This window comes from Arvicanthis niloticus, chromosome 3, assembly GCF_011762505.2.
Source record: "Arvicanthis niloticus isolate mArvNil1 chromosome 3, mArvNil1.pat.X, whole genome shotgun sequence".
Taxonomy (NCBI): domain Eukaryota; kingdom Metazoa; phylum Chordata; class Mammalia; order Rodentia; family Muridae; genus Arvicanthis; species Arvicanthis niloticus.
Window position 1 is genome coordinate 137,948,532 of NC_047660.1, and position 136,663 is coordinate 138,085,194.

The 136,663-nt window shown below is 49.8% G+C and overlaps 12 protein-coding genes across 22 annotated transcripts; 5 read left to right on the forward strand and 7 right to left on the reverse strand.

Moving 5' to 3' along the window:
• The first annotated feature begins 6,259 nt into the window (after positions 1-6,259).
• Positions 6,260-11,855, forward strand: Clpp (caseinolytic mitochondrial matrix peptidase proteolytic subunit). The gene is made up of 6 exons (XM_034498186.2): positions 6,260-6,491; positions 6,588-6,659; positions 7,262-7,358; positions 8,701-8,888; positions 9,493-9,598; positions 11,514-11,855. Exons 1-6 carry the CDS (start codon positions 6,306-6,308, stop codon positions 11,681-11,683), a joined length of 819 nt encoding a protein of 272 aa, XP_034354077.1. The 5' UTR covers positions 6,260-6,305; the 3' UTR covers positions 11,684-11,855.
• A 1,177-nt stretch (positions 11,856-13,032) lies between these two features.
• Positions 13,033-15,105, forward strand: Alkbh7 (alkB homolog 7). The gene is made up of 4 exons (XM_034498187.2): positions 13,033-13,274; positions 14,069-14,242; positions 14,345-14,469; positions 14,632-15,105. Exons 1-4 carry the CDS (start codon positions 13,071-13,073, stop codon positions 14,792-14,794), a joined length of 666 nt encoding a protein of 221 aa, XP_034354078.1. The 5' UTR covers positions 13,033-13,070; the 3' UTR covers positions 14,795-15,105.
• On the reverse strand, positions 14,957-17,991 carry Pspn (persephin). Its single transcript, XM_034498190.2, has 2 exons — positions 15,555-17,991; positions 14,957-15,466 (listed from the first exon to the last, which is right to left on the reverse strand). Exons 1-2 carry the CDS (start codon positions 15,706-15,708, stop codon positions 15,150-15,152), a joined length of 471 nt encoding a protein of 156 aa, XP_034354081.1. The 5' UTR covers positions 15,709-17,991; the 3' UTR covers positions 14,957-15,149.
• An 87-nt stretch (positions 17,992-18,078) lies between these two features.
• On the reverse strand, positions 18,079-27,633 carry Gtf2f1 (general transcription factor IIF subunit 1). Of its 2 annotated transcripts, none has more exons than XM_034498178.2 (14): positions 27,332-27,633; positions 27,075-27,228; positions 26,943-26,989; positions 25,676-25,748; positions 23,608-23,801; positions 22,921-23,091; positions 21,397-21,581; positions 19,404-19,557; positions 19,232-19,293; positions 19,030-19,149; positions 18,824-18,897; positions 18,614-18,752; positions 18,402-18,492; positions 18,079-18,308 (listed from the first exon to the last, which is right to left on the reverse strand). In XM_034498178.2, exons 2-14 carry the CDS (start codon positions 27,084-27,086, stop codon positions 18,104-18,106), a joined length of 1,527 nt encoding a protein of 508 aa, XP_034354069.1. In that variant the 5' UTR covers positions 27,087-27,228; positions 27,332-27,633; the 3' UTR covers positions 18,079-18,103. The 2 variants fall into 2 exon arrangements, with proteins under 2 accessions (XP_034354069.1, XP_034354070.1); XM_034498179.2 differs by having other exon boundaries at positions 19,232-19,290; positions 27,332-27,471.
• A 144-nt stretch (positions 27,634-27,777) lies between these two features.
• On the forward strand, positions 27,778-37,871 carry LOC117705495 (adenylate kinase isoenzyme 1). 5 transcript variants are annotated; one of them, XR_013109590.1, is made up of 6 exons: positions 27,778-28,784; positions 30,611-30,724; positions 35,823-36,017; positions 36,611-36,684; positions 36,766-36,847; positions 37,442-37,871. XR_013109590.1 is itself a non-coding variant. In XM_034498188.2 (5 exons), exons 1-4 carry the CDS (start codon positions 28,659-28,661, stop codon positions 36,677-36,679), a joined length of 504 nt encoding a protein of 167 aa, XP_034354079.1. In that variant the 5' UTR covers positions 27,778-28,658; the 3' UTR covers positions 36,680-36,684; positions 37,442-37,871. The 5 variants fall into 5 exon arrangements, 2 of the variants coding, with proteins under 2 accessions (XP_034354079.1, XP_076788151.1); XR_013109589.1 differs by having other exon boundaries at positions 27,778-30,724; XM_034498188.2 differs by lacking the exon at positions 36,766-36,847.
• Positions 37,535-47,805, reverse strand: Khsrp (KH-type splicing regulatory protein). Its single transcript, XM_034498169.2, has 18 exons — positions 47,428-47,805; positions 45,269-45,365; positions 44,700-44,738; positions 44,560-44,599; positions 43,690-43,739; positions 43,456-43,527; positions 42,443-42,500; positions 42,059-42,233; positions 41,879-41,977; positions 41,590-41,688; positions 41,397-41,499; positions 40,853-41,098; positions 40,613-40,773; positions 40,428-40,537; positions 40,075-40,163; positions 39,788-39,988; positions 39,634-39,711; positions 37,535-39,544 (listed from the first exon to the last, which is right to left on the reverse strand). The coding sequence occupies exons 1-18, from the start codon at positions 47,677-47,679 to the stop codon at positions 39,267-39,269; spliced, it is 2,247 nt and encodes a 748-aa protein (XP_034354060.1). The 5' UTR covers positions 47,680-47,805; the 3' UTR covers positions 37,535-39,266.
• Positions 47,806-49,060: 1,255 nt separating this feature from the next.
• Positions 49,061-57,248, reverse strand: Slc25a41 (solute carrier family 25 member 41). The gene is made up of 7 exons (XM_034498184.2): positions 57,130-57,248; positions 55,245-55,400; positions 54,037-54,189; positions 53,818-53,925; positions 50,740-50,907; positions 50,005-50,152; positions 49,061-49,473 (listed from the first exon to the last, which is right to left on the reverse strand). The coding sequence occupies exons 1-7, from the start codon at positions 57,145-57,147 to the stop codon at positions 49,286-49,288; spliced, it is 939 nt and encodes a 312-aa protein (XP_034354075.1). The 5' UTR covers positions 57,148-57,248; the 3' UTR covers positions 49,061-49,285.
• Positions 57,249-59,028: 1,780 nt separating this feature from the next.
• On the reverse strand, positions 59,029-72,316 carry Slc25a23 (solute carrier family 25 member 23). Of its 3 annotated transcripts, none has more exons than XM_076932033.1 (10): positions 71,963-72,314; positions 70,523-70,649; positions 69,544-69,631; positions 68,180-68,291; positions 65,724-65,882; positions 65,488-65,640; positions 65,176-65,316; positions 64,568-64,735; positions 63,078-63,228; positions 59,029-60,964 (listed from the first exon to the last, which is right to left on the reverse strand). In XM_076932033.1, the coding sequence occupies exons 1-10, from the start codon at positions 72,113-72,115 to the stop codon at positions 60,780-60,782; spliced, it is 1,437 nt and encodes a 478-aa protein (XP_076788148.1). In that variant the 5' UTR covers positions 72,116-72,314; the 3' UTR covers positions 59,029-60,779. The 3 variants fall into 3 exon arrangements, with proteins under 3 accessions (XP_076788148.1, XP_034354071.1, XP_076788149.1); XM_034498180.2 differs by having other exon boundaries at positions 65,176-65,283; positions 71,963-72,312; XM_076932034.1 differs by lacking the exon at positions 59,029-60,964 and adding an exon at positions 62,008-62,154 and having other exon boundaries at positions 71,963-72,316.
• Positions 71,797-80,654, forward strand: Crb3 (crumbs cell polarity complex component 3). 2 transcript variants are annotated; one of them, XM_076932037.1, is made up of 6 exons: positions 71,797-71,812; positions 74,415-74,633; positions 74,995-75,165; positions 76,045-76,106; positions 77,518-77,661; positions 78,020-80,654. In XM_076932037.1, exons 3-6 carry the CDS (start codon positions 75,093-75,095, stop codon positions 78,092-78,094), a joined length of 354 nt encoding a protein of 117 aa, XP_076788152.1. In that variant the 5' UTR covers positions 71,797-71,812; positions 74,415-74,633; positions 74,995-75,092; the 3' UTR covers positions 78,095-80,654. The 2 variants fall into 2 exon arrangements, with proteins under 2 accessions (XP_076788152.1, XP_034354082.1); XM_034498191.2 differs by lacking the exons at positions 71,797-71,812; positions 74,415-74,633 and adding an exon at positions 74,643-74,778.
• On the reverse strand, positions 78,260-89,552 carry Dennd1c (DENN domain containing 1C). 3 transcript variants are annotated; one of them, XM_034498171.2, is made up of 23 exons: positions 89,426-89,552; positions 88,164-88,228; positions 88,042-88,085; positions 87,872-87,921; positions 87,229-87,348; positions 86,217-86,286; positions 86,002-86,082; positions 85,844-85,909; positions 85,708-85,761; positions 85,511-85,621; positions 84,156-84,256; positions 83,800-83,845; positions 83,574-83,675; positions 83,365-83,490; positions 82,834-82,938; positions 82,488-82,581; positions 82,366-82,406; positions 82,070-82,141; positions 80,346-80,390; positions 80,151-80,258; positions 79,532-79,599; positions 79,219-79,426; positions 78,260-79,130 (listed from the first exon to the last, which is right to left on the reverse strand). In XM_034498171.2, exons 1-23 carry the CDS (start codon positions 89,440-89,442, stop codon positions 78,567-78,569), a joined length of 2,358 nt encoding a protein of 785 aa, XP_034354062.2. In that variant the 5' UTR covers positions 89,443-89,552; the 3' UTR covers positions 78,260-78,566. The 3 variants fall into 3 exon arrangements, with proteins under 3 accessions (XP_034354062.2, XP_076788142.1, XP_076788143.1); XM_076932027.1 differs by having other exon boundaries at positions 83,800-83,863; XM_076932028.1 differs by having other exon boundaries at positions 83,800-83,863; positions 88,164-88,826; positions 89,426-89,546.
• A 1,608-nt stretch (positions 89,553-91,160) lies between these two features.
• Positions 91,161-104,900, reverse strand: Tubb4a (tubulin beta 4A class IVa). The gene is made up of 4 exons (XM_034498068.2): positions 104,658-104,900; positions 103,327-103,435; positions 103,087-103,197; positions 91,161-92,788 (listed from the first exon to the last, which is right to left on the reverse strand). The coding sequence occupies exons 1-4, from the start codon at positions 104,712-104,714 to the stop codon at positions 91,731-91,733; spliced, it is 1,335 nt and encodes a 444-aa protein (XP_034353959.1). The 5' UTR covers positions 104,715-104,900; the 3' UTR covers positions 91,161-91,730.
• Positions 104,901-121,764: 16,864 nt separating this feature from the next.
• Tnfsf9 (TNF superfamily member 9) lies at positions 121,765-124,147 on the forward strand. The gene is made up of 3 exons (XM_034498766.2): positions 121,765-122,268; positions 122,640-122,676; positions 123,422-124,147. The coding sequence occupies exons 1-3, from the start codon at positions 121,843-121,845 to the stop codon at positions 123,883-123,885; spliced, it is 927 nt and encodes a 308-aa protein (XP_034354657.1). The 5' UTR covers positions 121,765-121,842; the 3' UTR covers positions 123,886-124,147.
• Positions 124,148-136,663: the final 12,516 nt, after the last annotated feature.

The window sequence follows — 136,663 nt, forward strand, 5'->3', positions numbered from 1 at the left end:
GGCCAGCCTGGTCTACAGAGCGAGTTCCAGGACAACTAGGACTACACAGAGAAGCCCTAGCTCAAAAAATATATAAATTGATTAATTTAAATAAATAAATAAACTACAATAACAAAATAAAATCTTAGGCAGGCATGGTGGCATATACCTTTATTTATTTATTTATTTTATTTTATTTTATTTTTTTTGGTTTTTCAAGACAGGAGCATATACCTTTAATCTGTGAGTTTCAAGCCATCCTGAGCTATATAGAGAGTTCCAGGCTGGGCTACATAGTGAGACCTGCCTGAAAAAAAAAAAAAAACAAAAAAAACAAAAATAGAACTGGGGATGCAGCTCAGTGACAAGTTCATACCTGGAATCTGTAAGGGCTCTGTGCTCCATCTTAGTACTGAAAAATCATATATATGTATATATATGTGTGTGTGTATATATACATGTGTCTATATGTATATACATGCACATTTGTGTATATGTGTGATGTTTATTTATATATGCATATATTTTATGTGTGTATATATGTGTATACATATACCTATATGTTCATATATGTATATATGTTTGTGTGTATATATGTATATAAGTGCACATATAAACATGTATATGTCTATATATGAATTTGTGAATAATGTGTACGTGTATGGATATATGTGTGTATACATATTATATATGTATATATGTATACGTATGTGTGTGTGCATGTGTATATATGAATATACATGTGCATATGTGTACATATACATGTGTGTATGTGTATGCATATGTGCGTATATGTATATGTGTACAGGTGTATATGTATATATATATATGCATTGTATGCATATGTGTAAATAAATGTGTGGACATGTGTATGTATATATGTATGAGCGTATACATGTTTGTATATGTGTGTTATACATCTATGCATATGTATATGTGCATATACATATTTATATGCATGTAGTATATATGTATGCATATAAGTGCATGTGTATTGTGTATGTATATTTGTGTGTGCATATATGTATGAATAACTATAAGGGTATGTGTCAGTGTCTGATGCTCTTCTCCTCTTGTCCCTCTGAGCCTGTCTGCTCACAATGTCCCTTCTTATCTTCTTTGCTTTTCAAATTCAGAGACCTGCCTGCCTCTGCCTCCCAAGTGCTAGAATTAAAGGAGTGTTTCTCATCTTTTAACTGCGTGTGTGTCTGTGTGTGTGTGTGTGTGTGTGTGTGTGTGTGTGTGCCTGCAGGACACATCTGGAGGTCAGAGGGCAGCTGTGTGCAGTGAGTTCTCTTCTCCCACCTTTACACGGCTTCCAGGATTGTCTTGAGCAGGAAGCACTTTCATTTCATGAATCATATGCTAAAGGATGTTAATTTATTACATCCTATGTGCATGCTGGAGGCCAGAAGGGAGCATCCACCATCTCTTCCATCACTCTCTCCCCATCCCTTTAAAGCAGTGTGTCTTCCAGAACCTGAGGTTGATGTCTCACTCCTCAAGCAGTCCCCAGCAACCCTGTCTCTTCATACTCAGAGCTGGGGTGGCTGGTGTTTTGGGGTACACCTGGTTTGTTTTGTGAGTGTTGGGATCTGAACTCTGTTCTCAAGATGATGCGCAGGGGCTGTGAACCAAGAGCCCTCTCTTCAGCCTCTCCACCACGCTGCAGAGGCAGAGTCTACCACTGAATCTGATGGCATCCTCCTGTCTCTGCCTCCCTAGTGCCATGGGGAGGAGGGGTGCTGAAGCTTAAAAGACAACCCTCAGAGCAGGTACTTCCTGAGTCATGCCCTTGAGTTCCCTATCTCCTTGTCTCCACTTCCCAAGGGCTGGAATGACAGGCATGTGCCAGCAGACCAATAAGCCCTTCTCTTTTTTAAATTTATCTTTAAAAAAAAAATGAGTTCTTAAAACTATTACATGTGCACATGTGCCTTTGTATGTGCACATGAATGAGGCACCCTCAGAGGCCTGAAGGGGTGTTTGATCCGCTGGAGTTAGAATGACAGGAAGTTGTGAGATCAGTGTGGGTTCAGTTTCCAGGTCCTCTTCAAGAACAGCCATATGTTCCCTCATAATGCAGTCAGTTCCACCGAAATCAGTCCAACACACCTAGAACCTTTGAACTTGACAATCTGCCAGAAATCCCAGCTAATTCCAGGCGTGTCGGTACACACCTGTTCCAACACTCTGCAGGTGTGTAGGCAGGAGGATCAGGAACTCAAGGTCATCCTCAGAGACACAGAGTGAGGAGACCCTGCTGTGTCCATGTCCACAGTGCCTGGGCTCTCTTCCTTTCTTTTCTAGCCTTTACTTTTACTTATTTATTATGTGCATGTGAGAGGTAAAGGGACAGCTCAGGACAATTGGTTCTTTCTTCCACCTGTGGGTACTAGGGATTGAACTTGCATCCTTCGGTTTACCCTGAGGCCTCTCACCCGCTCTTGTCTTTTCCAAGTAACTCACAAACTTGATTCACCTTAGAAGGTGCTGGAATGGAACACATCCAATGCCCACCCAACCCAGCTTCCTGCTGCTGCTGCACGGCTGCTCCAGGGAGTGACTCCAGGACACCTTCGCAGACACAGACACGGGAGGCCAAGGGGGAGGGCTGCGAGATCCAGCTAGATGGTTTAAAAATAACACACATCTGACAACCCAGCACTGTGAGGTCATCCTTAGCTATGCAGCCAGTAGCAGGCCAGGTGAGTTACAAGAGACCCTGTCTCAAAAAGAAGCATAAAAACAACCAAAGAGAGACCTGCAAGGCTGGGTGTGTCTATGCACAACTTTAATCCCAGCACTCAGGAGATGGATCTCTGGCCAGCCTGGTCTACAGAGCGAGTTCCAGGACAGCCTGTGCTACAGAGAAACCTGACTCAAAAGAGAGCCCTTTAACAAAAGGGGATGGAGAGGGTCATAAGTCACCTGAGGTCACCACAGCCTCCCCGCTCCTGCACTGCTACAGCTGCATAACATTCTGACCATTGTTATTGGTCTGATACCATCGCTGAACGTGGTCTCTGAGTACAAGGAGCCTATTAGATCAAAAGTCAAAGTGCGTGGTGGGGGTGCTCCACCTACCAAGTTTTGGCAGGTGGTCATCTGTGCTGGGTGGTGCTTCTGCCATGCTCCTGTAACTAACACAATAAACTCACTTCTCACTAAAGCCAGACTGTGGTGGGAAGGTTTCCAGGTGTGCTGTCCAAAGTTAGTAACATCTATTCACATCTCTCAGGGAAAAGTTCAGGCAACTTTCTTTCTCCCTTTTTTTCTCTTCTGCTTCTCATTATCCTATTGTCCAGGCTAACCTCAAACTCACTAAGTAGCTAAGGCTCCTGATCCTCCTGCCTCCACCTCTTAAGTGCTGGGTTAACAAATCTGAGCCAGCATATTGGGCTCTCTGAGACTTTCCCAGTAGTGGTGGCTGTCTTGCCCAGAGAATCGATTCCCACAAGACAAGGATGAGCCATGTCCCACTAGTGTCATGTTACACAACTCCACTTTCAAAACCAGTGAGTTGGCGCTATTGACATCTGTAGATTTTAATCTGGTTTCACTAGCCTTGACCTTGTAGTTTCTTACCTGTCTCCCTGAGTGCTCTCTGTGTGAACCACACTGTGCGCTTAATTAGCTTACATACTAGATTCAAAGGAAAGGCTGTGGTGGCTCACGTCTGTCAGCCCAAGCCCTAGAAAAGAGGCTCTGGAACTGAAAGCCAGCCTTGGCAACATAGTAAGTTCCAAGCCAGCCTGTGCTAGAGACCCTGTCCCAGATAGACGAAAATCACCAAATGAGGAAATTGTATAACTCTTTAAAGAATAGAAAGCAAGCCAGGCAGTGGTGGCGCACGCCTTTAATCCCAGCACTTGGGAAGCAGAGGCAGGCGGATTTCTGAGTTCGAGGCCAGCCTGGTCTACAGAGTGAGTTCCAGGATAGCCAGGACTACACAGAGAAACCCTGTCTCGAAAAACAAAAAAAAAAAAAAAAAAAAAAAAAAAGAATAGAAAACAGACTCCAAGCACTCTCCAGACCTTCGGTTTGATTGAAATGGATTTCAAGGAAAAGATAGTTATTGCATTCTAGAAAGATCCAATTGCCAGACAAAGGCTTTTTGCCTTAATACTTATGTGAAAAGGAATAAGACCTATTAGCAGTGAGCCTGGCTTGGTGCTGCATGCCCATCATCTCAGTTGTCCTGAGGCTGAGGCAGGTATGAATTTGATGCTAACCTGAGCATACACAGTGAGAGGCACAGCAGCTTAGAGGGCTTGCTATTCTCATTTAGACCTGGGTTTAGCTCCCAGAAACCACATCAGGCAGCTCACAAGCTTTTGTACCTTCATCTCTGGGAGATCTGATGCCCTCTCTTGGCCCCTACAGCACTTGCACATCCACATGTCCATAATTAAAATAACAACAAACCTTCAAAATCAACAAAATACTTATTTTAAGTTTTTTTTTTTTTCTTTCTTCCATGAAACTCGGGCAGAGTCACACGGGGGTTCGAACCGGGAAAGAGAGAGGAGAGGGCACGGGCTCGCCCTCTGCAGGCAGCTACCTTAGCCGCTGCGCCACTGCTGGCTTAACAAAATACTTGTTATTGGGGTTTTTTTTGTTGTTGTTGTTGTTGTTTGTTTGTTTGCTTGCTTGTTTGTTTTGTTTTGTTTTGTTTTGTTTTGTTTTGTTTGATACATGGTCTCTCTATGTAGCCCTGGCTGCTCTGGGACTCCCAATATAGAGCAGGCTGATATCAAAGATCCTCCTGTCTCTGCTTCCTGAGTACTGGTCACCGCATAGTTCTTATGCCACTAGTGCACCAGCATTTCCATCTTGCCACCAGCTGCAGTACTCAAGATCCACACCTGGATAAGACCACTGACAGCATGTCACCTTCTGGTACTATAAAATTGAATCAGCTGGCAGGAAATCTCAAGGTCAATTCCAGTTTGGTTTCTGCGTGTCCCATAACCAAAGTGACTGGTGTCTTCAGTAACTGAGTCTCGTCATCTGATTATGGTGGGCAACCAAGAGTAATGGCAAACGCATGTGTGGTTTGGAGAGACATCTCTGGCTTTTGATGTTCATTTCTGGCTTTTATGCAATTTAAAGGTACAAGTCGCCGGGCCATGGTGGTGCACGCCTTTAATCCCAGCCTTGGGAGGCAGAGGCAGGCGGATTTCTGAGTTCGAGGCCAGCCTGGTCTACAGAGTGAGTTCCAGAGTTACAGGACAGCAAGGGCTACACAGAGAAACCCTGTCTCGAACAAAAAAAAAAAAAAAAAAAAAAAAAAAAAAAAAAAGTACAAGTCTCCACTTATGAAAGTGTATCTTCTTCAGGGAATTGCTTTAAGTAATACTTACATCAGATATCAGATTATAAGTAATACTTACATCAGATTATAATTGAGAATGTGCCTGGGTAGTAAGTAGCAAAGCATGATGTCTCAACCTGATATCGGTGTGTTGTAAAGGAGCCTAGCACAGGGCAAAAGGGAGGACATGTGGAAGAAACTGTGGCTGCTAAGAGTTGCAAGGAAGACAGAGAAGATGAGTGCAGAGGTGATTGACAGAAAGCCATGATGTCGCCGGTTCATGACTCAGCTTCACCTCTTCCAAGGGCCTCCAGCTGCTGAATAAGGAAGCAACGTGGGCACAGGCGAGGCGGGCATGGCGGTGGAGGGAGCTCCTGGGATCTTGGTCTTTTGGCGACAGATCAAGGTAGCGGGCACAGTATTTCTCAAGGTATAGGACCGTGCACATGGACAGTAGGAACTGTCCACCTACCGCCCAAGTTTCACTTGGAATGGGAATAATAAAGGAACGTTTCTATAAAGCGAGCACCCTCTTAAAACAAATACAGTTGTAGCGAACGTCCAGTACTTCTGTCAAGATCCAGGCCTCCTCTCCTATCTCAGTGTTCACAATGCCCTAAAGCTACATTGTTCAATGAATCCCCTAGCGAGTCCTGGTCTCTACTTCTGGTTAAGTCCAGTTCCCAAGACAGAACCCGCCCATTTCTCTAGCGAGCCTATACGCGGGAGTCACGAGCGCAAAGCAGCTGGGAATTGTAGTTCTGGAAGACCAATTGGCTAGAGGCCAGCACGTGGACCAGAGGATTGTTGCGGAAACGATGGTGGCGGGCAGGTGTCTCGCCTAGGCCTCTTCTCACCCCTCCATGAGCTTCTTCCCGCGTGGGCACTGGGAACAGCGCAGCCTTTTTCGGCTCCGCCTATTCCGTTCTCGGAAGTGGACGAGCCAGCGACTTCCGCAAAGCACGCCGGGTGTTGTAGTTCCGGAAGCCAAGCCGGGGTGCGCGGCGGCATGTGGCCCAGAGTGCTGTTGGGGGAGGCCCGGGTGGCTGCGGGCGGATGCCGCGCTCTCTCGTCTCGCCTTGCTGTGCGTTTCTCCCCGCCATGGACTGCTGGGAATGGCTCAACCCTGCGGAGGAGTCTGCATGGAACTGCGATGCGAGCTTTCCCGCTCATCCCCATAGTAGTGGAGCAGACGGTACGGGGACGTGATGGATGGGGACATGGCGCAGAGGCTTGTAGTCGGTCGGCGTGCAAGGAACACTGACCTTTCACCTCTTCTTTTCCCACGAAGGGTCGAGGCGAGCGCGCTTATGACATATACTCGAGACTGTTGAGGGAACGCATCGTGTGCGTCATGGGCCCGGTGAGCGACCCCGGTCCTTCCCGGGGACACCTTACTGTCTTTCCAACTTTTCTCCCTTGTCAAGCTCTGTGTCATATGCTCCCATCGTCGCTCCTCATCCTTGATGACCTCCTACACCCTATGCCCTAGTCCCTGAACTTAAACATTTTTTTTTAGTTTGAGCAAAATTCTCGCTTTGTAGTTCAGGCTATCCCCCAGCTGTCCATCGTCCTGCCTTAGCTTCCCAAACGTTGGGGTGTAAAATGTTCATTATTACCATAGTCTGCTGTTATCAGCTATTCTTTGTTTCGTTTTATTCTGTGGTCTTCTGAGACAGGGTCCCAGGTTGGCCTAAACTCCCTATGTAACTGACAGGACATTTGAGGCTGCGATGAGGATTCCAAAAACAAACCAGGTTTAGGCAGTGCTTAATCCCTGGGCCTTGTGCCTGCTAAGAGAGCACTCTATCCCAGCCCTATCCTCAGCTTAAGGTCTTCCACTATTTGGGGCATCCTGACCCAAGTTCCTGTGCTGGAAATTCCTGGTTCCCAGGGCCTCAGCTCCTTAAGCCTCTATCCATCCCACCTTCAACCTGAGGATACCTCTGCTTTCCCCACCTGCAGATTGATGACAGTGTGGCCAGTCTGGTCATCGCCCAGCTGTTGTTCTTACAGTCTGAAAGCAACAAGAAACCCATTCATATGTACATCAACAGCCCAGGTAAGCCAGGCTAGCCTGGTTGTAAGGATGTGGGGTCAGAGATAGGCCCTTTGGGGAAGCCCTCTTAATTTGAGGCCAGGCTGGTCTACATGGTGAGTTCTAAGATAACCAGAGCTATTCACGGAAACCCTATCGCAACAACAACAACCAAAAAAAAAAACAAACAAACAAACAAAAAAAACAGAAAGAAACTTAGGCTTTTTTCTTTGTGTGGTGGTGGTGAACGCCTTAATCTCAGGACTTGGGAGGCAGGTAGATCTCTAAGATTGAGGACAGCCTGGTCTACAGAGTGAGTTCCAAGACAGCCAGGGCTACACAGAGAAACCCTGTCTCAGCAAAACAAAACAAATTAATTAATTAAAATCAGTCCAAGAGGGTCTCTCTGGCCTGAAGCTTTCCAAGTACGCCTAGCTGGTGAGTGAGCCCGAGGGTCCTTCTGTCTCCACCTCCCCAGTGCCGGGACAGGCGTGTGCTGCCGTGCCGACTTTGTGGGTGCTGCGGATCTGAACTTGGGCCCATATACCTGTAGAGCAAACATTTTACCAACTGAGCAACTGAGCAGTCTCTCTAGCTTTCAGAGTAGCCAAATTTAAAAAAAAAAAAAAAAAAAAAGGAAGAAAGAAAGAAAAGAGAAAAGAAAGAAATCCTGTTTTGAAATAGTTTCACTCTGTAGCCCAGATTCTCTGCAGACCTTAGGGACTCAGTTTAGCTGGGATGGTAGGTGTGAACCACCACACTCTGCAGAAATAGCTCAGTTTTAAGAACAATATTAGGTTACCTTTATGTGTGTATGGATGGGTGAGTGCATGCCGCTGTGTGTGTGTGAATGGAGATTAGAGGACCACCTGTGGGTTGTCCCTGATACAGGTCCATGTGATATGGGCTCTTCCCCATTGTGTGGGTCCTGGGAATTGAATTCGGTTTGCTAGGCTTGGTGGTGAGCACCATCACTGGATAATGCTTCTCAGCTGCCTGAGGATGGGCAGTTTGGATGATTGGACACTTGGCAGGCTGTCAAGCAGGCACTGGTCGTCTGTCTTCTCATCAAAGCTCCCTGTGGACAATGAGAGTCCACCTCTGATTTATGCTGGCCCTGTGTGCTTCAGAGTGGTCATGGCTAGCCTTACATATTGATCAGCTGGGAGGTAGCTAACAGCCTTCTGATGCCCTTTATTTTGTGTGTTATCACATGTATGTGTCTGGTCATAGCCAACTCTGGAGCAAAGACCCTCTTTGTGACCCCCTTTGTTGTCACCCTCTCCCCCAACAACGTCTGCCCTTGTGGCTTGCTGGAAGGGCACTGGGATAAGATCCCCCTGGACCCTTGTTCCCTCGCCTGCAGGTGGTGTGGTGACTGCGGGCCTGGCTATCTACGACACAATGCAGTACATTCTGAACCCCATCTGCACATGGTGTGTTGGACAGGCTGCCAGCATGGGCTCCCTGCTCCTCGCTGCTGGCAGCCCGGGCATGCGCCATTCACTGCCCAATTCCAGAATCATGATCCACCAGCCCTCCGGAGGAGCCAGAGTGAGTGCACATTCTACAGGGACATCTAGTGGGAACCAGAACGGGAGTCCGGCTGCGTTTGTTTGTTTGTTTGTTGGAGACAGGGTCTCATCCTGTAGCTTCAGTTGTGCTGTAGTGCACTGTGTAGACCAGGCTGGTCTCTTAACCCACTGATATCCTGCTGCCTCTGCCCCTGCTGCCACTGCTTTGAGATAAGTGTTTTCATGGCTGGGGGTGGGGTTGGGGGGAGGATTCCTCAGGAGTAGAATGCTTGCCAAGCAGAGGAAAGGCCCTGGGTTCCATTTCCAACTCCAGAAAGGATAAAAACAAAAATAGAGCCAGGCATGGCGGCACGCACCTTTAATCCCACTGCTCAGGCAGCAGAGGCAGAGGCAGGCTGATCTCTTCCAAGCCAGCCTGGACTTCATAGTGAGCTTCCGGACAGCCAGAGTTATGTAAAGAGAGCCTGTCACAAAACTAAAGTAAACTAAAAATAGGTCAGTGGGAAGAAGATACACTCGGAAGCAGAAGGTCAGACACACAGGGATGGCTCCTTCACTAGTGTCCCATGAGAGGCTCTCCCAGCTGTGGGCTTCATCTTCTTTCTTAACTTACTGTTCCTCAGGGCCAAGCCACAGACATCGCCATCCAGGCAGAGGAGATCATGAAGCTGAAAAAGCAGCTATACAACATCTATGCCAAACACACCAAGCAGAGCCTGCAGGTGATCGGTGAGCACCCAGCCTCATCAGCACACACTGGGACATCAGCATTGTCCTGAAGCAGGGCTTTCCCCGTCTGAACAGTCAGAACCAGACTGCTATAGTGTGTGGTCGCTCGCGCTGGGCCACGGAGGGTGTCAGGAGAATCCCTGGCCCACACATGCTCTGTGCTTGGAGCCCTGTGGCTGTGGTAGAGCTCTTGCCTAGAGTGAACCCTTTCCCACTGAGGGGTTAGGGGTGTGGTCAGGGGTGGAGCCCCAGTCTGGAATTTCCCAATGAAGGAGTGTGCCTTAAGGATACATTTTCTTTTCCTTTTTTTTTCACTCTTCTAATTCGTTTATTATGTGTGTGGCGGGGGGGGGGGGGGGGAAGGGGGGGGTCCTAGCCTGTATGTCTGTAAGTGGCAGACGCCTTTGTGTGTGTGTGTGTAAAGTGCCTGTAGAGGGGAGAACAGGGTATAGAATCCCCTTAAAGCTATAGGTGGTTGTGAGGTGTAGTGGGTGCTGGAAATCATATCTGGGTCCTCTGCCAAAACAAGTACTCTTAACCACTTACCTCTCCAGCCCTGGGAGAACATCCTGGCCTGACATGGGTTCTGTGTCCTGCATCACAAAACAAAACTTCTAGCATATTGGGCAGAATTCCCTTCGGTTTAAATCCCCAGTTCTGAGCCCTTTAGATGAACTTTGCAAGCTGAGTTTGTTGGCACCTACCTGTCATCCCAGCTGGGAGGCAGAGGTAGAGAATCATGGGTTGTAGACTAGGCTAAAGAATGTTTTGGGTCTCAGTCTCAGTCACAGAAGCGGGCTCAGCTGGCCTGTGTTACACAGGGCTACTTCCCTGGTGCCTGTGATATTTCATTTTTTAAAATAATTGCTTTGGGGAGCATGTATCTGCCACAGTGATGTGTGGAAGTCAGAGGACAGTTTGTACACGTCGGTTTTCTGTTGACACCATGTGAGGAGTAGTGATCGAATTTGAGGTCATCAGGCTTGGTGGCAAGCCCCTCTTCCCACCAAGCCATCTGGCTATCTCACATGCCATTCTTTGATGTGTCTTGTTGGTGGTCACCTATGTTCAGTCTAAGATTCACTACATAGCACCACGTGACCTTTTCCTAGTTCCGTTTTATTGGTATATGAATGGGCATGTGCAAGCCATGACATGTAGAGTTCAGGGGCAACGTTCAGGAGGTGATTCTCTTCTATCATGTGTGTCCTGGGACCTGATTGTATTTGAGTAGTCGGTAAAAATTCAGTCACTGTGGCGTAGTGATGCAGACCTCTCTCTCATCCCAGCACTTCAAAAGTGCAAATGGGAGAATCAGGAGATCAAAGGTCATCCCTTTGAGACTAGCCACATTATGTGATCCTGTCTGAAAAAAACAAATTATTTTTCACTACTGGGGAGACTGAGGCACAGAAGTTCCAAAGCCCCATGGGGAAGGATTGTCAGAGTAAGCACATGTCTTATGTCATTCGGGGAGCTGGAACAAACTGTCATGGGCTGGAAGCTAAAATGCTAGGAATGTGCTTCTCAGTCCTGGAAGCAGGAAGGTCGGGAATAGCCAGGGCCTGAAAGGTGATGTTTCTGTGCTGCTATCAATACCTGATACTAATGGCTCCTACACCTTTGGTTTTCTGGAATTGCAGGTGGTCCTGGGTGTGAAACTTGGGCTCTGTGTGAGTTAGGAAAGTGCTCAACCAACAGAAGTCCTCTTTCTTTTCCTCTTAAGACATGATCTTGTTTGTATCCCTCTGGTTTTGCCTCCCAGATGGCTTCTTTCTCTCATAAGAGCATAGATCCCATGGTAGGGTCCCTCAGCACTCCATAAGTCATCTCATGACTACTAGGGGTTCAACCTAGGAATTTGGGGAAAGCATCCCAGGTCTCTGCTCTTACCCACATATACTGCTTTCCCCAGAGTCAGCCATGGAGAGGGACCGCTACATGAGCCCCATGGAAGCCCAAGAGTTTGGCATCTTGGACAAGGTCTTGGTCCACCCACCTCAGGACGGGGAGGATGAGCCAGAACTGGTGCAGAAGGAGACTGCCGCAGCCCCGACGGACCCTCCTGCCCCGGCAGGCACCTAGAGGCCTGACCTCCTCTCCAGCAGTGTGAAGACCACACTGAGGACTACTCTACACTTCTTTTGCTGGGGCCAAGAATGATCCCTGGAGGAGATGTGGATTGAGATTGCCCTCAAAGCAGGGCAGCCTGCCTGAGACACTGATTTTACATTAAATCTTTGTGGTCTTTGCCCCATGTCTGAAGCACTTCCCATTACTTCTCCAAGACAGCTGGCCTCTTTCACCTTGACAAACCACTTCTTCAGTCCACAAACCCTGGCTGCCCTGGAACTACCTCTGTAAACCAACCTAGCCTCAGACTCAGATACCCACCTGCCTCTGCCTCCTGAGTGCTAGGATTAAAGGTGTACACCGTCACACTAGGCTGTCAGCAGACTTAAGCCACATACTACCCCAAAGTCAGCATGTAGAAGGATGGTGTTACGCATTTATTTCTGATTATGTGTGGGTTTGTGTATGTGAGTGAGTGCAGCACCCATAACCAGAAGAGGGTGTTGGGTCCTCTGGAGCCTCCCTGCAGGTACTGGAAGTACATCCTTACCTTCTGAGCCGGGGCTTTGCACCTAGAGAGTTAAGAGGGTCTACCAGAAGCTACCACCAACTTTGTACTGATCCTCAGACCCATGAGACCTGGCACTGGTGACTCAACAAGTGACAAAAGTCTTAGTATTTTGTTGTGGGCTCCAAAAGCCAGCTGAAGCCAGAATGTCAGGAAATTTTTATGGAGTTTTAATAAAAATGGAAGCAAGAGGATCATATATGGAGATGTAGCTAAAAAGGGGGATTGGACCAGTTTATGGGATGGGGCAGAGAATCACAAGTGCACAAGTTGTTTTCAGCTTGTCCTGTGTTTGGGGTTCCTGAAGGCTCAGCACTTGCTTTCTGGCAAGTGCTGAGCCATTTTCCTGTCCAATTTATTAGGGTGGTGTGGAAGAAAGTGGACTTTTGTTTTTTTTTTTTTCTTTTTAAATTTAGTTTACAACATTTGAAGTGGGGATTGTATTTTGAATGTCTTAGTTTGTGGACATCTGAAACTCAGGCTAACTTCAAACTCAAGGGTTGACCTTGGTGTCTTTCTCCACCAGGGTGTGGTGTTTGACAGGCGATAGGCTTGCGTCAAGTTGGTTGACTTTCTAGCCTTGGCTTTGCCCCCACGTGACCCCGAGCCTCCGTTCGCCCTTGTTCTGCACCTCACAAATCTATGCTTGAGACCTTGCTCAGGGCCGAGAGGTGGGACAAGCAGTAGACCGACTTATTAGCACAGCTAATAAGCTAAGAGTGCGTGCTTGTGTCCAATAATGCTGGGAGAGCCAATAGCTGGTGGGCGTGGTGCAGCGCCAGCCAATGGCTGGCGTGGGCGTGGTCAGCCGTGTGCGGTCAATCCCTGAAGATGGCGGGCACCGGGAGGCTGGCGACGCGGTTGTTTTCCGGGTGCGGCTGGGTGCGCGGCTCGGACTCTGCCGTGCTGAGCCGCCTGCGTGATGAGGCCGTAGTGCATCCCGGCTTCCTTAGCCAGGAGGAGGAAGACACGCTGACACGCGAACTGGAGCCCCAGCTGCGGCGCCGGCGCTACGAGTACGACCACTGGGACGCGGTGAGTGGGCGGAGCGGCGAGCTACGGGGACGCCTCCTGGGACGTGATGAGGGGGCGCGGCCTTCGGAGGGGCAGAGTGAAGAGCTGAGACCTAGGCCAGGTTGGGGACGGTGTGTTTGGGGCAGTGCCCGGTGTAGGTTCGGGTGGGACCAAGTGACACGGGGCTCCGACTGCTGCGTGCGATCAGTTTCTCTGGTGTGAGACGTGACTAGTGCTGGGCAACTCCGGAGTGACAGTGGGTCAGGACGTCCTAGGGGAACAGGGCCGATCTTGATGCCAGGGGAGGTCTGCAGCTGCGGGGTTCTTAGAGCAGGGGAAGGAACCAGAGCCGGACAAGGTGAACCGGCAACAGCTCAGGGGGATAGAGCAGTGCAGTATTACAGTGGGGGCAGATCACTGGTGGGCTTTATCAAGAACAGGGGCTGTGGCGTGAGGCTGGGCCTGGAATCAGAAGGGAGGGTTTTGGTGGGCACCAAGGAATGGGTAGTGAGGACAAAGTTGTCACTTCAAACACGAGGTTCTGGAGCTGAGGGGCACTGATGACAAGATTAGGAATAGAAAGCAGACTTGGGAGAGGGAGTTCCAGCCATTGGGAGTTACACTAGGGACTTGAGTGGGATCAAGTTGAGACTGAGATGCTGAATACTAGGGTGTCCAGGGACCACTGGGAATCGAAACGTGAAACCTTGCTTAAAGGCTGGGTTGTGAGCTAAAGCCTGTCCTGTTCTGCACCTCTCTGTACCTCGTTTTCCTGTCCTGGGAGTTCCCAGTTATGAGTTGAGCTCTCTGTACAGGCCATCCACGGCTTCAGGGAGACAGAGAAGTCCTGCTGGTCTGATGCAAGCCAGGCCATCCTGCAGCGGGTCCGGGCGGCTGCCTTTGGTCCTGACCAGACCCTGCTATCCCCCGTCCATGTATTGGACCTGGAACATCGGGGCTACATCAAGCCTCACGTTGACAGTGTCAAGGTGGGCAGAAGGCATCCTGTCAGGACTCCTAGTCAGGTTGGTGGTGGGCAGGAGAGCAGAACTGAGCCTGACTCCCTCACACACACCATACCCCTTTTCCAGTTCTGTGGATCTACCATCGCTGGCCTTTCCCTGTTGTCTCCAAGTGTTATGAAGCTGGTGCATACACAGGAACCTGAGCAGTGGCTAGAACTGTTGCTGGAACCAGGTTCTCTCTATATCCTAAGGTACGACCTAGCCTAGAGCCCCCAGGTGAGGCCAAGTGTTTCTAACAGCTCTTGTTTCTGCTCTCATAGCAGAAGTCACCACCACCACCCAGAAAAAAGTATAGAAATGCCGAAGAGACAGACTTCCTTCCATCCACCCACTTAGCCTCTCTCTTCTTGCAGGGGTTCAGCCCGATATGACTTTTCCCATGAGATCCTTAGAGATGAAGAATCATTTTTTGGGGAGCACCGGGTCCCCCGGGGCCGACGCATCTCAGTGATTTGCCGCTCCCTCCCTGAAGGGATGGGGCCAGGAAGGCCAGAAGAGCCACCTCCAGCCTGTTGACCTGTCCACATAGCCTCTGGACTTGTGAATAAAGTAGGCAAAATGCTATCATGGGAATCTTCCAATTACCGTCTGCTGGGGCTGAGGCCCTTAAGAGAAGATCAAGGTCTCAGGAGCCACATGGCATGGTGGCTGCCAGGGTGCACCCCATCACACACACTCTTATGCCCACGAGAATATTATTTATTGCATTCACTGCTGATAAGAAAACAAACAAGCAAACAAACAAAACCAAACAACCCAGGTCCCTTCCCTTATCTTCTTCACTTATGTAAATTGCTAATAAAGTCACCTGAGCCTTTCAAAGCCCAGGCTGCCTCATGCTTGTGATTCTGAGACACCAGACTGGCCTTCTTCAGCCACCACAGCCACAAGCTGCAGCTGAGAGCTGAGGCAGCTGCCGCCAGTGGTGATGATCATCAAGAAAGGTCACATCAGCGTAGCTGGTGGGCTGGCAGCAGGGTCGGCCATGGGCTCGACCCTGCCCTCGAAGCCGGGCCAGTACCAGACTGTGCTGGGTACGGGCCTCTTGGGGACAGCTGCCAGCGCAATATCGGAAGATGACCTTCTCCTCTGAGGCATAGCCCAGGCCCAGCTCAGCCACTGGTAGGGTCAGGCTCCACAGCCGGCATGAACCAGCCAAGGCTCTTGGAAGGCGGACATGGTTGTTACCTAGTGCAAGGTAGAATAGTATGGTGAGACAAAGTGAAGGTTTTGAGAGAAGAAACTGGGGAGTCGGGAGGCCTGCAGGAATTCTTACCCTGATGGGCCTTCCAAGTCCCTCCAGTCTCTGCCATCTTCCCAGATGAGAGCTCATCTGCCACAGGAGCCTCTTGAAGATCAAGGATCCAGCCAAGGCCCAGGTGCAAGGACAGGAGCAGCAGAAACATGGTCAGAAGTCTTCCTGCAGCCATTCTGACTGCAGGAGGCCCCAGGATGCTGAGAGACCTTGGTGCCCTGAATTTATCCCCTGCCTGTCCTGGGGATTAAAATCACTGCCAACACCATGTCCCAGGGAAGCCATGGGGGTCCCACCCACCTTGTCCACACATCCTCATCCCTAAGAATTGATGGCTTACCCACCCAGACATTCCATAGACCCATTTCTGACAACCTGATGTCCCTGATTTATGAGTGTCACACCATCAGCCAGAAACAAGTCCAGAGCTGGCCACCAACCTGTGTCCCCACCCCACCTGCTATCAGTGGAGGAAGTACAGGGAGGCTGGGAGGAGGCCTGTTCTCGGTCCCCTACTGGAGTGTGGCCATGTGGGGCCAACAGAGACTGGGAAGGGCACATGGCAGGTAGGAGAGTCAGTGGGCACCAGTCCATCTCAGCTTCAGCCAGGATTAAACCATCATGCCCCTGTCTCCGGGCTTGGCTGAGACAGCATCAAAACAGGAAAAGGGAGAGGCTAGGGGATAGCCAAGGGCTGAACTCCCATTCTTGGAAGGCCAACTGTGAAGCCACAACTACAGCCAGTCTGGGGTTTGGAGTATCAGACAAATCATTCCCAGAAAGGCACAGGTTCTGCAGACTTCTGAATCCATGAGACCCACCCAGCAAGTGAGCATGGGCAGCAACAGACCAAGGACTTTGGAGATGAAGGAACAGAACTAATGCTGGGTATGGCAGTGCACGGGGTAGCCCCTGTGCTCAGGACGCCAGCGCTGCTGGGTATGGCAGTGCACGGGGTAGCCCCTGTGCTCAGGACGCCAGCGCAGGATTGCTGCAAGGTGAGGACCCCACAGGCTCATAGTACATACACAGCGGTATGAGCTCGGCAGGGAAAAGCCAGGTGTGAACTGCAGAACCCACATGGTAGAAGACAACTGACTCTCAATCCTCTGACCACCAGACGCATATGGTGGCATGCGCTTGCTGCACAAAACACATGAAAGTATCGTTTTTAAGAAGACAAGGTTTGGAGCTGAGTTTGTAGAACGCTTGCTGAGCATCAACAAAGCAGCTGTGGGTTCCATCTAAGGCACGGCATAAACTGACATGAAGGCACATGCCCATCATCTCAGCACTGGGAAGGCTGAGGAAGGAAGCTCACCAGTTCAAGGCCAGCCTGAGCTACTTGAGACCCTTTCTCAAAAAGGAAACAGCTTTCAAAAGTCACTTGAACTAGGCTCCCTTGAAGGGAAGGCTCTGTCCTTAAGCACAGGTGCACACCATGCCTGTCCTAGGGTGGATGGCACCTTAGACCCAGGCCCAAAGGGCCAGCGGAAAGCTAGGCAGGGATGTCCAGTGAGCATGGATGTTCCTAAGGACTAGCCCCCTTTCTCGGGCATTCCCAATCAACCAGGGGTGGTGGGACTGAGTTTGCACCGGAGTCCAGCTGCCAGTGAGAGAAAGCTCTCACTTTACCCAGGCTGCTCAGGACCCAGCTTTCAAGGTAGCAGCTGAGGCCAAACACCAATCAGCCCTGTCACCACCCAAGAATGTAAAGCACTTTCTCCCCAAGCAGCGCCTGGCTGGCCTGGATAAGATATATCACTGGGCCTGTCAGGAGATAAGGGGGAACCCCAGGAATGTCACTTGGAAATGGAAAACAGCATCTACGTGCCAATACCAGGAATAGGTTGGATCACAGAAATCAATGAGGGAAGCACCCAGACTGAGAACTGCACACTAAAAGTGGCCTGGGTTGTACTAGGGAATGTGACACTCATCCTAGCATTTGGGAGACTGAGCTACAATGCAGGCTAGACTGGGCTACAATGCAAGACTTTCTCAAAAGACAAAGTAAAAGAGCCATGCATGTCAGTGGTAACATGCCTATCATCCTGAATTCCAGAGGCAGAGATGGGAGGTTCGGCAGTTCAAGGCCAGCCTCAGCTACAAAAGAAGGAAGAGGACTAGGGATGGAGTAGCATGTGCAGCAACAATCCCAAAGCTACACTCCTGGAGGACTGTTGGAAGGTGAGCATTTCTAAATGCGTGCCACCATCAACCCACACAACACACTGATCCTAGGTAGGGACTAGGGCATGGTGGCTCAGGAGTGGAGCCCCTGCCTAGAATCCTCAACAAGGGGCTTTGGTCAACAAGTGGTGTGGTCAAGGGTAGAAGCCCCTGCCTGCCTAGAATCCCCCAATGAGGGGCTGAGTGTGGCCAGGACAGAGGCCAAGTGAAATCAAAGGGCGAATGAAGACTGCACAGGGGACAAGTTCTGGCTGTGGCTTGAGCTCAGTGAGCAGGAAGGCTGTGTCCTGTAAGAATGGAGGCTCCCACGGCTCCAGGCTCCAGGCTCCAGGAGGGCAGTAATGACTCGCACTCTGGGCCTGCTCTCTTTATTGGCATCACTCTCTGAGGGAGAAGTGCATCTTATCACCAATCATCTTGCGCTCGGGATTGAGGCGCTTGAGGATCTGCGCCAGCACGTTCACGGTCTGCTCGCTGCTCAGCCCTGTCTTCTTGGTCTGGAACTTCTTCAGCAGGTCCTTTGTGGTCATGGGCTTGCGGGTCAGGTAGCGCCGCACAGCGTCCTCTGTCACCTGGACGTCACTGTGGGAGGGAAGGGAGGAAGGGAGGCTGGAGTCATACCGGGAGTCCCGTTAGTCCACTCCCATCTATGGCCCTGCTCCTGTCTGAACGCACCCGCTGCTCGGTGTGGACTTCCCAGACAGGCTCTGGGAACCCGTGTCCATCCGAAGACGCTTGGCTGCTGGAGTCTCACTTGTCCGCTTCCCTGGTGGAGAGAGAGAGATGTCAGGTCCGGATGGGGCCCAGCTCGGGGACACCAGGTGTACAGAAGGATGCAGCTGCTGGCAGCTCTGTTTCTCCAGAGACAGGCTTTTCTGGGCACTCACCCTGCTCCAGCTTGCTAGCTGCGGCCCGCAGGGTAGAAGAAGTGCTTGCTGCTTCTGTACTGGGAGTTCCTGGCCGACTGGTGCCCTTGGAACTTCCCCCTGATGGCTTCCGCTCCCTCTTGGGGGGTGTCTTCTTCTTCTGCAAAGATTGGGGTATGAGTCTGAAGGCTCAGACTGTCATTCCTACTCAAGCCCCCAGCTCTGACTTACCGCCATGAAGAGTGCAGAGGAGGTCTCACTGTCAATGTCGCTCTCTTCTGAGCTGTCTGAGTCATCACTGCTGTCTGCATAGGACAGACAGCGATCATAAGCAGAGACCCTCGTCAGAGCCTCCCCACCCCACCCGTGAGCAGGTAGGTCCAAAGGAACAGGAGCACACTGGCCATCATCACCCCAGCCTTGCACGCCTCACCCACCTTTCCTGCGTTTCTTCTCTTGTGGGGTCGGGGCCTTCTTGTCTTCCTCCTCTTCCTTGTCCTCCTCTGGGGGCTTCTCCTCCTCGCTCTCCTCGCTGCTCTCACTCTGCTCGTCCACACCTGGGACACAGGACACAAGTCACAGGTGTGAGCAGCAGCAACTGTTGCGCACACCCCCGGCTGGTCCCCAGGAGGCACCTACCCTTGGGGCCATCCTCCTGCTGGGGCACTTTGGGCTTGCCCTCTGTCTCATCTGGAGAGCTGCTGTAGGGCAGAGAAGGGCAGGCCATGAAGTTGGGTGACCACAGGCCTGCTTTGCCCCTGCCTCATCTGGGCTTTGCCCCTGCCTCACCTGGGCCTTGCCCCTGCCTCACCTGGAGCCATCAGACATGTAGTCTACCTCCTGGCCCTCAAAGTCCCCATCATCGCTGTCCTCAAAAGCCTCATCATCTGAGCCCTTCTTCTTTTTCTTCTTCCTGCCTGCCTTGGTCACTGGGGCCTTTTTCTTAGCCTTGGAGGCTCTGCTGCCTGTGAAGGGAAGATACAGGAGGGGCTCAGACTGGATGAGCCCAGATCTTTGCTCACAGCTGGGCAGGGGCTCCACCCAAGCCACTCCCCAACCCCTCTTGCAGGGGAGTTCTATGCAGGGGACATGAGCAGCAATCCCATCTAGCCAGGAGAGCCTGACACCTGATGCCACATGCATCATTATACTCAAGGAGTGACAGGAAAGACAGCAGGTCACATAGCATCTAAAGCCTTTATAAAAAGTATCTGAGCAGGCAGCTCTATAGGAACATGTAGCTGATTCATAGTCATCAGGAGAAAATGGGAAAGAAATCAAGGATTTTGTCCTGGCTATGTCAACCTGACACAAGTCAGAGTCATCTGGGAGGAGAGAGCCTCAGTTGAGCAAACCCCACCATAAGATCAGGCTGTAGGCAAGCCTGAAGGTTATTTTCTTAATTCGTGATTGATGTGGGAGGGCCCAGCCCACTGTGGGTGGGGCCATCCCTGGGCTGGTGGTCCTGGGTTCTAGAAGAAAACAGACTGAGCAAGCCATGAGGAGTAAGTCAGCAAGCCACACCCTCCATGGCCTCTGCATCAGCTCCGCCTCCAGATTCCTGCCCTGTTTGAATTCCTGTCCTGGCTTCTTCCTTCAGTGATGGACTAAGATGCAGAAGTAGAAGCCAAATAAAGCCTTTCCTCCTCCCGATGTTGCTTTGGGCATGGTGTCCCATCACAGCGATAGTGACCCTGACTAAGACAGATCTGTCATCACTCCAAATGTCACCAGGGTGACGGATGCTTAACTCTACAGAGAAAGCACACATGGAATTACTTCTGATAGGAAGCCTTGGTTTGTAGGCCAGGCTTGCCCTGAATTAACTGTCCTCCTGCATCAGCTTCTTGAGTGCTGGGGTCACAGGCCTGTGCCACCGTTAGCCTCACCATTTCTGACGATTCTTACAAGTTGCTGAATTGCAGTATAAATAGTACATAAATATAAGTTGCACCTCAGGCAAGGGAGGGACAGAAGTAGAGGAGAGAGAGAGCAACCTAGGCCAGCAGTTCTCAACCTTCCCAACACTGCGACCCTTTAACACAGTCCTTCATGTTGTGGTGACCCCCAACCATAAAATTATTTTTGGTGTTATTCATAACTGTATTTTTGCTACTGTTATGAATTGTAATGTAAATATCTAATATGCAAGTTATCTGATAAGCAACCCATTACCCAAAAGGGATTCTAGGCGTGAGCTCCACCCCTGACCACATTCCCAACCTCTACGAATACTGTTGTGTTGCGGAGGGTTTGGGGATTTTTTTGTTTTTGTTTCTTATAGACAGGGTTCTCTGTCTGTATGTGGCTGTCCTGGAACTTGCTCTGTAGACTACCTCGAATTCACAGAGATCCACCACTTTCTGCCTCCCGAGTGCTGGGGTTAGAGATGTGTGCTACCAACATCTGCTTAGCCCTTCATTTTTTAAACATAGGATCGAAACTCAGACCCTTGAGTTCTGAGGTCACAGCAAGCACACCATGTCTTTTTATATGTTATAGCTTGACAGGGAGACTGCACCCCAGGTTGAGCCAATTCTTAGAGAAAGTAGAAGGCTTATCCCTCCTGTGCAAGTACCTCAGCCCACTCCCCCAGTACTGCCAGTCACCAAAAAAACCTATACCTATAATCAGTCAGGCCCATGTGACCTGCAGCACAGCATCCTTGGAACATCTAAACGAATTGCTCCCATGGAAATTCTGTAAAGGTGCCGTTCATTTCCTGAGTAGCCTTGTGTTATGAGCTTCCCAGGTAGTGTTAAGTCACCTTGTCTCTGAACTAAGACCTCTGGGTCCCCACTCACCCTCATCGCCACTGGCATCGCTGGCATCAGAGGACATTTCCAGGTCATCTTCTAGGTCATGAATGCGCAGCTCACTAGGCTTCTTGCGACTGCGCTTCTCCTTCTCCTCCTCATCTTCATCCTGGTCCTGGTCCTTGAGTCGCCGCTGCTGCATGATGCTGAAGTGGTTCAGGACCTTGTTCCTCCTGCATACGGGGACAAGTGACTAAGTACTTTGTGCGGTAGGTAGTAGGGACTGCAAAGATGCTTGGGCAAGGATAGTGGAAGATAATGACTGTGACACGCAAATGGGCATCCCTCCTTTACAGGGACAAATGGGCATGACAGGATAACCTCATTAAGGTATGCACTCTGTAAGGAGGCTAAGGCAAAAAGACCCTACAGGGTTGTTAACTTGTGCTAACCTGCGCCACACCACATGCAACAGAAAGACAAAGGGACAGATCATGCAGCCTGGGCCATTTCAGACCCATACATTGGATCCAGCCATCATATTGGTTAGCTAAATAATTTTATATGGGTTTGGGGGGGGGGAAGGCTAGGAGGGGTTGATTGGTTGTTTTTTGTTTTGTTTTGTTTTTTGAGAGCTAAGATCTCTATTGTCCTAGCTGTCTTGGAAGTCACTATGAAGAGCAGGCTGGCCTTGAACTCACAGAAATTCTCACGCCACTATATCCTAGATTGCTGGGGTTAAAGGTGTACACCACCAGGCTTGGCCAAATTAAAATCCTTTTAAAACAGGATTTCACTGTGTGATCTTAGCTGCCCTGGAACTTGGAATATACACCAGCCCTCAAACTTAGAAACTCTGTTGCCTGAGCACCAAAGTGCTGAGATTAAAGGCCTGTACCACTATGTCTGGCAAAGTTTTGGGGTGTTTTGAAACCAAATCTCATATAACCACAGCTGGCCTCAAACTTAATACAGAAGATGGACTTGAACTCTTGCTTCTGCCATCTGTGTGCTAAGGTGATAGGTGTGCACATACACTGCCCCCACCTGCACCCCCACAGTTAATTTACCTCAAGGATTACTTAGAGAAGGTATTGGGAGGGTCTCACTGGCATGGCTGGAATAAGACTCACATAATGGAGGAGCTACTTTTGATATTTCAGTCCCAGCCCCTTGAGAACCTGTGCTGGTCCAGACTTGTAGGCAAGCACAGAGCAACCCCACAGACCATATAAATTCCTGCAGCCCTCTCTGGACACACAGGTCCCATCCTCAGCGGTGTACAAGACATCTGACACTGTATAACCCAAGTTTCTCTATCCTAGCTTCCCTGCACCCGTCTTTGTCTCTACCTCCCAGGCTAGAACTGAGGCAGCTGCCATTAGAAGGCACCTCCCTGGACCCCGAGGCTATGCCTATATCTGTCTGTGGTACCAGCCTTCACTCAGCTCCCAGGCCAAAGACTCAAACAAGTGAGACAGGTCTGCCCAAGCAAGTACTGGGCAGACAGCTGCCAGCTGCAGGAGGCTTGCTCTGAGGGTATACACACTGTAACAACCACTTTTAGCTCACCTCTCCCATTCCTCCTCGGCTTCCTCAGCAGTGAGTGTGCGGTGCCGGGCCAGCGGTGTGAAATTGTACCAGTTCTGCACAGGGAAGGCCTCGAAGGCACCATCCGCACACTGTGTGAAGATGTAGTAAGCCGTGTTTTCTGTTACCCCGCCTTTCTTTATGCCCTTGAACCTGTGGAGAGCCTAGGTTAAGTCAGGTTCCCACCCACAGGGCCTGCCTACTCTCCATCCACCCATCCACAGTACCATCTGGGCTCTTCTAGCAATGAATAGGAGAGGACGGCAAGGGCCACCATCTCCTTAGCCCAAACATCACCCTGCCACTGTGAGTCCTGCTCCCAGCCTAACCTTCTATGGCTACTGAGGACCCTACACCATGCAGGCTCCAGCTATCAGTTCGCCGAATAACTACGCACAGAGCACTCGTCACTGGCTCCATCAGACTCCACCTTCTTTGCAATGGAGTATCCTCTCCCATGGGGTCTTCCCAAGTGTCAAGGCCCGACCATAGGCATGCTGCTGAGCCAGGCCAACAGTATCTAGTTGATTTACCTCCAAGATTAAAGTTTGATAAGGAGGAGGTCCTGTGACTAGCACCCTGTTGGGTACAGACTCGAGGAAGATGCCTCCAAAGTGTGCATGTGTGAGGAACACAGGCTGGACCCTCCCCACCATCAGCAACGCTTACTTCCTTCCGGATTTGCCATTGACACGGAGTAGCCAAGGCTGGTCCTCAGGCCGGAACTCCTTCAGCACGATGCCATACTTCTTCCGGCGCGCCTCCTCCCTGAGCTTGCGGTTGAACTCACTGCCTGCACCAGACTCTGGCATCTCTTCTTCCTGGTAGATCTTCTTGTTGCTCAGATCCCGCTCCAGCCGTGCCTGGAGGAGAAGCAGGAATACTCTTCTGTCTGCCTGTGCCAGGCTCCACGTGCTCCCAGCAGACTCCCCATGTGGCATGAGGGCAGGGATGTGGGCACTGCTCGGTCTGCCCAGGGACAGGGCTGTAGAAAAGGCTCACTAGGTAAGGTAGCTGCCTTGCAAGCATGAGGATCAGGGATTCAGATACCCAGTACCCACAGACGAAGCAGGGCATGGCAGTGTGCACCTGAGGCCCAGTAGAGAGGTAGGAAGGTCCCTGGAACTCAAAGGTCAGCAAGCCCCAGGTTCAGTTAGATATCCTAACTCAAAACACAATGTCAAAAGGCTATGAGACAGCACTTGCTGCCACGCCTGAGGACTGAGCTCAAGCCCTAGGACACACAGGGCAGGACTGAGAACTGACTCCTGCAAACTCTTCTCTGATCTCCAGATTCTGTATCCTCACATTCCAAGAGATGTCATCGAAATAAAGTGTAGAGTGACTGTGGAAGACACCTGACGTCAACTCTGGCCTCGACATGCACAGCACGCCCACACGCACATGTGAAGTCCCACAGACATCACACACACAAGACTCTGGCCACAGGGAATGTGGGACTTACAACAACAGTACAACAGACTGGTCCATGAGCTCATGGAGACAGGTATAGAGATGAAAAATGTATAGTGACCACATGAGGAAGATTCAGGAGCCCCCACACATTATGGAGAGGGCAACATTTTAATATGGACACTTGAAAACTCTGGCCTTTAACATTGTTTTATTCTTAGTATTATTATCTAGAGAATCCTGGCCGGGAGGTGGTGGCACACGCCTTTAATCCCAGCACTTGGGAGGCAGAGGCTGGCGGATTTCTGAGTTCCAGGACAGCCAGGGCTACACAGAGAAACCCTGTCTCAAAAAGAAAAAGAAAAAAAAAATAAAAATAAAAAAAAAGAGAATCCTGTTATGTAGCTCAGGCTGGCTTCAAACTAATGATCTTCCTGCCTCTACGTCCCTGGTGCTGGGATGCTAGTACCCCTGGCTGTACCCATCTTGTGTATGGTTTTATCCTTTTGAGACAGGGTCTCACTGTATAGCCAGTCTACTCTGGAATTCACTATGCAGACCAGGCTGGCCTTGAAATCAGAGATCCACTGACTCTGCTCCCATGAACTGGCAGTAAAGGTATGTGCCACTATGGCCAGCTGTCTTCATCTTAAAACCCCCAAACTTTTTTTTTTGTTTGTTTTTTTTCGAGACAGGGTTTCTCTGTGTAGTCCTGGCTGTCCTGGAACTCACTCTGTAGACCAGGCTGGCCTCGAACTCGGAAATCTGCCTGCCTCTGCCTCCCAAGTACTGGGATTAAAGGCGTGCGCCACCACCGCCCGGCACCCCCAAACTTTTAAAATGTATTTGTTTTTGTGGAGGTTGTACATGACATGGCCTGCTTGTGAGGTCTGAGTCACCTTTTTGCTCACTGAGTCATCTTACTACTCACTACTTTACTTTTTAAAGACATGGTCTATGTATCTTGGGCTTCACTATGTAGTCAATGACGGTTTACAATTTGAGATCCTACCCGCTCTCCAGTGCTGGGATTACAGGTGTGTGCCGCCATGCTCAGTATACACGGTGCAGGAGGCACCGTGGCCTCTTATGTGCTACATGAGTGCTCTGTCAGCTGGACCACATCCTCAGGCACGCTTTTTCTTTTCTTTGGAGATAGGATTTATGTAGCACAGGCTGGTCTGAAATACTCAGTCTTTCTGCCTCAGCCTCCAAATGGCTGGAATCACAAGTCTGCTGGGGCTAAGGGGGGGGGGGCACCATCGTTTCAGTGACGTCATTACTACACAGTCACCAGTCCAGACACCCGGAATTTCACACTTACCTGATTCCAGGTAGCAAAGTTGACTTTATCGGCTGCATTAAAAGCCATTATATTGTATCTTTTGGTTGTGTTCCTGGAATGAACAAGAAACTATTCAATCTATTGATTATTCATTCAACAAATCTGTAACTTACACCGTTGGTTGTAGGTAATTCTGGGAACTCATATAAGACTCCAGAGCACTGGTTCTCAACCTTCCTCAAGCAATGACCCTCTAATAAAGTTCCTCATGCTGTGGTGACCCAACCAGAACATTAACCGTCAGCTGCTGCTGTTGTGACTCATGATGTGAGTATCTGTGTCTTCTGACGGTCTCCGGCGGCCCACGAGGCCTGAGAGCCACTGCTCCCATTTCTCAGGTGTTTTTTTTTTTTTTTTTGAATCAAGATCCATCTCATCCAATCCCATCAGATAAAGATCCATGGGCACCAGGCACTCTCACAGAACATATATACACACAAGAAACATTCATACACACAGATAACAATAAATAAATCTTTAAGAAAAAAGGAACCAGCCGGGCACTGGTGGCACACGCCTTTGATCCCAGCACTTGGGAGGCAGAGGCCAGCCTGGTCCACAGAGTGAGTTCCAGGACACAGCCAGGACTACACAGAGAAACCCTGTCTAAAAAAAAAAAAAAAAAAAAAAAAGAAAGAAAGAAAAGAAAAAGAAAAAGAAAACAAAGAAAACAAAAAACAAAAACAAAAAAGGAACCAAAGGTGTAAAGGACCCCTATGTAAAAAGAAGGGCAGGCAGGCATGGGTCTTAATGAGTCTTAGTGGGTTCAAAGCCAGCCTGGTCAAACCAGCTAGACTACACAGTAAGAATCTTGTCTTCAAAATAAACAACAAAAAAAAGGGGGCGCTGGGTGTGGCTCAGTGGTGGAGTGATAGCCCTAGCACATACCCACCTAAGATAAAGTTAGCAGTTGAGGGGCATGGCACTTGGCACAGAAAACAGGGTGTATACCACCTGAGACCAATTTGGGATTTTGTTTTATTTTGGGACAAGACTTCACTATGTAGCCTTGGCTGGTCTGGAACTCACTATAAGGACCAGGCTGACTGCGAACTCACAGAAATTCTCTTGCTTCTGCTTCCCAAGTGCTGAGATCAGAGGCAGCCACCATGTCTGGTCAGAGTCACCGACCTTGACATTAACTACCAAGGTGTAACTGTTACTATGTCTTGGACAGAGCAGGAGGGCCAGCGTGGCAGGGGCACACAGGGCTGAGGTTCTGGAATGTGGGTGGACGGAGACTTACTTGGGGACTCGGACGACGTACTCGGTGACATTCTGGCTGCTGGAGCCCTACAAGAGAGCAGGGTCTGTAAGGCGAGGAGAGGGCGCGGGGTCTGTTCTGTGACACCTCCATCCCCACCTCATTCATACTCACTAGAGCCGCCATGGCCGCAGCTCAAGCTGCTCCCGGTCGGCCTGACCGGATGCTCTTCGTTGTGTCCCTCGGCCCAGGGAAGGCACCTTTCTTGGTTGTCACGTTAGTGTGATGCTGTGCTTTGGATTTCCAAACCCTTAAATCTCCGAGAATGCTGGGAGAAGAGAAAAAAAGAAACCTAACTCTCTGCGCATGCGTCACAGCCTGACCCGGAAGTAGAACTGCCACACCGAGACGAGCGCTACCGCCCTACCTACCTAGTCTATGGCTCCTCTAGCTTCTGAAAGAAATAAAGCCGCCTTCTGCTAGCGTTCTCTGGTAGAGCACGCTACCAGAGTGCGTAACGTCCGTCGTGACATCAAGACGCAAGCATCGTGGAGCATCCTGGGTAGAGTGGGAATGGAGTCTTCTGGTGCGCGGGGATTCCGTACTCTTGCGCAAGCGTAAACGTGTCCAGGAAGCCGGAGCGGAGGCCGCGTTGCCATGGCATCCTAGGCTCGCTCTGTGGGGTGGCTTCCGCGGCTCTTCTGGGGCGGGTCTGAGGTTCCGTTTTCTCTGTATCCTGGAATTCGGGGATCCCGAGGATCTTGCCAAATGAGTCCCTTGTGACGTAGAGCCGAGCCGGGGGTCGGTGCAGGGTGGAGACCGGGCCCCAGCGTACCCCGGCATTGCGGGCGGGATGGGTCTGTGCGAGTCCACGCTGCCCCAGGTGGGCAGAGCTTTGAGGCCCCAGGAGAAGGGTAACGACGTGGGGTCGATGGTTTACATGGGCAACGGAAAGGGGAGGAGGGCAGGTATCCCCACCACCTGGGTGTGCACACCAACCCTTGCACATCAGGAACGCAGCTGCGCATGCTCCCGCCCCACCATTGGTTGATCCCTTTGGACTATAACTTGAGTAGAGGAGCCAGTGTCGGAAAGGAAATGGAAAGTACAATTCTTGGGAGAGGAATCAGAGCGAGGGGGCCTGAGGGATGCGAAGGAGTTGGTTAAGCAGAGCAAGGGAGGCACAGACATTGAACCTGAGAGGGATGAGATAGGCTGATTCCATGACAGGCTTTACAGAACCATAAACTACTGACTGCACAGATACGTCTAGTAGCTGAGACATTCATTTCTTCACTTTCGGGGAGTGCATCTTGAGTTACAGGCTGGCTAGGAAGACCAAATCGAGTTGAAAGGAACAAAGAACCAAGGCTGACTGTGGAGGAGAGGAAAGGGCAGAGAAGCTTTATCCCAACTCAGGGGTTGTATGACTAGAGGCACAAGCAGGTAGGATAGAAAGGACCACATGGTGGGTGGAGCAGGGTGCTACTGGGTGAGTTTGAGGGCCTTCCTCTTTCATTTTCTGTAAAATGGGATGATGGAGTCACTAAGGCATTTCATGGAGGTCTGTGCAAATGACCTATGGCCTGCTCAGGAAAATCCCAACAGAGGGATCCTTCAGTTTGAGGCCAGGATCTCTTGTAGACTCGCACTAGTCACTTGCTCTCTTCCCTGAACACCATAGATATTCTGAGGTATCCCCTGATCATCTTTGTGGTGGGGGGGCCTGGCTGCGGGAAAGGGACCCAGTGCAGAAACATGGCTATGAAATACGGCTTAAACCACGTGGAGCTGGGCCAGCTGCTGCGGGAGGAAGCTCAGAGAAACACCCAGAGGGGCCGGCAGATCCGGGACATCATGCAGCAGGGACTCCTGGTCCCCACGGTGAGAGTTCACAGGAAATGGGAGGCAGACGCCAGGGTCTCCTGGCCTCGCCCACTGCCTTGCTCTGCTAACACTGTTCTTATCTGATAATGCTATGATGATGTGATGTAAGAGTTAAGGACACTGGCTGCTCCTGCCCAGAACCTGGGTGTGTTTCCCAGCACACAAATGACCACTCACAGCTGTCTGTTAACTCGATTTCCAGGGTTCCTGCCATTCTATTCTGGCCTCAGGGCTCTGCACACACTCACACATGTATACAGACATACATGTAAGCAAACACTCGTACAGATAAGGCTAAAAGAAATGCCACTGGCCTAGCATGCTCAAAGTCCTGGGTCCCATCCCCAGCACTGCAGGAACTGGGTGCGCCCGACACATCCTTGACTATATAGACAGTGCAGTCCATGCCAGGCGCCAGAGATGGCACAGTTGCTGAAGACACTCTGCAGCCAAGCCTCACGGCCTGAATCAGTCCCTGAGCTGACTCCTGTGAATGGCACAACTAGATAAATAATAAAGAGATCTTATAACTTTTTTTTTTTTTTTTAGATCTAATAAAATTTTAAGAGTCTAGCCTGGCCAGGCAGTGGTGACACGAATCTTTGATCTTAGCACTTGGGAAAGCAGAGGCAGGAGGATTTCTGTGAGTTTGAGGCCTGCCTGATCTACAGAGAGAATTAAAGATAGCCAGGGCCACACAGAAACCCTGTTTTAAACTACCTCTTCCTCACAAGAAAATTTTTAGCCTGGGATATGTCAGGGTCTATATCAGGTATGGCAGAGGGGGATGACAAGGAAGGGAGGAAAGGAGGGAGGGGAAAAGAAAGCCAGATGAACACCTGTCATCCTCAGACCTGAAAGGCTGAGGCAGGAGGATGGGAAATTTGAGGTCACCCTGGGTTACATAGACCCTAAGTAAATAAATTACTTTAATCACTACTGTACGCACAATCTGCACACCCACATATTCAATGACCCTACTGAGAATGTCCAGGAAGCAAAATGCTGAGCAGGGACACACTTCTTACCCTACACAGCAAAGTATAGCTGTTTATCTAGAATTAGATGGATGGTGTGTCAGGTAGTATAAGCTGTCTGATAGAGTCTTAGACTATCTGATGGGCAGAGTGGGGCAAGCCTGTCACTCAGGAAGATGGAGACAAGAAGATGGGAGGTTCAGCTCAAGGTCACTGGACTTGGTGGCACACCTTTCATCCCAGCACCCAGGAGGCAGAAGCAAGAGGATATCTGAGTTTAAGGACAGTATGTTTTCAACGAGCCTAGCTATGTGGGACTTTGGCTCTAAAACAAAGTATGGGGAGTCTGAGCACCTAGTTCAGAGAGCAAGGGTTTGCTTAACATTTTGTGAGGCCTTGGGCTCAGTATGTGGGTGTATAGGGGTTGGGGGCAAAGGAAAGAAAAGGCCAAGCACTCAGGAGGCAGACACAGAGAAGTCTCTGAATTCAGGGCCAGCTTGAGCTACATGCCTAGTTGCTGGGGAGGTGGCTCAGCTGTTACAGAGACTTAACTGCTCTGTAGACCTGGGTTCAGCTCTCAGGCAGCTCACACCGGCCTGTAAATCTAGCTCCCGGGACTTGCATCTTTGGCCTCTAGGGCACCTGCATGCACCTGAATGTATCTACACACAGACGTACACACAATCAGAAACTTCAAATTATTTTTAAAAGATGCAAGCAGAGAGGAAGCCAGTGATTAGGATGCTGGGTCCTGTTTCCTGTCTTACAGGAGGAAACTGGATGATCTTCATAGCCCCTGACCTTTTGGGAGGGGCGGACCCTGAGTCCATGCCCTTTCCTTCCCAGGGTTTCATTCTGGACATGGTCAGTGACAACTTGTTGTCTTATCCAAAGAGCCGCGGCTTCCTCATCGATGGCTTCCCCAGAGAGCTGGAGCAGGCCAAAGAGTTTGAGCGGATTGTGAGTGACCTGATCCCCCAGAGCCAGAGAGCCCTTGGGTGTGTGTGCTACGTGAGCAGAGGATTCAGACTACCCTCTCCCTACTCTGCATAAAACCCTAGTGGATGGATATGGGGGGACCTGAGGCTGGGAGATAGGACCTTCCTTCCTCTCCTGATCCCCACTCCCATCTCCCGATTCCTTCAGATTTCATATAGCCTAGGCTGGTCTCAAACTCCTTAACGTAAGAGAGGCTGACCTTGAACTACTACTCTTCTTGCCTTCACCTCTGGGGTGCTGAGATGGCAGGGCTGTGCTGCCACACTTAGTATATATGCTGAGGATGGAAGCCCGGGCTTCAGGCATGCTGGGCGAGCCCTCTAACTACTGTGCTCTGCCCAGCCTGCACATGCAATTTCTTTTCTGCATTAATAATGGCCAGAAGCTGAGCATGAAGGTACATGCTTGTGACCCCAGCACTGGAATCCTGTGAGGCCGGAGGATTGTGATTGCTGGGCCAGCCTGAGCCACATTTGGAATTCAGCTGGGAATTCCATAAAAAGACCCTGTTTCAAACAATACACATTGAACAAGGCCCACATGCTGGCTGACCTCTGGCCGCCACACTCACAGACACATGCATGAAGAAATCGGGATGCTGATGGTGCAAACCTATAAAAGATTACAGAGGGTGAATTTATCCATGCAGAGTGTTGCCAATGGGCTTAGGAAGCATTCACACTGCTGTTGCCATGGGGATGTGCAGGACCCACGTTTCCAAGCCAGTAGGGTTTATGGGAAGCTGAGAGCTGTGTTGCAGAAGCTGCCTCCCAACCCCCACCTTGCTTAAATATTGGTCACAATTTCTTTTTTTCTTTCTTTTTTGGTTTTTTTGAGACAGGGTTTCTCTGTGTAGCCCTGGCTGTCCTGGAACTCACTCTGTAGACCAGGCTGGCCTCGAACTCAGAAACCCGCCTGCCTCTGCCTCCCAAGTGCTGGGATTAAAGGCGTGCACCACCACCGCCCGGCGGTCACAATTTCTTAAAATGTAAAACTGTGTAACCCAAAGGGAACTGTGAGCTGGGAGTCAAAGTGGAGCAGTAGCCTCGGTTACATGTTACACTCAGCCAGAGTGTTTCATGTAGCCCAGGGTAGCCTCCATCTCTTAAGTATCCAAGAATGACCTTGAGCTGAGAATGCTCCTGCCTCCACCTCCCTGGTGCTGGGATAATAGAAGGGAGACAGCACTGTCCAGCTGTCTTCCTTCTGTTTCGTGCCGTTTCTGGAGACGGTATCTCTTTATGTAGCCAGGCTGGCCTGGAAGTCCCTGCAGCCCTCCTGAATTCTAAGAAAACAGGCACACCATAGCAGGCCGGACAGGTGACAGTTAATTTCTTGCTTTTTGTTTGTTATTTTTTAAAGATTTTATTTATTTATTTATTTATTTATTTATTTAATATATGTGAGTACACTGTTGCTCTCTATAGACATCCCAGAGGGCACTGGATCCCATTACAGATGGTTGTGAACCACCATGTAGTTGCTGAGAATTGAACTCAGAACCTAGTTAACCACTGAGACATCTCCCCAGCTCCAGTTCAGTTCCTTGCTTTTTGATATTTCTTTTCTTTTCTTTTTTTTTTTTTTTTTTTTTTTTTTTTGGTTTTTCAAGACAAGGTTTCTCTGTGTAGCCCTGGCTGTCCTGGAACTCACTCTGTAGACCAGGTTGGCCTCGAACTCAGAAATCCGCCTGCCTCTGCCTCCCAAGTACTGGGATTAAAGGCGTGCGCCACCACCGCCCGGCTTGATATTTCAATTTATACATGTGTTTTGCTTGTATACATGTATATCTACCACAGATATGCCTGGTGTGAACATGGCATCAGATCCTCTGGAACTGGACTTGGGATACTTGTGAGCAATCATGTGTATGCTGGGAGTGAAATCTAGGTCCTCTCCAAGAACAAGTACTCTATCCCCAAGTCACGTAGCTGCCCTAACTGTGCATGCAGCTGTACGTGCAGCTGTATGTGCAGCTGTACGTGGGTACATGGTGCACCCTATGATATACACACAGAAACTTTTTCTTTTTGAGATGGGGTTTCTTTGTATAGCCCTGGCTCTAGAACTGACTCTGTAGACCAGGCTGGGCTCGAACTCAGAGATCCACCTGCCTCTGCCTTCTAAAACTGGCATTAAAGGTGTGTGCCACCTCTGCCTAGCTGGTTTTTTGGGTTTGTTTGTTTGTTTGTTTGTTTTGTTTTGTTTTTCGAGGCAGGGTTTCTCTGTATAGCCTTGGCTGTCCTGGAACTCACTCTGTAGACAGGCTGGTCTCGAACTCAGAAATCCACCTGCCTCTGCTTCACAAGTGCTGAGATTAAAGGCGTGCACCACCACCGCCTGGCTAGTTTTTTGGTTTTTAAGTGAGAGTCTGGGTGTGTGTGTTCAGGGATGCAGTCTGTAGACACTTTGCTTTCTTAGGTTGTGAGATGCATATGGATATGCTGGCTTTGGCTCATAAAGCAGTCCTACATCCAAACATGTCATGAAGCTCAGACTTAAAGCAGTAGGTGGGGCCTGCTAGAGTTCGCAGCAGGTAATGGGTGCTTGTATCCAAGCCTGAGGACATGAGTCTGAGTCCTGAACCCACATGCTGGAAGGAGAGAACTGACACCTGCAGGGTGTTCTCTACCTCCACACATGCACTAACATGTCATAACGTGTGTGACATGGACAGAGTAGATACATGTAAGTAAAATATTTAGGGAAGAAATTTGCACCTGTACTGAACACATACGAACTTGCTTTGACAATAAGCACTGTGGCTGTTTTGTCAGGTGCTCTGAGTCATCTCCAGCGAAAGTGGAGAACGTGGGCAGCTGTAGGCAATTACAGACCCAGCATCCAGTGGGTCCTCTTATCGAGGGTGTCTGAACAATGTGGACAAGTAATTAGTGGTTGTAAGGAAATACCCATCTGCCAGCTTAGAGCCTATGGTCTCCATTCTGTGAGCAAGTGTCCAGGGCAAGCATCTTTATATAAAACAGGGCTGGACATCTGCCTTTAATCCCAGCATTCAGGAGGCAGAGGCAGGTTGATCTCTTTGACTTTAAGATCAGCCTGGTCCACAAAGTTCTAGGACAGCTAGGGCTCCAGAGAAGACTCCTGGTCTCAAAAATAAGATTTAAAAAAAAAAAGAAAAAGAAAAAGAAAAGAAAAGAGGGAGAAAGAGGAAGGGAGAAAGGAAGTAAGTAGCTGGAAAAATGGCTTAGTAGTTAAGAACACTCAATGACCTTCCAGAGGACGTGAGTTCAGTTTCCAGCACCCACTTACGTAGCCTCACGGGCACCCCCTGCTTTTGGTCTCTGTGGACACCAGCACTCTTGTGTAGCACACACCTATACATACAGGTTTAAAAAAAAAAAAAAAATCTTGAAAAAGGATGAAGGGAGACCAGCCAGTAAAAGTGTTTGCTACTAAGCCTGACACCTCCACCCCAAGTTCTAGCCCTGGAATCCACCTAAAGATGGAAGAGAGCAGACTTCCACAAAGCTGTCCTGACTTTCACACCTGCCTCCCCTCCTTCCAATAATAATAAAAGGATGAAATACTGGAATCATACATGCAGGTGCCACGACTGTTGGAGGGCCAGGCAGCAGGTGACTTTGCTGCCTATAGGGAGAGGCCATTGGATGGGGAGTGGGAGAGAGAACCTTCAGGCTCTATACCACTGAAAATCATTGGATGGGTGAGACTAGGCTCAGAGGACAGAGATTCACCTCCCATGTTTGAAGTCCTTGGCTCTATCCATCCCCAGGGCTTAGAAGTGTAGAAGTGAAACCTCATTTCTGACTCATTTGAGTCAGCTCAAGGCTGTGGGGTAAGGGACTTTGGTGGTGTCTCTGACCCCATTGGAAGCAAGAAACCAAGCATGGTGGTGCATACCCTTTATCACAGCACTGAAACTGGGGAGGTGAATCCCTGATCAGGGATTCAGGGTCATCCTGGGCTTCATGAGACCTTGTCCAAAAAAAGAGCTGGGTAAAGGCAGCATATACATGGTTAATCCCAGCACCTGGGGAACAGAGGCAGGTGGATCTCTGAGTTCCAGGCCAATCTGGACAGTTTCAGGGCTGTATAATAAGACCCTATTTTAAAAAGGGGAAAAAAGGGTGTGTGTGTGTGTGTGAAATAAAAGGATTTATGCTGTCAGCACACAGGATGCTGAGGCAGGAAGAATGTTTGAGGCTAGATTTGGGTATATAAAATGATCTGGTCTCTAAATGAATAATAGTAAATAAGTAAAACAGAAAAGAACCTATCCAGTGTAGCTGTGCACACCTGTAACTCTAGCATCTGCCATTAGAGTTAGGAGGATCAGGAGTTCCGTGACAGCTGGGGTGATATGAGACCCTGTCTCAAAAAGTTAACCAAGGGGTAGAGGATATGGCTAGGTCAGCAAAGTGTTAACCCTGCAAATGTGTGAGCCTGAATTCCATCCCCAGAGCCATATAGAAAGCTGGGTGTGGTGCTTGATCTGAGCTCTTGGATGGGGGAGACAGGAGGATTCCTGGAGCTTACTAGCCAGCCAGCCTAGTCTATCTGTAGTTTCAGGCCAGTGAGACCCTGCCTGCCTCAAAACTAGGTTGCAGGCTGGGGAGATGGCTCAGCAGTCAAAAGCATCTATTGTGCCAGGCATGGTGGCATTCACCTTTAGTCCAAGCACTGAGGAGGCAGGTCTCTGCAAGTTCAAGTCACTGTCTCAAAAAAAAACCTAAAACAACAGAAATAGCTCCATAGACCAGGCTGGGCTTCGAACTCAGATCTTCCTGCCTCACCTCCGGAATGCTGGGATTAAAGGCATGAACCAAATATTCTTGGCTCAAGTGTTTAAGAGTGTACATTGCTGTTTGCAGAGGACTTGGAGTTCAGTTCTTAGCATCCATGTAGGCAGCTCACTACCTCTACTCCAGCTCCCAGGGACCTGATGGCCTCTTCTGGCCTCCATACAGACACTTTACAAAATAGACCAGAGAGGCCTGATGTCTACCCAGCCTCACGACCTCTTGGGAATAGATGCAAGACTCTCTCCTCAGGGTTCCTGTTGGTTGCTGCCTAGGTGGGCAGGGCCCCCAACATAGTCATAGTGTTTGACTGCTCCATGGAGACCATGGTGCGCAGAGTGCTACAACGAGGACAGGTGGAGCACCGAGCAGATGACTCAGAGCCGGCCATCCGCAAGCGCCTAGAGATGCACTACACCCTATGTGAGCCCGTCCTGACCTTTTACCAGCAAAAGAACCTTCTGCGATATGTGGGTACCCAGAAGTGAGCCCCAAGCCCCATTTAGCAAGCTTGGGATTTGCAATTGTGTCCAGTAAGAGATGGGGGGATGGCGGAATTCCATCTCCTTTGGGTGGCACAGGCTGAGGCCTCCAGTAGCCCAGGCTGGCCTTGAACTCATGTAATCCTCTTATCTCAGTCTCCTGAGCTCTAGAATGATAGGTGTGAGCCAGTGAATGTGCTTCGTTTCTGAAAGCTACAATAGGGTCCCCAACTGCCACCTGTGTAGCTGTGAAGCCCTGGGACTGCTCACACACATCTGGCTTAGCATATGCTGGGGTGGTTAGTGTCAATGGAAGATAAGGGACTTTGGCAGTGTCCTCATCCCTGTGGGAAGCAAGCATGGGAGACTGCATTCTGATCCTTGGACCCATGGGGTTTCACTCTTGCCCCATCCCCAAACCCACTGTCATAGGACATGGGATGGCACTAAATACAACAAACCTGCTTGTATCAGGGCTCAGCTCGAAGGGGCTGATCGAGCATACACAGCTCTTGCCATGGGCTGCATCTCTGATTTTTTTTTTTTTTTTTTCATCTCTGATCTTATATCTTCTCCCCTAGATATTGGCTGAAGAAGCTCCTGAAAGCATCTTTGCCAAGTGCTGTTCAGTCATTGAGAGTCTGCAGTGAGCTAGGTAGGACTGGGCCAACATCTGCCCTACCCTTCTCCACAGAACACAGGACCCAGACATGAGGTGGGTCCTTGGTGTTAACAGGGCAGACAAGGTACCTAGCACAGCTGGAGGGAAACCAACTTCACCTAGAAGTGGCAGCTGCTACTGCATCATGTGGACTTTGGTAATTATTCTAGCAAGGCACGGATTTGCAGTTTGAGGGCAGCTTTGGAGAATGGGGTCTCATTTCTGCTGGCCCACAAGGCCCCCACCTGGCTGGGGTTACTAAGCCACTGCACCTGGCTTCGGGGCTAGCACTTTTCACCTGTTATGCCATCTCCCTGGCTGATTCTGATCACAGAAGGAAACTTTTCAGGCTGCCACACTGCCTCAGACCCTCTGGCACCGTCCACTTTGTCCTGGGCATCACTCACCCAGGCCTGGCCTCTACTTTCCACTCAATGTTAGCCACATACACTCAAGTCAGGCCTGTGCCCCCAATGGGATGCTTACATGAGGCAATCCTTAGTGACCGGGGTGGCCATATCCATGGGAACATGAGCCCCAGGGATCCTCCTCAGTGCCTGGTTCCTCAGGTCCCAAAGGGAAAGTGCAGACAGCTAGGTAGGGCTCCCTGAAAGATAGGTGGTTTCAGGGACTGCACCCTAATCCATCCTCTCTACCCCGTGTACTGAAAAGAGAGGTGAGGAAAGCACGTGCCTGCAGACTGTCCTCTATCTAAAACTAAGACAAAATCCCCACAACTTCTCATCACCAGGGTTATGCTTCTAACACCTAAAGAGCAGCAGCCAGCATCTGCTTCGGAAGCCTACTTGAAGGGCAGAGGAGACAGACCAACAGGACACAGGGAGGTTTTGTTACCATTTATTTGTGAAGTTAAAAACGAGCGATAAAAAGTAAAAACTGCCATACAATTTTTTTGTTTTGTTCTCATTTTTTTCTCAGTTTATCTCATCTTCAACAGATGACAACGTACCAGGCCAGTCCTGGGGTTGGGGTGGGTACAGGGAGGAGCCAGGGAAGAGCGGGGGCAGGGAGAAAGAGAGACAGAGAGAGATGGGCAGGGCAGGAGGGGCCTGTGATACCCACACCTGGTCCAAGGAATGTTCCAACGCTAACTAAAAAAACAAAACAAAACAAAAAAACAATAAAACAAAACAAAAAAAAAACCCACACAAAAACAAAAAGCACTAGAAAAAAAAGAGGAAAAAGAAAAAGAAAAAAAAAAGAGAGATAGCAAGAGTGACTGTTTCTTTCCTTTTAAAAAGTTTATTTAAAAACAAGAATAGGGCCCCGGACAGTAGGGAGATAGTGAACCGCTTCCCTCAGAGGGTGGGCTCGGAGGCTGGGGGATAGAGATTTATATATTCTATATATATATCATTTTATAGGTTTTGTTCTGCTCTTTGTGATTTAATTTTTAAATTTTCTTTTTGGCAGAGGTTAAATTCTCGCTATTTTCTAAGGCTGGCTCAACATGAAGGATCCCGATTTTGGAAAGGAAAAAAGATGAGACACACAGAATGAGAGAGGAAACGCCTCAGCATGAAGGGGATCCCCTGCACCCTAGGCAGCCGTTGCTCTCTCGCCAAACCAATCAAATATAGAAACCAATAAAAGAAGCCCCCAAATGGAACAAAAATGGAGGAAAAAAATATTTTCACAGATGAAGTTCATATCCATTTGCTTCATTTGCCTGCAGAGAGGGAGAGACAGGAATGGTCATGGCAGGAGGGCGGCCTGGCTACAAGAGGCTGCGACTCCAGGCAGTGGGCCAAGAGGCCGGGCCCAAGTCCCCACAGGCTAAGCAGGGGACTGTGACTGTCTGTCTTGGGGACTCCACTGGCCAGACTGCTCCTTGGTGGAGGAGAAGCAGGAAGAGGAAGAGGAGGAGGAGAAGGAAGAGGAATCTGCAGCAGAAGCCAGAGGTGTGGAAGAGGGCACACAAGGGAGAAGTGCCAGGGGGAGGGGGACAGAAGAGGGAGGCGGCGGCTCGGCTCGGCGTCACAACATTCAGATCATGGTGTCCCCACAACACCCCTGTGAGGTAGGTTGGAAGGTGGCAACGATCATTATGCCCACTTCACAGACAAGACCGGGACACAGAGGCAAGCACACAGGAGATGGCCTCGCTAGGCAGGGAGGCCCAGTCCCCTCCGTGGGCTACCCTCCATCCCAGCAGAGCCAGGGCCGCCTGCAACACGCAGTTACTTGGACATGGGGGATAAAGATGGTGGCTTTTAAAAAAAATAAAAGAATAAAAAAAGAACAAAACCGAAAATAGTGATGCTGAGAAGGGGGAAAAAAATAGACATTTTCTTCCCAAGTGGCCAGATTTTGAGCGAGCGGGTTCAGCAACCAGTGTGGCACCCAGCACAGTCCCCACTTCCTGCCCCCACCCCGGGACACCCCAGCAGTTCAGAGTTCCACCTTTGCGGCCGGTGCCCCCAGCACCCGACAACGTCGCACCAACAGTGGCTACCGGAGGAGCCTCTTCCGTGAGCCTCTGCACCCATCGAGTGCTTCCCAGCGGCGGGGCTGCGGGGCTCTGGGAGACTCTGGCCACGCGCCCGAGGCTGGCATCAAGGGCACACCCCGCAGGGGAAAGGGTTTCCGGCGCTACCCACTAAGGCAGGATGGACGGTGGCCGGGGGTTGGAAGGAGAAAGGAGGAGGAGGAGGGTGGCAGTTCCCACTTGCCTGCTGCTGTCCCTGCTGGGTGGGAGGTGGCTGTGGGCCACCAGGGCCTGGGGTCTGTCCGTAGTAAGCAGCCTGCTGTCTGTAATACTCAGCCCAGGCGGCACTGTAGTCAGGCTGGGAGCCAGGGGGTGCTCCAGGACCCCCACCAGTGGCCACTTGTGCTGTTGGCAGAGAGGATAATGAGTGGCTGGCAGAAGAACCTACCCCCTGCCCCAGCAACCCCACCCCCCATCCCCACCCAGCAGCTTACCTTGCTTCTTGTAGTACTCCTCCCAGGCCTTGGTGTAGTCCTGCTGTGGGGGTGCCCCAGGCTGCTGGGGCTGCTGGCCTGAGGAACAGGGTAGGGTGTCAGGGCAACTGGACCCTGTGCAGGATTTCCCACTGCTTGCCAGAACTGAACTTACCAATTTTTTTGTAATACTCTTCCCAAGCCTTGGTGTAGTCTGATTGGCCAGTGGGTGGAGGCTGGGGGGGCTCCCCCTGTGCAGGTGGGGCTGCAGGGGCTGGGGCAGGGCCTGGCACAGGACCTGGGGGTTGCTGGTAGTAGTGGGAGTAGTAGGCAGCCCAGGCAGCATTAGGGTCTGTAGCCGCTGCTGCAGCTTTGTCTACAGGAAGAGATGTTGGTTGAGGAAGGGCACAGTAGTTAGCCTTGTGTCACTCCCCAAATTTCCTATGTGGTGTTGACACTTACTTGGGTCGTGAGGGGCAGGTGGTTGCCACTGGGGGTAGGTATTGCCCCAGCCCTGAGGTGGGTATTGGTGAGGAGGGGGACCACCAGCACTGCTGAGAGAGAGAGAGAGAGAGAGAGAGAGAGAGAGAGAGAGAGAGAGAAAGGGCCGTGAGAACTGGTTCCAGGATGTAAAACAGAAGACCTTACCGACAAAGCTAACAGGGCTGACAACCAAGACCAAGGTCAAAGGCAGCGGAGTCTCATGGCACCTATCACACAGGGCTGCCTGCACACAGCCCAATAAAAAAGGGAATGTCCCTCTTTTTCCAGGCCCCACAACACTAAACGCAACCCAGGAGCTAAGGAGTACTCACTGTGGGGGTGCCCCTGGAGGCCCCTGGTTGAAGGGTCCAGGGTTGAAAGGCCCCATGGGTCCAGCAGGGCCTGGTCCCCCAGGGCCTGGTCCAACTGGGCAGAGGGGACCCTGAGGGAGAAAGTGGCAGCTGCAGTGAGCTATCCAAAGGGGAGAGGGCACCTTCACCAGCACCAGTGAACCTACCTCTATCTTCTCCTCAATGAGCTGCTTTGCATGGTCAATCTGCTGAGGTGAGCCTCGGATGACAAACAACTTGAAATTGGGGTCCCCATTGGGTGGCAGCTGCCGAGATATTTCCACAAAGGCGCCTGTCTGCTGGTTAATGGCCTTCACATTCTCCCCGCCTGTGGGACCATGGTTAGTGAAGGGCTGGCAAGTGCAGACAGAGCCAGGCAGGGAAAGGGCAGAGCCTTAGGGACTCACCTCGGCCAATGACCAGCCCACATTTATGGGTAGGAATGGAGAAAGTCATCTCCCCTCCAGGAGGGCCCCAGTTGCCTTGGCCTCGGCCCCGGCCCCTGCCCCCAGGGGGCATGCCAGGGGCCCCTGGAGGACCTGGGGGCCCACTCCGAAGACTCTGGAGGAGGTCATTGATGATCCGGGCGGCGTGTTCACACCGATCTGGAGGCCCCATGATGTGAGCAATCTTCTCAGGGCCGGTCCCGTCATCTGACATCCACACCAAGAAATAGATACTACTCAAAGCCAAGCCAAGCTCCCTCAAAGGCAGCTCCTCTGATTTGCTGTCTCCATGTGGACAAGCAGGAAGCTTGTCCACACTCAAGAGTAACAGCTTGATCATCTTCCCACCTCCGAGGTCTACAGAACTAACTAAGCAATCTTAGAGAAACTGGTTCCAGAAAAGCAACTGACAGGAACCGGGTACCAAACCTCTGCAGGCACTGAGGGCCTATAAGAGCTGGGGGATAGCACCAGTGCCTGAGCCAAAGCGGTGCCCAGCCCTCACCTTGCTTGAACTGGATGCGCACACCAGCATCATTCTGGATCTTCTTGATCATCTCTCCACTCCGGCCAATGACTACACCAACTGAATGCCTGGGTACAGGCACCTGGGAGGTAGGGAGGCATAGGGTCACCTGGTGTGCCCCTAGCTCTGCCCTGCTCCCAGCTGCCCACCTCCCTAGAGTGTTTGCACTCACATCAATGCCTCCGCCAACTCGAGATCCGTATTCATTGCGGTCCCCAAAGCCACCTTGGTCACGTTCTCGCAGGATGTCCATCACCATCTCACAGGCTTGCTGTGAACATACCATGCTGAGCAGTGGGAACAGGCAAGTGTGCTGCCACTGCACCCACCTCCTGGCACCTGCAAGGGTCTCCTACATCCCTGTAGAGCTGCAAAATGCCTTAGAGGAGGCTGCTGCTGGCAATAGCCAGGCAAGGCTGGACAGTAAAACTGTTCAGAGTCTATGCTTTCTGGGAGCTCACCTGTACTTTGTATGGGTCTCCGATAATCCGCAGTGGCTTGTCCACATTTGTGTTCTGAGAGCCATCCTGAATTAAAATCATCTTCACCCCGGCCCGCTCCTGCAATGTAAGAGCCTGTCAGAGGCAGTCTCGGGGATGCTGGAGAATGTGGGAGACTAGTGCTTTGGCCTGTGTACACACCTGTAGCTGCTTGATGGTCTCTCCACCCTTGCCAATGACCAGGCCAGCCTTGCCAGCAGGGATCATGATCTCCTGCACTGTGCCATTCTGACCCCCATTGGCATTGTCATGGAACTGTCCTGGGGGGCCCCCACGGCCTCGAGACACGATGTCATCCAGCATCATCTTTGCCTTTCTGGGAAGATAACAGGGGTGGCACTGAGTGTGTGCATTTGGAGCACACCCAGCTCAGTAAGTTATCTGGCAGGTGCAAAGGACCTGGGGCTGTTTGAGATTGGTGAGATGTGGGTGTCAAATTGCCCACAAAGATCTAGGGAGAGGTCTGGTGGGAAGGACACAAATAGATGTCACTAATGTCTGCAGGAAACCCAGCTGGGGACTTACTGGACAGACTCAGGTGCTCCAGTCAGAGACACGCTGCGCTCAGGGAGGCCACCACTATCTGCAAAGAAGAGGGGCTCAGTGCAGAGAGGGCTGCTGCAGTAGGGACAGGAGACTTCCAGAACAACCTGCAGCCCTCTCCTACAAATCATTTCACCGCAAGCCATGAGAAACTAGGAAGGCTGCTTCTTTAAAACCCAGCGGGGGAAGACAGAACTTAGGAGGTACACACACATGCAGAGCGTCCCTCCTAGCACCCAGAGGCCAAGGCAAGATAGATGGTGAGGAAAAAGGGGAGACTCTAGAAATTAGCTCAAGATTACTCTTAACAACACCCAGGACCCCAGCTCAAATGTAAAGGAAGTCCCCATGTACATGCTCCACAGGAACAGAACCAAGCAGCCTGAGAGCCTGCCATTTTGCTTTCTGCAGCACTTTAAGGTGACACCATAGAGCCCGCCACCTGGAAAGTGGTGCCTCCATGCCCATGCCCATGCCCATGCCCATATATTCCCTCAGACCACCCCAAATGCAAAGAGGAAGAACAAGGGTAGGCACATGGCTCAGGGAGCAAAGGTGCTTATCACCAAACCTGATAACCTACGCTCAGCATCTGGATTCCATATGATGGGGAAAGAGCTAACCTCTGAACTTCACATGTGCCATGACAGGTGCATGCCCCCACACACACATAAAAAAATAAGTACAGTAGAAATATTGAGCCGGGCATTGGTGGTGCACGCCTTTAATCCCAGCACTTGGGAGGCAGAGGCAGGAGGATTTCTGAGTTCAAGGCCAGCCTGGTCTACAGAGTGAGTTCCAGGACAGCCAGGGCTACACAGAGAAACCCTGTCTCAAAAAACCAAAACCAAAACCAAAACCAAACCAAAACAAAACAAAAAAAGAGCTATTGCCCCCGCAGACCTGCACCTGTACTTCTGCAGGAAGTATCCACCCAGCAGAGCCAGCTTTGCCCTGGGGTCCCAGGCAACTTCACAGATGGAGGAAGGCCATACCTGGTGAGATCTGCACTTTGCAGCCTGAGTCCTGCTGGATCTTGTTTATCTGCTCACCACCTCTGCCAATGACTGGATGGAAAGAAAAGAAAGGCAAAGGCTGAGTAAGGGCACCCAAACCAAGGCTCCCCACCAGTAGTCCCTTGGACACCATCACACAGAAATCCCCTTGGCCAGAGGCAGCCAGCCAGGGGCTCTCAGGCCCCCACCCGCATCAAGGGGGCCCACACTCACTCAAGCCCACCATGCCGTCCGGAACCCTATATTCTTCTGTCATTGAGGTCCTGTGGGGAGAGACACTCAACATCAACCTCCAGCTAGAGGAGACCCACATAGCTTTAGAAATAAGGGCCTGGTAGCCCTTTGAAGCTCCAGGCCTTTTGCTGCACACCCTGCTATTACATGAAGGGCAATGGCTTCAGGGCCAGAGAGTCTACAAGTGTCCCATGGCAATCCCATTTCCTTAAGTGAGAAACACTTGAATTTGGTTTTGGAAACAGAATTCCATAAAGCTCAGGATGGCTTTGAATTCCTGATGCCTCTGCCTTAACTTTCCACAAGGTAAGATGATAGATATCTATCACCTTGCCTGTTTTTTTGTTTGTTTTGAGGCAGGGCATTTGGAAAGGAATCTAGGGTGAGTGCTCTATTGACTAAGTTACAGCTTTCCCACCTTATACATTTTCATACCACACTGACAGTCCACAGATCAGTAAAAAGGGGGCTGTCACATAGTTCATCTCATTCTCCAGTTAGTAATTATTGTACTTCATGAAACTACAGACTCATTCAAAGAAAACCAGTGGCCTATCTCAACAACCTAGTCATATTCACCCCAGGCCATCTGAGGCAGCCAAATAGCAGCATACTCCACAGGTTCTAATCACCTGGGGAGCATTTGACCACTCACAGTCAGTGCTGAACCATGTTGTTACAATGTGGCCATTGTAACAACATGGCCACATTGTAACAACCTCCCCCCCACAGAGCACACTCAGGGAAACAAGGGCACCCCTTTCCTTGCCCACCAGCATCCCCTGGCCCCAGAGATGCCTCCATGCCAGTCCCTAAAACACAGACAACAGGCGCCAATAAACAGCTTACCTGGGGGGAGGATGGATGGGTCCCAGTTGAGAACCAATCGCTGGGAAGAGAAATTCAAAGCAGAGTCTAGCTTAGCATCTGTCTGGGCTCCTCAACCCCAACCCATGATGCCCCTGCTTGCACACACCCAGTGGACTTACAGTCTCCCTGGGAAGCCAGTTTCTTGCTGTCTGGCTGGTCTGTGGATGAGAGAGTCTGTCAGATGTGACAACACCCACCCACACTGCCTCAACCCCAAAGCTGGTGCAGCATGTTCTAGGCATGGTCACCACCAGTACTGCATGACAGCCCAGACAGAAGGTTAGAAGGCGCTGGCCAAGAAAGGGGCAACATGCCCAAGTGATTCACCAGCTCAGAGTTGACAAAGTTCACTATTAACACATGAACATTATTAACATCACAGGGTCCTTCCAGATTAGAGTCAGACTTGCCCAGGAAACAAATGTCCTGCTTAAGAGCTACCTTGTGCCCTGTGTCAGTCTCTAACAAGGAAGGAACAATCTTGAGAAGCCACCACTCTACCCAGTCACAAACCTGACTTCTTTCAGCTATCTTGATACTTAAGAGTAGAAGACGGAACAAAAGCTGGGCTGGCTCCCCTGTCTTGAAGCCCCAATGGGACAAAATGCTACTCAGCCCCAGGCCTCACTCTCAGGTGAGAGCCAGCTCTCAGAGCCTCCAACCCGCCCCCTTCACCATCAGGAGTTACCTCCATCTTCCAGCTGTCTCTTTTGGCCCCCAAAACCAAAATCAGGAGTGTTGTTATTCACGGTGGTAGCAGCATCACCTCCGATTTTGGCTGCAATCTAGAGTGAGGTAGAAGCAGAGATGAGTTACCATCCCAAGCAACTCTCAAGTTCATCTCTAGCCTTGGTTTGGAGTGGATCTTCCTGATTTTGAGGAGTGTGGGCATACACACTCTGGAAGCTTTTATGAATGTCTCCCCAGTTTTCTAAGAACTGCAGGCTCCTTGTCCCCATTATTGTCAGGACCTATGCCCATAACATATGTCTATGTTCCTTTTGTAGTGCAAAAGGAACAGCTGAGGAGGAAAGGGATTCCTGGACCACCTAAGTGACCTGGACAGCAAACAGGACTTCAGTGTGGTCCTTTCAACTTTCCTGTCTCTTACCCTAGACATCTTTACAAAAACATCCTGAGACATCTCAACCAAGCTTCTACCTTCAAGGCACCTGACATCCCAGTATGACCATAACAAAAGCCCCTTTGGGGCACAAGCTGAGTTTCAAGTGCACAGAGAACATATTCACATCACCCCTAAACCAGCAAACACATCCCAAATCCTGAACTCAGGACCTGGCCTACTCCATTACAAAGACCAAGAACAAAACAAACAGAACACCAACCAACCACCACAACAAAGAACAACCCCAAAAAACCCGTGCTTACCCCTGACAGACAGTGTCACCCCAACTGACAGCACTCACTTCCCCATGGGAAGCTGCCTCTTAAGACATTTTGGGGGATGACCAGAAAAAGGGCATGCTAATGCCCAGCCCACCTTGGAGGAAGGCAGAGATGATGATGAAGACAGCAGTAACCCAATGGGTCTCCCACCTACGGAGGGGCCAGTCCTTACCCCAAAGGCCTTGAGACAACCCCAGGATACCAGCATTTGCAGTAAGCCTGGCCTGTCCAACTTTCAGAACTGACCTGAGTGGGGTTGTGAGCAAAGGTAAGTCACACTAGCACATAACACTTCTATATGCTATCATCAAAACAAGTCATGTTCCCAAAGGGAAACAATTCTTTTGAATTCAAACAGTAAAAAGTAGGCTCCCATCCACCTTTCCCACCTCACTCCAAAGCCCAGGCTCTCTAACAAAGGGTTCTCTCTTCACCATCCAGATCCAACAAAAAGGACTTCTCCCAGCCCCTTACCAAATCCCTTCAGGAGAAGGTACAAAAATGGGATGCATTGGGAGACCTGTTTAGATATGAAACTAAGAATAACGGTGTGTAAAGCAAGATCCTCTAAAAGGTAGTTATTGAACTTCTGAGTGGGTGCAAACGTGCTAAAATGCCCCCCCCCCCCCAATATGGTCAGGCTCAGTTCCTGTGCAAACACTCAGTCTTGGGAACTAATATGTTCTGAGCCCTCATATCTCTGAATAATGACCTTCTAGCACAATGCAATGCAACTTTTACAACCCTGAGAAGCATGTGGACACCCTAAGATTCCAAGGGCTCAAAGAGGGTTCTCACAGCATCTCTGACCCCATCCTTCACGAACTCAGGAATAGCTCTTACTGACCTGCCTCATGAGTTCTAAGGGGGTGCCTAAGTGCAAACCCGGGAGCGATTCTTGGGGACATCCTCTTAACATTCAAGCTCGGGCCTTTGGAAAACCAGGAGACCTCTCAAAATCACAAACACTCCTCGAACTTTAGTGGTCCTCAGAATATAAGCTCTCATGTCCTGAATGCAAATAAACGGTGCAAGCTCGGGGGTGGCTCTTGGGGACACTGTCCCAGACTGCAACCTTTGTGGGTTCTAGAGGAATCCTCTAGTACACCCAGGGAAAAAAAAAATCCTAGGAGCTCCAGGGCTGCAACCCTACTGTTGCAATAGAGAAGACCTGGTGCAAGTACAGGGGTGGGTCTCAGGGACCCCAAAGGCTGCAAGCCCTGGTATCCTAAGAGGACTCGTCCAGCGCAAAGTCTAGTTTTCCGAGATCCTCCTTCAGGTACCGGTACCCTTAACTCCACGCATGTAAAGGGTCACCCTCGTACCGTGACGGCCCCAGACTCCCCGCCCCGAGCCCGCCGCCCACGTGACCCTCCCGCGACCCCGCGCGCGCCGCCGCCCCCTCCCCCGCGCGCGCACGCGCCCTCGCGGCCCCCTCACCTGGCGGGCCCGCTGCACGGCGTCGGCGAAAGCGTCCTTGCGGATCCCAGGGCCGCCGCCACCGGGAGGCTGTGAGGGGCCCCCGGACGCGCCTCCTCCACCCGGGCCGCCGCCGCCAGGGCCTCCGCCGCCCCGGTCTCCCGCGCCCGGCGGGCCCGGCGGAGGGCCTCCTCCCGCACCCGCGGCTCCTCCTCCTCCGCCAGCGGGAGGCGGTGGGCCGGGCGGGGGACCTCCGGTGCTGTAGTCCGACATGGCGCGGCGGGGACGGGCCTGGTGCGGAGGCTTCAAGCTGAGGAGGCGGCGGCGGCTCAACGCGGGAACAAGGCCTCGCTCCACACGGCCGCGGAGCACGATGGGAAGCCAGCGGCTGGGAAGGCGACGAGTGGGGGGGGGGGGGAAGAGGAGCACCTCCTCCCGCCGCCGGCTTGACGGACGGCGTGGATCAGCCAATAGGATACGGTTATCACTATACGCCCGCCAATCGTGGGCCGTAAATCCGGGCGACCAGTCAGAGTACCGGAAGACGCAGGGGGCGGGAGGCGCGGTGTGACTGACGACTATAGGACTCAATAAACCCAGGGCTGCTGGCACTGGGCGGGCAATTGGAAGTCACGCGAGAGGTAAGGAGGCCCAATGAAGCGTGAGTTCCACATTCTTGGGGCGGCTCTAGGATGAGAATGATGGTTCAGATCAGTCACGTGGAGTTGGGGGCGGAGCTTATGAAAGTTCTCTAAGATGAGCTGGGCGGGCGCTCGGCGAGATAGTCGTAAACACCAGCTAATGAATACACTTAGGAGGCGTTGCTTGTTAAGATTGGCAGTCATTTAACCCAGTCCCTGAAGCGTTCTGGATGCGCTTGGATTTGGACGTGACGACTTTTCTCAGAATCCATGGCCGTCTGACTTCTGAGCCAATGGCTGAGCGACAAGGACAAGCGTTCAATGATTGACCCCTCCATGGACAAATAGCAGCAACCGAAGTTATAGTGCTCTCTTTTGATGAGAGCCAGTGAAAGTGCATCTGCATTGGGGTGGAACCGGCTACCAGACGGCAAGAGCGGATTAGTGGGTGCAGAAGTGAATGGCAGGGGACGTGGGAGGTGGTGATCTGCTGCCGGAACTATGAACTGACCTTAAGTCAGCGCCCCAGCGGCCTGGCTTGGGGAGGCCTTGCACGTGCCCTGCTCGAATACTTGGGGATCGGTATTTCTATAGGTTAGTGGGTGGCCCGAAATTGGGTGAAGCACCCAGGGATATCCTGAATTTTCCCTCATACAAAGGACCTAGAGCCTTCACTTCCAAGACACATATCACCAACTCCTCAGACTTCAAGCCTATTCCCATCCTCGACCCAGGCCCCCCACAGGGGTCCAAGCCTCCTGCTCTCAACTCTGGACTCAGAAAAGATCTCAGGTTCCCTCAGGGGTCCAAACTTCCAGTTGCCACACTGGACCCAGAAGTCCCAGGTACATTTATAGGGGTTCAGGACCTCTAGCTCCTAGCCCGGACCTCAAAATCTCAGGTCCCCTTGATCCCCAAGTCGTCAGGGTGGAGACTGAACCTAGGATCTCATAAAGGCTAAGCAAGCACCCTGAGCAATACACCGCCACCTGGAACCAGGTAATCCGAGACATAGACATCCAAAACTATCTTTATTCATTGCATCTTCTCTTGGACAAGCCTGCAAAAACCAGGCTGGAATCCCAACTCAGAATCCCAACTGGAGGACTCCCAGCACTTTTCTAACCCCAGTCCTGGATGGTTTTTGCAAACCAAAATGGCCTTAAAGCCTGAGCCTTGGAGTGCTTTTCGAGACTCAGGGACACTGGGTCTTCCATTCTCTTCTTGTTCAGGGCAGGTCATCTGCTCAGGACTTGTACACCCAAGGTTTTCTTCATGGCTTCATACACCAGGTAGCTGATGCCGCCTGCTGGCAACACCTTCAGTAATGTGGGTGTCATACCTCTGTAGAGCCCGGGCCAGCCCTGCTGGCTCAGTATCCTCTTGAAGACTCCCAGCATGGTGGGGTTGGAGCCCTCCACAGTGTCTGGGGATAGACAGAGAGAAGGTCAGCACTGGGTGTGATGTGAGACTCACTGTGAAGGATCCAGGTCACACTTTGAGGGAATTTTGTAGAGGTCATTTGGTTATCGTTATCTATGTATTTTGAGATGGTATCATGTGGTGCAGGTTGACCTAGAACTCCATATGTAGCTGAGGCTAGCTTTGAACTCTTGCTTCCCTTGCATCTACCTCCTATTGGAATAATAGCACTACCACACCCAGTTTACGTGGTACTGGGGATTAAGCCCACGTATATTAGGCATACTCTATACCTTGAGCCCCAGCCTCAAGGTAGCTGAGGCTGGCCTTCTAAGTGATGTGTGATAGGCATGTTAATTTGAGGGCTAGGATTTGATTGAGGGTGAGCATAAGCTTTGGTGGGTTCAGTACTTAGTAAAGGTGTTCCAAATGGGTTATAGAGAGGTTGGAAGTTGGTGGGAAGGGTGAGAAAATTCAGAGAACTGGAATGAGGCAAGGAACAGCTATGTGTAATGGCTCCTGGAGCCAGGCTGACCTTGTGCCTGCATCCTTGTGCGCACCAAAGTCAGTGGGTAACTAGCCATCTGGCCACAGGTCGTGGACAGAGTTACAGACGACAGGCTGACGAGGCCACTGGGGTCCTTCATGTCCCTGCCCGACTTCTGCCACAGGCACAGGAGTAGCTGCAAAAGGAGGCAAGAGTGCTCTTGAAAAGGACTCAGAGTCAATACAGGCATGGTGGTGCACACCTTTAGTCTCTCCACTGTTGAATCAGTGGCTAGTGGGTCTCTAAGTTCAGGGACAGCCAAGGCTACATACATCCAGTCTCAAAATCAAAACCAGCTGGGCACAATGGCACACACCTTTAATCTCATCACTAGGAGGCAGAGGCTGGAGGATCTCTAAGTTTAAGGCTAGCCTACGTACATACTGAGTTCTAGTTCATAGGCTACATAGTGAGACCCTGTCTTAAAAAAACAACAGGCTTTGGATCTCTGAGTTCGAGGGCAGCCTAGTCTATAGAATGAGTTTCAGGACAGTCAGGGCTACACAGAGAAACCCTGTCTAGGGGTCAGGGCACCAAACAAAAATAGTAGGTTGGAGAGATGGCTCCCAGGTAAAAAGCATTTATCACTCTTGCAGAAGACCCAAGTTCAGTTCCCAGCACCCAGATGCTGGCTTAATCTAAAAAGCAAGAGTTTAGAGAAGGAACAGGAAGAAAGCTACAGCCTGACCTGAAGCCAATGTTCTCTCCTCAGGGGACACACACCTCATAAACAGCCAGGTCGGTGCAAGCATAGGGTATGATGCCCAGCATGTTGGGCAGGTAGCCACGGTATAGGGCTCGGGTGCCATCCCGTTCCAAGATCTGCCTGGCACAGTCCAGAAGCCCTTTATACTGGCCAGTGAAGCGAAGGGTCAGCCGAGTCTTGAGCACCTGTATCAGGAGGAGGTCCATTTGGTTAAATACTCTCTGCCAGGCCTGCCACCCTAACCTGGCACTTGTAGGTGGAGATTGTGAGATGCAGCACAAGATAGGCTACCTATATGGAAAAGAAGGAGCCACTAGCTAGGTTCTTCTCAATATAACATAATACCTGTGGCTGTTGAGTTTTTTTTTTTTTTTAAGATGCATTTATTTATTTATTTATTTATTTATTTCATGTATATATGTAGCTGTCACTGTAGCTGTCTTCAGACACACCAGAAGAGGGCATCAGACCCCATTACAGATGGTTGTGAGCCACCATGTGGTTGCTGAGAATTGAACTCAGGACCTTTGGAAGAGCAAGCACTGCTCTTAACCACTGAGCCATCTCTCCAGCCTGCTGTTGAGCATTCAGGCTTTCTGCTAACACACCCATCATCTCAATACTGGGGAGGCTGGAGCAAGAGGATCACAAACTTCAGGGCAACCTGGGCTACATAGCAAGACCCTTTCACAAAAAATAATAGGTTGAGGCTGTGGCTCTTTGATAGAGGGCATGCCTAGGATGGGCCTAGTACAAAGCCTTGAGTCTCATCCTGGCACTCCCATAAACTGGGTGTGTTGGCACACACCTGTGATCTCAGCACTCAAAAGTAGAAATGGGACAGGAAGTTTAAAGTCATCCTGTAATATTAGGAGAGTTCCAGTCCAGCCTGAGCTACAATGAAACCCTGCCCTGTTCCTTCTTTTGAGATAGAGTGTGTTGCTGTGTGGCCCTTGCTGGCCTGGAACCCACTGTGAAGAAAGGCCAGGCTGACTTTAACTCTCACAGATTGTCTTACCTCTACTTCCAGAGTGCTAGGATTAAAGGCATGTCCTCCCATCTTACCTGAACAGCTGTCTAACAAAGGAAAACAAAACAACGAAAACTGGGCTGGCAGTGGTGACACACACCTTTGATTCCCAGCACTAGGGAGGCAGAGGCAAGAGCTCTGAGTTCGAGGCCAGCCTGGTCTACAGAGTGAGTTCCAGGACAGCCAGGACTACACAGAGAAACCCTGTCTCGAAAAACCAAAAAAAAAAAAAAAAGTCTCCAAAAACTTTTTTTGAGGCAGGGCCTCATTCTATGGGTCTGCTTGTTCTGGAACACCTTTGTAGACTAGGCTGGCCTTCAACTCACAGACATGCTCCTGCTTCTGCCTCCAGAGTGCTGCTGGAGTTAGGGGTGTGGCCACCCTACCCGACTAAAAGTCTATAAGTTAAACAGAAAACTGGGAAGGCAGTCTGAATGTCTTGGAGGCAAGGGACTGGAGAGGTGGGTGGTTTTGGGGGGGGGTGTCTATAAACCTTGGGACACATACATCTTCACACATCTGTCACAACCTAAGAGAAAGGACACAAAACACACTAAGCTGTGCACTGTACTGGTAGAAAAGGCAGCCTTGGGAGGGTCACACTGCAGAGAGGCTGGCAAACTGTAGGGAGGTTGAGGCTGCCTGCAAACTTCTAGTTGATTTTGGACTAATCCTCAACTTCTGTAAAAGTAGATTGTGCTGGGTGCAGTGTGCACACCTGGGGGCAGGAGGCTCAGAAGTTTAGGGTCATTTTGGCTACACAGTGTGACGAAGGCTAGACTGTGCTACACTTCAAAACAATAAGCAAGCCGGGCGGTGGTGGCGCACACCTTTAATCCCAGCACTTGGGAGGCAGAGGCAGGCGGATTTCTGAGTTCGAGGCCAGCCTGGTCTACAGAGTGAGTTCCAGGACAGCCAGGGCTACACAGAGAAACCCTGTCTCGAAAAACCAAAAGAAAAAAAAAAAAAAAACAATAAGCAAAATGATGCAGCACATTGGTGGCTCTCGTGTGTGTATGTGTGTGAACTTGAGTGCTATAAGAAGGTTCATAAGTAGCTCAGGAAAGTGCATAGCAGGTCTGTAGGGTTGTTGGAGACTAGGGATGGGCCATCTGGAGTGACAGATCAGTGAGGACACACGGCGAGGAAACGCAGGTGCAGAGCTAGTGTGGTGTGATGAGGACTTCCTAGCCTGAAGGAGGCCTGGGTTCTAGCATCAGAGAGGAAAGGAATGATGGAAAAGGGGGCTTTAGTGTCTATAATTTTAGTGCTTGGGAGGTTCAGGCCAGACAACAGGCCTGCTGTTCTAAGCCGTTCCATGTTACAGTTTGAAAATTGTGTCAATTAAACAAAATGAAAGAGGAGGAGGGAGAAAAGGTGGGAGGACCAAGAAGGAGGAAGAAGGGAATGAGAAGAAAGGGGTGGGGTGAGTTGAGGAACAAAGGAGGGAGAAGGGAAAGGAATGGGGGCTGAAAGGTGGCTGCTTTCCCTGACGACTCAGAAGAGTTCCAGCACCCATAAGGTGGCTCTTCTGGCTTCCATGACACCAGACATGCACACGGCGCACAGACACACATGCAGGCAAAGCATCCGTACATAAAACAGTACGCTTGTAAAAGAAAACGCAAGGCTGGGCAGTGCTGCACGCTTTTAATCCCAGCACTCTGGAGGCTGAGGCAGGCGGATCTCTGTGAGTCCCAGGCCAGCCTAGTTGGTCTACACAGTGAGTTCCAGGACAGTCAGAGTTAAACAGAGAAACCCTGTCTCAAGGGAAAACACAAAACAAAACAACAACACCTCCCCCCCACCCCCGCAAAAAAAAAAAAAAAAAAAAAAAAAAAAAAGACGGGCAGGAAAGTGGAGGAAGGTGAGGAGAGCAAGGAGCAAGGAAGGGGAGAGAGAAGTGAGAAGAGGGGGAAGGAGAAGCTTGAAACGGAGGAGAAAGAAGAGGGAGGAGGGATGTAAAAGGTGGGAGAGGAAGGAGGGGAGCAGTACAAGGAGGAGGTGAGGGGGTGTCCCAGAACCAGCCCTGCCCCCCCCCCCCAGCCCCGTGCTTCTGCCTTACCTCCATCGGGTTGATAAGTGTCTGGGAGATAGCCACAGCCAGGGAGCCTGCGACTACCCGTTCCTGGAAGAGCGGGGATGTGTGCACACCGCAGAAGAAATTCTTACACTGCAGGGGAAGTGGGTGTGAGAGAATTGCCTGCCACTGTGCGTCTGGGGCGGGTGGAGGGGTGTCTTGCACTTTTTCTGGGGATTGATCTGTGGTGAGACGCAGGCTCACCTGCTCAAAGACAGAGAACTTGATGGCATACTCCGGGGCTATCTTGAGCACGTTGATGCCATTGCCCCGCCAGAGTGAGCGGATGCCTCCCTCCTGGACTAGGCTCCGCAGTCCACTCAGCAGGTTCCTGAAGTTACTCTTGGAGGAGTACACCTGGAGGGAAAGAGGGGTAAGCAGCCTTGAGAGCCCGCCAGGTATCCCTTCCTCAAGCCCCTTACCTAAGGGGGTTTCTAGGCGGGGGCTCCACCCTGACCACGCCCCCAGACCCTCACTGGGGGATTGTAGGCGGGGGCTCCACCCCTGAGCCATCCCTAGCCCTGTTTTAATTTTGTATTTTGACACAAGGTCTTCTCACTAAAATTGTCTGAGCTGGCCTTGAAGTGTAGATCCTCCCGCTTCAGCCTCGGGAGTAGCTGGCATCCCAGGCTTGTGCCAGTAGGTAGATCCATTCATTTAGTCTTCACATGTCTCTAAAAACCTCCACTGTAGCCAGGTCTGGCAAGGCTGGTCTGTGATCTCAACTATTTGGGAGACTGAGTCAGGAACATTGTAGTTCGAGTTCTTTCTGAGCTATCAAGGCTACTTACTGAGATGCCTGGAAATAAAATGTGACAAGAGAGTGGCTGGTGAGACAGTTAGAGCACTAGGCTGGTGGCTGGGAAGATGGCTCAGGGGGCAAGAGCACCTCCTGCAGAGGAACCCGGTCTGTTCCCAGCTTCCGCGTAGTGGCTCACAACCACCCGGAACTCCGGTTCTAGGCGGATCCACTGCTCTCTTCTGACCTCCAACAGCACTGCACGTACACAGTGCACAGACACAGTCAAACTCAAACATATCAAATAAAAATACACTTTTCAAAAGAAAGGAGGTCTGGGAACACTGCTGAGCAGAGTGCTTCTCTGGTATGTGTGAAGCCTTCGGGTCTATCTTCAATTTCTTCCATCCCCCAGCAAACATCTCAAAGACACCACCCACAATCCACAGATCTCCAAAGCTTTCTACCTAGTCTCATGTTAGCCTCTGTGCCTGGAGTTCTCTAATCCTAGCCCCAACATGACTACTTCCTGTCCCCATCTTCCACAGCTTCAGCCTCATCAACAGCTTTTTGAGAGCTCTATTTGTAGCTCCAGTCCATCCTGAGTTCCATCAGCTCCATCCCTCTCCATTTATAACTGTCCCCACAGAAGGTCCCAGCCCCGTGGACAAACCTGCATGTATACCCTGGCTCTGTCCAGAGGTGCTGTCCCTGTGCGAGACACTGCTCCAGCCATGGCTCCGGACAGCAGAAACTTCCACAGGGCTCCCTTGTTTTCCTCTTCCAAGACATCCACAGGGACCATCAGCTGCTCTCCTGTGTCCAGAACCTGCAAGAACAGTCACCACTTGGCCACACTCAGCCATGAAGGAGCTCGCTCTCCCAGAGCCCCCGCTCTGTCTCCGTTTGCCTCGATGTGGACATCGAGTGGGTGATTAGGTGTTTTTTTTTTTTTTTTTTTTTTTTTTTTTTTTTTTTTTTTTTTTTTTTTTTTTTTTTTTTTTTTTTTTTTTTGTGGCAAGGTCTCACTGGGCTCTGGCTGTCCTGGGACACACTGTGTAGACCAGGCTGGCTTCCTATCACAGAGACCTGCCTGTTTCTGCCTAAATGTTGGGATTAAAGGCATACTCCACCACCACCCAGCTGATTTTTGTCTTAAGAAAGATTTAAATGATTTACTTTTTGTTTGTGTGTGAAGGTACCCAAGGGGATCAGAAAAAGACATTGGATTCAATGCATCTGGAGTTACAGATGGTTGTGGGCCAGCATGTGGGTGCTGGAGATGGGGTTCTGATCCTCTGGAACAGCTCTTAACTGCTCCAGTCTGTTTTCCTATCTTCGTGCGTGTGAGAGTGTGAGAGTGCATGCATGTGTGTGTTGCTGTGTGTGTGTGTGTGTGAATACAGTCATGAGAGTGTATGTGTGTGAGTGCATGCATGTGAGTGTGTGTGGTGGTATGTGGGACTGTGTATGTGTGTGAGAGTACACACAAGTGTGTGTAGGGATATTTGTGACTGTGTGTGTGTCAGAGAGAGTGCATGCATATGTGTGTGTAGTGGTATGTGGACTGTGTATGAGAGAATACATGTATGTTTTTAGTGGTTTCTCTTGTGTGTGAGTGTGTATAGGCTAGAAGTTGATGTCCAGTGTTTTCCTGGACCATTCTCTACCTTATATGTTGAGGGAGAGTTTATAATTTGAGCCCAGAGGCCCACCAGTTCATCTGGTCAGCCAGCTTGCTCCCCCATCTCTGTCTCACCTCTGGGCTGTTGGGGTTGCTGGTGGCTGCCAGGCCTACTCAGCATTCACACAGATTCTAGGGTCCTGAAGTCCGGCCTTAGGCTTTGTGGAGTGTTAGGCACTTTCTGCTTGGCCTTCTCCTCAACCCCAGCCTCCGTCTCTTTTCCCCCTTCCCCTTTTAAGACAGGGTCTCAAGTAACCCAGACTGGTCTCTAACTCACTAAACAGTCAAAAGGATGACCTCAAACTTTTTTTTTGGTTTGTTTTTGTTTTTTGAGACAGGGTTTCTCTGTGTAGCCCTGGCTGTCCTGGAACTCACTCTGTAGACCAGGCTGGCCTCGAACTCAGAAATCCGCCTGCCTCTGCCTCTCAAGTGCCGGGATTAAAGGCGTGCGCCACCACTGCCTGGCTAACTTCGAACTTTTGATGTCCTGCTGTAGCCTCCTGATTGCTGGGATAACAGGTGCGTGCCACCACATGGTCTCACACATGGTCTCACTGTATATAATTCTACTCTGAGGGAGTAGTACCTGAGGGAGAAGGTACTCCATACCATACAGGCCTTGAAGCTGTTTCCCTTTGGTCTAGCCTGTGCCACCTCACTCCCCAGACTTACCTGCTATGAGGGAGGCTGCTCAAGGTTTTTCTCACCCATATGTTCATACATACTCACACATGTGTGCACCCTGGGTTCCAGGCTTCAGATAGTGGTAGGGTAGGGTGGAGAGGGGTGGGGTGGGGCAAGGTAGAGCTTTCCTAAATAAGGCCTTGACCCTTTTAAACAAGGTCTGGACCCTCGAATGAGGATCCTGAGTTACCTCAAGATGGACTCCCATAGCTGCTGAAGGATTAGGGTCCCAGTCTCAGCGTTCCCTGGGGCATCTATCTGCCTCCCAGCTGAGAGTGGCTGGTTATCTGGCCTTGTAATTTTAGGGGCAAGGGGAGGATGAGGTCACAAGAGTGCTTGTGAGCTCACAAGCATGATGGTAGGCAGCGTGGCTGATCCCTGTTTTCCCATGGTGTCCATATCCTAGCTCCCATGGCTCAGGAAGAGCCAGCGTGTTCCTCTGAATGGCGCCTGACCAGTATTTATTTATTCATTTACTTTGTTTTGAAACAGGGTGGCATGTAGCTCAGGCTGGTCTCAAACTCACCAAGTAGCTAAGGATGAATTTGAATTCCTGGTCCTCCTACCTCTGGCTGCCAGGGCAGGAAGCAGAATGGAGTTAGCGCTGAACAGAGACAGAGTTTGGTGTAGAGAGATGGAGAGTTAGTTCTGGAAGTGAGCGGTGGGGATGGCTGCAGAGCCCGGCACATGAGCTTCATACTGCCACGTCTGCAGTCAATAAAAATGTTTTTAAAAATTCTTTTTTTTTTTTTTTTTAAAGTAGGGATCAGTGAGACTGGGTCTCATGTAGCCCAGGATGACCTTGAGAAAGACTCTGAAGTCCTGTCCTCCTTCCTTTACCAGTTCACCTGCTGTACCACCTCACCCAGATTAAAAGCCCCGCCCCCCAACCCCATGAGTGTGCATGTGTGTGTGCACGCGTGTGAATATTTTAGTTGGGGCTGGAGAGATGGTTCAGTTGTTGAGTGCATACTGCTTGCAAAGGACCTGAACCCAGGACCCATGTTGGGTGGCTCACAACCACCATAACTCCAGGAGATCAGAGGCATCCAGCAGTCTCATGAACATACCACACAGAGACATGAAACATAAATGTGTATGTGTGGTGTGTGTACATGTGTGTGTGGTGGTGGTGTGTGTGTACATATGTACTGTGGTGCATGTGTAGAGGTCTGATGACAGTTTTGTGGAGTCAGCTCCATCCTTCCACTTGCATGTAGATCCCAGGGGTCTGAGGTGGTCAGGCTTGTGTGGCAAGCACTTTACCTAGTGTGTGTCCGTGTGTGCATGTGTGTGCATACACAGGTACCATGTGAGTGCAGGATCCTCAGAAGCCTGAAGGGAACACTGGAGCAGGCCCTACAGATGGCTGTGAGCAGCCATGCGGGTGTTGAGACTGCAACTCAGGGCTTCTGCAGAAGCAGTATGGGCTCTTAACCAGTGAGCCAGCTCTCTAGCCCCCTTGCTCTTTATAAATGGAGTGGAAACTGAGGCTCCAATCTCTTAGAGAAGAGGAAGGAGGAGGAGAGAGGGTAGAGGAGCAATGGAGGGTCAGAAGAAGGGAGGAAGTAAAGGAGGAGGAAGGGACAGAAGCAAAGCAAGAAAGCAGGAGAGGAGGGAGGGTGGGAGGATGGGGAGGGATGGAGATAGAGAAAGGCAGGTAGGAAGGAGGGAGGGGAAGGAAGATACAAGGTAAGAGAGGGTGGAGGTGTGGAGGAGAGATAAAGGAAGCGCGCGCGCGAGCGCGCGCGCGCGCGTGTGTGTGTGTGTGTGTGTGTGTGTGTGTGACAGAAAGGAGAAAGACAGAGACCCATGTCTCATCTCCTCACCTTGGGAATACCTCAGTGTGGTTACCCATACACATATACACGACACACACACACCTGTTCATACTTTTTAAAAAGTAACAAAACTACAATGAGGTCAGTGAAATGGCTCAGTAGGTAAAGGCACTCCACACCAAACCTGAGCCTGATCCACAGGACCCACACTGGGAAGGAGAGGACAGATTCCCACAAGTTTTTCTCTGCCTTCCATATACGCCTCCCTCAAACAACTAAATGTAAATTAAATAATTAAAAAGCAACAATAAGAGCTTAGAAAATTTATTTTCCTTGAAATAACACACATGGGCAGGGAGGTAGGACCTGGTGTAGGTTGGAGGGAGAGGTGGAAACCATCCCCCTCCCCAACCTCCCAGTTTTCCTCTCAGTCTTTTGATGAGTTTCCCTAAAGACTGAGAGGTGGAGCAGGGTACCCCAGTTCTAAGCTCAGAATCCAATCTTGAAGTGTGGAGGGTATGGGAATGTGGTGGGAGCCAGGGGACTTTGTTCTTTGTCTGGTAGAAAAATAGACTCCAAGTCAGCTTGAGGATACTTAATTTGCATATTGGATGCTGGGTTTCAGGAAGGATGCTGTGTGTTGGTCCTTGACTGTGATTTTCTGAGGCCCGAGCAGGGCTGGCAGTGTAAGAGGCAGATGGTCCCCTTGGTTGTGTCCCTGACTTCACCTAGCAGCTCCCAACCCATGAACAAGCAGACTGGACACTCCCAGAGGGGCCTGGGCTCTGGGAGTTACTAGCTTGGAAGGAGGGCAGGAGAATGTGGAAGACATTGGAGAGAGTGGAGGACAGGGAGAGAAGCGATTTTGGGGAGTGATGGGAGGGGAGGTGCGTTCTAGCTGAGATTTGATCCAGCACTCATATGTCCCAGCCCTTACTGCCTGGTAGGGAGCCACTGGGGTCTGAGCTTCCAGAAGGCTCCTTGGATGGCATGCTTTCATGCATCGGGAATCAGATCCAGGGTGTGTCTGGGATATGAAATGCTGTCACTGGACTACTGGGATCTAGACTTGGGTATTGACATTTGGGGTGTAGGAGTGAAGACCTTAGGATCTGGAGGTGTTTGGGAGTTTGGCCTTCTATAGATGTTGTCCAGAGAAGAGGTTGAAGGAATCTGGGATCTGGATTTAGCAGCTGGGGAATATGGGGTCCACATGTGGGACCCTGGAGCTCTCACACCCACGCTTCCAGGAGCCAGAATCCAGTGGACTGGGACTTGGGTTCCAGTGGTGAGAGACTGGGGGTGGTGCTTGGAATGTAGACCCAGCTGTAAAAATGGGAGGATATGGAACCCCAAACTGAGGAAAATGTATTGGTTGGGGTGAGGGGCCTGTGATTCAGGGATCAAGGGACCCATTGGCAGAGGCCAGGATCTTGGCATTAACTGTCAGGACCCTGTGGCTGAGAGCTCTTGGCTCCTAGAATCTAGTGGCTGGGCTGTGAGGCAGGTGACTGAGACCTCAGCAGTAAGTTTGGGGATCTCTGGTCCAGTGTGGCATTAGGGCACTGGGTCTGGCGCCTGAGGGTTTGGGCTATGGGGTACATGGATGAGTGCCCCATGCTTGGGGCATTGGGACCGCCTGCATAGGGAGACCCAGCACTCAGTTGGACAGGGAAAGCAGGCCAGCTTTGAGGCGGAGATGATCAGGATAAAGGGACTTGGGGGTGAGGGTTTGGGGCCAAGGTATGGATAGTTTTACATTTCAAGTGTCAGACTGCTGATATGCAGGGTCCAGTGGTTAGGGCTTGGGGGTCTGGTTGTGAAGTTGAGGATCAAGTCCTGGGAGCCTGTGGCTGAAGTGTGGGGTGCAGTGGTACCATGGTCAGGGCACAGGGCTAGGATCTGGGATTTGGGTACTGGGGTCCAGTGCCTTGGGATGTAGGGTTAGGATCCATTGGTCAGGCAGGCCATCAGTCTCTGGTGGTTGAAGACATCATCGTGGGGGATGCCATGATGAAGATGAGGGAATCTTGGAGGGGGGGGACAGGTTTCCTGTCCCTCACCTGGATGTGACCCCCAGAGCCTGCTTCATGTTCTCGTAGACCACGTAGGAGATGCTCACAGCTGGAATGACCTTCATAAAGTTGGGGGCAATGCCCCGGTAGAGGCCCCATACACCCTCCTGGGATAGGATGTGTCGAAGCAGACCCACCATGGAGACCTGCGGGCCACCCTCAATGGAGGCTGTAGGTGGTTGGAAGCCAGGTAAGACCAAAGCTTCCCTATCTCATTTCTCCCTCCTGCCTCACCCTAGGACTGAGTTAGGTGGCCACTTAAACAGGAGGCTAGAGGGTGAGACAGAGGAACAGTGGAACCTACCACAAGACTCACGATGTCTGTGGGCCTAGGAACTGTCAATCTTAGGGACTACATTTGGGGATGAATGGCAATACCAGGTATGGACATGCATCAGAATATGTACATGAGTCTGTGTTCATTTGTCTGTGTGTGTGCATATGCACTGTGAAAGTTTGCGTGTACATGTGTGGGAATGTATGTGTGTCTGTGTGTGCATGTGTATGTATGCATATGCATGTATGAAAGTTTGTATGTGGGGGTACATGTGTGCCTCTGTGTGTGCATTGTGAGAGTACATATATATGTGTCTGTGTGTGCATATCTGTGACTTGTGTGGACATGTGTGAGTGTGTCTGTTTGTATGTGTGAAACTGCATATGTATATTTGTGTATAAGAGTGTATATGTATAACTATATGAGAGTGCCTATGTGTGTCTGTGTGTGAGGGTGCATAAACATATGTGTGCATGTATGAGTGTGCACTGTGTCTTTGTGTGTGCATATGCATGTGTGAAAGTTCATATGTACATGTGTGAGAGTACATAAATATGTCTGTGTAAGTGCATATGTGTTTCTGTGTATAAGAGTACATACATGTGTCTATGTAAGAGTACATATGTGTAAATACATATGTGTGTCTGTGTGTGACAAGAGGTGAGAAATACCTCCTTCCTTAAAGTTAATTCTCGTCCTCTCTTCAGGGTTAGCATCTACTCATCCTCCCATTCTCCATCCCAAAGCTGGCTGTTTGGAAGAGCCCTCTGTGGTACCTAATCTAGGCTGGGTTCCTCCCTCTCCTCCTAAATTGCATCTGATCATGGTGATTTATGTTGCCTTTGTCCTCATCCCCAGGGGATGAACATGAAGGTAGAGAGTGCATTTAGTCACTCACTGATAGTTTCTCCAGCCAAAATCCAGGACACAAACACTAAGGTTCACAAAAACAGATTCAGGGATAATAAAACAGGAAAATCACTCATGGGAGAAAAATACAAAGGAAAAACAACAATGGGAAAACTGAGGCAGATGGATTGTCCTGAGGTTCCAGTCCAGCCTGGTACACAGCAATCCTCTGTCTTTAAAAAAAAAAAAAGAAAAAGAAAAGAAAAGAAAAGAGAAGAAAAAAAAAGGGGGGGAGGCTGGGGGGATGGCTCAGCTGGAGGAGCACTTCCTGCTCTTCCCGGAGAACTAGAGTCCCACACAAGGGACTTTCTCTAGCTCCAGGGGGTCTGATGGGCCTCCTTGGGTCTCTCTCTCTCTCTCTCTCTCTCTCTCTCTCTGTCTCTCTCGCTCTCTCTCTCTCTCACACACACACACACAAACACACAGGCATGTGTGCAGAAATAAAAATAAATCTTAAAAAAAATCTAAAATACCTTAAAATCAAAACGAAACATAGTAACTGTGCTGTCCTCAAGGCTGAGTGTAGGGTGCACACCTTTAGGAGGCAGAGCTGTGTGAATTCCAGGTCAGACAGGGCCACAAAGTGAGACCTTGTCTAAAAGCAACAATGATATAGCCAGGCCTGTTGGCCATGCCTCTAACCCAAGCACTTGGGGGACCTTTCTGAGTTCAAGGCAAGCCTAGGCTACATAGTGAGACCCTGTCTCATTAAATAAATAAAAGGAAGGAAGGAAGGAAGGAAGGAACCAGTAAACTGTCCTTCCTTGACCTTGCCTAACGCTGTTCCAAGCAATCCCCACTCCCTTATTATCTCTCAGTTTTGAATAACAGCTCAAGTTACTGGCAGGCCCAGAAGTGCCACAATGTTGTCTGTAGTACTTTCTTGTACTTTTGATGCCACTGAACTCTCAGGTAAAAGCCTCCTTCTTCAGGGTCACCAATGGGTAAACTGAAGCCCAGACAAGAGGAAGGGTTTATGAAGGCCACCCAAACCCACAAGGATCCTGGCTCAGGACGCTCCCTACACAGTTAGGTGAGAGCAGGTGAACCCAAGTGGCTGGCTTTCCTACCCCAGCCTCCTGCCCAGACATCTCACCTTGGGCCTGCATTCGGGTACGAACCAGTGCCAGAGGGTAACTGGCAATCTGGCCACAGGTGCTGGAGATGGTGCCACAGGCCAGGAGCACGGGAATGCCTGGGTTAGCTGACTCATGGCTGTATTGCTGGAGCCAGCGATTCTTCAGGGTCTAGGAGAGAAAGGAGCAGGTGGGTTCAGAGTTGCAGCTGGGAAGATCCTGTTGTCAAAGACCCTGCTGCCAGCTCTGTGTACCACAGCTGCTGGCTCTAGAGTTGATGATGTTGTTTGTCTTCCCCACTGAGCCAGTGCCACATTCCCCAGGACCTCACTGGGGGATTCTAGGTGGGAGTAGAGTGGGTGCTCTACCTCTGAGCCAGGCTCTCAGCAACACCACTTGAGCTACACCCCTTGCTCTTAAATCTTTTATTTTGGGACATTGGCTTAGTCTGTCCCATACTGGCCTTGAAGTTGTCATCTTCTCAACCACCCAGTGCTGGTATGTCAGGCTTGTGCTACCTACCCAGCCTGGTTTCTATGAACAGTTTCCCTGTATTTTTTCCCCTTTGTTTCCTGTACTGTGCACACCCCATGACCCTCTATGCAGTGACTGTCCACAGCAGGAAGGGCTGTGCATCCAGATTAAGGATCCTTCAGGTTTTTTGTTTGGTTGGTTTGTTTGGATTTATTTTTGTTTTTGGAGACACTTTTTCTCTGTGTAGCCCTGGCTGTTCTGGACTCTGTAGACCAGGCTGGCCTTGATTTAGAGATATGTCTACCTCTGCTTCCCAAGTGCTGAAACAAAGGTATGTGCAACCACCCTTTTGGACTTTTAAGATGTACTTTGGGGCTAGGGCGGTGGTGGCATGGGCGTCTTTAATCTCAGCACTCCGGAGGCAGAGACAGATCTATATGAGTTCGAGGCCAGCCTGCTCTACAGACTAAGTTTTAGGACAGCTAAAGAGAACATCTAGAGAGACTGTGTCTCAAAACAAAACAAAGGTACAGTCTCGCTTGGCACAGATGGATTTTGAACCTATTATGCAGCTGAGAATGACCGATGCACATAAAATGAAAATAAATTTAAAAAAACAGGAGTGATAAATTTACAGTGAAAGAATGCTGCAGGAAATGACAGTGACAATCTGTCAATCAGGCTGCCTGGGAGGCTGAGGCAGGAGGACTGATTATGCCAAGGAGCTTGTAATTTGCCTGGTCAATAAAGTGAAACACTGTCTATAATAAAAGTAAATAGGTAAAATACAAAATAAAAAGAGAAGGGGCCAAGCAAATGGCTCTATAGGTAGAGACTGTGTATGAGTTAGGTGGCCCAAATTCAAGTGCCAGCCTGCACACAGGTGCCAGCCTGCACACAGGTGCCAGCCTGCACACAGGTGCCAGCCTGCACACAGGTGCTGGGTGAGGTGCGAGCACCTGTAAGCCTCGCTCTGGGGAGGTAGGAAGAGGAGGAGCCCAGAAGGAGGAGGGAGGGAAGGTAGTTGTTCACAGACCTCATAGACAGCTAGGTCGATTCCTGCATAGGGGATGATGCCCAGCACATTAGGCAGGTAGCCACGGTAGAAGGCACGGGGCCCTTCACGTTCTAAGATCCGCCTTGCACAGTCTAGGAGCCCCTTGTACTGGCCAGTTCTGCGTAGAGTCAGCCGAGTCTTTAGTACCTGGGTGAGAACTCTGTTAACCACTTGAAAATTGCTTTCAGAATCACCATGCCCAGAAGTGACATCACCTGGAAGTGGCTACTCCTGACCGCAGATGTGCTGAGAGCCCAGCTGGGGCTGAGTGGGGAGAGTGCCCACCTAGGGTGCACAAAACACTGGGTTCTATCCCCAGCACCACATAAACCAGGTGTGGCAGGTCATCTTTGATCTTGGCAGGCATAAAATAACCAGTCACTATGACGACTGTGCAAACAGTTCTAACCAAGTCCCTAGGAGTTACAGCTCAAATTGAGATACCCAGATAAGCTAGACCAGAAATGGCTTTCAGTCCCAAGTCAGGGGTTACAGTTAGCTCTACAAGCAGTGCAAAGTGGCCAGTGGAACAGTATAGGAGGCCCATCCCCCCATGCTGGATCTTCCTCCAGCCCCGCCCTTCTCACCTCCATGGGGTATATGATGGTTTGAGCTGTGGCCCCGGCCAGGGAGCCAGCCACGAAGCGTTCCTGAACGTGCAGTGTCTCTTGTTGCCCCCGGATGGCCCGCTTGATCTGAGGGTGGAACATGTCTGTGGGACTGGATACCTAGGAACCTTGGGGGTTACTGAGTGGTCCTTGCATTCCAGCATTCTCTGCTTGCCACAGTGCTGGCCAGCAAGAGGCGTGGTGCTGGGGACGGCAAGTTAAACCCACAAGCCCTTGTGTTTACTGTCTGCTTCCCAAAGCTGAATACACTGTCTCCTAGACCTGTCCTACCTGTTCATAAGCCATGAACTTGATGGCAGACTCAGGGGCAATCTTGAGCACGTTAATGCCATTGCCCCGCCAGAGGGACAAGATACCCCCTTCTTGAATCATGTTTCTCAGGCCCCCTAGGATGTTGAGCCGGTTAGACTTTGAGGCATGGACCTGAGTGGGGAGAGAAGGTAGCTTTGCAGTGCCCTCCTAGGTCTGGGCCTAGATGATGGGGCGGTCCCTTCAGGTCCTCTCACCTGCATGAATACCTTGAGTCGGTCCAGAGGAGCTGTGCCTGTCCGTGACACAGCGCCAGCCACTGCACCGGCCACCAGCTGCTTCCACCACATGCCTGTAAGTTTCTCTTGCTCGGAGAACTCATCAGGCACCGTCAGGCATTCACCAATGTCCAGGACCTGAGGATGGGGGCTGCAGATGTCATGTTCCAGAGGTGGGGGATGTGCCTGGGTCCTAAGCAGAGAAGTCTCCTCTATGAATTCTAGGACATCCCAGAGTCCACCAAAGGATGTTGCTTAGAGAGCCAGCAGATCCCTTCTGGGTCCTACCATGTGCCACTAAAACTGTCAGTAATACCCCAAGGATTCCTCCGGAAGATCTACTTGGAGTTCCACTAAAGCAGTGGTCCTCAACCTTCCTAATGCTTGACCCTTTAATACAGTTCCTCATGTTGTGCTGACTCCGTCATAAAATTCTTTTCGTTGCTAATTCATAACTGCAATTCTGCTTCTGTTATGAATTGTTATATAAACATCTGATATGCAATCCCTATGAATGGGTCCTTTGATCTCCAAAGAGGTCATAACTCACAGGTTGAGAACTGTTACCCTACAGGATCCATTGAGTCCTCCGAATAATAATTCAGCCCACTGAATTCCACCAAAGGAACCACAGACTCCCTTAAGACCCTGAGGGGCCTGGAAGGCTCCTTAGATGTGTATGACTAAGCCTGAAGACATGAGTTCAACATCCGTGATGCAGATCATGGAAGGAGACACTTCCCCGAGTTGTCCTCTGACCTCCACACATGTGCCTCTCCACACAAAGTAAGAATCCACTGAGCCTGGTGGTGGTGAAGCATGCTTTTAGTCCCAGCACTCAGGAGGCAGAGGCAGGCAGATCTCTGTGAGTTTGAGGCCAGCCTGGTCTACAGAATGAGTTCCAGGACACACAAGGTTACACGGAGACCCTGTCTCAACATCCCCCTCCCGAAAGAATCCACTGAAACTTAAGAAATGGGCTATTGGCCTGGCGGTGGTGGCAGCGCACACCTTTAATCCCAGCACTTGGGAGGCAGAGGCAGGCGGATTTCTGAGTTCGAGGCCAGCCTGGTCTACAGAGTGAGTTCCAGGACAGCCAGAAGTACACAGAGAAACCCTGTCTCGAAAAACCAAAAAAAAAAAAAAAAAAAAAAAAGAAAGAAATGGCCTATTGGATTTCAGAGAATCCCCTGATCTCCCCAAAGAGCCACCAATTCTTACCAAAAGATCCACTGATTCCACCAAAAAAGCCAACTGAATCTTTCCAAAGGATCTGCTTCCACAGTCATCTCCTCCACGGAGAACCCCCCTTAGAAACCCTCCCCAGAGTCTCCCCCCAGGTGTCTCCTCCCAGGAGTCCTCCCCAAGGACTATACTGCCTCCTAGAGTCCAGCAATAGATCTCCCAACGGTGGATTTTTGGGGTGGACATCTCTGGATCTCTCGAGAGGATTGCAGTATGGCTTTTTCCTCTGAGCATGACATCATCACCCCAGTGCCATTTTGAGGCAGCGATTACCTTGGCCTGGTAGCCATGGCAACAAACTGAGCAGCACAATCTGGTGATAACTGGGTCTATGGTAATGGCGCTCTTGATACCCACTAGGGTGTGAGGGATTCTGGCACAAGATGTATCCTGAAAGTCCACTCACTGTTCCACCCCAGCTGCAAGGAATCCTGGGAAATACTAACAAAGAAGCAGAAGGCTAATTGAAAGATTCCATGCTGCAGATTCCACCAGGTCACCATCCATGATGGGGTGGGACTCAGCAGTGCTGCAGCTGTTGGGGGTATCCCAGGTCCTGTAAGTGACTCCTCACTGTGCTCTGCAATTAAGCTGAAGAAACTTATGGGCTCACCAAGTGGGACCTTGGTAAGATCCTCACTTTGGTCTGTTGTTACCTTACCTGGAGTAAATGGATGCTTACTGACATCTCCCCAGAAAAAGCAGACATAAAGGGGATCATGTCAGACCCCACAGACTGATCTTCCAGACACCACAAGATCCTTAGTGAGTCCCACCTTTGTGCAAGAGCTGACCTCCCTCCTCATTCCCGTGGACTCCTTTGAACCTTCAAGATACAGTGTCTGCCTGCATCTTTCATCAGGCCCAGGAGCCTTGGAGTAGGTGACGAGTGCCTGGCATCTGGCAGCTATGTGGGTCAAGTGTGGGAACACCATTTGTTGTAACCCCTAACCATGATTCCTACTCGCTGTCCCTGGAGTCTAAGCAGGACCAAAGGGTTCTGAGCAGTGAGCAGAAGTGTCCATTGGTGGTTACCAGGCTCCTGAGCCCCAGATGGAACAATAAAGGCACAGAGCTTCATTGACAGAGCCCCAGATACTGACAACACCTCTAGAGTCTTGGCCCAGAACTTCTGAGTCCTGGGGAGAAGCCGGAGCTAGCCCCGACCCTGTAGGTGGCTCCCAACTTACTGTAGAATGCTTCCAGAAATACAGGACATCTTCCACATTCTCCAGAGAGTGCAGCAGAAAGTGGTCGCGCCATTCCTGCCAGTCAATGGTCATGGTGCCATCGCGGTCCATGCTGGAGGTAGGGTTGGCACAGGTTCAGTCTCTGGGCTGCAGGAGGTGGGTGCCACTAGCCTTCATGGATTTGGGGAGCACAGAATTCATTGATATTCTACAGCACTGGCTTATCTGAGATAGGATCTCACTCTAAAGTCCAGGCTGGCTTGGAATTCATGGTAATCCTCCTGCCTTGTCCTGCAGTGTCCTGCTAGGACACCTCCATGACTGTTTTGGGGGAGACAGGGTCTTACTCTGGAGACCAGGTTGGCCTCAAAGTCATGGCAATTCTCCTACATTAGCTTTCTGTGTGCTACCTGGCTAAAGCACTTTATAACTTTAAAATATATATATTTATTTTAAATCATGTATGTGTGTGTATGGTGTGTGTGTGTGTGGCTTGTGAGGCTTCAGGTGTTTAATTCTCTGAAGCTGTACTTACAGGTGGTTGTGAGCCACCTGACTTGGGTGCTGGGAATCAGACTCTGCTAGAAGAATCATACATACTCTTCACTGCTGAGCCATTTCTCTCCAGCCCTGTTTCACCGAGTCAGGTTATTCCTCTCAGTCCTTCCACCTCAGCTTCCTGAGTGCTGGATTATAGAGCTGCACTATCATGTCTAAAAACACCTGTGGTGTGTGTGAGTGCCCACATGTGTCATGGCTTGCATGTAGTGGTCAGAGGACAACCTGCTGGGTTGATTCTCGCCTTCTAACCTCATGGGTTTGGGGATCAAACTGTCTTCATCAGGACTGAGGGGCAGGTGCCCTCACCTACAGGGCTGAGGGGCGGGTGCCCTCACCTACAGGGCTGAGAGGCAGGTGCCCTCACCTATTGCTACATCTCACCAGCCTTACTGGTTTGGCTTTTAGGGATTTTTTTTTTTTTTTTTTTTTTTTTTTTTTTTTGTCAAGTGTCGTTCTGTAGCCCAAGCTGTCCTCAAACTCATGGCAATCCTCATGCCTTGCCCTCTCAAGTGCTAGAATGACAGGTTCAGGCTTCAGGTATAGTCACATTGTCTGGCTGGCTCCCATGTATAAATCCTTCAGACCAACCCTATGGGAGTAGCTGCAGTACCAGTCTTTTTCAGGGCCAGACAGGGTCGTCGGTCCACTAGCCTAAGATCTGTTTGACTCCAAAGTTCAACTTTTCATCCCCGCTGTCCCCATCAACCCAGTCTGGGGCTCAGAGGACAGTGCTGTCTGGCAGGGTACTGGGTAGGGTGGGGGTGGGGGTGAGATTCCAAGGCCCCAAATCTTCAATAACTCACCTGTGAAGAATTTTCTCCGCTTGCTCCAGCGAGATGGAGATACCCAGTGCACGGAAGCTCTGTTGAATCTCAGAGACATCGATGTGACCTGGAAAAGGGGAGCCCCAGGAGATACCCAAACCACAGGCTGGACTGGGAGATCCAGAAGCCCTTGTGTGTATGTGCTTCTGTGTGCGTGTGGATGAGGAGGCCAGAGGTCAACGGCTGGCTTCAGTCTTTTTCCCTTTCTTTCTTTTGTTTTTGTTTTGTTCTGTTTTGTTTTGTTTTTGAGACAGGGTTTCTCTGTGTAGCCCTGGCTGTCCTGGAACTCACTCTGTAGACCAGGCTGGCCTCGAACTCAGAGATCTGCCTGTCTACCCCTCTGCCTCCTGAGTGCTGGGATCAAAGTTGTTTGCCACCATGGTAAGGGGAGAGATTTTTACACAGGTTGTAGGGGCTGCTGAGGGCTGAAACTGGGTAATATCGGAGAGTTTTCTATTCCAGGAGTGAGTTCAGGGCTGACCATGGAGGTACCTACATTACAAGGGACTAAAGCAATATCTGATTATTACTCATTCTTTCATCCCTCTTCCTCTCCGGGGATGGCCTCACAGGCCTGTACCTCCGCATCCAGCTTTCATGGGAACTAGGGATCGAGCACAGGAACTTGTGGCTTTGCGGCAAGCACTTTAACCCCTGATCTCTCTCTCCAACTTTAAGGTAATACTTAAGGAACCTAGAACATGCTTGCTCAAGGGGCTATCCTCGTATCTGAGGGTCTCTGAACCTATTATACTGTCTGAAAAGAAACATGTAAGGGTAGAGAGAGGGGTCCTACAGCAAAAGGAACAGGAGGTGGGATGGGCTGGTCAGGCTCAAATTATCTAGTTGCGGCTGAGAACTCCCAAAATAGTCCATGAGTCAGAAGCAGCCCTCCCCATTCCCCTAGCGCTTCAAGTTCTAACCCACTTGTCCATTCCTCAGCTAGAGCTCAGCTCACCATCCTGGTTCCGGTCAAGGCTGTGAAACATGAGCAGGAGGCGCTGCTCCCGTTCCTGCAGGTAGCGAGTAAACTCCTCCAGGCTGAGGCCACTGTCTGGATCAGCGTCCCAATCAGAGGAGATGCCCTAGCAGAGAAAAAAGGGGACACAGGAGACTCCAGCAGACTGTACCCCCACAGGGTGTGTGTGAGAAAGTCAGCTAGAATATGCCTCGTGCCTCAGGAACTCAGAGCCTCAGTTCCTCATGGAAGGGAGCAGGAGGCTTCACCTCTGTAGTCTGTCAGCCCACTTTGCAGTAAGATGCCCCAGGTCACAGTAAGGATCTGCTTGTTGTCTCAGTAGGCTGGTAGGCTGACAGAGGACTCTACAGAGTCACAGAGACAGTTCAAGGTCATCGGACTGGGAAGTGGCAGCCTGGGGGCACTTTTTGTCATTTTGAGACATCTGTCTCATGTAGCCCAGGCTAGCCTCAAATTCTCTGTACTGGAAGAGACCTTGAACTCTGATTCTCTTTCATTACTTTGTCTCCCAAACCTGCCCAGCAGCTTTTTCTTATAAAACCCCGTCTCCTTGGCAGTCTTGTTGGGGAGTGTGTGTGTGTGGGGGGGGATTGTCCTGTTAGAAACAGTCCTGAATCATATAAGGCCCAACAGCCATGGGGCCTCTATATTCCTATCCAAAAGTTGGACCTTAGACTCAAGGTCAACAAAAATGCAATAGATCTGTTTTAGGGAAGGCTAGGGGCTCCATGTGAGAGACACCTGTCACATGGAGGAAGGGCCAGTTTTTGCTGCTCCCCACTGCCACCTCCCATGCTGGGGCTGGAACATGCTAAGAAGAAAACGTTTTACAGCTAAACTGCACCCCCCCCCCCCACCTCAAATTCCTTCCCAGACAAGTCAGACCCCAGTAGAGGCAGAGTGGATTCAGATGGACTGAATCCCTAGCTGGAGCAGCCCAAGGCAACTGGCCAGGTCCAGGAAAGCGCCCGCAGCAAGTATAAATAAAAGACTAGGAAAGCTGACTAGGGCCTCGCTGTGTGCTCCAGCAGGGTGGTGAAGTTGCATTAACTGCAGGTGGGAGCGGATCACCCAGATCACACAGTGCACAGAGCATTGGAGGGGTTGGCTCTGGGCAGTGCAGGGGAAAGCTCTACAGTCCATCCCCCAATAGGCATCCCACAGCCCGGGGTGGGGGTGGGGGGTGGAGGGGGAAGGGCCGCTGGGTCCTGGCAGCCGCCGCCGCTGCAGGCCCGGAGCCTTGGCAGCCTTGTCTTGCGACGACGTCAGGTCAGACGCGGGTGGACAGGGGAAAGGGAGCCTAGACAGAGGTGGTGGGGTCCAGCCAACAGGTAGCATGTGGCTGCTGCAGCCGCGGCATTAAGGGGCACCGGTTACGGTGCGGGCGGACAATGCCGCGGTGGTAGCTGCCCATAGTACCTGCTGTGCATGGTCCGGATCTCCCCTTCCCAGCCTGGCCAGACCCTGGCGCAACTCGTGCACGTCCACGCGGCCGTCCTTGTTGCTGTCTAGTTCCTCGAACAGACGACCCCAGCGCTGCTGCCGCTCCGCGTCGCCTGAGCCCCCCCGCATGGCGCCTGACCGGGGGGGAGGGGAGGCCCCGCAGCGACGGCCTCGGCGGGGGCTTTCCGGCTCCCCCTCCCCCCCGGGGTCCCCACAGGGCCAGCTCCCGCGCCCACCCGCACCGCAGCCTCTTCGCTGCGGGGCCGAGCTCCGGCACTTGCTGGAAGTGATAAATGCTAGTCGTCCCCGCCCGCGCCAGAACTTGCGTCTCCTCCTCCAACCCGCAATACTTGGGGGAGGGGGCTGGGGGCGGAGCAGGGGGCGTGGGGAAGCATTCAAGGAGGGTCTGATTTTGCACATCTGACAGAGCATTCCTGGGACGGTAGGAGAGGCATCCGTCTTAGTACTCTGCTTGCCTCAGTTTACCCTTTTCCCTTAAAAGATTTTGGTAGGGAATTGTCAGGAATTGGATTTCGTAATCTCGTTCATTTACACCTCCCTCTCCTACGGAACCCTCATCAGAAATTCAAGTTTTTGCTTCTCCCAGGACTAGGCAAGAATTCTGAACCAGTTTAAAAGCTTTTGTCCGCCTGCTCTTGTCAGATTCCCCAGTCGATGACAGAAACAGGAGATCAACAAAGAGGGGTGGGCTCCCTCCCCAACACTTCATTCCGCCCGCGCGGCTCCTTTTCTTGGTGACACTCAGAGAGAGAAACGCAAGGTCAACGAGCCGCGCGGCTGCAAAGTTAAATCCTTATTGGTCAGATGCTCCAGAGCTGCGCCAGGCCGCTCCACATAGGCGGGGCTTCCTAGGTGACCCGCGGTGGCCTCCAGTCCAGCAGCCCGCAGCCCGCTAGGCGTTCTTAAAGGGGCCGCACCCCCCACTCAGACTCTCAGAAGGCTGCTCTTTGCAGACCTGCCTGTCTGGGACCAGTATCTCCGGCGCCACTAAGGATAAAGATCAGAAGGAGGCGGGGCCTCAGCCGGGGACTGTGGTTGCACCTGCTGAAGTCCCTCCCACAAGTTTCGGGTGCAGTTTCTCGTCTCACCGTCAGGGGGAGGGGCGTCCCTTTGACCGCGAATAATAATAGCTAACCTGAGTGAGTTGCTAGAGCCCTTCACTCGCTACTCAGCACCGAATCTGCTCAAACCCTGTGAGGTAGGTAGGTGGCACTAGCTTTTCCCACGCTACAGTGGAGAAAGCAAAAGCTTAAAATCCATTCCCATTTAGGGCCAGAGCAGAGATTTAAACAGATTTTAAACCACTCCTAGGAAGAGACGATGCCTCTTTTATTTATTCTTAGTTTTTTTTTTTTTTTTTTTTTTTTTTTTTTTTCTCTTTAAAGACAGTCTCTCTATGTAGCCATGGAAGTCACTATGTAGACCGGGCTGCTCCGGAACTCACAGAGTCCACCTGTTTCTGCTGGGATCGAAGGCATATGCCACTACAATGGGTGTTGTAGGGCTTTGTATGTGCTAGACAGTCAATCTAGGCACTGAACCCCAGCCTCAGCTCTATGACTATTTGTTGTTGTTATTGTTCTTTTGAGTTCTCTGTAACCTTGCTGGCCTTGAATGTGCAGCTTCACCTGCTTCAGATTCCCAATTACTGGGACGGTAATCGCGTGCCATCATATCCGGTTCATGACCACCTTTTACCCAGCTACATCCACAGGTCAAAGATACATCCACCCAGGCTGTGCCCATGCATGTGTGGTGAACAGGTGAAAGTCTCACCCCACCTTTCTACCAGCTACCAGTTGTTTCCACGCATAAGTGTTTCTTTGTGGATGCCATAGGACATAGCTGCTTCTGCGCAAAGACGTCCCAAATCCATGCTTTCTCCCAGATACTTCCCTGACAGGTGGACCTCATACGGATACTCTTTAGTGTGGACATAAGGCCTTTCATTAAGCGCGGCGAGATTCTGCACAGGTGCTTAGTCCAGGTATTTTTTTTTTTTTTTCCGCACGGGTTTAATTCTAAGCAGGCGTTCTGATTACACTCTGACTCCAAGCCCACATCTGTATCTTTCTACAAAACTAGTCCTGTACAGGTTGGTTGATTGACTGATTATGGGATGAAGATGGAACCCAGGGTCTCAGGCATGCTAAGGAGAAATTCATGGCTGAGTTAGGGGCGATCTCGTCACTAAGACATTCTCAGCAGAATGAACTTCACTAGGTGATTCTAGGCAGGGGGTTCTGGCCCTGAGTCACGCTCCCAGTCGCTTTACTTTTGATACAGGGTTTGCTCAGGCTGGCCTTGAACTTGGGATCCTCCCATCTCCAGAATACACCTAGGATACAGGTTAGCGTTACCAGGTCTGACTTCTTCAGTGCTACCCATTGGAGCCCTTCCCTTACAGGTGTGTATCTTTCTGGAATGTCGTCACGCCCCCCGCGTCTGCACAGCTGGGGAACCCAGCTGTGCCGTCCTTACACCTGCTAGCTTCCGCCTTCCGCGCAGCTCCCTGTCGCAATGGGGTTCCCGTTACAGGTGCTCCGGCGGCGCGGCCCCGCCCTCCTCGCCCCGCCCCTCTCAGCCAGGCTCAGGTGCACAAGCCGGAAGTGCGCTCTTTGCCTAGGTGGGTGACTAAACTTTCCGGGTCACGTGAGCGGGCGGGGCGGGTGGGATCTGGAGCGACTAGGTGAAGGACAGGGACTCGGGGTTCCAGCTGGGATCTCGGGATTGGGAGCCTGAGCGAAATCCCTCTCAGACGCCTGGGTCAGGTAGGGAGGCAGGGGCGCGCAGCCTGTCTTGTCCCCACCTCCTCCTTCCCTTTCCCTGGCCCAAGAACGCGGTCCGGGAGTTAATCTTTAATCTCTGACCCTTGTCGCCGAGGGCGGGGAGCGCACTCCAAGATTGGGTTGCCTGTCGCTGGGGCCGGAGCCTGAGTCCAGCCCCTCACTCTATGCTGCGCCCTCTCCCCTTGGTCTGGTCCCCAGGTCCTGGGTCGCAGTGCCCTCCTCGATCCAAGATGCGGTAGGAATTGGCGCCCGGGGGAAGTCCTGTCCTTGGCGCCACCAACTCGTCGCCCAAGCTCATGGCGACCCCAGGCCTGGGGCTGCTCTTGGCGTTTGGCTTGCCGATGCTGCCCTCCGGCTGGAGCCTAACAAGTAGGTACCGTCGGGGCGGCGCTCGGGTGGGAGGAGGGTTCCCAGGTTGAACTCAGAAGTGCCGGGTATTTGGGACCCTGAGAGGGCGAAAGGTCTGAGGAATGAGCTTGGAATGTGTTTGGAGACGGAGTTTGAAAGCATCAGGGCTGAACTTCAAATTAGCTTAGCAGACTTTTTTCTTTCTCTTTTTTCTTCATTTTTTTTTTTTTTTAATCGTTGCTGGGCTCGAACCTACGTTTTCCTGCACACTAGGCAGGTGCTCTACCGTAAAGTAAACCCGTACCCGCATCCCAGAATTCCTGAGTCCTTAAGTCTTGTGGAATTTAGGAGCTGGAGGTTGTTGGGCAGAGCCCGGAGGTGGAGGAGGGGAGGGCCTGGGCACCTGAGTCTGCATAGTTGAGAGTCTTAAGCAGCCGGGGGGACCTGGAGGAGGCCTAAAGGCTCAGCTGACCAGGCTGGCCCTTCGTAGGTGTGGACTCAGCCAGACCTTCCCTCAGTCTCTCGGGTTCCAGTTTCGGGAGCCTGGGGGTGGGGGGGCCTTGTGAGTCACACACTTCAGGGAAAGAAAGGTTGAGCCCCGCCCAGGTCCTTAAGGGTTCTGGGCCAGAGTGATGGTGGAGGGGACACTCTTCTGAAAGCCATCTATTCTAATGGGCTAACAATGGTGACTCTGGGTGGCCAGATTGTTCCCTGCTGGGCTGAGAGTGGCCAAAGCAATCAACATCACACCCGAGGGTGGAGTGGGTGGCCTGGCTGTATTTGCCGCCCTCTCTATAATAGCTGAAGACTTGGAGTTTTGCAAGGTCTGGCTGAGTGGTGTGTAAGTGATGCCCAGTGAAGACCCCAGCGTGGATTTTTTTTCCTCTTTCTGTTCCACAGCACCGGACGATTTCACAAATAGCACGACTCAACCCCCAGGCGATGGGTCCAATGGGGGCCTGGTGAGTTGGGAAGGTGTGAGCAGGAGGAGTCGGGTGTGAGAGACCAGAGTACCGGGACGAGTGGAGAGACATTACGATTAAAAGGTGCTAGGCATATGCTCTGCAATCAGGTTACAGCCCAGCCCTAGCCCTGACTTTATTTATTTATTTTTTCTTTTGTTAAATGGGGTCTAGTGTAGCTCAGGCTGGCCTCAAACTTCCTCTGTAGTCAGATGACCTTGGATTCGGGGTCCTTCTGCCTTTCTCATTGCTGAGTTGGCATGTATTCATCATCATGCTGGGTCTATGGGGTGCTAGGAGTCAAACCCAGGGTTTTATGCATGCCAGGCAAGCACTGTACCCACAAAGCCACAGCAAAGGGACTTCTCTGTCCCCTACAGAAGGTAGCAAGACCTCTCTACATAACATTGGATGAGAATATTGTGTCTTGCTGGGTGTGGTAACTCATACATTCCTGGGAGAGAAGCAGGTGGAGCTCTGTGTTCAAGGCCAGACTTATCTATGTAGTGAATTCCAGTCTAGCCAGGGCTACTATGAGATCCTGTCTCAAAACCAAACACAAACAAACAGCACCTTGCCTGGTGAGCATGGTGATACACACCTGTCACTCTAGCACCCAGGAGGCTGAAGCAGGAGGATTACCTCAATTTAAGACCTGCCTGGACGGATTTCTGAGTTCGAGGCCAGCCTGGTCTACAGAGTAAGTTCCAGGATAGCCAGGACTACACAGAGAAACCCTGTCTCAAAAAACAAAAACAAAAACAAAAAACAAACAAACAAAAAAAACAAAACAAAACAAAAAAAAAACAAAACAACAACAACAAAAAAAAACAAAAGCCGGGCGGTGGTGGCACATGCCTTTAGTTCCAGCACTTGGGAGGCAGAGGCAGGCTGATTTCTGAGTTCGAGGCCAGCCTGGTCTACAGAGTGAGTTCCACGACAGCCAGGGCTACACAGAGAAACCCTGTCTCCAAAAACATAAAACAAAGCAAAAACAAACAGATCATCCTGGAGTATAGATGAGACCATGTGACAATAAAAACCCTGGGTATGGTGGCACACACCTGTATTCACAGTACCAGTTGTGGAGGAGGAAGGAAGGAAGCCCAAGGTTATTCTTAGCTATATAGTAAGTTCAAGATTATAGGAGACTCTGAACAAACAACACAAAAGACAGACAGGAAAAAAGGAAAACCCAGAGAGTTGTATCTGGTCAGAGGGATCCTCAGACGTTCACAGTGTGGAGGGGACAGGACAGAGGTACGGGGTACCAGTCTGGGAGGTACTGAAGGAAGTTGTTTCTCAGTTTGAAAACAGCCCAGAAAGCAGCCAAGGTGACAGGAGCCCTGGTGGGTGACAGGTGGGGTGACTGTGCAGTTGGTCACACGTGTCCACTCCCCTCTCTTTACAGTCTTCAGAGGGTATTGTAGCCATCACTGTGGTCTTTTCCATTCTGGGAGCCCTCCTCATAGCAGGGGTGCTGTTCCTGCTAGTTCGAAAACTTCGAGAAAAGCGGCAGACAGAGGGCACCTACCGGCCCAGCAGTGAGGAGCAGGTGGGTGCCCGTGCTCCACCACCCCCCAACCTCAAGCTGCCCCCAGAGGAGCGGCTCATCTGAACACAGGGGTGTTCATCACTACCAACGCCCAGGACTGCCTTGGCACACTGACACACAGCAGCTGTCTCGGAGACACGCCAGCCTCTGATGGCTCAGGAGGACTGGGGTTAGGGAACCCTGGGGCGTCCAGCTGATGGGCTATGCAGCATGCTGCCTCTGCTTGGCTCTGCATGAAACTGGGGGTGCTGGGGCCGGGGGGCCTTACCACCACACCATTTACCTCATATGATCTTGCCTCTGCTGTGTCTCCATACTGTGACTGAAGGCCCAACAAACCTCCTGTCCTTTCTTTCAGTTTTCCCACGCAGCAGCTGAGGCCCGAACCCCCCAGGACTCCAAGGAGCCAGTGAGGGGCTGCCTGCCCATCTAGCTCCTTCCCTCCTTCCCTGTCATCCATCTTCCCTTCCTTGCTGTGTGACCTTGTGGGAAGGCGACACTCTCTGGGCAATCAGACTCACCCAATGCTTAAGAATAGAAGGGAAGAAAGTTCTTCAAAGACCTTGACTTTGAGGGCAAGGAGGATGGAACTGCTCACTTTTTATATATTTATATGAAATTGACAGGTACAATAAAGGTTTTTTTTTTGTTTTTGTTTTTTTTTAGCTTGTGGGAACATTAGCTTAGATAAGGGAGAATAAGATTTGGATTGTAAGGTTTTCGAAGTCCTAATGGGCTGGAAGCTGGAGTAAGATAAGAGCCTTCAGGTGAACCTTAAAGATGCTTGGAGGTCGCTTGGAGTGGTGGATGAGGTAGGTTTCTGGGTTGACAGAAAGCCCCAGATGAATTTGTCAAGGAAAAAAAAATCAGCTTTATTGAGAATTGGGAACCTCACACTCCTCATCTTAGTTTTCAAAACATTTTTTCAGATCAGCAACTCGAGGTTGCCTGTCCTGGGATCCTTCCTGCTTGCTTACATGAGAGATATAAGAAGTGGGGGTTCCCAGCTCTTTAAGGGGTTGTATACGATCCTGGCCCAGCAGGATCTGGGGAGGCTGGTTTCTGGGGTTCTCTGCAGAAGGGGAGCATGAGGGAGATGGAATAGGTTGTAATTTCTGGATAGCATCAGGGTTGGGCTCTGTGGAGGCAAGAAGTTGAGGGCTTTTTGGAGAACTAGGCTGAGTGGGGACTCTAAGGAGCCTGGAGCAAGGGCTTTGTGAGGGACTAGGGTCTGGCTTGTGGAGAGAGGGCCCGGGGTTCTCTTGGCTGGGGGGCTCTGCTGAATTGGCTGAAGACAGAGAGGAGATATCTGAGGGTGGCTGAGAACAGGAGTTCTTTGAGTAGCTTATAACCTCTGAAAATGAGGTGTCTTGCAGAAGTGACAGGTCACCAGGCAGGGACCAAGGCTGAGGATCCTGGGATCTCTTGTCTTCTTCCAGTTGCCATGGTGACCCCATTGAGATGTCAGGCTGGGCACAGCAGGATGGAGGGTATGGTAGATGTCAGATGGGGAAGAAGTTGACAGGTCGGGAGGGGAAGAGGGGAGGAGGTTCTCACCAGGCTGGAGCAGCTCTCTGTCGCCTCTTGCTGACAGCTGTCCAAACTCTGGCTGGCCCTCAGCCGGCCGCCACTCTTGGTTTCCACACTCAAACTGTCTAGAATCTCACTCAGCAGATCCAGCTCTTCTCCGGACCCCAGAAAGCTGCCATCTAGAGCGTCCTCTGCCCAGGGATCCTGAGCGTCCTCAGGGCTCAAGGTGGGGCTCCTGGTTTGAGGATTGACATCCTGGGCTTTGTTCCCAGAGTCTAGAAGACACCCCTCGTTAGTTGTAACCCGTGTACCTCCAACTTTGATCTGCTTCAATTCTTACCTCTCTTGCAGGGGTTCAGAAGGTCCCCCTTCCTTTTTGAGTCTCCTGCTAGGGCGGAGGGGCCTGTTCTGAAAAAGATAAGGGAGGAAGAAATGGGAGGAGCCTGGGGAGCTGTTGAATCCAGGGTTGGGGCTTTCCAGCTTGAACTGGAAAGAGCATTGGACATGCCACTGCATGTCTGTCATCTCTGCATTCGAGCCTGAGGCAGGAGAATCATTGCAAGTTCAAGTCCTAGCTGGCTATATAGTGAGATTCCTCTAAAAACAAAACAAGGGCTGGGGTGGATATCTGAGTTCTAGACCAGTTTGGTTTAAAAAAAAATTTTAAAAAGCTCCCAACCAAGGGGTTGGGAGAATGTAACTTGGTTAGCACAGGTCTTTCCTAGCATGCACAGTGCCCTGGGTTTGATCCCTAGCACCATTTAAACTGGGTGTGGTGGATCAGGAGTTCAAACCCATCCTTGGTTGTATAGTGAGTGAACTACATTTGAACTTCAACAAAGGGAGATAGTTTGGTGAACACTGGGGACATGGAGGATTTGGGAAGAATCTGGTGTGTGTGGTGGATGATGGGCATCCTCGCTGTGTGTGTGTGTGTGTTGGACAATGGGCATCCTCACTTGTCCGAAGTGATGGCTAATAGGCAGGCGCTGTTGCAGACGGTCTGAGCGACTGGTGAGGCTTGGGGTTCTCAGGGAGCCCCCCCTCTGCAGGCCAGAGTCTCCATCCTGTGAAGGGATTCACATGTGGGCTGGGGTACCACCTCTACTCCCCTGCATTATCTGTGGCTGGGGAGTCACCCTGGGTGGTCTTACCTTAATCATGAGCAGGTTCTGCATACCCTTCAAGCCACTCCTTGCCTAAGGATGACCCAACACAGTATCAGACACGGCTGTTTTCTACTGCCCACTCCACGTTTCTATCTTCTATGCTATGTTTATACCTTCGATATTCCTGGAGGGAGTCACCCTGCCATAAGCCAAAGATTTGACAACTGTGTGTAGGATTAAAATCAAATGGACAGATCTGAAATGTAAAGCCTGGTCTGAAAGAACCCTCACCCCCTCCCCAATCAAGAATGGAAGCTAAGTAACAAAGGTAGTCAATGGATATTGGCTGTCAGACTTTGTGTGTGTGTTTAATTTTATTTATGTATTTTATTTGGGGGAAAGGGAACATTAGTGGTGGCTCAGGTGTGGAGGGCAGAGCAAATATAAGTGTTTTCATTTTAACCCCAGGTGTGGGATATGGGACTGTTCTCAGGAGCTGACTATGATTTGTCTCGTGCTCTAGCAGAGGTGTGGTTTTGCCAGTTGCAGATAGTTTCTGTGAGTATATGATAGCTGTAATTCTGGGAGCTTTTCAGAGGTTATATATAAATGCTAGGGGTCTGAGAGGCAGGGGTTGGTGGTCATTCAGTGGGGGTGGAGGGTTGGTTACAGTTTGTAAGTAGTCATTCTCAAAGAACAAAAGGAAAGACATTAGATTCAAGACTGTCTTCCCTTTACCCTTTCTCTCCCATCTAGGGGTAGAGTGTAAAACCTGTGGTAGAATAAAGGCTGAGAAAGAGAACCCACACACTAGCAAAGACCAGCTACACATATCAGGTTGGTCATAACTGCCACAATCTACAGTTCCAGGGGATCCAATACCCTCTTCTGGCCTCTACACACATGGTGCTACAAGCAGGCCAGTAGGCACACCCACTCACACAACACACACACTAAACAGAAAATAACAAATGAAAACAGCATAGGGAAAGTTGTTAATATTTAAGTGGCTATTTAATGTCTGCTGTGAATACTCAAGACATAATCTCTGTTAGGCTGGAGAGAAGGACCAGTCAAATTCCTTCCTTCCACAGAAAAAGTTGGGTGGTATGTGCCTATAACATTAGAGTTGGGAGAGGAAGATCCCGGGAGCAATGGCCAACCGGGCCAGCCTAGTTAGTGAGGCCAAAAGACTCTGGGTGAAGGTGATTTCACTAAGCCTGACAATTTGAGTTTGCTTGATTCCCATGTTTGGGACACGTGGTAAAAGGACACAACCAAATTTTTTGTTGTTTTTTGAATATGGAGTTTTGGTGTGTGGCCCTGGCTGTCCTGGAACTCGATATGTAGGAGGCTGGAAATCTCCCTGCCAGTGCCTCAGAATGCTGGGATTAAAAACACCAACAATCAACTTCTATAAGTTGTCCTCTGACCTCCACACATGCATTGTGGCACAAACACATAACTAAAACAAATAAATGTATTCCCCCTCCCCCAAAACCCTCCAAAGTTGACGGATATGGTGTGGAACAATTTCAACATTCAGGAGGCAGAGGCAGGTGCATTTCTGAGTTCAAAACCAACCAACCAACCAGGGCCACATATGGAGTCTCTCTCAAAAACAAAAAACCCAACATGGATAGTACATAGCAACGCCAACTCCTGGCTTCTACATGTACAGGCTCGTATAACACATATAACACAGACTCTCTCTATGCCCCTTTCCTATGGTCACCCCAGCCACTGTGAGCCACAGGTCCCAGTCTCACCGATCGGTACATGTTCCTGACGGCTGGTCGGGTTTTAGCCTTCACTGAATGCAGGAGTGCATCGCTACCTTTCTGTAAGGGTTTGGGAAAAAAAAAAAAAAAAAAAAAAAAAAAACCACCAAATGGGAGAACCTTGGGCCAGGTCCGGACCCCATGCTCCACTTTCCACCTCAGGTTGCTGGGTAGCCTTCTCCCTCTCTGTGCCTCCAGTTTTAACCAAGCCCCTTCTTGGGGGGTGGGGTGGGGTGTGGGAATCGGTAAGGTGATAAATAGGAACAGGGGATTGCTTTTATTACCTTAAGACTGTCTACCCAGAGCTGGTAGGACCGAAGGGTGCCTGGGAGGAAGGGAGAGAGTTGTGGTTACTCAGGAAGGCCTAGGCTTGGGAAACTGATGGGGTGAGAGAGCTGGGGCTCACCTGAGGAAGCGCCACAGCAGGCAATGATCTCTTGCTCAAATTGGTCTGAGAAACCTTCTCCAGCATTGAGTTTTTCCAGTCGGGATTCGATGAACTTGGGGTAGAGAGGGTCAGACTCAAGTACATGCTGTTCCCTAACGATGTAGAAGCCAGCCTGCCAGGGCCCTCCCAAGCCCCGCCAAGTCAGGAAACCATTCTAGAAACTAGGCATCCAACTTGGCCCTACCTCCAGGGGCCCGCAGCTTACCCTTATTTCTCACCTTAAGCCCCGCCTCCAGGGACTAGCAGCCCATCCCTTATTTTTCACTTTAGGCCCCACCCCCAGGACTGCCCCCAATGTGCTCACCTGCTTGAACAGCTGCAAGTGTACCGCCTTTTTGTGGAATGCCTGCAGGGGCGCTCCGGGCTTCTGAGCCAAGAAAGCTTCCTCACTGAATGTCACTGGCTGACCCTGGAAAAAGGATTCCTTCCGGAGTTCCCTGGGGCTCTCCTTTCTCCTATCTTCTTTCTTCCAACTTTATAGCTACCTAGCAAGCACTAATTGGGTGCCTACTGTGTGATCCTGTTCAGGACCTCATAGAACGCCTCATCTATAATGTGGCTGTCAGCATTAAATAATGTTGATAGTGTTAGGGGCTGCTGTAGGGAGATTGCTGCTGGTTACATAATAAGCTCCAGGGCACCCTGGGCTACAAAGACCCAGTCTCAAGGAAAAAAAAAAAAAATCGGGAGGTTCAGGAGTTCAAAGTCAAAACATTGAGTTTGAGGCTAGCCTAGGCTACCTGAGACCCTAAACCACTAGGTGTTCTTAATGTTGTGATTTATCCCTTTGAGAGGCCTGTCCCTGGGCATCCCTCCTCCTCCTCCATCTGCTCACCGGGATGCAGACAAGGGCGTCACGGTACCCTCCAAAGAGCAGGGCCTGGGCTTTGAGGAAGAGACGGGACACCCCTTCCCCGGGGCTCAGTGCAACCTTCCTTAGCTGAAGCCTCAGCAGGGATACCTGAGGACACGGGAGAGACCCGGAGTTGAGCAGAGATGGAGGCACCATCTTGAGGAGCAAGGGTAGGAGGCGGTGGCACTGACCACATCTGGCGGCAGAGCTTGCACATCGTCAAAGGGTGTCTCCAGGGTGTTAGAGTCTGCATTCAACACCACAACATCTTCCAGTGCTTTCTCTCGAACTCTCTGCAGGAAACAAACATGAGCTGTCATTCGGACCCCCATATAGAGGTGGGAGGCGGGACTCTGAGTAACTGGAGGGAGAGGGAATTCCCCCCCACCCCCAGCCTTGGGGTGTTTCAGCGTTTACCTCAGCGAGACTGCCATGGACTCCTATGAGGTAGGGCATGGGTGCGCTGTGGAGAAGACACAGACTGGAGAGGCAGATGCATACCTCAAACCCCCAGTCTTTCATCTATGCCTGCCGCATGTAGCCCAGGCTAGCCCGGGACTCTTTTCTCTCTCTCTCTCTCTCTCTCTCTCTCTCTCTCTCTCTCTCTCTCTCTCTCTCTCTCTCTCAACTTTTTCTGATAGGGACTCACTGTAGACCTGGGACATAAAGAGATCCTCCTGCCTTTGTCTCACATGTGCTAAGATTAAAGGCTAACAACACTCCAGCTTTCCCATTGCCTACCCTTCCTCATCCCCCACCTCCTCTTTTCTCACCAGCAGTAATCCAGCAGGTGCGGGGGCAGCGTGGGGATCAAAACATGCTCCCAGCGCATCGGGTAGAGCAGAGCGCAGGATGCGTGAACACAGGCTGTCAGCTGGAGAGTGAGAAGGACAGAGGTGCTGGGTTCAGACTCCTCCCCTCAGGGTTCCTGGATCGCTGAGAAGGGCAGTGAGTGGGTGCTTAGACCTCCCTGATCTGTCTCCTCCATCCATTGCTGGGGAACTGGGTGGAATTCAGACCTCCTTAGGAAGGAAGTGGAGACCAGGATTTTGGCCAGTTATAGCTCCATGTGCTCAGATAAAAAATAACTCTGAACTTTATGTGGTGGTTCTGAGATTACAGTCTCAGCATTCAGGAGGCAGAGGCAGATCTCGGAGTTCAAGGCCAGCCAGGCCTGCCTGTCCAGGACAGGCAGGGCGACACAGAGAAACCCTGTCTTGGAACCACACCAAACCAAAACCAAAAAAGCCAACCACGCAGAAACACACGTGAGGAGCAGGAGGGACGGCTCAGTGGTCACAGCATTGGCTGCTCTTGTACAGGTCCTGGGTTCAGCTCTGAGCAACAACATGGTGGCTCACAAGTGCTTTGACTCCAGCTCCAGAGGATCTTCTCTTTGGGCACCCACATACACATATACACATTAAAAAAAAAAACCTTTATACTGTGTAACACAAAAGTAGAACTAGAAATAAAAAATAAAATAATATTTATTTGTAAGTTTGCATGTGTGTGCTCACTTGTGCAGGTTTGAAGAACTACATGTAGGAGTTGAGTCTGTTTTTCCACCATGTATGTCCTGGGTATTGAACTCAGGTCCTCAAAATTTGGCTGTAGGCACCTTTGTTCACTAAGCCATCTCATTGGCCTTAGAATCTTTTAAAATGTATTCTATCTATCATCTATCTATCTATCTATCTATCTATCACCTATCATTCATTCATTGAGACCTGGTGGGTCACATGTATCAGACTTCAAACTAGGTAACTCAGGGTGACCTCCCTGAACTTCTGATCCTGCCCTAGGTAGGCTGTCAGTGCTGGGATTCCAGGTATGTATCACCAATATGCTTGCAAGGGCCTGGTTTATGCCAGGTTGGGAATGAAACCAAGGCCTCATGCTTGCTGGGTGAGCGCTCTACCACTGAGCTAAGGCTCCAGCTGGAAAGTTTAACAACCTCTTCCAGAGGGGCAGAGCTAGGCCACGCCTGGTCCTCAGCGGATGGCCCTGTACTAGATTGTTCAAGTTGGAGCCATTGTGCAACCTCCTCAGATTGTTCCCATAGGGGTGGGACTGAGTGAAATGGGTTACTAGCGTCCCTCCCCCAGGGGAGGAGGTCCCATCTCACAGTGCTGAGCTTGCTGGCAGTAAGCAAGACCCTCCTTTCAGCTAGCAGTGCTGCGAAGAGCCCCACGATGTTCTCATCTGTCACTGCGACCACCAGCTCAGTGAGGTTCCTCTGAGAGATGAAGAGGCATAATGGCTGGGTGTGGGGCAAATAGCCAAGATTTGCCGCCCCACCCACCTTTTGTAGTTCCTCCTTACGTTTTCAGGAATAGATGGCAGGCTGGCAGCATCGGGAGCCACAAAACAAGAAAGCTAGTGGGGATAAGAGGATCGATTCAGTCTGCGTGGGTGGCAGTGACCTCCAGCACAGCCTGAGGGCCTCAGCTCCACTCACCAGCTTGCTGTTTCCCAGGACAGGAGGCAAGATCCCAGATTCGCTCCAGACAGTGGTGTTGCTGTCCTGGGGGACAGAAGTAACTGTGGTTCCCCAGGCTGGCTCTCAGCCTTCATCGCCAACAAGAAGCCAGCATCAAAGACCTGGGAGCTACTCACCATCTCTGGTCCCCCTGAAAACCGGGATCCAAAAACTGGGTGTTGCTGCAGGTTTTGTAGGAGCTCTTCAGCCTCGCTGACCTGAGGAACGCAGGGTCAGTGCTGGAGGGACAATTTGGGATTTTGAGGGTCTCTCTCTGAATGAGGTGAGACCTGGCACATCAGAGAGGTGATGGAGAGGCTGGGGTGGGGACTGAAGGTGGGGCTGGTCTCACTTGGTTCTGGGCTAGGAGGTCCCCCACAGTATTGAGAATCTTGTAGAACACTTCAAACCAGGGAAAGTGGCTGGAGAGAGAGAGAGAGAGAAGGGGAAGGGTCAGAGTCTAGAAAGTGCCCCTGAGGGATCTGATACTTTTATAAATTGTTTGAGAATTTTGTGCATGCAGACTATGTGTTTTCATGTATGCATACTATGTGTTTTGATCAAATCTATTCCCATAGCCACCACTTCAACCCCCCCCCCCCCAACTTTCCTCTTTCAATTTCTTGTGCTGTTTTCTAAACCCACTGAACCAGCCAGGTGTAGTGGTGCATGCCTTTAATTCCTAGCTGTCAGGATCTGTTGGAGTTTGAGGCCAGCCTGTTTTATATAATAGTTTCAGGCCAGCCAGGGCTACTTAGTGAGAGAGACCTTGTCTCACCCCCTGCCCCAGGACCCCCCAAAAGCCCCACTGAGTCCACTTAGTGCTGTCTGTAAGTACATGGGTATAGAACCATTCACAGGAGCATAGCAAACCACTGAAGAGACCCAGTGTGCCCCACCCAGGCGGCCATCAGTTCCACAGTCAGCCATGCAGGGTTTTGTTTGGCTTGATGTTGTGCAGATCTTGAGCCTCTGTGCCTTCATGGGCACAGGCCCTGTCATGTCCAGGGGACACTGTTTCATTCTGGTGCTTCTGACCTGTAACTCTAAGAGTCTTTCCTTTTTTTTTTTTTTTTTTTTTTTTTTTTTTTTTTTTTTTTTTTTTTTTTTTTTTTTTGGTTTTTCAAGACAGGGTTTCTCTGTGTAGCTCTGGCTGTCCTGGACCTCACTCTGTAGACCAGGCTGGCCTCGAACTCAGAAATCCTGCCTCTGCCTCCCGAGTGCTGGGATTAAAGGGGTGCGCCACCACTGCCCGGCTCTAAGAGTCTTTCCGCCTCACCACTTCCAAGACGATCCCTCAGCCTCATGTGGAGGGGTGTGTCCCATTGCAGGCTGAGTGCTTCTCGGGCCTCCATGTCACCCACCTGAGGATACAGAGGCAACTCCATGCACCAGCTCGCAGGCGGCAGAAGCCATATCTGCGGTTGCCCACCAGATCCGTGAGGGCGAAGGTGAAATGCTGCACAGCAGGGCTGGGCGGCTCCCTGGGGGGGGGGGGGGAAGGGCTCTGCTGGAGACTGGACGTCTGTTTTCTGACTTCCTTGATCCCCGATCCTCCTATCACGCTTGGGTCCACAGGGGACCCAAGTTTGGTTCCCAGCACTAACACTGTGCCTCACAACGCACGTAACTCCAAGTTTGGGGGGATCTGATACTTTCTTTTGACCTCCCTAGGCACCAGGTATGCAGGTGGTGTGCACAGACATATGTGCAGGCAAAACACCCATACGCAGGAAAGAAATGCTCACATAACAAAAGAAAAAGGTGTATAGTTTCTGGAAAACGACACTTGAGGTCTGCCTCTGGCCTACACATTCAGCTGCCCACCCATGAACACACATACTCAACACTCATGAACTCTGAGTCCCCTCTGAGGGACCACCTAGCTTTCTTTGTCCTTCAGTTCTTGGGTCTTTGGGTCCCTGTGCCTATAATTCTTTAGTCATTAAAGTCCTGCTTCAGGTCCCAAAGAGTGTGTGTGTCCCCACCTCTCCGTCCCCTCCATACCTTTCTATGTCAAAGGGGAAACAAAACCTGGGTACCATCTGCATGGCTTCCTAGAGAGGGAAGAAGCGTTAGCACACCAGTCCTCGTGGATTTGCCCCTCAATTCAGGGTTCAAGGCCCACGGCCCTTCTCTCTGCTGGACCAGCCCTGGGATGCCTTCTTCATATCTACCTGTTCCTGGAAGTCTGGAGGGAACTGCCGCAGGATGGGGGGGTCTGCAGGGAGGAGCAACTGCTGAGCTTGTGACCTCACACCTCCTCCCCATCTCTCCAGCCCCAGATTCCCCAACTTACCCTCCTCCAGGGTGTTGGGGCGGCCAGCTTCGAAGAACCAGTCAAACACGGCAGGGGGATGCCTTCTGTGGACCATAAGGCTTGTGTGTGTGTGTTCTGAGTCTGCATCTGTGTGCTTCTGTTTGTGTGTTCCCTATGTGTGTAACTAGGTGCGTTGGTGTGGACACCCTGAGGGGTGGAGTCAGGTGTAAATACTGCTGAAGTATGAAGAGAAGAAAAAAGAGAGAAAACCAGCGTGGTGGCCATACCCTTAACCCCCCAGGCAAAGGCGGGTAGATCTCTGTGAGTTCAAGGCTTGCCTGGTCTACATATGAGTTCCAGGTTAGTCAGGACTACATACTGAGATCCTGTTTCCAAAGAGAGGGCTAGAGACAGACAGAGGAGAGAGAAGGCAGGGGGAGACAGAAAGAGACAGAGAGACAGGGAGATAGGGAAGGAGGGAGAGAGAGAAAGGGTAGCAAGAGGAGTCAGAGATAGAGGCATGCCTGTGACAATGTGTCTGCCTATAACAAGCACTTGTATAAAAAGAACATACTTATGATTCTTTCTGGTGCCTGCCCCTTGAATCTGTGGGGTAGAACTGCAGAATCTCGTGTGTATTGTGTGAGTACTGTCTCTTCTCTCCCTGTGCCTTGAGCATATTTAAGGCTTGTCCTTGTGTCTCTGTGGAAGATTTTGTGGGGCCCACACTTAGCAGAGAAAGAAGAGCAAGGTGTCCTGGCATTGAACTGCAAGCCCCACAGCCTGCCCTTCCCCGCTGTCTGCTGCATCTAGCAGAAGATGCTGAGGTCTTAGCTTTCAGAAATCAAGGGAGGTGACTGACTTGCCGCCGATACCTTATCCTACCCGGTTACACACACCACTCTTACACGGGCTCCTCCAGCATCTCGTTGTATGGACGCAAGGCACCCATGAGTCCCTCACTAAGGTTGACAGTTTCCCAGCCCACCCTCTCACACCTCACCTCACCGCTGACTGACTATCCCCTCCTGGAAACCACCTTCCTAAAACCTCCACCCTTACTGGGGTGTCACGCTCCTAAAATTCGTGGTTTCATTACAAGATCCAGAGCCAGGAAAATTGAAGAGGGACTATGCATGGCCTGAACAGGTCCCTGAGTGGCCACCGTGGTCAGCGGGTGGCCCCTCCCCTGCTATAGCCCCAGATACCATGCTTTTTGTTTTCTGCCCCTCCCCAACGCCCCCTCCCCGGCTCAGGTCTGGCTATCTTGCTGCATAGGATGGAGGGAAGACAGTTCTTACGTCTCTGCGGATCCCATGGTCTTGGCAGGGCTGGACCAGCTGGGCCCTTTCCCCTAGGGCTCCTGGGGCTGGGGGAGCCTGTGTTTGCTTGGGGCTGGGCCCCTGATCTGCTCAGTTTCCTGTGTGGCTGAGAGAGGAAGTTTAACAGGGTGACGTCCTTGATGAAGGAGGCCCTGCCCCCACCCCGTGTGAGGAACTCAGGCGTCCGGGCTTCATAGCCTAGATGGGGACAAGGTCTGTGGGAAGCAGGGCCAGGTTGGGAGGTCCAGCTTCACCCTTATGGTCCCCATGGCCACACCCAGACCCTTTCTTTCTGAGTCCTCTGAGTATTGAAAGTCTGTGAAGACCACCGCCATCATTTCCCTGTGTTGTTTCTCTGTTTCATTTACAAGGGGCAGCTGCACTGAAGGGCAAAAGAGGCTGACAGAAGTTGACAGCTGGGGTCACACAGGAATCCTGATGGAAATGCAACAGAGGCTCCGAACCCAGGTAAGGTGTGCATGCACATGGGCACACACAGGTGTGCACAGACACACACACCTCTCACTGATAGATCACAGAATTGACTGAAGACAGGCAGACAGGCCCAGGTATTACCAAATTTAGAGTGCCATCTGTACCCCAAGAAGTTAACTTCAGGGCACTGGAGACATGGTTCAGTAGTTGAGTGCATGTACTGGTATTGCAGTGTGGTGGCTTGAATATGCTTGGCCCAGGGAAGGTCACTGTTAGGAAGTGATGTGGCCCTGTTGGACTCCTCCAGCTGTGTCGCTGAAGGGGTGGGCTTTGAGACCCTTCTCCTAGCTGCCTGAAAGAAGACAGTCTTCTCTTGACTGTCTTTGGATCAAGATGGAGAACTCCTGGCTCCCTCTCCTGCATCATGCCTGCCTGCTATGCTTCCACCTTGATGATAATGGACTGAACCCTCTGAAGCTGTAAGCCAGCACCAATTAAATGTTTTCCTAAGAGTTGCCTTGGTCATGGTGTCTCTTCACAGCAATGGAAACCCTAAGTAACACACAGGATGGAAATGATGAACCACATGGGTGGTTCACAGCCTCAGCTCCAGTGGATCTGATGCCTCTGGCTTCCAGATACCCATTCACACAATTACAAATAAAATCAATATAATGTTGAAAAACAATTAAAAAAAAAAGTCTTCAGTGTGGCTTCCCATCCTTGAGAAGCCAATTAGCTACACCTTTAATCCTAGCTCTCAGGAGGCAGAGGCAGGCAGAGCTTTGTGAGTTCAGGGCCAGCCTGGGCTACACAGTGAGTTCCAGGACAACCTGGAACTTTCTATATAGGGAGATCTGTTCCAAAAACACCAAAACCAAAACCAAACAAAATGCAGAAGAAGATGCATTCAGTGTGGCCACACTGGAAAGAGGGACCAAAATAAATAAATAAATAAATAAATAAATAAATAAATAAAAAATAAAAAAAAATCCAGCAACCTTCAGGTCTGTCTTATCAAGGTGGGCTATGTTGAATAAGTCTTACTTGATTTGTTAGAGTAAGACTGGTCACAGTATGCATGTTCCTGGTGTGCAAGTGGCTTATCTGGCTTATCTTACACCACAGAGTTGCTCTGGTCTAACCTGGTCTCTTTGGTTCTGCAATCCCTGTACCCCACCACTCCAGGAGTTGATCTTCAGAGGCCCTCTTCCACCCTGTGGGCCTCTCCACTCCCTAGCTGCACTCAGAGAAGAAACTGAATCAACAGAAAGCCACATCAAAGCAGTGACTCATTTATTGATGGAGGGTCAGCAGGAGAGAGGGTGGGGTGCATAGTAGGGAGGGGCTCCCTCACCCCAGGCAACAGGCCTCTCTTTCTTCTTCCTTCATTATTTCTCTGGTAAGAATTGAACTAAGGCACAAGAGTCAGGAGTGGGGAGCTGTGAGGTCAGAGGTAAGGGAAGGTGAGAGGCTGGGGAAGAAGGCAAGTCAGGATCTAGAGAACTACCTGGGCATGTCAGACGTGAAGAATGGTTCAGGAGTGCTGGAGAAAGGGCCAGGCTTAAAAGAAAGGATCTTCAAGATCTAAGGAGGTGGAGTGTGTGTGTGTGTGTGTGTGTGGTGAGGGGCGCTCATGGGAACTAGAAGAGCCCTGGCAGGTTGGAGAGACAGTGGGGTTTAGGAGTTAAAGGTGAAGCAGGTAGAAGCAACCTGGGCTTTGGGCTTGGCCTTCATGGTGAAGAATGCTCATGGGATCGGAGGGAATGAGGCAGCTGGATGCAGAGGTCGGGTGCTCAGGGTCAAAGCTTTGCTGTTGTGCCCTAGGGGCAGAGTGATGGCAGGAGACTTAAGCCACCTCCTCTTCGGCCTCCTCTTCGAACTCGCCTTCTTCAGCCGTGGCATCCTGGTACTGCTGGTACTCGGACACCAGGTCATTCATATTGCTCTCTGCTTCCGTAAACTCCATCTCGTCCATGCCTTCGCCTGTGTACCAGTGCAGGAAGGCCTTGCGCCTGAACATGGCGGTGAACTGCTCCGAGATGCGCTTAAACAGCTCCTGGATGGCGGTGCTGTTGCCGATGAAGGTGGCTGCCATCTTCAGGCCCCGGGGTGGGATGTCACACACTGCTGTCTTGACATTGTTGGGGATCCACTCAACGAAGTAGCTGCTGTTCTTGCTCTGCACACTTAGCATCTGCTCGTCCACCTCCTTCATGGACATCCGTCCCCGGAAGACAGCAGCCACGGTCAGGTAGCGACCGTGTCTCGGGTCACACGCGGCCATCATGTTTTTAGCATCGAACATCTGTTGGGTCAGCTCAGGAACGGTGAGGGCCCGGTACTGCTGGCTGCCCCTGCTGGTCAAGGGTGCGAATCCTGGCATGAAGAAGTGGAGACGGGGGAACGGCACCATGTTCACAGCTAGCTTGCGTAGATCTGCGTTGAGCTGGCCCGGGAAACGCAGGCAGGTGGTCACTCCACTCATGGTGGCCGACACCAGGTGGTTGAGGTCCCCGTAGGTGGGCGTGGTCAGCTTGAGCGTGCGGAAGCAGATGTCGTACAAGGCCTCGTTGTCGATGCAGTAGGTCTCATCGGTGTTCTCCACCAGCTGATGCACAGACAGCGTGGCATTGTAGGGCTCCACCACCGTGTCAGACACCTTGGGTGATGGCACCACGCTGAATGTATTCATGATCCTGTCTGGGAACTCCTCTCGGATCTTGCTGATGAGCAAGGTCCCCATGCCTGAGCCGGTGCCACCTCCGAGCGAGTGGGTGAGCTGGAAGCCCTGGAGACAGTCGCAGCTTTCTGCCTCTTTGCGCACCACGTCCAGGACTGCATCCACTAACTCCGCACCCTCGGTATAGTGACCTTTGGCCCAGTTGTTGCCTGCTCCGGATTGACCTGGGGAACAGACAGGGTTGAATTCGCAGGCATGGGGAGGGGTGGACTCTACAACCCGTCTGTCCTGCACCCTAGTATCTGAATCATTAGACTAGAAGAATAAGCGTACCTGGCTAGGCTTCATGGATATAGCCCTGCCTGGCATGCATGAGGTCTAGAGTTCCACCCTTGCCACAATAGAAGTCAGTGTGTTGGCCTCACTCTCATCGCAGTACTCAGGAGGTAGCAGCTGGAGGACCAGGTATTTAAGACTAGCTACAGTTACATAATGAGTTGGAGGCTAACCTGTGCTACATGAGAGTTAGTAAATAGTAGTTAACAATGAAAAGACTGGAAGAGTAATGTTAGCAATATTGTTACTTTACTGATTTAATTTACTTTTGGGGACTGTGGTGGTTAGTCTTATTTTATTTTATTCATTCATTTATTATTTTAATAGTTTTGTTATTTTTAATAGCTGGATGTGGTACCGTGTACCTTTAACCTCAGCACTGGAGAGGCAGAGCACAAGGCTAGCTTGTTTACATAGTGAGACTTTTGAAAACCAACCAACCTACCAACCAACCAACCTACCTACCAACCAACCTACCAACCTACCAACCAACCAACCAACCAACCTACCAACCAACCAACCTACCTACCTACCAACCAACCTACCAACCTACCAACCAACCAACCAACCAACCTACCTACCAACCAACCAACCAACCAACCAACCTACCTACCAACCAACCAACCTACCTACCAACCAACCTACCAACCTACCAACCAACCAACCAACCAACCTACCAACCAACCAACCAACCTACCAACCAACCAACCTACCTACCTACCAACCAACCTACCAACCTACCAACCAACCAACCAACCAACCTACCTACCAACCAACCAACCAACCAACCAACCTACCTACCAACCAACCTACCTACCAACCAACCAACCAACCTACCAACCAACCTACCAACCAACCAACCTACCTACCTATCAACCAACCTACCAACCTACCAACCAACCAACCAACCTACCTACCAACCAACCAACCAACCAACCAACCAACCTACCTACCAAGCAACCAACCAACCTACCAACCAACCTACCAACCAACCAACCTACCTACCTACCAACCAACCTACCAACCTACCAACCAACCAACCTACCAACCAACCAACCTACCTACCAACCAACCAACCAACCTACCAACCAACCTACCAACCAACCAACCTACCTACCAACCAACCAACCAACCAACCAACCTACCTACCAACCAACCAACCTACCAACCAACCAACCTACCTACCTACCAACCAACCTACCAACCTACCAACCAACCAACCAACCAACCAACCAACCTACCTACCAACCAACTAACCTACCAACCTACCAACCAACTAACCTACAAACCAACCAACCTACCAACCTACCAACCAACCAACCAACCTACCTACCAACCAACCAACCAACCAACCAACCAACCAACCTACCTACCAACCAACCTACCAACCTACCAACCACCAACCAACCAACCTACCAACCTACCAACCAACCTATCTACCTACCAACCAACCTACCAACCTACCAACCAACCTACCAACCTACCAACCAACCTACCTACCAACCAACCAACCAACCAACCAACCTACCAACCAGCCAACCAACCTACCAACCAACCAACCAACCAACCAACCTACCAACCAACCAACTTACCTACCAACCAACCTACCAACCTACCAACCAACCTACCAACCAACCTACCAACCAACCAACCAACCAACCAACCGATCAACCAACCTACCAACCAACCTACCAACCTACCAACCAACCAACCTACCTACCAACCAACATACCAACCTACCAACCAACCTACCAACCAACCAACCAACCTACCAACCTACCTACCAACCAACCTACCAACCTACCAACCAACCAACCAACCTACCTACCTACCAACCAACCAACTGATCAACCAACCTACCAACCTACCAACCTACCAACCAACCAACCTACCAACCAACCAACCAACCAACCTACCAACCGACCTACCAACCAACCAACCAACCAACCAACCTACCTACCAACCTACCAACCTACCAACCAACCAACCAACCAACCAACCAACCTACCTACCAACCAACCTACCAACCAACCAACCAACCAACCAACCTACCTACCTACCAACCAACCAACCTACCTACCTACCAACCAACCAACCTACCTACCAACCAACCTACAAACCTACCAACCTACCAACCAACCTACCTACCTACCAACCAACCAAACTACCTACCAACCAACCTACAAACCTACCAACCTACCAACCAACCTACCTACCTACCAACCAACCAACCTACCAACCAACCAACCTACCTACCAACCTACCAACCAACCTACCTACCAACCAACCTACCTACCTACCAACCAACCAAACTACCTACCAACCTACCAACCAACCTACCAACCTACCAACCAACCAACCTACCTACCAACCAACCAACCTACCTACCAACCAACCTACAAACCTACCAACCTACCAACCAACCTACCTACCTACCAACCAACCAAACTACCTACCAACCTACCAACCAACCTACCTACCAACCAACCTACCAACCTACCTACCAACCAACCTACCAACCTACCAACCACCAACCAACCAAACTACCAACCTACTAACCTACCAACCCACCTACCAACCAACCAACCAACCAACCAATCTACCAATGAACCAACCAACCAACCTATCAACCAACCAACCTACCAACCAATGAACCAACCAACCAACGAACCAACCTACCAACCAATGAACCAACCAACCAATGAACCAACCAACCTACCAACCAACCAACCAACCAACCAACCAACCAACCTATCAACCGACCAACCTACCAACCAATGAACCAACTAACCAACGAACCAACCAACCTACCAACCTACCAACCTACCAACCAACCAACCTACCTACCAACCTACCAACCTACCAACCACCAACCAACCAACCAACCTACCAACCAACCAACCTACCAACCAATGAACCAACCAACCAACGAACCAACCTACCAACCAACCTACCAACCAATGAACCAACCAACCAATGAACCAACCAACCTACCAACCAACCAACCAACCAACCAACCAACCTATCAACCGACCAACCTACCAACCAATGAACCAACTAACCAACGAACCAACCAACCTACCAACCTACCAACCAACCAACCTACCTACCAACCAACCTACCAACCTACCAACCACCAACCAACCAACCTACCAACCAACCAACCTACCAACCAATGAACCAACCAACCAACGAACCAACCTACCAACCAACCAACCAACCAACCTACCAACCAACCAACCAACCAACCAACCTATCAACCGACCAACCTACCAACCAATGGACCAACCAACCAACGAACCAACCAACCTACCAACCTACCAACCAACCAACCTACCTACCAACCAACCTACCAACCTACCAACCACCAACCAACCAACCTACCAACCAACCAACCTACCTACCAACCAACCAACCAATGAACCAACCAACCAACGAACCAACCAACCAACCTACCAACCTACCAACCAACCAATGAACCAACCAACCAACCAACCTACCAACCAACCTACCAGACAACCAACCTACAAACCAACGAACCAACCAACCAACCAACCTACCAACCAACCTACCAGCCAACCAATGAACCAACCAACCAACGAACCAACCAACCAACCTACCAACCTACCTACCAACCAACCTACAAACCAACCAACCAACCAACGAACCAACCAACCTACCAACCTACCAATCAACCTACCAACCAATGAACCAACCAACCAACCAACCTATCAACCGACTAACCTACCAACCAATGAACCAACCAACCAACGAACCAACCAACCAACGAACCAACTTACCAACCGACCTACCAACCAACCAACCAACCAACCAACCTACCTACCAACCTACCAACCTACCAACCAACCAACCAACCAACCAACCAACCTACCTACCAACCAACCTACCAACCAACCAACCAACCAACCAACCAACCTACCTACCTACCAACCAACCAACCTACCTACCTACCAACCAACCAACCTACCTACCAACCAACCTACAAACCTACCAACCTACCAACCAACCTACCTACCTACCAACCAACCAACCTACCTACCAACCAACCTACAAACCTACCAACCTACCAACCAACCTACCTACCTACCAACCAACCAACCTACCAACCAACCAACCTACCTACCAACCTACCAACCAACCTACCAACCAACCTACCTACCAACCAACCTACCTACCTACCAACCAACCAAACTACCTACCAACCTACCAACCAACCTACCAACCTACCAACCAACCAACCTACCTACCAACCAACCAACCTACCTACCAACCAACCTATAAACCTACCAACCTACCAACCAACCTACCTACCTACCAACCAACCAAACTACCTACCAACCTACCAACCAACCTACCTACCAACCAACCTACCAACCTACCTACCAACCAACCTACCAACCTACCAACCACCAACCAACCAACCTACCAACCAACCAACCTACCAACCTACTAACCTACCAACCAACCTACCAACCAACCAACCAACCAACCAATCTACCAATGAACCAACCAACCAACCTATCAACCAACCAACCTACCAACCAATGAACCAACCAACCAACGAACCAACCTACCAACCAATGAACCAACCAACCAATGAACCAACCAACCTACCAACCAACCAACCAACCAACCAACCAACCTATCAACCGACCAACCTACCAACCAATGAACCAACTAACCAACGAACCAACCAACCTACCAACCTACCAACCTACCAACCAACCAACCTACCTACCAACCAACCTACCAACCTACCAACCACCAACCAACCAACCAACCTACCAACCAACCAACCTACCAACCAACCAACCTACCAACCAATGAACCAACCAACCAACGAACCAACCTACCAACCAACCTACCAACCAATGAACCAACCAACCAATGAACCAACCAACCTACCAACCAACCAACCAACCAACCAACCAACCTATCAACCGACCAACCTACCAACCAATGAACCAACTAACCAACGAACCAACCAACCTACCAACCTACCAACCAACCAACCTACCTACCAACCAACCTACCAACCTACCAACCACCAACCAACCAACCTACCAACCAACCAACCTACCAACCAATGAACCAACCAACCAACGAACCAACCTACCAACCAACCAACCAACCTACCAACCAACCAACCAACCAACCTATCAACCGACCAACCTACCAACCAATGGACCAACCAACCAACGAACCAACCAACCTACCAACCTACCAACCAACCAACCTACCTACCAACCAACCTACCAACCTACCAACCACCAACCAACCAACCTACCAACCAACCAACCTACCTACCAACCAACCAACCAATGAACCAACCAACCAACGAACCAACCAACCAACCTACCAACCTACCAACCAACCAATGAACCAACCAACCAACCAACCTACCAACCAACCTACCAGCCAACCAACCTACAAACCAACGAACCAACCAACCAACCAACCTACCAACCAACCTACCAGCCAACCAATGAACCAACCAACCAACGAACCAACCAACCAACCTACCAACCTACCTACCAACCAACCTACAAACCAACCAACCAACCAACGAACCAACCAACCTACCAACCTACCAACCAACCTACCAACCAATGAACCAACCAACCAACCAACCTATCAACCGACCAACCTACCAACCAATGAACCAACCAACCAACGAACCAACCTACCAACCAACCAACCTACAAACCAACCAACCAACCAACGAACCAACCTACCAACCAACCAACCAACCAACCAACCAACCAACCAACGAACCAACCAACCAACCAACCTACCAACCAATAAACCAACCAACCAACCAACCAACCTACCTACCAACCAACCTACCAACCTACCAACCACCAACCAACCAACCTACCAACCAACCAACCTACCAACCAATGAACCAACCAACCAACGAACCAACCTACCAACCAACCAACCAACCTACCAACCAACCAACCAACCAACCAACCTATCAACCGACCAACCTACCAACCAATGGACCAACCAACCAACGAACCAACCAACCTACCAACCTACCAACCAACCAACCTACCTACCAACCAACCTACCAACCTACCAACCACCAACCAACCAACCTACCAACCAACCAACCTACCTACCAACCAACCAACCAATGAACCAACCAACCAACGAACCAACCAACCAACCTACCAACCTACCAACCAACCAATGAACCAACCAACCAACCAACCTACCAACCAACCTACCAGCCAACCAACCTACAAACCAACGAACCAACCAACCAACCAACCTACCAACCAACCTACCAGCCAACCAATGAACCAACCAACCAACGAACCAACCAACCAACCTACCAACCTACCTACCAACCAACCTACAAACCAACCAACCAACCAACGAACCAACCAACCTACCAACCTACCAACCAACCTACCAACCAATGAACCAACCAACCAACCAACCTATCAACCGACCAACCTACCAACCAATGAACCAACCAACCAACGAACCAACCTACCAACCAACCTACCAACCAACCAACCTACAAACCAACCAACCAACCAACGAACCAACCTACCAACCAACCAACCAACCAACGAACCAACCAACCAACCAACCTACCAACCAACCTACCAGCCAACCAATGAACCAACCAACCAACGAACCAACCAACCAACCTACCAACCTACCTACCAACCAACCTACAAACCAACCAACCAACCAACGAACCAACCAACCTACCAACCTACCAACCAACCTACCAACCAATGAACCAACCAACCAACCAACCTATCAACCGACCAACCTACCAACCAATGAACCAACCAACCAACGAACCAACCTACCAACCAACCAACCTACAAACCAACCAACCAACCAACGAACCAACCTACCAACCAACCAACCAACCAACCAACCAACCAACCAACCAACCAACGAACCAACCAACCAACCAACCTACCAACCAATAAACCAACCAACCAACCAACCAACCTACCAACCAACCAATAAACCAACCAACCAACCAACCAACCAACCAACAAAGCTGTATTTTTGTGTGTGCGTGCAGTTAAGTATATGTGCTCCTACACACCAGTCTCCATGGATACAGGAGGTGGCTGTGAGCCACCTGACATGGGTACTGGGACTCGAACTCAGGTCCTTTGGAAGAGCAGGAAGTGCTCTTGACCACTGAGCTGTCTGCAGTCCTCCGGTGATCTGTCTTAGGTGGATTTTGTTTATTTCTTTATGTGGGTTCTTGCTGTGCAGCCCTGGCTGCTCATGAACTGGCTTCGTGCCTGCAGAGTGCTAGGCTGACAGGAGTGGACTCCCATGCTGGGCTCCACGTTATTTATTTACTGCGCACAGGCTCTCACAACCCCTAGGCTGGTCTCTAACCCCACGTGTAGTTCAGGATAACCTTGAACTCCTGCTCCTCTTGCTCCATGGAACACTGAGATGATGATAGACATCAGGAAACCCAGTGTCTGTGGCGCTGGACACGGGACCCAGGCAAGTGCCCACGTTGCCCTGTCCCCTCCTGCCTCTGCTTCCATCTCTTCCTCTCACACCCTCTGCCCCAGCCACACAAGCCTCCTGGCTGCTCCTTCATCACCAGCATCCAGATTAATTTTTTTAGCCAAGACATAAAAATCATACACATTTGTGGGGGACCACATTGTATTTTGATACGGGTCCATACTGTACAATATTTGAGTTAGGATAAAGATTCCAACTCCCTACATACAACAATCCATAGCACTGCATACATCAATGTCTTATTTATCCTAAAGACATTTAAGAGATTCCGCTCAGCTGCATGAGATTCTGTATATTGTTTCAGCAGTAACCCTACTGTGCAACAACACAACTATTACTGTTATTACTGACAATAATCATTTAATATGGTAATAGGGCACAAACAATAATCAGTACCTTATTATCAAACAACCAACTATTAAAATCTGAGTGATTTAATTCTATCATTCTATCTTTCAATTTTTATTTTATTTATATAAATTCTATCTTTCAATTTTTATTTTATTTATATAAATTCTATCTTTCAATTTTTATTTTATTTATATAAATTCTATCTTTCAATTTTTATTTTATTTATATTTTGGGGGGAGGGGCATGAGCATTTTTTGGTCTGTGTGTCTGTGCCCTTGGAGGTGTCAGGTGCTCTGGAGTGGATGGTTGAAACACACCAGGATTTTGGGAACCCGACAGGGTCCCCTGCTAGAATGCAGTGCTGTTAACTGCTGTGCCATCTCTCCAGCCCCGATTATTGTGTGATATAATAACTAAAGTTAATAGTGTTTCAATTTGGCCACACCTTCATCCAGAAGCTAGAAGGTTACTCCGAAAAGCTAAGCAAAATTGTACCTCATCTAAGCTTTGAAAATCTCCTCTGCCTCTCCTAGTCCCCTGCCTAGGCTCTGTCTCTTGTCTGTTCTCCCTGCAGCAGCCAGAGGGCACTGGTGACCTCAGTCAGGTCCCAAAGGCTCCTCTTTAATATCCTACACCAGTTCCTGCTGGCCCTACAGCCCACAAGGAGGACTCCCGCTGCCCTGTTCCCTCCTGCCTGGTCGTCCGCGTTTCTTCATTCCCTTTTCTATAATCAGTCATATGGGCCTCCTGGCATCTTCTCCATCACACAGGGCTGTGTCCTGCTCTGGGACCTTTGCACAGGCCAATTTCTCTGCCTGAAATTCCTTCTCCACTGGTATTCAAGGCCCCTCCCTCACCTCCAGCAGACCTCTGCTTCATTTCACGTGTGTGTGTGTGTGTGTGTGTGTGTGTGTGTGTGTGTGTGTACCCGTGTGTGCATGCCTGTGTCTACACATGTGTATGGAGACCAGAGGTCAATGTCTGGAGTCTTCCTCTATCTCTTACCACCTTGTTTGTTTGTTTACTTTGAGACATGGTCTCTCGCTCAACCAGAACTCAATACTTGGCATGACAGTGAACTCCAGGGATTTTCTTGTTGCCACTCTCCCCAGGACTATGGCTACAGATATGGCTAGCCTTGTGCCTGTATGTTTAAATGGATGCTTGGGATCTGAACTCACATCTTTATGCTTGCATATTGAACACTTTACAGTCATCTCCCAAGCCTCTTTTTAGTTTTTTCCCTTTATTTTCTCTCTGCCTTCCTTTCTTAACTCCTCCTCCTCTCAGTCTGTGTTTCAGACACACACTCTGTGTGCATGCTCTTTGGCCCACCTAACTTCTCTGTATCTTTCTCTCTACAGTCATTTCTGGAGGACCTTGTATTCACCATACCCACTCAGGAACACATTATCTTCCCTAAATTTTGTATCCACCAGTAAGTGAAACTCACTTGCCCAAGGCCACTAGCTGGGGCTGTAGCAGAGAACAAAATAGTCGCCTGCTTGCTCCCTCTCTGACTCCCTGCCATCCCCATGGAGCTGAGGTCTAAAGGAGGGAGGCTGGACACAGATTGACAAACACCAACCCTGGGGTAGTGGACCGACTTCTCTGAGCTCAGATCCCTTCTAGAAAGTAGAGTCGTGTCTACAAAAAACATGCTCATCATGGCCTTCCTAAGCTCATTGTTTCCAGAGGGCTGGGGCTGGGCTCAGGGGCAGAGGGCTTCTCTGGGACTGGGCTCAGGGGCAGAGGGCTAGGACTGGGCTCAGGGGCAGAGGGCTTCTCTGGGGCTGGGCTCAGGGGGCAGAGGGCTGGGGCTGGGGCTGGGCTCAGGGGCAGAGGGCTGGGGCTGGGCTCAGTGGACAGAGGGCTTCTCTGGGGCTGGCCTTCCTGGGTAGAGTGCTCTTCTGGCATGCACAAAGCCCTAGGCTCCACCCCCAGCCCCACAGAAACCCATGGACCATCCCAGAACTGGGAAGGTAGGGTCAAGAAGATCAGGAATTCAGGGTTATCTTAAGTTACATAAATCAGTTTAAGGCTAACCTCACCTATATAGAGAGTTGGAGGTTACCCTAGGCTAGAGCTACCCCATCTAAACACAGAACCTCTTCTTTAAGGAAGCCCCTCAGTTGTGTCTGATGTCTCCCCAGGTTTCTCTTGGTGTTCGAATCAAATCCTTGACTACCCTGTCAAGTCGGTTCTTTGGTGCTAGTTACAGAATATTCTTTAAGGACTTAGAAACAAAAACAAACATGTTGTGTACCCACAGCGGAGAGGGACTTACCAAACACAAAATTGTCTGGCCGGAAGATCTGGCCAAAAGGGCCGGAGCGGACGGAGTCCATGGTGCCAGGTTCCAGGTCAACCAACACGGCTCTGGGAACATAATTTCCACCTGTGGGGATGGCAGATGGAGGGCAGCTGGGGTGAGTGCCAGGTCCAGCAGGCTTCAGGGCACATTCTGTCCCTTCCTGACAGTGTCCCTCCACTGCCACCCCCCATGCCACCCCACTGGCTGCCCTACCTGTGGCCTCATTGTAGTAGACATTGATTCTCTCCAGCTGGAGGTCACTGTCCCCATGATAGGTCCCAGTGGGGTCGATGCCATGCTCATCACTGATGACTTCCCAGAACTAGAGGATGGGGGTGGGGCAAAGTGAATAGATTTTCCTTTTTGTCGTTATTGTTTTAAAACATTAAAAAAAAAACATTTTATGGCTAGGCGGTGGTGGCACACGCCTTTAATAATCCCAGCACTTGGGAGGCAGAGGCAGGCGGATTTCTGAGTTCGAGGCCAGCCTGGTCTACAGAGTGAGTTCCAGGTCAGCCAAGGCTAAACAGAGAAACCCTGTCTTGAAAAACCAAAAAAAAAAAAAAAAAAAAAAAAAAAAAAAAAAAAAAAAAATAATAATAATAATAATAATAATAATAATTTTTTTTTATGTATGTGTGCATTCACACCGTGTGCTTGTGTTGTCAGGCTCAGCCATAAGCTCCGGAGGAACCGTGTTGCCTGCCCTATTGTTTGTTTGATGATGGGAAGTATTGAATAGCCTTTTGACTTATTGTCTTAAAATTTTATGTCTGTCTGTCTGTCTGTCTGTCTGTCTGTGTATTATTTTTTAGGCAATGTCTCAAAAAGCCCAGGCTAGCCTGAAACTCACTAGATAGCCTAGGATGATATTGAACTCTTGATCTTCCTGCCTTAACCCAGCCTAGTGGCTGGGATGACAGGTGTCTAACACAACACCTAGGCAAGGGCTCAACCTATTGAGCGATAGCCCCCACCCCTTATTTTTTTGACAGAGGGTTTCATGTAGCTCAGGGTGGCCTCCAACTACTGTGTATGGGAGGCTATTTTTGGGCTCCTGCCTCTATCCACCAAGTGCTAAGATGTCAGAGTGGGTCTCAGTGCTAGTCGGAAAGAGCTGAGAGATGCTGTGTCTAGGACACTCTTAAAGCCACTTCTCCAGTTGCTGACTGTCTGTCTGTGAGGTAACTGGGACCTCAGAGCCAGAGCAAAGCATGAGCCAGCAAGAAGGGAGAAGTTGGGGGTAGGGAGAGGCTTGGCGCCACTTGGTGCCAGTCCACCCCGGCAGCAGCCCTGGGAGGAGGGGCTGTGCCTCTTTGTGCCGGGCAACTGAGGGTGACAGTGGCCCAGCTGTAAGGCCAGCTGTGGCCAAGAGACACAAGGCCAGGCCCTGCCCCCATCATCAGCCTCTTTGTTCCCAGTCTGGCTCTGTCCTGGCTCCCCTCCTCCACCTGGGATGCAAAATTCCTGGGTGAGCCTTGGGAGAGCCAAGGACCCCTCTCTGAGTCCTTGTGCATCCCCACCCCCTACCCAGCCCTGCGCACCTTGGCTCCGATCTGGTTGCCGCATTGACCGGCTTGCAGGTGCACGATCTCCCGCATGGTGGTGGCGCTGCTGCTGGTGGCGGGTGATGGACGAGTGTCAACCGGCCGCTGTTGCTCTGGCTCTGAACGAGATGGCTGCGGAGCTCTGTCTCTGTGCCCCAGGGCGTCTCTATATTAGCGGAGCCGTACCGCGTCACCGCTGGGTCACCCGCGTGCTCCGCCTCCTGGACCCGCCTAGGATGCTTGCTGTGTAGGATGGAGGGACTGGAGTTATGGAGGAGGGTGGAGGGAGGGGCCTCCTGTCAAGCACTTTCTCTGAGACTTCAGGGTCCTGGTGTACCCCCACTCTAGTTTCCCCGCAGGCGCCGCCAGTCAGGCACCATCCTTCCTCTCCACTCGGGTTTCATAGAGACTGGATGTAAAGGCGCCGTGGAGTCTTGTAAACAGCATCTAGGACAGCGTCCTCCATCTCAGCCCCAGCCTCAGTTTCTCTGTTTGCTTTTCCCTTCTTCATTTCTTTGAGACCCCCTGCTTCCTTAGAGCCTTTGTATAGGTGGGGAAGGGCGGTGGGTCTGAGCTCCAGGATCTCCAGAGTGGAGTTTGGTTTCAAGGTGGCAGGTGAGTGTGAGATACCGCTGGTTCCTGGAAGTCTCTTCTGGAACTCTTCTACCGGTTTCTTTCTATGCTCTGAGGAGCATGGAAGGCTCTTTTTGGCTGGAACTTGTTTTTTTTTTTTTTTTTTTTTTTTTTTTTTTTTTTTTTTTTTTTCAAGACGAATCCATCACCCCTCCCGGGGGGGGGCTTGGAACCTAACAGAGGGCTAAGACTCATAACTGGACCCCACAAACAGCAGAGGGCTTTCCCTATGTCCACATATCTTTGCTTTGTTATTGGTAATTATTTCTTTAATTACAGGATTTTCTATGTAGCTGTTGTTTCCCTGCATCACTATATTGCCCAGGCTGGCCTTGAACTCATGACTTTCCTGCCTTCAACCTCTGGAATGCTGGGATTACAAGAGATCAACAACATACTGGCCTAAAAGTGACATCTGAAACATGCTTGTATGTTCATGAGTTTGAGCATATGTGCAAGGTAGAGGGTGTCCATGCATGTTGGTCTTTACCGTCCGTAATGTTCCAGTCATGTTCTTTCTTGTTGACCATGGACTGCCAGATTCCATGGGTTCTTCTGCTTTTCCCCACATCCCCTGGGGTTATAGGTGCTCCTCACTGTGTTCCTTGCTTTGAGAGATTTCCCCTCAGGACTGCATACTGAAACCCAAGCTGACATCCCACTCAATAAGTAGCCAAGGCTGACCTTAAACAGCATCTAGGATAGCATCCTTCTGCCTCCACCTCCTGAGTGTGCACCACCATGTCCTGGGTTTATATAGAGTTGGGCCTCAGGGACTCATGCATGCTTGGAACGTGCTCAGCCCACAGAGCCCCAGCTCACAAACACCATGCCATCTTTCCCTCACTGTAGACCCAATTGTAATATTGCCAGCTGGCCAAAGACTGAAGGTTTCCCTCCCTCCTCCCTCTCTTTCTTCCTCCCTCCCTTTTTCCATTCTTAGTCAGATTTTCTTCCAGATCCACCCCAACCCCCCTCCCAACTTCAAGTCTTCCTGTTATGGTTTTGTTTTGTTTATTTATTTTTATGTGTATGGGTGTTTTGCCTGCATGTCTGTCTGTGTACTGCACATACATGTAGTGCCAGCAGAGGCTAGAGAGGACACAGATACCCTGGGACTGGAGTTACAGACGCTGTGACTGCCATGTGTGCCTGGGTCCTTTGGCAGCCAGGGCTCTTAATCACTTAACCATCTCTCCAGCCAACCCCCAGATTTTTAAATTAATTTGACCAGTGATGCCTCACCCCATCCCCTCTTTTCTCCCTCCCACTCCTATCAATGCCCCCTCCTTTCTCCCCATCCCTATCCGACATTCACAGCTTTTTGCCTCGCAGCCCACTGTCTGTGTGGTCATGGATCACAGGCCTTCGGATCCTGGTTAACATCAGTGGGTATAACCCTGTAGAAATTGGTTACTGACCTTCCAGAAGCCATTAGAAACTATAGCTTAGCAAGGAGAGATGTGGCCCGATAAGCCTGTCTGCAACCCACGATTGATTGCTGATAGAATCAGTCTTGTGCAGGTTGCAGAAGCCTCTGTGTGTTTAGGACAGCAATGCCTGTGTTGTGCTTACCCAGAAGATGCCACTGTGGCCCCGCTAAACATCACCCCTCTTTCCCCATGTTCTCAGATCCTTAGCTGGCAGGGAATGAACATCCTGGTTAGGGCTGAGCACTCCTCATTCTCAGCACCTTAAGCACTTATGGACTTCTGCATTCATCACTCCTCCCTGCAGAATCTTCTCTGCTCAAGATTAGAAGTAGCATTTGTCTATGAATATAAACATAAACTTTTAGAAGTCAATCAACTCAGAAGAACAACAGTAATAAGCCTCCTCCTCCTCCTGCGAGCCTATGACCTCCCCGGCTGTGAGTTTTTAAACAGTTTGGGATTAAATTCTCAAAATACGAAGTAGTAGAAACATCAGGGAGCGGTTTGGGGCGTGGTCAGGGTGGAGCCTCGCCTAGAATCCCTCAGAGAGGGAGCAGGGGCGTAGTCGGAATAAACCCTGCCTAGAATGTGCCGGTTCCTTAATTCCATCTTCAGTACTACATTAAAAAAGTAAGAATTATTTATCCTAAATCCAATGGGCACATCCTTTTCTAAGTGCTTTATGGGTATCTGCTTAGGTTTTAACGGAAACAGTGATTGGAGGTGCGGGCTCATGCCAATTTTGGAGATAGGAACTGGAGGTCTAAGGAGGGTGGAGCGCCTCACTACAATGTGGAGACATTGTTGCTCTAGGAATAGGCCATCAACCAGAACATCCCAAACCCAGGCTCTCATTGCTTGCTACTTTGTTGCTTGGTATGAGACAAAACAAAACAAGCTGGTGGCCAAATGTCTTGCCTTTCAAGAATACAGTGTTGCTAGGGTCCGATACCATCAGGTAACCTGCAGCCAGGGCATGTACCTGTGTGTATCCGCCTCCACGTGCTGGGTGTTGACCGCCTGAGTGCAGTTGACTCTGCTCTGGATCTGCTCTGTGCTGTAAGGGGTGGCTGCACTAGTGCTCTCTTCCCCACATCCAACTCAGTCTCTCCCCAGAATTTTCTGTCAGTTCCTCATCCTGATCTTAGGCCATGACATAGCTAGGTCTTGTTTCTCTGTGTTCTGGTGCTACCCAGTCTAGTGAGTGGCCCTGGCTTGGCTTGAGTCCTCTGCAGCTGTGAGGATCAGAGATGGAGAATTCTGGAAGTGACTATTTTGTGTGGGTGTGGGGGCAGGGATACTAAGTCCAATCCAAGCCCTGCCTGTCACGGTGGATTGTGTGGGTGTGTGCTTGCTTGTGTGTGGGTGTTAGTTAGCCAGGGCCACTCCATTTTTGTCAAACGGTGACAATCCCTGACATTTGGTTTCCCATCTCCAGTGACTTGCTGTTCTAGATTTTTGCCCTTTTCACCCTGAGCTGATTCAGACAGCTGGAAGGCAGCTCCAGCACGTACCATGGGCTGCTTCTCAGTCTTGTGACTTAGAACCTCCCTGTTCAAGTTCTTTTTTTTTTTTTAACAGATATGATTTTATTTTTTATTAATTAATTTATTTATGCAATTTACATCCTGACCGGAGCTTTCCCTTTTTCCTCTCCTCCCAAACCCTCCCTCTCACCTCCCCTTCCTCAGAGAAGGGGAGACCTCCTATGGATATCAACCTGCCTTGGCACATCAAATTGTAGTAGGACCAGGTGCATCTTCTCCTCTTGAGGCTAGACAAGGCCATCCAGTTAGGAGAAAGGGATCTGAAGGTAGGTAACAGAGTCAGAGACATCTTCTCCTCCTGCTGTTAGAAGTCTCACATGAGGACCACATGAGGACAATGTAACATCTGTTACATATGTATAGGGAGACTAGGTCCATCCCAAGCATGCTCTCTGGCTGGTGGTCAGTCTCTGTGAGCCCCTATGTGCCAAGGTTAGTTGATTCTGTAGGTTTTATTGTGGTATCCTTGACCTCTCTGGCTCTTTCAGTCCTCCAACATCTAAGGAGGAACAGGACTCTGCCATGTGGGCCTGGTCTCTCCCCAGAGTCGACACTGTACTGTTGTCTGTTCATCTATGGAGTTAATAACTCTGATGAATCTCTTACCCAGAAAAGAACAACCCACCCTCTAACTCTGTCCGAGTTTTAAGTCTGCTGCTGCAAGAAAATACTCTGACAAAACAAAACAAAACAAAACAAAACTTATGGGAGAAAGGGGCTTATTTTGGCTTGCAATTCCAGGTTATAGTTCAACTGCTGTGGAGAAGTCAAGATAGGGGCTGGTCATGTGACATCCAGTCATGAGCAGAGAAATGAGTGCCTTCATGCTCATCTGGTTTTGCTCACCTTCAGCTTCATCTCTCCACTCTTACACAGTCTAAGACCCCTAACTACGGAATGGTGCTGCCCACAGTGGGCTGGGTCTTCACATATCAGTTAATGTAATTAGGGAATCCTCAACAGATAAGCCCCCAGCCCAACCTAAACACACAATCCCTTATTTAGATTCTCTTCCCAGGTGAGTCTAGATTGTGTCATCAAATTGACAACGAGTGCTAATCTTTGAAGACCACAAACCAGCAAGGACACAATATTCTTTGTCTGAGCACAGGGGTGTTTGGAATAAAGGGATCCCCCAAGATGAGGGTGGAGTTGGTGCTGAGCTGTGTCTGTCTCCTCAGTTCCTTCCTGCAATACCAGGTAGCCAAGTGCAAACCCAGTGAGCCCTCTGCTTTTGCAATGGAAGGAGGTGGCTCTAGTAGGCACATGGCCAAAAGGTGGAGCCACGTGTAGCTCACGGCCGAGGAGGGGCTGCCCGAGTCACTAAAGATGTGCACTTATCACAGACCAGGGCAGACTAGGACTTTACAGATCTTCACACTGGCTGCTGAGCATAGCTGCAGGCATGGGAGGTGGGTCACATCTTCCAGGCCAATCTTCCTGGGCTCTCTGTAGGATAAAGAAGATAAGAGTCACCCTGGGGGCCAAGGGGACCATGAGAACTGGAACCCCCCAGCCTTTTGTGTCAGACAGCTTGCTCCTTCCTTCATATGGAAAAGGAGTAGAGTTTTCAGCCAAACAAAGCAGAAGCCCTGGGTTTCATCCCTAACATTGAATAAACTGAGTTGGTGCTAAAAGTAAAAAGTTTGCTGGTCATGGTGGCATAAGCCTTTAATTCCAGACCTTCGGAGACAGAGGCAAACATATCTCTGAGTTCAAGGCCATCCTGGTCTATTTGGGGAGATTTCCAGGCTAGCCAAGGCTACATAGTGAGACCCTATCTCACTGTCCCCAAAAGGTTATGCATGTATGTTTCTGGATTGCTTTGGTAAATGCTTGGAGTCATATGTGACATTGGCATATATGTTTGAGCATGAATCTATTTCCAACAGTGTGGTATTAGTATGAAAGTTGTATGTGAGCAGGGGGTGGGGTTTGTCACCTCCTGACATCACAAAACAAACCATGTAGGGCAGGGGTTGATGTCAAAGAGCTCTCTCATAGGGTGATCCTCACTAAAGGCTATACCCTTGCTGTCCCATTCCTCTCCGGCTTGCCTGCTTTCTCCTCTTCCCTCCCCTCCCCTTCTCTCTTTCCTCCCTCCCTTCCATATGTTCCTCACTGGCCTTGAACTGCTGATCCCCCTGTCTTCAGGTCCTGTGTTCTGGAATGATAGAGGAGATACACTCAGTTTTGTGCTATGCTGGGGAAGGGACTTTGAATTTTATACAAGCTAGGCAAGCATTCTACCAACTGAGCCATGAGCCCAGCCCCTTGAGCCTTCTCAGTGCACTTCAGTTGAGACTTCATGCACTGAAGTCTGGTAAAGCCAGGCAGCTTCATCTCAGTATTCCATTGCTCCTGACTCCCTTAGCCTTGAGGAGAAGGGGACAGATGAAGATACTGTCCCAGCCTAGCCTCTGCTCTTCATAAAGGCTGTGTCCCCTCTTGAGTACATATGTATGGAGGGGTGGTGATGCCATATGGTCATTGTATCAGTCACTTGTTTATGAATGGGACAAAACACCTGACAGAAGCTGCAGAGGGAAGTATTTAGGCTCAGTTCAAAGGTCTATTGCCCATCATGGTTTTCCCCTTTTAAAAAATATTTATTTTATATATATGAGTACACTGTGGCTGTCTTCAGATACTTATGTACACCTGCAGGCCAGAAGAGGGCACCAGATCCCATTATAGATGGTTGTGGGCCACCATGTGGTTGCTGGGAATTGTACTCAGAACCTCTGGAAGAACAGCCAGTGCTCTTAACCACTGAGCCATCTCTCCAGCTCCCCCATGCTTTTCTTCTTACTCAGTCCTGGACCATATATGCCTGGTTGGGCTTTTCAGTAATGTAGCCAGACAGAGAGGGCATCAACAGGCCAAAAAACAAAAACAAATGCAAAACAAAAAAGCAATCCCAGCCAGTTGTTGTGGTATGTACCTTGATCCCAGCATTTGGGAGTTTGAGGCCAGCCTAGTCTACAGAGCCAGTAGTAGTCAGGGGTACATAGTGAGACCCTGTCTCAGAACAACCAATGGGGGGGGGGCGTGTAGAGAGATGGCTCAGCAGTTAAAAGCATTTGTTCTAGCACAGGACTGGGGTTCAGTTTGCCTCACCCACAAGATGGCTCAAAGCAGTTTGTAACTCCAGTTCCAAGGGAGCTGTCTCCTGCTTCTCCCCCACCAACCCCACTCCCACCCCCCCAAAAAAAAGAAAAAAAGAAAAAGAAAAGAAAGTACCCTTCAGGCTTGCCTGCAGTTGTATCTTACTGAGGCATTTTAAATAGTGAGACCCCTCCTCTCTGATGACTCTACCTTGGGTCAAGTGGACACACTTGGGTAAGGAGTTGCTTAAGGCAGTGTGGGTGACTCAGACAGCATTAAGTCCATCAGACTGGCCTGTGGGCAGGCCTGTAAGGCATTTTCTTGATTTCTGATTGATGTGGGAGGGTCCAGGCCATGTGAACAGTGACATCTGCCTGGCAGGAGGTCCTGGGCTGCATAAGAAGGCAGGCTGAGGGCTGGAGAGACGGCTCAGTGGTTAAGAGCACTCAATGACTGCTCTTTCAGAGGATCTGCGTTCAATTCCTAATACCCACATGGTGGCTCACAACCATCTGTAATGGGATCTGATGCCCCCTTCTGGTGTGTCTGAGGAGAGCAACAGTGTATTTACATACATTAAATAAATAAATAAAAAGGCAGGCTGAGCATACAAGAGGGAGTGGGTGTGTTTTACTTCCTCCGTGGTCTTTGCCTCAGTTTCTGCTTCTAGATTATTTACAGTTCATCCCTGGATGATGGGCCATGAGCTTTCCTCCTCAAGTTGACTTTTGGTCAGACAAGGCAGTTCAGATATGCAATACACACTCTTCTGACAAAAAGATACACACCTGTGCATGCTAAGTGTGGTGGGCTAGAAGCCACACCTATGCAGAGCCCCCCCCCCATCCCGTTGACACAAACACACATTGGTTGCATTCCACAGGGATGGATAGGCACACAGTCCAGGTGTGCACACTGGGCCAGGCAGCCTCCCCGTTCCCATCATCCCTCAGGGAGTGGGGTCAAGGCTGGGCCATATACAGGTATGGTGGTCTTCTGAACTGGAGGTGGGGGCTAAGGAAATGGGTCAGTGGCTAAGAGCATTTACTGCTCTTGCAGAGGCTCAGAGTTCAGTCCCCAGCACCCAATCCCTGCTCATAGTCACTCTAGCTCCAGGGGGTCTGACCCCCTCCTCTGGCCTCCCTGAACATATGTAGCATCCACTCAGACAGCGCATACAGATTAATAAAAGAAAACTAAATTTTAAAGAGAATAAGGGTGGGGGTGTCCAGCAGCTGGAATTAGAGTTTGTAAGGCACAGAAGGAGGACGAGGCACGGAAGACTGCCCTGCCAGGCCCCAGGTGGACGAAGGCCAGTGGGAAACCGGCTTTCTCACCTAGGTTGTTAAAGTCGGACATTCCCACACAGCCCTACTGGAAGAAAGGCAAGTGGAATGAAAGAATGGCGGGGATGTGGGAGGCTGATTGATAGAGAAGTCGGTGAAGCCTACAGGGTAGGGCCCTTGGAGATTGGCAGGGAAGTGGGCGGGGCAAGAGTACTGAACCACCTGGGAAGCCAAAAGAGCAGGGAGCAGGAGGCTGGGAGACTGATGTCAAAAGTGGGACTCCACAACCTCAAGGAAGCCGATGGCTGGGGCAGGGTGTAGAGAGAATGACAGAGTAGCTGGGAGGGACTGAGAAAGTGGTCAGGAAAGGCCAGAGGGGATGACAGTGGAAAGTGGGTGGAACCTATAGAGATTGATTCAGAAGTCGGAGGAACCAGAGAATTGAGGGGGACCTGGGAAGCACACAGTTGAGAAGCAAGGATGCGGGGCTAGAGGAAGTGTAGGAGCCATTGGGAGGGACTGCAATTGAAGGTTTAGAGAGAGTGACAACAGGGAAGTGGGCGGGGCTTAAAGGGACCGATAGAGCAGGTGGGAGGAACTAACAAGGGAGCTTGAGGCTGAAGGGTCGAAGAGGTAGAATGGTAGAATGGTAGGGAAGTGAAAAGGGTCAAGGGAATGGGCAGGGTCCGGAAGATTGACAACTGGGAAGTGGGCGGAGCCTAAGGGGAATAGCGGAGAAGTGTCTGGACTTGGAAACCAGAATCTGCTCTCAAGTGGCATCCGTGGGCTCTGGCCGCTTTCGTGTTGCTGATGCTGGCCCTGTAGGAACGTTAGTGACCTGCCTCCCCCCTACAACATCCTCATTGATCGTATCCCGCGGTCATACAGGCTTCTCTGGGGCCGGTCCTAGGCCTGGCGGTCCTGCCGGCTTCCAAGTTCTGATGCCAGGTTCTTCCAAGGCTGGCAAGGATGCTGGACAAACTGTGGGAACATGCATCCCGTGCAGCCTGGAACGAGACTGCTGTCCACAAGAGGGCGCCTGTGTTTCGCTCTCGGATCCAAGGCTGAGTAGGAGGGAGTTCTGTCCATAGATCTGGCGCCTGGATGTCTTACTGGAGTATTGTTTTGTTCTTGTTGTTTGTTTGCTTTTTGTTTTTAATTTATTTTATTTTGTGTTCATAGGTGTTTTGCGTGCATGCATGTCTGTGTGAAATGTCAGAAGCCCTGGAACTGGAGTTACAGACAGGTGTGAGCTGCCATGTGACTGCTGGGAATTAAATTGGGTTCCTCTGCAAGAGCAGCCAGTGCTCTTAACCGCTGAGCCACCTAGCCCTTAATTGTTATTTTTTAAAAGATAGAATCTCTCACTGGTCTGAGGAGTCCAGCTATTTGTCTAGAATGGTTTGCCAGTGAGTTAGGAATCCACCTTTCCAGAGCTAAGATTACAGGCATTTGACAGCACGTCTTTTTTAAAAAACAAAACAAAACAAAACAAAACAAAACAAAACAAAACAAAAACAACAAGAAGCCAGGGGTGCTGGAGATCAAACTCAGGTCCTCATGCTTATGAAACAACTATCACCGGCTGAACTATATATGCCTGGCATATAAAAAAAAGTTTTAAAATTTTACTTGTGTTTATGTGTATATGTGTGTCTCAGGGTAAGTGCAGGCGAGTGCAGTGCCTATTGCGGCCAGAAGGGGCACCACATCCCCTTGGATCTGGACTTACAGAAGGTTGTGAGCCACCATGTGAGGGTTGGGGACTTAAGCCTGTTTCTCTGAAAGAGCAGAGTGGGAGTACTCTTATCTCATCCCTTTTCTTACCTCTTTTTTTCCCTTTCTCCTCTCTTTCTGTCCTCATGAGACAGGGTCTATCTCTGTAGCCAAGGCTAGCCAGAAACTATACGTAGTCAGGCTGGCCTCAAACTTGGGGCAATGTCCTACCTTAGCATCTCCAATGCTCAATTGACAGATATGAACCACCACACCTTGGCCGTTCAGTGTGTTTGTCAATAATCTCTCTCTCCTCTCTCTCTCTCTCTCTCTCTCTCTCTCTCTCTCTCTCTCTCTCTCTCTGTGTTGTGTGTGTATGTTTGTGTGTGGCTGTGGTGTATTTGTGGTTGCTGTAAGCGTCTGTTCTATGTCCTGGCTGTGGGTGTCATTTGTGTTTCTGTCTAATTGTGGCTGTCCAATGGTTACTTCCCCTGGCAGCACTGGGGAGTCCCTTACAGATGGTAGTCAGGCTGGGATTCCCTTTCTACTCAGCTTGGCTAATTTCCCATCACTGAGCTAGCTCTTACCTCTCTGCGGGGTCCCCAGCCAGCCCAGCCACCCCCACATCTTTCTCAGGGAAGCACCTATTGTTGATGTTAAATTGTTCCTTCTTCCAGACAGCTATGGTCACCTTTTCTGTCTTACCGGGTTCCTAGTCGACTAGGTTGTTCATGGCTAAAAGGAAGGAGGAGGAGGAAGATAGGAGAGAGAAAGGAGGAGGAGGAAGAAGAAGAGGAAGAAGGAGAGGAGGAGGAGGGAGGGAACACAAACAAAACTTTGTACACATGGAAATGAGGCTAGAGCCATAACAGTCCACGGTGTGGGCAAACTTCCAGAAGCAATTGCAGACGCCTCTGCAGGCTTTTGTTCGCTCAGGCCGGAATATCCTGTCACAGTGGTTCAAAGACATGAGCTAACTGTCTTTGCTGTCGTGTGACTGGTGATCTCATCAACATTGATCTGGCCATTTCCCTTTTGAAGACTGGAGAGATCGTTTCTGTTCTCTGCACTTTTTGCTGCTTATGGGATTTGTTTTGTTGTTGTTGGTCAAGGGGTCTCATGTAGACCAGGCTGGCTTTCAACTAGACTTGTAACCGAGGCTGATCTTGAATTCCTGATCCAACTCTGCCTCCAGAGTTCTGGCTCTGTCTGGTTCCCTCCAAACATCCTCACAGGTCGTTCCAGAGGCAGGATTTGTGTATTGGATTTTAGTGCTTCAAAGTCCACGTGTAGTCACTGACACATACTTGGCTGTCTGTCTAGGCTGCCAGTAGCAAGAATGGCTGAACTTACTGTATGCCTGCTGTATGTCTGGCAGCATTCTGGCTCCCTCACTGTGGACACCTTGTTTTTTGACATAGTATTGTTTTAATTTCATTTTACAGATGGGGAAAATGAGGCACCAAGAGGTAAAGGAACTTGCTAAGGAGGTGGGGCTGGGATTTGAACCTATGCTGTGTAGCTTCCATGTGCCCACCATGGGAGAGTCAGGGAAGATGACTGTTAAGCCTGGCTGCTCGTGTGTGCTCAGAACATTGGTGTCTGAGGCTGCCCGGGCTTATAGCAATATCCTGACTCAAGATAAGATGACAGAAAGCAGTTGACACTCATTGGGTGTGTCGGTGGCCAGTACCTGTCAGTACCTGTCATCTTAGCCATTTGGAACACTGAGGCAGGAGGTGGGCATGACTTGGAGGCCAGCCTGGGCAACTTAGGTAGGTTCTACATTAAAAAAAAAAATAAAGCAAAACAAAATAAAAAGTTAACACTAAGTTGCTTATGGCAGTGCACAGCATAGGGGCTGGGACATGAAGACTGCCAGGCTCTGCAGAAAGCCCCTGGGGCTTGGTCAGGGGTGGAGCCCCTGCCTAGAATTCCCTATTGAGGAGCTAGGGGAGTGGTCAGGGTGGAGTCTCACCTAGAATCTCTCAGTGAAGGGCTGGGGGCGTGACCATGGGTGGAGCCCCACCTAGAGACCTCCAATGAGGAGTTAGAGGTGTGATTCAGGGGTGGAGCTTTTGCCTACTGTGTATGAGCTCATTCTGGCTGACACTGGAGTGATTGATAGTGAAATAGAAAGAAACCCTGCCTTAGAAACCTTGGGATAGGAAACCTTTGATTTTCTTCTTAGAAAATACCTAGTCATACATCCTGGGGGACATGCCTGTTCAGTGGACCTGAGAGGTGGGAGAGGAGTATCTAGGCCAACACTGTAGGGCAGGTTCCTCTAACTGCTTTCCTCCCTTGAGTTCTTCCAGGCTGTGAGGACAGCTAGTGTTCACAGTCACTTCAGGAAGACAACTGAACAGACTTGTGACTACACCACAGGGGGGCCATTGGAAGAAGGGGTTGTGGATAGCTCAGCTCAGCATCATGGATAAAGCTTCCTGCTGATGTGGTCCCAAGCACAGCACTTCAAGCATTGCCAGCTAGGCTGCAGCTGGTTTCCTGAAGACTAGGGAATGTTGTCTGCTTTCCTGGAAAGGGAGGTCCAGAGCTCTGTGAAGGCGCACAGCTCAGAACATCCCTGGAGCACCTTGGTCAATTTGCTTCATAGTTTACAGTGAATCTCTGGATCTACATGGCATGTGGGTTGATGTCCCCCTAGGTGGAAAGCAGGGAGTTATTGTCACTTAAGTTCCTAGTGGCCCAAGTATGTCATTCCAGCACTTGGGAGGTGGAGGTAGGAGGGACAGGAAGAAGTTGAAGGTCATCCTTTGTTAAGAAGTGAGCTGCCCAGAATGGGTTACATGAAATCCAGTCTGAAAAAATATTTAGGAAGAGGAAGGGGACCGATGAGAGTGAAAACAGGACAAGGGAGGCTCATGGGTGTACAGGTGGAGAGGCAGCCCATGGCTGAGAATGCTCATTGCTGAGGACCTGTTCCGTTCCTAGCGCCCACATGGCATCTCACAGTTGCCTGTACCTCCACTTCTGGCCTCTCAGAAGGCATGCACATGGAACACAGACACACATATGCACACACAAAAAAGGACCTGAGAGATGGTCCAGTGGCTGAGAGCATTTGCTGCTACTGCAGAGGACCTGGGCTCTGTTCCCTGCACCCACTAGGTGTCTCACAACTATCCTTTTTGTTTTGTTTTGTTTTGTTTTTGGTTTTTTTTTTTTTTTTTTTTTTTTTTTTGGTTTTTCAAGACAGGGTTTCTCTGTATAGCCTTGGCTGTCCTGGAACTCACTCGGTAGACCAGGCTGGCCTCGAACTCAGAAATCCGCCTGCCTCTGCCTCCCAAGTGCTGGGATTAAAGGTGTGCGCCACCACCGCCCGGCCATCTCACAACTATCCTTAATTGCAGTTCCAGGGGATCTGACCTGGGTACTGGACCTGCATGTTGGTGTATGTACATACATGCAGGCAAAACACTCATACACTTAAAACACATAAATACAAAAACATAGACATAGAAACCATCCAATTAAAAAGGTGAGGAGGTAATGAGGTGAATATGATCAAAATGAATCATATACATGAATGGAAATGTCCTGAAGGGACTCGTTGTTACATATAGCTAATATATAGCTAGTATGTATTTATAAAATATGAAAAAAACAACTCAGACATTACAGTTCTCTCTTGCTACAAACATATTCTATGCTCAGCACTGCACACAGTGGTGCTGGGATGGAACCCAGGTGAATGCTTGCCTCTGAGCCTGACCCTCAGACCCTGCCATTGAATGTAGTACTTGAGTATAATGTATTCAAGCTTAAAGGCACCACGACAGATCCAGCATTGCAAGACCCATGCTGCTTACCACAGCAGGCATGGAGCTGCACCTGCTTCACCTACAGTCCTGCAGAATCAGCACCAGGTTTGAGCTCTTCTCCATATACCTTCTTCTTTCCCTCTTATCCACTCTTATATCCACCCACCCATTCATCCACCTGTCCATTCATCCATATGACCATCCATCCATCCATCCATCCATCCATCCATCCATCCATCCTTCCACCTGTCCATCCATCCATCCATTCACCCATTCATTAATCCATCCATCCACCTACCCACCCACTTACCTATCCATCTGCCTGTCCACCCATCCACCCACTCACTGACCCATCTATCCATCTGTCCAACCATCCATCCACCCACCCATCCATCCATCTATCCACTCATTCACCCACATACTCACCCATCCCTGTTCCTTTCCTTTTTCTCACCCTTCTTTCATTCCTTTTTTCCACAAATATCATGGAGATACTTTTTGCTCCATATACTGTGGGTACCTGGGAATACAGTGGATAGAAACATGGCCATATAAACAGGCACACAAGGTAGAGAGGACCAGCATAACACTCCTGTGGTACCAGGAGTGGTGAAGCACACTTGTCATCCTACACAGTCTTGGGAGGCTGAGGAAGGAAGGTCAGGGCAACATGGCAAGTCTGTTGTTGAAAACAAAAATGAAGAGCTCATTGGGGTGATGGACCGTAGACCTTTGAGGGTGGGGCTCTGTCATCTGCATTACTGTAGATCTGGATGCTTTCCTCCCAGTTCTTGTCACTGCCAGCTTAGGCAATACTTGGCTGTGGGTTGTGGTTTTAATTGTAAACAGAGTGGCTCGAGGTCTGGGAGCTGCTGCTGCTGCTTAGAGGGTGCTGAGATGCTAAATCTTTCCTCATGACGGCCTGGGGCAGGGGTGGACTGTGTGGGTGGGGGGTGGGGTGGGCTGTGTGGGTGGGGTGGGGTAGGGTGGACTTGAGTTCCATCCCCAGAATCTTATACACCAGGCATGGTGGCATGGACCTGCCAGCTTAGCACTCTGGAGATGGAGGCAGGAGAATTATGCAGTGAAGTTTATTCTTCACTTCATAGGGAGTGTCAGGCCAGCCTTGGCTACATGAGATCTTGTTCAAAAACAAATTAATTTTAATATTAAAATTTCCCTTTCATGTGTGTGTCTCTGTGTGTGTGTGTGTCTGTCTGTCTCACTATTTAGCCCTGGCTGGTCCATTCTCATTGAGTAGTTCAGCTGGCCTTGAATTCACTAAGACCCATCTGCTTCTACCTCCTGAGTGCAATGCATACCCCCTGCATCCAGTTTTGTTTTGTTTTGTTTTGTTTTTGAGATAGTGTCTCTTCATGTAGGCCAGGCTGGTTTTGAACCTCTAACCTTCGAGCTTCAGCTTCCTGAAGGCTGGGCTCACAGGTGCACACCATGCATGGCTTGTTCTAAATGGTATGAACTCTCTCTCTTTGTGTGTGTGTGTGTGTTTTCTGTCCAGAAACTCCACCAATTTTCCCTCTTCCCAGGATAAGAAAGGGACCTTAGGCTCTGCAGGAGAGAAAGATAACTGAGTCATTTTAGCTAAGTCAGGATTCCAATTCCTGGCGACTTGGATGATGAGCTTGTGGGGGTGAAAGTCTTCAAACTGCGGTTTTGAAAAAGTTATAACTAGAGAGAGAGAGAGAGAGAGAGAGAGAGAGAGAGAGAGAGAGAGAGAGGCTTTATCTGTCATTTTTACTCACTGCGATGACAACTGGGATACAAATGAGGATGAGACAGTTTGTTCACTGTGCAGCAGAAGCAGAAAGGGGGAAAATATTCCAGGCACTGAGGGGTCCCTGTGTGAGAGTCACGAAGGTGTTGCTGATTCTGAGAAGTGTGTGTCCAGCAGAGAGAGGTGGACCATTGTCTGTGTGAGGGCCAGAGTTTCCACAGCTGAATCACTGCTGGTGCCCTGCAGCTGCTGCTTGGGTGGACCCTCCAATTTCTAGATCATCCAAGTGTCTTTCTGTAACTTGTTCATGTCTCACCTCTCCAAGCTGGGGTTTTCTGTAATTTCCCAGGGTAGCTGATGTGGGATCAAATAGAAGGAAGGGGTGGCTGGTGTTTCCAGAGAGGGCTCGGCACACTTCTCCCATGCTGGACATGGGAGCTCAGTGGGTTCTATGCCCAGTCTGAAAAAAAGCAGGTGGGGCCTGGGCTGCATCTTGGTTGTTAGAATCTTGGCCTAGCATGCTCGAGGCTTTGCACTCCTTCCCCAACACGGAAGAAACTGGATTTCAGGGTGTATGCCTCTGCCTTATCCCAATACTCAGGAGGGTCAGAAGTTCAAAGTCATCCTAGGCTGTCTAGTGAGTTTGAGGGCCACAAGTTGAAGACCAGGCCCTATGTCAAAACAAGCAACTCCCCATTTCATCGCTTGATGTTTCCCGCTGAGATAAACGGTCTGGTCTCTGTTGGCTTGGGCATGTCAGTACTTACTTATTTTATTTTTTTTAATTACATTTACTAATGGTATGCATGTAGTGGTCAAAGGACAGTTTTGTGGGTGTCAGTTCTTTCTTTACACCATGTGGGTCCTGGGGACTCAACTCAAGTCACCAGGCTTGGTGACTATACTATTACCTGATGAGCCATCTCAGCAGATCTAACCAGATCAGGACATTGAGGAGTCTGTCCCCAGGGTTTGCCCAGAGCCAGTTGCCTCTCATTTCCTCTTTTGGGGACCTTCTCTGCTGGTCCCCCCTCCCCTTCACCTCCACCTCAGGCAAGAACAGTGCAGAAATTGAAAATGTGTCCGTGGCCTTGGGGGGATTTCTCTATCTGGACTCTCCAGCCTTCTGTTTCTGGAGTCTAGAGAGGCTGCTAACAGGAAGCCCCGAGAAGTGGGTGGGGACAACCAGGAAAGGCCCAGGGTAGAGATGGTGTCCTGTGGGGGAAGAGGCTGGGTGGGTGGGCGCTCAGCAGGGCTCTTCGATTCTGCTAGGGGTTGGAGAGTTTTGGGGTCCTCGTCAAAATCTCTGTATTTAGGGTAACGCTGAGGGCGTCCCAGGGATGGGGAGCTAGGGGTTGGAAGAAAAAGGGAGCAGGAGAGACATAGAGAGAGACAGAGGTTTGAGAGCCAGAGACAGAAAAACAGAAGTGAAAAACGGCGGTGGAGAAATAACCTATCAGTTGGGACACAGGGAAAGAAGGGAGACAGAGCTGTGGACTCAGGAGAGGCCAGGGAAGGGATGGATCCTGACACCACATGGTCCCCATCATATAAACAACTCTTTAATGTGTCAGTGTTAAACCAACCCAACCCAATCCAACCCAACCCAACCCAACAACCAACCAAACAAAACACCAAAAAATGGAAGAAGAACGGATGGGCACAGGGCCTGGATGCTGGGGAAGGACTGGACAGGAAGAGGAGGAGGAGGAAGAGGAAAAGAAGGAGGAGGAGAAGGAGGAGGAGGACGAAAAGAAGGAGGAGAGGAGGAGGAGAGGGAGGAGGAGGAGGAGGAGGGGAGAAAGTTCCGGGAGTCGCGGGGCGGAGCGAGAAGCCCGGGAACCCCGCGGCTGCCCTCCCTCCCCTCCCCGGAAAAGGAGACTCTGTAGCCTATAAAGCTCGGGCACAGGCGGGAGACGTGCACTGCCCGATTGTGGCAATGGACCAGTACACAATTGATGTGGAGAATACCAGGGATGCCGGACATCCATCAGTTACTGCGCGCCCCTCTGATGCGGCGCTCCTCAGAGACACCGGGCTCTCCGCGGACGCTGCGCTCCTCGCAGATACTGTGCGCCCCACAATCGCCGCGCTCCGCACGGATGCTTCGTGCCCTGCAGTTAATGTTCGGGATCCCAAGACCGCGTGGCCGCCTGCCCTGCACTTCTGTTCCCGCCATCCGAGGCTCTCCGGCCTAGGCGCCTTGGTATTGCTGCTTCTGGTCGCCTGTGTCCCTATCTTCACCCGCACCCAGTCTCGGCCGGCGCTCACAATCACCACCTCGCCCGACCTGGGCATCTCAGAGAATATTGCAGACCAGGTCACCCCTGTTCCCCACATTGGCTGCCCCAACACTACAAAACAGGTGAGGCTCATCCCACTCCTAGGGGACACTTTCTTATCTTCTGGAAGCATTTCTGCACCGACCCGGATAGAACAGCACCCCCTTACCCCCCGCCCCGCCCAGCTCCGCTCCTGCTACTCCGCTTGAAGCGCCCCCTCTCCATCTCGCACTCAGAGGAAACCACTTTGCACCTTAACTCCTTGAACGCTCCTATGAAGACCTGGGTGAGTACTCCCGAGTGTACACCGCATTTCTCTTCAGTTCCTCTTAGGCCTCAGGGGCTCTCCTCCATCCAAAAGTTGGACACCTCAATGTGTGCTGGCCCGTATGAGTTTCTATACGCTTCTTTATGATGTAAGGTAACATCTATTTTTATTCTTCTTTCTTCCCAGGGCTTTCCCGTGTTTGCCAAGCTACTGGCTAAAAACCGTGAGTGCCCCTGATTTATTCCCAGCGGGTCCTGCAGGGAGGTTGAACAAGAGGGTCTGCCCCACCTTCTAATCCGTCCCTGTCCCTCACTTACTCAGCCTTTCTCACTTGTCACAGCACCAGCTGTCATCCTTGTGACCCTATCTAAGTCTTCAGAGAACTGAGAATTCTCACCCCCAGCCTGGCTCTGGGAGATTTATTTTTCTCTTTCCCTTCCTCTCTCCCATGTAGCCCAGGCTTCCCCCAAATTCATTATGTTGCCGAGGTTGGCCGCCCAGCTGCCAGCACCTCCAGCAGGCTGGGATGAGTGCCTTTGGGCTTCGGGCCCCCTGTTGCGCCCCAGCCCTGGTCTCTCCCTGCCAAGTTGTCAAGTTATTTGCCCTCAGAGATTCCTCACTTCCTGCATCCTCCATATCCCACCCCTCTCCCAGTTTTGCTCATTCCCCCTCTTACTCCTCTCATTCCTCTCTCTTCTCCTCTCACCCCTCTTTCCTCCCTTTGTGGCTCCTTTACTCATCTCCTTCCCGGAGCTCACGGAGCTCACGGGCACCTCCACTCTTCACACTCTAGACCCTCTATCCGTTTACCTCTTATTCCACAACCACTTTCTTAAATTATATCCCTCCCTTCTAGGTGGGCTTCCTTCTCCTTTTCTTCAGTTTTGTCTCCTCTCTTTCCTCCCCATTCCCACGGCCCCACCTCCCCACACCCCACACCCTCAGTAACTCAGTATTCTTTTTTCTAGAAGCATTGTTGAGCAATACGACTCTGAACTGGCACAGCCAAAATGGAGCCGGGAGCGTGTACCTGTCTCACGGTCTGAGGTACGAGGAGGACAAGAGGGAGCTGGTGGTGGACAGTCCTGGGCTCTACTACGTATTCTTGGAACTGAAGCTTCATCCAACATCCACAAACACAGGCCACCGGGTGCAGGGCTGGGTCTCTCTTGTTTTGCAAGCAACGCCTCAAGTAAATGACCTTGACAACTTGACCCTGACAGTGGAACTGTTTCCTTGCTCCATGGAGAACAAACTAGTGGACGGTTCCTGGAGTCATCTGTTGTTTCTGAAGGCTGGCCACCGCCTCAGTGTGGGTCTGAGGGCCTATCTTCATGGAGCCCAGGACGCATATAGAGACTGGGAGCTGTCTTATCCGGATACCACCAGCTTTGGACTCTTTCTTGTGAAACCTGACACTCCACGGGAATGAATTCTTATTCACATGGTAATGCACATGGGTACTCTCAGCTACCCTTCTTGTGACCCCTGGTTGCTAAGTCCTCAAGCTGCTATATCTCATGGGGCCTCGGCAGGGGTCCTCTCCTCCAGGACTTTCCTCTTGTCTTTAACTGGACTCAGTATTTATTGTGAGCATAGCTCAGACAAGACTTTATAAAATTCATTGGATAGCATTAGCAAACTGCTGGGCAGCTGCTAGAAACAAAAGATTCCCAAATCAAACTTTATATTTATATTAATACGTAAAAAATAAATGTGTTTGTAAATAAGTCTTTTATTATTTTCCTTGTTTAATTTTAAATTTTTGTGTCTACGGGTATGGTGTTCATTTGTGACTATGTCTTTGTATACATGTGTGTACATATGTATAGAGGGCAGAGTTTGATTCAGTGTCTTCTTCAGTCATTCTCCACCTTGCTTTTTGAGACAAGTTCTCTCACTGAACCTGGAATTCATTGTTTCTGCAAGGCTGTCTGGCCACTGGGCCCCAAGAATCCCCCTGTCTCCATCCCCAGGGAGCGCCTACAGGCCCGTCCTTAAAGAACTGGCTGAAATGGCTCTTTACCACTATCCTTCTTTTGAGACAAGAATCTTATGTAGCCCAGGCTGACCTGGAAGTCCACATGTAGCCTAGGTTGGCCTCAAACTCAGGCCAGCACCCTGACACCTGTGTGCTCAGTTGACAGGGTGGCAGATGTTGTACAAGACAGACCCGAGTCTTTCAGGCACGTGAGGCCTGTTAACACGGAGTACTCTGTTCCTGGGAATCCAGCTAGGAAAAAGTAAAAAACAAAACAAAACAACCCCCTACCCCAGCCATCCAGTGTGAAAGTCTATGATTTCTGATGTGATGATACTGGGCTCTGTGTACTGTTTTGAGAAGCAGAACCTGTTGGAGCACTATAATTATAGATACAGACAGATGAAGGAGAATTTGTTAAGGAAATCCCCCCAATGGTGGTGATGTAAGCTGAGAAGTCCCTCAGCTGAAGACTCCAGGTGAAGGCTGGAGGATTCAGAGTTCAAGCTGGGACAGCCCAGGATACCCAAGACCCTTCAAAACAAACAGCAAAATAAATCAAATTAAAAAGAAACAGAGAAGTCCCACAAATCAGCTAGATATCTGTAATTCACAGGACTGGAAGGTAAAGGCCATCCTTGGCTACTTAGGGAGTTCAAAGGCTGCCTGGGCTACCACACAACAAAACAACCAACAGCAAGCAGAGGCTGGGCCACTTCTCTGTGATCCTGATCATAGGTCTCACTACAACCACAAAGAAGGCCTCCCAACAATCCAAGCTGATGTGCCGTCTGCAAGCAGTGTATTTGTAAACTCAAGTGATACGTTAAGCATTTCCTCAGTGTGAGTCACCCAAACTGGAAACCCACAGCCACGCTGGGCCTCAACAGATTTTTAAAAAATTTCCGTTTCAATATTTCCTAGCTGTGACTTCAGGTGACTTACCTCGCCTATGAGGGGGTAGTGGAAATCCCTTTGTCCCTCCCACCCAACCTGGATTCTGTGTTTAGTGACATCTCAGTCTGAGGTCAGGCCCAAAGGAAACAAACAGTAGCATTGAAGTTGGTTTTAGTCTATTCTTCAAGGGTGACAGTGGAACAGCCTGGGAAACCCATCATTCAGGGAAGAAGTTGCTTAGTGATGTGAGCACACCACTGTTCCTCTCTGAGAGAGAGGCTGGGTCTGGGTCTCTCACAGGAGACCCTGATTTCCATTCTAACAGTGCATAAATTACTGCATAAATGAACACATATGTCTAGATTTGCATAAGAAAAGAAGCAAGAAAGCATTCAGAGCTTTGCCCCTCCCCCAGGCCCCTTTCATTGGTTGTATGTGTGTGTTCCATGCATCAAGTCTTCCCTAATCCCCCTCTATTTTATCATTCGAGACAAGGTCTGTCTTATTCCTGTTATTGAACATAGATTCTTTTCTCATACGATGTATCCTGATTACAATTTTCTCTCCCTTTACTTCTCCCAGTTCCTCCCTCCTCTCCTTCAGATCCAGTCCCTTTTTGTCTCTCAGTAGGGAAGAATAGGCTTCTGAGAGATAACTACCAGACAGGACAAACAAAGTCAAACATAATAAGACAAAGTAAAAACTTTCATACTGCAACTGGACACGGCTGAGTTCAAACCCTGCTTCAGCTAGTTCCAGTTAAGCTGTGCGTGCTTCCGCCAGCGCTGACTTCTTTGGACCTACTGTTTACAATAATGAACATAGAAGCTGGGTTTATCTCAAAGCTCTTGGGGATGTTAACTAAGATACTAGGTTCATGACACAATGTCTGACACTAAATTAAAACATGAAGGCTGTGATAATAAGATCAGAGAGAAGTGGTTTCAGAGGTTCTATCACCCTGTGCTAAGGTCCAGAGGCAGGAGGGGGATGGGCTGAAAGATCAGGTAGCAATCAAGTGTCAGACCACTGTAAGTCTGAACTGTTTGGTTTCAGGCCATGGGACAAGGGACTGAGGCACACATGTTGCATACCAAAGCCAACCTGGATCCCGGATTATCCCAGCATCCCTCAGTCCCTACCTGGCATACCGTACCCCCAATTCTGAACTTGCCAGCCCAGAGGCTTGGCTGTCCTTTTCCAGACTCTCTTCCCTATATAATCTAGACACTCTCCCCCAAGCCCCCACCACACACCCTTTTTCTTTTTCTCCTCCCCTCCTCCACCTCTCCCCATAGTGATTTCCTGGTCTAGTCCTTGGGCCAGTGAACTCACTGGAAAGCAGTTTACCAGTAAACCTGTATATAATATTTAATATAATATTTAATATTATATACAATATATAATATTGTATGTAATATATTACATATATATTGTATACATAATATTTAATATATTTAATTTATATATAATATATAATATAAAATATTATATTTAGTAAACCTGGCTCATTTCACTAGCAGAGAAATAACTCTCCAAAACCTTTCATCAAAACTACAGAAGGAAGTGGCTCAGTTAGGAAAATGTTTCTTGCAAGCTTGAGGACTTGAGTTTGAATCCCCAGAACCCATTTTAAAATGGTGAATCTGTAGCTGAGTGTGTGTAATGGTGCAGGCCTTTGATCCTAGCACTCTGGAGGCAGAGGTAGACCCCCCATCTCTCTCTCTCTCTCTCTCTCTCTCTCTCTCTCTCTCTCTCTCTCACACACACACACACACACACACACACACACGCACACACGCACACACACACGCACACACACACAGAGTTCTGGAGAGACGGTTAATGGATCAGAGAGCCTGTAGCTGTTACAGAGAACCCCAGTTCATTTCCTAGCACTCATTCCAGGAGGCTCACAAACACTTGTAACTCCAACTCCAGGGGATCTGATGCCCTCTTTTGCCTCTACTGGCATTGTGCACTTGTGTACACATTTCCCATTGTACATCCACATAGTACAAATATTTTTTAAAGAACATCGGGCCTGAAGGTGCACAGGTTTAACTGGCCAGTCTGTATGAGTAATTATACAGACACAGGGGAGCTCCCTGCTGGGAATCAGACTACTGAAAATAGGGTAACCCCAAAGTTAGAATCTCCCCAGGGATCTCCAGCTGCTGGAAGTTCCAAGGCTGAAGCTTGCCTCCTGGAGAAAGATTGACACCTGGTTGGGCCCTGCATGAGGGACAGGAGCTGAGAAAGTGATGGGTAGGACCACATGGTGGCAGACTATGTGCTTAGCATCTCTCACTTTCTGTTTGAGATTTATTTTATTTTATGTAGATGGGTGTTATCTGTGTGTATCTATGGATGCTAAGTTTGTGCCTGGTGCCCACAGAGGCCAGAAGAGGACCCCAGGTTCTCCAGAACTGGAGTTACTGGTGGCTGTGAGCAGCTGCATGGGTGCGGGTGATGGAACCTCAGTTTTCTGCAAGAACAGCTGGTACTCTAACCGCTGGTATCTTCAGCCCTTGTTTTTCCTGCCTCCTACTTAAACCTTGGTGTCATGTTAGGCTCACTCAAGATGAGCTTGGAGGAGGTGGCAGTCATGGATGTCTTTGTCCCTTTTCCTAGCTTGGCCACATACATTTTTTTTTCTGCTTTTCACTATTAATTTGTCTATTTATTTGCGATAGGGTCTCACCATGCAGCCCCAGATGCCTGGACCAGGCTGGCTTTGAAATCACAGATATCTGCTTGCCTTTTCCTCCCTAGTGCTGAGATTAAAAACAGGTGCCACCACATTCGGCAATTTGGCTGTTTTAATAGACTCATTAAATTGAATGGCTGAACCTGGGTTACTGGGGCACAGACTGTGATCCCTTAGGCCAGTAGTAAATTTATAATCAAAGCTCTGGGAGGCAGACACACAAAGGCCCCTGACGAGCTGGTTAAGCCTACACAATGAGCTCCAGGCCTGTAGGAGACCCTGTATCAGAAACACAGACAGGTGGGATTTAGAAATGCACCTGAGGTTGACTTCTGGCCTCCACATGCACCTGCACACACATGTGCACATGCACACACATGTGCACACACAACACTTGCTCAGAGTGATGCTTTGCCAATCGAACAGACATCGAGTTAGATTATTGGAGGACTGCTTAGTTTTCAAGATGGGGTTGAAAGGGGGGAGCAGGAGGTGGAGGCAGAGACTCATGAAAGAGGCTGTGGAATGTTCTAGAAAAGGGATAGTTGAATGAATGGTACAGTTGAGAATCTCTTTCTCTGTGTGTGTGTGTGTATCTTTTTTTTTTTTTTTTTTTTTTTTTTTTTTTTGACAAAGGGTCTTTCTGGCTGTCCTGGAGTTTGCTCTGTAGACCAGGCTGGCCTTGGACTCAGAGGTCTGCCTGCCTCTGACTCCCAAGTCCCGGAAATAAAGGCCTGCGCCACCACCTCAGCGTGGTGGTTACATTTGTCCCATCATTCAGGAGGCTGAGGTCCTGCCTGGGCTGTTGGGAGACCTTGTCTTAATCACCCAAGGTCAGGGTGCTTTTGTTGTAGCTCAAGGTTCTGGGTTCCATCCCCTGTGTTGGTTAAACAAGTGAGGACACCAAGGATTGCATTTCAAGAAGGAAATGAGAACTCGTGGGCTGAAGTGTCCGGTACTGCTGAAAGTCATTGCGAGGAGAAACGAGAATGCCGACCAGATTTTGAATCATGAGGCCCGTGGTGGTTTCCTGAGAGTTCTCTCTAGCATGAATGGATATGATGCAGTCGCATCAGCTTCAAAAGCCAGACAAATGAGGAACTTGAGAGATCCTGCACATAGCTGCTGGAGTTTATTTATCTTTTGTGGTGGTGAAGGTTAGACCCTCCTGCATGGTAAGTGTTGACCACTGAGTCACCCCTCAGACGGGGATTCTAGGTGGGTGCTCCACCCTTGACCATGCCCTCAGCCCCTCATGGGGCTAATCCATCATCTTTTCTCTTTTTAATCTAATTTTTATGCCGAGATAGTGTCTTGCTAACTTTCCCAGACTACCCTTGAACTTTTCATCCTCCTGTGTTTCCTCCTGAGTAGCTGGGATGACAGGCATGTGCTACAAGACCTGGCTAGAAAATGGCTACTCTTAAAGGCCTTTTATGTGGAGAGACAGTGTTCCTCATTGTTGCATCGAGGACAAACCCAATTACTGGCGGTATGGACAATAACACCAATTCCACAACACATCCTAGGGGTTTTCACCTCTTCTTTGGAATCATTAAGGTTGTTATGTTGTTCACATCGTCCCATCTGTGAACTCAGAGGACAGCAGAGCCCACAGACACAGGGATAGAGATTGACTGTGCCTCCCCGGTCATAGGGGCCTTCTGTGACCTCTGCTCACTTCTCTGTGCGTCCTATTTTGAGTTTAATGTTATGGGGTCCTGCCAGTTGAGCTTATGTATAGTTCTTGGAGAACCAGAGGAAAGATCAGGGAAATGGCACAGTGGGTAAAGGCCTCTCTGCACTGAATGAGACCGGAACTTAAACAGAATCTGGGTGCAGTGTGAATCTGTAATCCCTGAGCTGGGGAGGTACAACCAGGAGGATCTCTAGAGTTTAGTGATGCCTGGCTAGTAAAGGTCAGTCTCCCCTCAAAAAGTAAGATACAAAGCTGGGCAGACTGCCACACCTTTAACCCCTGCTCTTGGGAGGCAGAGGCAGGTAGATCTCTGTTATTTTGAGGCCAGCCTGGTCATTGTGAGCTCCAGCCTAGGCTGGGCTGCAATGTGAGATCCTGTGTCAAAAAAGAAACAAACAAAACAGAAAACAAAGGAAGTAAGGTAGAGAGTTAAAGGAAGGAAAGAAGAAGCCACATGAACCTCAGACCTCTGACTCTGTCTTCACAGGTGAGCACACTTGCACACTCATGTGCACACATCACAGACACAACATTACACACACACACACACACACACACACACACACACACACACACACACACACACACGGTGTTTTCACTGGGTGGGGGGTGAGTGGGCTAGAGCCCAGGTCCTCATTCAAGCTAGGAAACTCCCTCTAGTAAGATCTGTCCCCAGCAAAGAGACCATGATCTGAAAAATGTGTGTCAAAATCATTCTTTTATTATTTTTTTCAAGCTAGGAAACTCCCTCTAGTAAGATCTGTCCCCAGCAAAGAGACCATGATCTGAAAAATGTGTGTCAAAATCATTCTTTTATTATTTTTTTCAAGCTAGGTCTTGTGTAGCCCAGGCTGACCTCTAGCTTGCTACACAGTTGAGAGTGACCCTGAACTCCTAACCCTCCAGCCTTCTGCCTCCAGAGCCCCACCAGGAAGGTTTAGCTAGGGCATGGATTAGAGCCCAGGGCCTCCTGAATGCAAGGCCACATAGAGCAATAGCCCTTTAAACAGCATTTCATACAGAGACTGCTGATGTGAGGCTGGGATCTAGTGAGCCTTCTCAGTCAGGGTGGGAGGAAGGTGGTCTGTAAAGAGGAACCAGACAGAAGCATGTGCCAGTCAGGCTCCCACATTTCTGGCATTCATTTAAGCCACAGGGACACTGGACCACACTGAGAGGCCTTTGTACCCTCAGGCCTGCCTCCTGCCCCACAAGCCCACAAGCAGGAATGTGCCTTTCTTAAGTGTCAGGGTTCAGGCAGCCATATAGCTGCCAGGGTAGAGTACTGCAGAGAGCCCTGGGGCCTAAAGTAATGGGGCAGCCTCCTCTGAATGAAGCAGGGCTGGAGACATGTTGCCTGGGCCCTGGATAACTTGTCGCCTGACGCTGTCTGCCCTTGGGGGTTGGAGGTGAGATGGTACAGAGTTAACAACTTGGACTTCGGGAGCAGGTGAAAAATTTCTCAGGGAAGTCTCTGAGCACTGCTGCAAGCTCCTTTAATACCCTCCACCTGTGCTCACATTGGCCCAAGAGAGCATCTCTTCTAAACATCAGTTCCTGATTGGCTGGCATTGTTTGCACCAACAATCCTTGATCTCTCAGGCAGTCCTCAGTTAGGTCCTTCTGCAGGAGATGCTTTTGTGGCTGTGGAGCCCCAGTTTTATATAGAGGTGGCTCTGCTGTTCCTGGTACATATCCACCCTTTTGTTTTTAGATTTTGACATCCTAGTGGGAGCGTAGGTGCCATTGCCTTGATATTTTTGACCCCACCTCAGAGGATTTCCAGTATACTGGACTGTGTATGTCTTAGGTTGTCCTGTCTTCTGGGATATTACCTGTCATTGACTACCACCCCTTAAAGAGATATCACTCTGGAGGCATCAAGGAGGAGATGAAAACCAGCCTAGATGGTGGACTTATGGATCTCTGCCATCCATGGTTTGATCACTTCCTTAGGGAGGCCACAATCGAGATTTTTGAGAGCCATCAGCACCTGGAGGGTCGCCTTATTTATGGAGCACTGCCTGAAAATATGCTGTGCGAGACGCTTAAACAAAATAATTATTAGTATGACAGTTCCTCCCATCATAGTGTAAGTGGTTATCCATGAGGGGTCAAACAGCCTCTTAATATTGTCCCATTAAAGAGATGGCTACCCTTTAGGAGAGTAAGGGGGCATAAATCAAGACAATTAGAGGGACCAAATAAATCCCAATTGTTCATAATGGGGTCATATTGGAATCTCATGGAATCCCTGTTAACATAGGGAGTAATATTGGAAGCATCATGTGAAGTGAGCCTCCACATACCAGGTGTGAGGTTAAATGATGATATTGGGTGTTTCCCAGTGAATTTTACATCTCCCCATCACACAGCCCCATTTACTTTAATATGATTGTGGAGGCATAGATGACAAAATGTGGCAACAGCTTTTGCTACAAGTATATTCATCAGAGCTTGGAGGACAATAACAGATGTCTCAAGTGTAGTATTGTTGTGGGCAATATTGACCATCTCTATCCTAATTTCCTGGTGAATGAGCTCATTCTCAAACAGAAGCAAAGATCTGAGGAGAAGAGGTCCAAATTGGACTACTCAGTGAGTAGCACCAATGGGCATAGGTGGCAAATTTTTCAAGATTTGCTAGGAATGATCAAGATAATCTTCATTTGGCCAATGTCAACCTCATGTTAGAATTACTGGTGCAGGCTGGCAGTGCTCCAAAGTGATAGGAAGTCCCATGAAAGTGGGCATTTGAGGGACTCTTGGACAGTGGTGCTAGAGGCCAGCTTGGAGCCTGACTGCTGGAGAGCTGGAGCAGTGGTACCTTCATTCTCATCACTAAAATCAAACTGTTTGCCTGGAGAAAGTGGGACAGGGTCAGTAATGGAAAGGCAGATATTAGCCTGATCCTGGTAGTGTTCATTATGGGCAGCTACCACTTCCTCTGGGGAAGAATTCTTAAGACTGGTGATGACTTCAAGGAGGATGGGGACAAAGAACAAAGGAGGGATAATCCCAGACTGTACCTCGCACTTGCCGGCATGGAAGAGAACATGCATCCAGTGGTCAGGGTCCCACACGTTCCTTGGGGATATCCAGGGGGTCAATATAGCAGCCTTCTCCCCAAATTGGTCCAGGTTGTGAGTCTTAACCTTAAGACCATGAATAACCAGAAGGGTTTTCAGAGCCCTATCTGGGGTTCCTTGACGGTGGAGGTGAGGGAACCCATGATGACAATCACAAAGGAAACAAATGGTGGACAGATATGATATGACAAATATGACAGAAGAGGCAATGAAAGTCATGGTGTACTAAGCAGGGAACTCCCTCGGGTGCAGCTCAAAGGCCTTGTGCCTGGACAGTGTACCCAGGAAGGAAAAGGCGTTTGGGAGCTGACCCCTGGTAACACCACCTGGGAAACCAGCCCTTATGTCAGGTACCAGGATGAATCCAGACCAAAAGTAAAAATGAGTGGACAAAGACAAAGAAGACAGAAAAGATGGCTGCTGTAGGCTTACCACAGCATGCTCACCCAAAGACAAAGAAAAGATGGCTGCTGCACACTCACCCTTGAACTGAACCAAGACCAAAAGCGAGATTATTAGGATGGACAGACAGAAAAGACAAAGAAGACAGAAATGAGGTCCACACACTCACCTTCGAGGGACCCACAAGATAAAACACTAAGGGGCCAACTCCTCACCGAAGAAGCAACTGAAGGGCACAACAGCAATACCTTGAGGAGAAGAAGAGCAGATCAGGTCAAACCACGAGCACAGTCTATTCAGCAACAGGCAAAAACCAGTCCCCAGAAAGGGAGGTTCTCAGGCAGCCACAAAACAAGGACGATGAAGTAGCTCATCTACCGGCTGGGTGCCAGATGTCACCTGTGCCTTGGATGACTCACAGCCCAAACCCTACTTGCCCTTGGGGTTTGGGGGGCAAGGTGATGTGGAGTCGACAACACGGATTCTGGGCTCTCTGAACACTGCTGCAAGCTCCTTTAATACCCTCCACCTGTGTCCCCATTGGTCCCAAGAAAGCATCTCTTATAATCATCAGTTCCTGATTGTCTGGCATTGTCTGCACTAGCAATTCTTGATCTCTCAGGTAGTCTTCAATTAGGTCTGTTGCGGTAAATCTCTCGCCCATTGGTAGTCCATAGAAGAAAAGACAGAAGTCAATAAGTATCAAATGAATGCTGCATGTCTAGATTGGGCAGATTTACCATTAAACTACACTATTTCCCGGCTATGAAAGCTCTTAACAACTTGCGGTTTCCTAGGTCTTCTTCGTCTTCTCTCTCTCCACCAACTGCCCTCTGCTTCGACCAACTGCCCCTCCACTGCTTCTCCCTTTCACGGCTCCCTGGTCTTCCTCTTTTCCTGCCTCTGGCTCCTCCCACTCCTCTTCTACTGCCCAATCACTGGCTGTAGCCTTTATTTATCAAATTTGATTGGACAGAAGGTTTACAAGATTCACTCCTCCTTCGCAGCCCCTCCCAGGAGTGGAGTTACCATGACAACAAGAGGCTAGGGCTATCCACCACATTTCCCCCTTTTTGTCCAATAATAAAAAAAATTTTTTTTTTCACATATTAATTGAACACTAACTATATTACCATGTTGTGATTGTTAAAGTACAAGATAAACCTAACACCCAGTCCATCATTTTTGTTAACTAAATAGAACCTTTGCCATCTCTCTCAATTAATAAACTTAGTTCTGAACCTGGCTTATGTCCTGTCTTCAAAATGAATAGCATCTGAAAACCATCATCTCAAAGTAAATAGCCTGGGTTGGCTGTGAGATTATAAATCTTCAACCCCATCAGAAATCCAGAATGACTCAGTTAAATAAAGATATGGGAAGCACAAAGCGTGGCTTCTAAACTCAACCAATTTAAACAGACCACTGAACATCTAGACAGTTCTTTATTTCAAAACGTTGGAGCATCTGGTCTTCAGCCTTCTGGCCCAGGAATCATCTGACAGACCTAGTAATGCAGAATTACTAAGAGCTGATTACTCTGTCTTGGCAGATATAATCAGTTGACTATTCTGCAAGTGTGTTTCTTTTTTGCACACTATTTCGTCTGTAGATGAAAAGAGGCAATTCTTGCCTAGTGGTTGTCATACCACAACTGGTGTAACTCCAAAGATGCTCAATTTCTTCTTAGAATCCAAGACTGGGAAGCTGTCAGGATCAGATAGGTCTCCAATAAAATAAATGTTTATATCAGAATGTTTGTAATGTCAATTCTATGGATTTCTGACGTTTTTGAAAATCAACTATGTAAGGCAATCTGAACAGTTGTCTGTTAATTCCTTTCCACTAATTTTTTTTTTTTTTTTTTTTGATTAAAAAGGACTGGGTCTAAGCCTTGTATTTCTAAATAAGATATATAGGTACAATGCCTACATGAGAGTAATATATTAATCCCACTTTTGTATTAATAAGAAACTTATGCCAGTGAAAACCCTAAATTTGTATAAAATAAATTCCATATCAATGTAAGAGATTATAATTTCAACCTTGTAACTATCATAAAGATTTCTTACCAATGTAAGATATACCTATTTTTTTTAAAACTGGGTCTAAGCTTTGTATTTCTAAATGAGTTATACAGGCACAATGCCTATATAAGAGTAAAATATTAATCCCACTTAATCCCTGAGATTTAGCTCTCTAATTCCCTTCCTGTCTGAAGCTACATTTGTAAAGTATTCCTTAAATTACAATACATGTATAATTTACAAAGTAACCAGAACCATCCACCCCAACATAAGGAACTGGGGCAATGATCTCCTTTTGTCTGCTTCCAGCTGAATTGGGGCAAAGAATTCCCATCTGGGGGCCCAAAGGGAAACAGGAAAATTGGCTTAGTCAAAGGAGAGCTAGCTGGCATCATTTGCCTTGAAGTCATTGTGTACTGAGAAAGTTCATAGCAAAGCTGACACCATAACTGTTACAGTCAGAAAGGCTGGACAGGCAAGCTAGCTGTTCTGGAAAAGTTCTGGAAGCAAGTCCTTAAAAGAAGCGGCTTCCATGCAGTTGCAGTAGAATCAAGCACGAAGCTGGAATAGGAGGTCCTAGAGACTCAGAATCTCCGAGTATAAATCATGCTAGGGCTGAGTTTCTCTTCTTTCATCCTGTAACATATAAAACTTAAAAGCAACAGGTAGTTTTATAAAAACATTCACGTGGAACATGTAGGGCACACAGCTTTGTCAATGAAGATCAATAAAGAAAGGCCACTGCCCTTTTCAGGTTAGTTTGATTACTTAATCAAACTATATATAACTTATATACATGCCCTCATAAAGGATGGCATGTATTAAGTCATGAGAAATTATTACCCAATTAAATGTTCTTGGCTTTGTATTGACATTTAAGTCCCAGCCAGTTAAGTCCATATAAGAGACATAACACCATATATACATCACCCATTTGGTTGGTTGAGTTAGTCTCCCTTTTCTTCTGTGTCGACTAGTGCTTCAGGGGGTCTCCCTTTGTCATTTCTGATCCTTATCATTTTGGAAGGAACCCACAGCTTTTCTTTTCCTGTGGAAACATAAACATAACTTCTCCCCCAGTGTAATACATTTCCCACTTTCCATTCTGACGTCATAATAACCTTAATATAAACAGATTGATTTAGTTCAGTAGTTTTATCCACCATCCAATGTTTCTCAGTGACTGTGGTGTTTTGTTCATTAATATTCAAAAAATTTAAGTTTAATAAAGCAATATATAATCCATCTTTGGGGGTTCTTATTGATTTCTTTTGCCTATTAAGCATCTCCTTTAAAGTTCGATTAGATCTCTCCATTTTTAGGCACTCTTCCTTCTTCTGCTCAAGAGCAATTTCTAAGGTCTTGAGCCGTGAGTCCTTTTTTAGTCCTGAGGAAACCAGGGAAG

Coding starts and splice junctions, on each gene's coding strand:
- Khsrp (XM_034498169.2), bottom strand. CDS start 47,679: ATGTCGGACTACAGCACCGGAGGTCCCCCGCCCGGCCCACCGCCTCCC. Junction 41,500..41,589: donor GAGTTGGCGGAGGCATTGAT/GTGAGTGCAAAC, acceptor CCTACCTCCCAG/GTGCCTGTACCCAGGCATTC. Junction 40,774..40,852: donor TGGGCTGGTCATTGGCCGAG/GTGAGTCCCTAA, acceptor ATGGTCCCACAG/GCGGGGAGAATGTGAAGGCC.
- Pspn (XM_034498190.2), bottom strand. CDS start 15,708: ATGGCTGCAGGAAGACTTCTGACCATGTTTCTGCTGCTCCTGTCCTTG. Junction 15,467..15,554: donor GACTTGGAAGGCCCATCAGG/GTAAGAATTCCT, acceptor ACCTTGCACTAG/GTAACAACCATGTCCGCCTT.
- Tnfsf9 (XM_034498766.2), top strand. CDS start 121,843: ATGGACCAGTACACAATTGATGTGGAGAATACCAGGGATGCCGGACAT. Junction 122,269..122,639: donor GCCCCAACACTACAAAACAG/GTGAGGCTCATC, acceptor CTTTCTTCCCAG/GGCTTTCCCGTGTTTGCCAA. Junction 122,677..123,421: donor CAAGCTACTGGCTAAAAACC/GTGAGTGCCCCT, acceptor TCTTTTTTCTAG/AAGCATTGTTGAGCAATACG.
- Gtf2f1 (XM_034498178.2), bottom strand. Junction 21,582..22,920: donor GCCGAGGAGGAATGGGAGAG/GTGAGCTAAAAG, acceptor CCCCGTATGCAG/GAGGAACAAGGTCCTGAACC. Junction 18,493..18,613: donor AGCTAGCAAGCTGGAGCAGG/GTGAGTGCCCAG, acceptor TCTCTCCACCAG/GGAAGCGGACAAGTGAGACT.
- Alkbh7 (XM_034498187.2), top strand. CDS start 13,071: ATGGCGGGCACCGGGAGGCTGGCGACGCGGTTGTTTTCCGGGTGCGGC. Junction 14,243..14,344: donor CTCACGTTGACAGTGTCAAG/GTGGGCAGAAGG, acceptor CCCCTTTTCCAG/TTCTGTGGATCTACCATCGC. Junction 14,470..14,631: donor GGTTCTCTCTATATCCTAAG/GTACGACCTAGC, acceptor CTCTTCTTGCAG/GGGTTCAGCCCGATATGACT.
- Tubb4a (XM_034498068.2), bottom strand. CDS start 104,714: ATGCGGGAGATCGTGCACCTGCAAGCCGGTCAATGCGGCAACCAGATC. Junction 103,198..103,326: donor CTACTACAATGAGGCCACAG/GTAGGGCAGCCA, acceptor CCATCCCCACAG/GTGGAAATTATGTTCCCAGA. Junction 92,789..103,086: donor GCCAGACAATTTTGTGTTTG/GTAAGTCCCTCT, acceptor TCTGTTCCCCAG/GTCAATCCGGAGCAGGCAAC.
- Clpp (XM_034498186.2), top strand. CDS start 6,306: ATGTGGCCCAGAGTGCTGTTGGGGGAGGCCCGGGTGGCTGCGGGCGGA. Junction 8,889..9,492: donor AGCCCTCCGGAGGAGCCAGA/GTGAGTGCACAT, acceptor ACTGTTCCTCAG/GGCCAAGCCACAGACATCGC. Junction 9,599..11,513: donor GCAGAGCCTGCAGGTGATCG/GTGAGCACCCAG, acceptor TGCTTTCCCCAG/AGTCAGCCATGGAGAGGGAC.
- Dennd1c (XM_076932027.1), bottom strand. Junction 87,922..88,041: donor CTCCAGACTTCCAGGAACAG/GTAGATATGAAG, acceptor TTCCCTCTCTAG/GAAGCCATGCAGATGGTACC. Junction 83,491..83,573: donor AAGCTCTGCCGCCAGATGTG/GTCAGTGCCACC, acceptor CCGTGTCCTCAG/GTATCCCTGCTGAGGCTTCA.
- Crb3 (XM_076932037.1), top strand. CDS start 75,093: ATGGCGACCCCAGGCCTGGGGCTGCTCTTGGCGTTTGGCTTGCCGATG. Junction 75,166..76,044: donor CTCCGGCTGGAGCCTAACAA/GTAGGTACCGTC, acceptor TCTGTTCCACAG/CACCGGACGATTTCACAAAT. Junction 77,662..78,019: donor GGCCCAGCAGTGAGGAGCAG/GTGGGTGCCCGT, acceptor CCTTTCTTTCAG/TTTTCCCACGCAGCAGCTGA.
- LOC117705495 (XM_076932036.1), top strand. CDS start 30,476: ATGCAAGCAGAGAGGAAGCCAGTGATTAGGATGCTGGGTCCTGTTTCC. Junction 30,725..35,822: donor CCAAAGAGTTTGAGCGGATT/GTGAGTGACCTG, acceptor GTTGCTGCCTAG/GTGGGCAGGGCCCCCAACAT. Junction 36,018..36,610: donor AAAAGAACCTTCTGCGATAT/GTGGGTACCCAG, acceptor CTTCTCCCCTAG/ATATTGGCTGAAGAAGCTCC.
- Slc25a23 (XM_076932033.1), bottom strand. CDS start 72,115: ATGCGGGGGGGCTCAGGCGACGCGGAGCGGCAGCAGCGCTGGGGTCGT. Junction 70,650..71,962: donor ATCCGGACCATGCACAGCAG/GTACTATGGGCA, acceptor TTTCTCTGCTAG/GGCATCTCCTCTGATTGGGA. Junction 65,641..65,723: donor GACTCAAGGTATTCATGCAG/GTGAGAGGACCT, acceptor CTCCCCACTCAG/GTCCATGCCTCAAAGTCTAA.
- Slc25a41 (XM_034498184.2), bottom strand. Junction 54,190..55,244: donor GAGCCAGGGTATACATGCAG/GTTTGTCCACGG, acceptor CTTTCCCTCCAG/GTGTACTCCTCCAAGAGTAA. Junction 49,474..50,004: donor CACAAGGATGCAGGCACAAG/GTCAGCCTGGCT, acceptor GTCTATCCCCAG/ACACTGTGGAGGGCTCCAAC.